This window comes from Eretmochelys imbricata, chromosome 6 (assembly GCF_965152235.1).
Source record: "Eretmochelys imbricata isolate rEreImb1 chromosome 6, rEreImb1.hap1, whole genome shotgun sequence".
Classification (NCBI taxonomy): Eukaryota; Metazoa; Chordata; order Testudines; family Cheloniidae; genus Eretmochelys; species Eretmochelys imbricata.
Genome location: NC_135577.1, coordinates 34,076,686 through 34,213,967, shown reverse-complemented (window position 1 = coordinate 34,213,967; position 137,282 = coordinate 34,076,686). Strand labels below are relative to the sequence as shown.

The 137,282-nt window shown below is 40.6% G+C and overlaps 1 protein-coding gene across 2 annotated transcripts; it reads left to right on the top strand.

The window, feature by feature from the left end:
• The first annotated feature begins 22,763 nt into the window (after nt 1–22,763).
• On the top strand, nt 22,764–80,516 carry TRIM66 (tripartite motif containing 66). 2 transcript variants are annotated; one of them, XM_077820082.1, is made up of 20 exons: nt 22,764–22,850; nt 23,139–23,242; nt 28,211–28,358; nt 37,408–37,540; nt 39,017–39,133; nt 40,979–41,093; nt 41,516–41,662; nt 42,134–42,251; nt 44,462–45,354; nt 47,304–47,465; nt 59,432–59,704; nt 59,920–60,145; nt 67,687–67,747; nt 69,170–69,344; nt 70,260–70,564; nt 72,208–72,340; nt 73,952–74,026; nt 76,184–76,336; nt 76,996–77,214; nt 77,533–80,516. In XM_077820082.1, exons 2-20 carry the CDS (start codon nt 23,234–23,236, stop codon nt 77,590–77,592), a joined length of 3,522 nt encoding a protein of 1,173 aa, XP_077676208.1. In that variant the 5' UTR covers nt 22,764–22,850; nt 23,139–23,233; the 3' UTR covers nt 77,593–80,516. The 2 variants fall into 2 exon arrangements, with proteins under 2 accessions (XP_077676208.1, XP_077676209.1); XM_077820083.1 differs by lacking the exon at nt 22,764–22,850 and having other exon boundaries at nt 23,135–23,242.
• Nucleotides 80,517–137,282: the final 56,766 nt, after the last annotated feature.

Here is a 137,282-nt window from a genome sequence, read left to right as displayed (position 1 = left end):
TGTGTTCTAATTCATAATGAAGCAATATGTTAAAGGATTTATGAGGAGCAGAGACTTGTAGACTAAAGCCAGAAGGAGCCATCATAGAATCGTGGGATGGGAAGGGAGCTTGAGAGGTGTTCTAGTCCAGTCCCCAGCATGATCATGATCACCTAGTCTGGCCTCCTGCTTGTTGCAGGCTACAGAACCTCACCCACCTATTCTTGTAGTAGGTCTGTAACCTCTTGCTGAGTTACTGAAGTCCTCAGGTCTTGATTTAGAGACTGCAAGTTGCAGTGAATCCATTGTTTATGCTAGTTCAAACCAGCAAGTGACCTGTGCGTCGTGCTGCAGAGGAATGCAAAAATCCCCCAGGGTCTCTGTCATTCTGATCTGGGGGAAAATTCTTTGCAGTCCCTAAATATGACGATTAGTTAGACCCTGAGCATGTAGGCAAGCCGCACCAGCCAGACACTTGGGAAAGAATATATTAACTCATCGCTGTCTCCCTATAGTGTCCCATGTCTGGCCATTGGAGATTTCTATTACATTTCTATTACTCCTGTTTTCAAGGTCATCTAAATATTCTTGTATGATATTCTGGTCCTTATCTGTATTGGCAATACCTCCCAACTTTGTGTCATCCACAAATGGTATTCGTGAACAGCCACTTTTTGAGCCAATATCATTAATGAAAATGTGAAATAAGATTGGTCACAAGATGGATCCCGGAGGAGTTCTGCTAGTAACCTTCCTCCAGCCTGACAGTTCACCTTTCAGCATGATTCATCGTAGTTTCCCCTATCACCAGTTTTTTTTATCCATCTCTTGATTCTCATATTAATCCCCATCTTCTCCAATTTAACTAATAATTTTCCATGTGGAATGGTACCAAATGTCATACTGAAATCCAGGTATATTACATCTACTGCAATTCCTTTGTCTAGAAAATTGGTTATCTTCTCAAGGAAGATCACGTTGGTCTGGCATGATCTACCTTTTGTAATACCATGTTGTATTTTATCTTTAATGTCCTTAACTACTTTCTCTTTCAAAATTTGTTCTAAGACCTTGCATTCTATTGAGGTCAAACTAACGGGCCTGTAGTTTCCCAGATCACCTTTTTTCCCCTTTCTAAAGTATAAGTACATACTGTTGGAGACTGAAGAAGACCACTTTGAACATTTACCTCTGGAGGATGGATCATGAAGATGTATCAAATAAAGTGAGTTCATATATAGATAATCATTATTATCATGTTATCTAATTATACTATTGGTACATTTAATGGAACTTATTTTTAAATGGGCCTGAAAAAGGCTTCTAATGTTGAACCTGCAGTCAGCTATGGATGCAAATGATAGATTATTGCTGGCTGTGTGATATGCTAGTGCAATCAAGTAGCCAGATAGCCACATATTTTCATTTGCACCTGCAACTGGTTGTGGTTGCAAAATAAGTGGCAGGTTTTAAAATTTAGTCCAATATGTTTTAAAATTTTAAATAGTAATATTAAAATGTGTTACTCTTAAACTCTTTTTTTTTTTTTTTAAATGGACAGATCGTAATTTTTGAGTCATTCAGATTTTGTTATTCCATGATACAAAAAGAGCATGCTTTCCAGCCTTTGCTTTTAGAGAATCCATTTGTTTTGCTTTAAATGTGTGCACATTGTTTATAGTTTGTCTAAATGTTTCTTTATTCATATGCTTGTTTGTCTGGCTCAGACCCTCAGTAAAGTCAAGAGAGATTGCTCAGCATTACTCAGGACCTGAGAAGCTTCTCTAGCTATATCCCACATATTTGAGAGTTGTGCTTGTCCTCAAGTTTACGCACATGCTGGTAATATTATGTAATTTATTGTAAAGGGGGAAAATTTGTTGTTTTCTGAACCCCTCAGATGTAATAAATATCTTTTGGTAAGGGGGCATTAATCTTGTAAAGGGCAGACTAGTAACACTGTATAATTTAAATGAGAAACATATAATGTCTCTCTGTCTCGTTTAAGTGATATGAAAATGTTATATGTGTTCAATGGGTAGGTGTCTTGTGCCTGCAATAAAGCTTTCTCGAGTACTTTCCCCAGATGACCTCTAAAGAACAAAAGCTTGCAGGAAACATCAAAACTGATCATTTCACAATTGCACAATTCCTGTCTTGCTAATGGAAGCTAGAATGGAATTGCAGTCTATGGGAACAGTATGTCATCCTGTTTATTCTGTTGTATAAAGCCACTGCACCAACATTATGGTCTCTCCAGCTGGGTTTGTTAAATAAAAAGGATATGCATTCAGTTCAGCAAATTTCTTGTATTCTGCATTCATTGCTTTTTCCTCTTTTTGAAGTTTATTTTGATGTAATAGGTTATGATTTTATATTTCTAGGAGGCGGAAGTGAGCTACTTTGTGGTGTGGAATGGGAGCCCTTCTGTGAACATGAAAGCTCTGGCTGATATTGAGTGGCCCAATTCTCTATTCAGCTCTGGTAATCCTGTTGAAGGGGACATGGGTAGGCTGAGAGGACTTCTTTGGCTCAAGTAATAGCCATCCTCTGTTTTCCACTTTGTCCTTTTCCTCTGACTTAAAAAAATACTTCTGAATGGACACCATTTTTTTGCCCTTGGAATGCAGCAGATTATTCCCAATGGCATGGTTATTTTTAAAGAAACAAAAAAAGTCACTGGAGGAGTCCTAGACCAAATATTGCATGTGAATACTTGGTAAATCCCTGTGGAAGAGCTTGACACAAATAAAATAGAACATCAGGATTTCTATCCATTGGAAAAGCTGGATGAAAGTAGAAAAGGCACACTTTTGAGATGTATCTTGACAACTATTAGATATGTCATCTGGCGCTTTGTGTGGGTGGGGTGAAGTTCTTAGTCAACTTGTCTGAAACAAATGCATCTCTGCATTCTGAACTGTTACGATATTCATAGAATCATAGAATATCAGGGTTGGAAGGGACCTCAGGAGGTCATCTAGTCCAACCCCCTGCTCAAAGCAGGACCCATCCCCAATTTAAATCAATATTATTTAAATATTTAAATATTAAAGATTTAAATATTATTGTGGGAGACAGCTGGATTTGTCTTGGCTCACACAGCATGAAGAGAGTGATTACCTAAGTGACGCGTGCTCCCCTGTGCTCAGGGGGCACTTGCACCGGCAGAAGTGGGGTATTCTGCTTCTGCAGCATGCTTCTCTCTCTCTCCTACCCCACAGAAGCCCCTCTGCAATGGCTCTATAAAGGGTATGGGTGAAGGGTTCCTGTGGATTCTCCCCTGCCCATACACATGGGAGAAGGCAACATCAATTAATACAGTCCAAACATGTTTGAGCTGTTTCCCTCCTGTGATGTGGAGCTCCTTTATAGGAGAGCTCCAGAGACAGTCCCTGTAGAAAGCATGCTTCCAGGGCCAAGCAGCAAAGTGGAAGCAATGAACAGCAGTGTAGATGTGTCCCTTGCCCTTTGAGGATCTTTCAGGATCTGTGGCCCAATGGGGTGAAATATTCAGTTTATTTCAGGGAGTAGGGGAGGGCAGAACTACATTCACCTTTTTCCCCTCTCTATAAAATAACAAGAAGGAAACTCCATGAGCTGTAACTTCCAAAGTTTCCTGCTGCATGTTTGGATTATTGCCATGTTGGAACTGAGACTTCAATTCCAATTTCAGAATCTCGGTTGAGGCATAAGCCAGCAAGTACACAGTTTTACTTGGAAATCGCAGGCTAAAGTTAGGGAAAACATTGCTTTACTTGTAAAGGGAGCAGATTTGATTTGTAGCCTTTGAGAGGCAGTAAGCATGGAACCCCAAGATGCCATTTGTACAGAGTGTAAGGGGCACGTTATTAAATCTTTAGAAGCAAAAACGTTCATAATTACAAGTATCTTTGCATTTCTGTATGCAGCTTTCTAACATGCATTGTTCAAATGGGAATGGGGTTTTAACTGTTTATTCCCTTATTCCCGTTTATTTCTCTTGCTGATTGTAAAACATTGGGAAAAAAGTGTAGAAAAAGTTGGAACATTTTCCACCCGCTTTGAGAACTGCAAGCAGAAAGAGTACAGCGTGTGAGAATTTAGACAGTTAGCATTACTATAAATAGATCCACAGTACAGTATGCCTCAGATTTTATCAAAAGTAGCAAGCACTACGTACTGAGAATGGAATTTTGGTTTGTTTGCCTAAAACCACTCTTTCCAACACGCTAATCTGCAAAGAAAACGTTATTTTCAGTAATGTGGGTGTGCAATTTTCACCTGCAAGGAACTTCCCCTTTCTTCAAAGGGGCTGAATAAATGTTTTTGAGAACGTGCCTCCTGCAGTTGGCTTGTATTTTTCACTTGGGTGGCCGAGCGCTTCATTAAGTAGAAAGTGGTTGTAATGAGTCATTTTGTGACTTTTAGTGTCCTTGATGTCAAATTTTGGACTAGGAAAATGGAGAGCCTAGATCTGTTGAGGAATTGTTTGGTGTGCAAATGGGAACTAAAGAGAAGAGATCCCAGACTGCTGCCTTGTCTTCACTCCTTTTGCAAGGACTGTCTTCCAGATTTGATTCAAGGATACAATTACACTCCCACTGAACGTGAAGTTATGTATGAAGGTAACATTTCATGTACTATTTTGTACTTCTTAGGCACTTTATAATGCAATATTGGAATAGGCCGATTGAGAAGCACTTTTTTACACAATTATTCTTTAAAATATGTTGTAAAGGAATTACTAGGAGACTTAAAATTAGAAATGAGAAAGAGATGGGTGGGGTACCTTCTCCCCTAAATGAACTTTTATTGGGAAAAACAAATCTATTAGAGACAAATTAAATAATCTGGAAAAATGTTTAAACTCACATAATCAGTTTGTTTTTAATTAATTGTTTTAAACAAGTGTCAACATCCTGGATGTTTGTTTTACAAAAAGGTATTGTAAGGTAGCTGCTAGGCTATAACTTCTTTACACAATTCTTTGAATACAATGGAACTTTCTAAGGTAAACAATTTTTCCATAGAAAAATTTAGAATAGATTTTGATATCTCGATCTGGTCCTTCACTTCTATCGAAGGTCATTATAACTAGAATTGCAGTGTATATATTCTGATGCACTTCCATTTTACTGCATCTCAAGTTCATCATAAGTAGATTCCACTATATACTGTAATTATCATACTGACTCAATCAGTTTTTAACTAAACTAAGCTTAGTGCACTTCAGTTGCAAAGCCAAGGATTTTGTGAATCTGGCTCTGTTGAGCATGAAGTTGTGGTTAGAGTTTTTAGTAGTTAATTTAAAAATAAATGCACAGGTGTTTCTGAATTGTAGAACGAGACACGCAATCAAACAGATATGGTAATATGCTAAACTAGAACCTAGCTTGTTGAATTCAGTCACTTTTTTACTGAGAAAACATTAACACTGATTGTAAGAAAAAAAAATCCTATTAATTTGTAACAGTTCCAGAGCAGTTCTGTTAGAAATTTTTAGGAAGACATAGTCCCTGATGCGAAGAGCTGAGAATCTGAATTGGATAGATAACACAAACCAAAATGGTTCAGATGTGAGAGTGGCTGGAAACAGCACTAGGAAGCAGATCATTGTTGAAAGGCTAAGTGGAAGAAATCTTGGAAGAGGAAAGGGAAGTCACTTAGCACAGAGGAAGAAGGAGGCTATTCATGTGCAGGGAACTGAGTAAAAAATGTAAAAGACTAGAGTAAGAGAATGAACAGTCACTTCAAATAAATTACAAAAGGGTACCATTAACTGTCCTCTGGTATTTCTACATACCACAGTGGTATCTAAGCTCTCTGGTGGCTTTTTACTATCAATTCCAGGAGAACTAGGTTCTCTTTTCAACTCAGCCTCTGATATACCAGAGCCTAACTGGATGTATCCTAGTTTGAAAATGTTGGCCTCAACCTCTCTGTGTATCAGTTTCCCCAAATACAGAATGGAGATGATGATGATTCTCGTCATCGTAGAGCCCTTTGTCATCCTTGGTTACATTGGATTTAGCTATGATGAGGATTAATTATATTTTTAAAATATATTTTTTTTCATGTATAATGATCATAATTCCTTATCCACTGCCTGTGGAGTGGATCAGGAATTATTAACCCGCAGCACTAGTGGACCTGAACATGCTAATCTAGCACCCCTAAAACAGAGTTTTGCTGAAAGCTGCAATGCGTTGCTTCCCAACTTAGCTTATTATAGATCAGGAGCAATTATGGGTAAGAGCCAGATAGGAGAAATAGCAGAGAAAAGAACCAATCAACAGTGATAACCCAATAAACTTAAGGAAGACACCAGGTGCAAACCTCTAATTAATATCTGAGCAACATGAGCAGCAAAGAAGACACATCTGTGTCTCACTTAAATCCATGGCTGAAAATGCTGGTAAAGGCTTGTCTATACTACAAAATGTTATTGTGTTTTACCAAATGTTACTGTGCTTGAACACATTTGTAGAGAATTAAGTTAGCTATGTGATGCTGACCATGACTGTATTATCAGCATAGACCCAGATAAATCATTGAATCAGTTAGGTGACATGATGCTGAACATGATTTGTTCTAGTATGTCCTGAGCACAAAATTGTCTTCAGCACCAAGTCAGCTAACTCAATTCTTCACAAGTGTTTTCAGACTCGGCAACGATTTATCAACAAGCCCTAAATGCAATCAAATGCAAAGTGAGGGGGAAAATCTATTACATTTCCAAATGAAGGCAATCTAAGATAAATAAAGCCCTTAGTTATAGAGATGTATTTTAATCCCTGTCTTTCAGTACAGTAGTACAAATTATGAGATAGCAGGATTAAGCCATCTCTTCCCATTTTCAGTTGTCTTTGCGATGCCTCTAGGATTGCTGCAAAGGTGGATTTAAAGTGCACTGGGTAAGTTACTTAATGGCTGTTGAGGTTGCGAAGAAAGTACATGTTAAGCTGCAGCTCAGTGTTCTTGCTCAGGAAGAGGTGTTAGCAAGACATCGGCGGTAACCTGGACACTCTGGGGAAACTGGGAGTACCTTAGACTTGATTTGTGAGAGCTGGTGGTTTAAAAACATGGGAACTTAAGTCAGTGAATTTCATTTGAGGACAGCTCCGACAAGAGGACATAAAAGTCAATGATCTTTGCAGGTTTGGTGACTGAACATTTTATTGGTAATGGGAGGCCTTGGAAATCAGTGGGAGTTAGTGGTTTTACTCATTTACTTTTTCTGTAATTCAGTATATGTTTTCCAATCTTTCTACATGTTAAATAGTAATGGCCACATTCATCCCTTGTGTAGCTCCACAGGATGAATGTGTTTAGTGTTCGGAAAAGTGTTTCATTCAAAGTACAGATTTGGATGGGGGGAAACAGGTGGTATTCCCACAATAAAAAAGCAGGCTCTGACTACAAAGTAAGCTCTACGTACATGAGAAACCACCCTGTCGTAAATATAAAGGGAAGGGTAACCACCTTTCGGTCCACAGTGCTATAAAATCCCTCCTGGCCAGAGGCAAAACCCTTTCACCTCTAAATAGTTAAGAAGCTAAAATAACCTCGCTGGCACCTGACCAAAATGACCAATGAGGAGACAAGGTACTTTCAGAGCTGGAGGGGGGGAACAAAGGGTCTGTCTGTGTGTTATGCTTTTGCTGGGAACAGATCAGGAATGCAGCTCAGAACTCCTGTAAAAAGTTAGTAAGTAATCTAGCTAGAAATGTATTAGATTTCTTTTGTTTAATGGCTGGTAAAATAGCTGTGCTGAATAGAATGTATATTCCTGCTTTTGTATCTTTTTGTAACTTAAGGTTTTGCCTAGAGGGATTCTCTATGTTTTGAATCTGATTACCCTATAAGGTATTTACCATCCTGATTTTTACAGAGGTGATTCTTTCACTTTTTCTTTAATTAAAATTCTTCTTTTAGGAACTTGATCACTTTTTCCATTGTTCTTCAGATCCAAGGGTTTGGGTCTGTGTTCACCTATACAAATTGGTGAAGATTTTTATCAAGCCTTCCCCAGGAGAGAAGATGTCTCCAAGTGGGCTCTTTCCCTGTTCTTTGTTTAACACGCTTGGTGGTGGCAGCATAGGGTTCAAGGACAAGGCAAAGTTTGTACCTTGAGGAAGTTGTTAACCTAAGCTGGTAAGAATAAGCTTAGGGGGTCTTTCATGCAGGTCCCCACATCTGTACCCTAGAGTTCAGAGTGGGGAAGGAACCTTGACACCCCCACAGTAGATTGTGCAGATGTTTAAAATTTGCTCAGGTATGCTGTCTGGTCTCCTTGGGCTTGGCTGCCCCTCACTGCGATCCGAATGCATCCATGGTCTCTGCTGGGGGATTCCTTGTGTTTAGTTTTCCTTCCTTGAAAAAGCTCTCTTGTGGCGCCTGTATATTGTTCAGTTCTTCATCATATAATCCTCCCTCTCCTGTCTTACAGGCTTTGCTGAGAAATGAAATAGTTAATTTTAATTTTTTTTTATCATCAGGTATCTGAGTTGGCACCCTTTGAGATGTTATGATGTCAGGTTCTACAACATAGGTAGATGTCTGTGTGTCAGTTATACTCAGGTCATGTTTTCAAGATTAAATTAGCAACCATAACAGCTAGAGACTGTTTTTTTTTTAATGAAAGCTTAGATTCTGAACCATAAGAAGGCAGCATGAAAAAGGTGCTGACACACCATGCTAGCATGTACTGATTGAGTTAAGCCCTGGTTACGTTTCTGTTTTGTGACTTTAGGCAAGCTGTTTGTTTCCATTTGTAAAATGAGAATGATACTTACCCACCTCTGTAAAGTGCTTTGAAATGAATAGATGAAAAGCCTTCTAGAAGTTGAAAATTTCAATAATAATTTTATTACTATTAAATCTTTGTTTGAATTCATCCTGTGGAATGACTTTTATTTTCTGTGAAACCATGTAAATAAATTGTGCATGATATCATTGGGTTTCCATGACTTGTATAATAATATTTATGGCAAAATTATTACAGAGCTAGCCTACAAATTGTACTCCTGTGGGCATTCTGTGCCAAAAAATAAACAATTCTGTGCACAATGTTTTAAAATTCTGCAAATTTTATTTGTCAAAATGACACTACATAATCATGTCACTTTCAGTTATTTTGGTAATTTATTTCAAAATACCAGTCAGCGAGTATGTCTGTAACAATACAGACACACAATTTCCCCCCCAGGAGTAGAGAGTTAAAGAAACCCCTATGACAACCCATTTCCTGTTTCTCTGTCCCATTCTCTCCTTTCCCGAGCCCAGCCGAGGGGCCAGACACCCACAACCTCCACCCTTCCCCCCCCTGAGGCCAACTGTAGGGCGCCCCCCAGCTAATACACCCGAGCCCAGCTGCGGGTTCCCCCTAGCCCAGATGCCTGCACCCTCTCACCCCAGAGCCCAGCTGCAGGGCCTCCCCTTGCCCACATACCCACACTCTTCCCCCCCAGAGCCCAGATGTGGCTCCCCCCAGCTCAGACACTCTCCCCCCCCAGAGCCCAGGGATCCAGAGGGAGAAACAACCTAATGCTCAGTCCCAGGCTTGCGTGGAGTTTCCTGCATGCCACCCTGTCCTTCCCTCAGGGTGCGCTGAGAACTGCAGCTGTCAGGAACCCTCTAGCTCCCTCCTCCTCCTCCTCCTCCTCCTCCTTCCCCCAGCAATGTCTTCTATGTGCGAGCTTGGCTCTGCTGGGTCCAGCGGCCCCTTGTGGCAGCCAGCAGCACTGCAGCCCATTTGTGTGTGGGAAAGGAAATTCTGCACCACAATGTTAATTTCAGAAAAATTCTGCTTTGCGCAGTGGCACAGGATTCCTCCAGGAGTAAAATTGAAATGAATAAGTTGGAACTACCCACTGATGGACACTCTTTTGTAAGAGAGAACCCAATACCCAGATTCAAAAATGACAGGAAAATACATACTAAAGGTCAAGTAGTGAAGAACTGCAAACTGAACTCAACTAAAGCAGACCTTTAGATGGAGTCAACATGGCTGCTGTTGAAAATATACAGTTGTCTTAAACTGGAAGAGCAGATATTATGTAGCAGCCTTACCACCTAATGCCTACTTGTGAAATCTTATAGGTAATTGGTGAAAGGCATCAAAAATTTGCCTAACTGATGATCACATTAGCATTCATGTATTCTGAGCTGTCTTTAATGAGAGAAGTGTATTGTTCTTTATGAAACAAGTTAATCACTCTGTCTCCTTTTACTCTGCAGTCACTTTCAATATGAAGGTGTGGTTTGTGGAGACTACAGGTCCCAGCATGCAATATTCCATGTTGATTTAAGCATTCTTCTGGATTGTATTAAAATGTGGGTGTCAGTACAGCTTTTTAAGAAGCTATTAACTTCAATTTGGCCTGTGTTAGAGCAGCCAGATTATGAGGGCAACAAATAATCTTGTTTTGATGCAATATCACATAGTGCAAGTGATGCAATATATTACACCTGTTAATTCTGAAAGAGAATACTCATTTGTTTTAATTAGATATCCACAAAGAGGTTTAGAGCAAGCACAAAATATGAATTGTTTCAAAAGGGGGAGGGAAGAAAACCTCATCAAGAAGCATGGAAAAGCATCTCTGCTGTCCGCAGGCTTCTAATTTGGTCCATTTAAATGAATTTTGGGGAATTTGGCTCATCTCACTCTGTGGTTCAGCTGCCAGACCCAAAAGGCAAGCAAAGCAGTTGGGTTTTGTTAGATAAATATGAACCTGTAAAATAGGGGGAGTTTTCTTTAAAACTGTTTCCTATAGCCTATAATTGGATCTCTAAGGAAACCATGAACCATGCCAGCAGCTCTGAGCATTAGCTAATGATCTCTGAGAATAATTATCCTGGTATTTGCACTTCTTGCCTTACCCTCTTTCCCCTCAACAATGTCTGGACAGCAGGTAGAAATGTGATGGGTATGATATGCCTGCTGCCTGTTTCTTTATGATCAGCAATTTTTAGAACAATCAGAGATTAATTGTCAGTTCCGATTTATTAAGCAGACACTTGAGCTGAGCTTTTCTTGTGTTAAAGCCTGACCTAGGGCTGGAGTTGGAGGGCCTTGAAACAAAACTGTAAGTTGAGTCCTGTGATACTCAGTTTAGAAGTGGTGAATCTACAGTTTAAAATCAGCCAGGGTCTCTGTGCTTGGTGAGGAGATGTAGACGTGGCCAGTTATTCATGGATTACTGCAATTTACTGTATTTGTAGCAAAATTTGAAGGGCACTCTGACACATCAGCTCTTTATTCATGGGTATTTCTCTCAGGGAGCATATGGCACTTGTAGTCAAAAGACTACACTGGCCTCCAGTTAATCTCTGGGTCCAATTCAGGGTGTCAATTTTGATTCATAAATTTCATTATGGTGTAGGTCCTGTGTACCTTGGAGACTACTCTCTCCTTATATCTTATACTGGCTGTTGAGATCCACTGGGTAACTTGATTTGTATATCTGAAGTTTCGTTATTCTCTGGAATTCCCTCTCCATGTCATGTGTCAGAGTCCATGTTTGTTGAGCTCCAGGCATACTTCAAGGCCTGTGTGTTACCTGTGGCAAGGGGGGTGTTCGGTATTGTTTGTCTGAATGCTGATTTTAAAACTCCATATGTGGGATTTAGATATCCAGTTTAGGTGTTTGTGTTTGAATATTGGGCCCACTGACTGCTTTCTTGTGTTCATTAGTATGAATGTTCTGTGCACCTTCGATTTAGTTACTATTGCTGAGGTGAGTGACATAGCTGACTTGAATTTGCAGGATCTGCGATCCATGAAAAAGGAGCAAACACAGTGTGGCAAAGTGAGAACATCTCTCAGAGAAGAGAGGTGTTTTTATAACTCCAGTGGGTGCATGCATTGTGCCTTCTTCATGGTAGCTTCCATGGTGCTTTTCTTCATGCTCCGTAGTACACCATGAAGGAATGATGGAACAGTTTCAGGGCTGCAGCAGTGTTATTTCTTCATGTACATCATCTGAAGAAGACTTTTCTGAGAATGACTTCAAAACAGAGTGGCCCTCGCTGGTCTTGTAATGCCTGCTAGTAGGTCAGATATATTGAGAAATAGCTATGAGTGCATGTATCTGGAATTTCAGTATTGGCTTATTAGGTAGCCTGTCCCACAACTCATAAAGAAATTGGGTTCAAGTCCAATCTTAGGATCCTTGTTGGCATCCCTGAAGTTATTAGCCTCTGTGACATCATAATCCGCTGCACATCAATGAATTGTGATGTCATAAGTAGAAGATTAGTTATTTCAACTGATTAGTAAACAGGAGAAGCTAATGAACTCCTAGGAAAAAGATCAGATTTTTATGCAAATGTTCCTATCTCCTTGCCAGAGTAAATTACATATAAACAACATGGGGTTCTCAGCAACCCTTTACTCATGAAAGAGATTCAGCTTCTGTTTCTAGAAGTTTTGGGAGAAATAATGGGCCTGATTCAGATATAGTGGTTGCATGATTTCTTGAAATGCAGATTCTGTTGTTTGAATCCTATAATTCTGTGTTGGATTACTATTTAGATACAGCTATTGCATCATTCTTCATACGTATAAACAGTGAGTCTCTAGGGCAATGCTTTCCTTCACCAACGATGCCGTAATAATGATACATTTAAATGAGCTGTCTGTAAAGTACAGGTTCCTGAAACAAATGAACCTTGTTTGTTTATAGGTAATGGTGAGAGATGAAGTCTAGAAAGATTTGTAGGGAATAGTCTGCAGAGGGTACACTGAGAGTGAATGGCTTTGTGATATTCATTTAGCTGAAGCAGAGAGACTCCTATTTCTTTCCTTCTGAGCACCTATTAAAAGTTACTCTGAGGTTTGAAAGACAATCCAACAAGAAAGAGAGTGGATGCTGTTGTTGTCTTACTGTGTGATCTGTATTTCAACACTTCTGGAAAAATACAGCCAAGAAAACTTTAAAAAGGCCTAAAAGCATCTCAGGTGAGAGCAAGACATAAACCGGGAGGAAAATAAGGTGGATCTTGGGTGTGTGCCTTCTAATAACCCACCTCTTATCCTGACCTTGCTACTTTGTGAATGTTTCTTGAGTGAAGAAGGGAAAGCAGTTCCAGATGCTAAGCAGAAAGGTCTAATCACTTTCTTTCATCATCAAATGATACTGTACAGAAAAGGCTGTTGCTAGGGGGTACTATGTATGGACTTCTGCTTAATAACAACCCATTTCCTGTGCTTAGTGACTTTGATTTGTGCACCTTTTCAGGTGACTGTTTATCCAGAGGACAGGTAAGCAAACATGAGTTGCTTTGTTTTTTTTTTTTATTTAAGAAAACAGTGGTTTAGCAGCAATCTACATTTTAAGTATAAGCTTTGCAGCGAGATTTAGCATAAGCACTTTATACTCTTGAAGCAGCTGTTACTTGTCTCACTGTTTACAAAAGTACATACAGGCTATTTGTCCAGCTTGCTTAATTTCATTATAATTAGTTTGGATAACCATTCTATAGTGTATTTTTAATGTCAAGAATAGTTAAGCTTTTGTAGAATGCATATGAGGAGAGTGTTGAGCATTTCTACAGTGTACTCTTTAATATATATAAAAAGTATCACAAGTGAAGTCCCATTATCTGAACTGAACTCATTCAGCAAGATGCAAATATGTCTATCATGAAGGACAAGAAATCTTAATCATGAATTTCAAGAATAGCCCATGATCTGTTAGGGAGATATTTAGCCCATTAGCAATGCATATTGGCAGCTGCATAAGTCGAAGAATGTCCCCCGTACAGTATTGCCATGTATCTAGAATTTTCTGAGTAATTTCTTTTAGTTGTTCCTTCTACTCCTGACTTTTCTTGGTATTCTTCACACTGAGAACTTGAGAGTTAGAAGCATCTCAGAAGTGTATCTAAGAGGAGCTTCAAGTTTATAGGTCATGGTTACTTAACTCTCATTTAGCCAGATGTTTCAGATATACTTCAAGACATTTAGATGGTCAGAGTTCACCCACATTTGAATGCATGTCAGTAATAAAGATCCTAATATCATGTTTGGTATCTGGGGCCATATTCTATGTGACTCACATTCCATGCAACTGCACTGACTTCAGTGTCATGGATGGGGTATAAAATCTGGGCAATTTAGTGCCTAGTGGTTCAATTTTAGATATCCAGTGATTTTAAATTAGAAGAAACTTTCTCTGCATCAAAAAATCTGATTGTTCCAAATTTGCTAATGTGACTACATTTCTCAAAATAAATGAGGCTCCTGGACAGTCACGAGGACCATGTTATTTTTAAGCGTGAAAGATGCTGAAATATTTCTTTAAAACATTAATTCTGACTCCAATAAAAGAGTAAATACTATTTATATTTTGCATTTCCCTGGTCTCTGGCAGATAAGCACAAATTAAATTCATGTTAGCCTGCTTGAGGCCAGAAGCACCCCATTAAGTGTAGGTGAATAGATATAATTTCTGTTATAAAATATTTGTGCTAACTGCATAATACTGGAATGTAGCAAAAATACATTATTGCAGTATTAACCCATTTTACAGTATGACAGATCTGCATGAAATGGCCCTTGACATGGAAATACCTTAAGCACTGCTTTTGCTAGCCAGCCAGTAAAAATTCCCAGTGTGTCATGTATAGTCCAGGATATGCACCACCATAACATCCAAGTGGAATAATGACTTTGGGGGCAGCTCTCATTAAACTCCATGCATTTTCCCATTTCTAGAAACTGCTCTGCTGATTGACTTTCTTCTGAGTCATTGTGAGAAGCATTCTGTAGCCCTAAGCCACTGTCTTGCTAACTGTTTGAGGCATGAATACAGTCTAGTGGTTCTTAACCTATTTACCATTGTGGGCCACATATGCAGCTCTCCACACACTATATATACTACCTGTATGGCCCTGAGGTTGCTTTGGCTGTGGGTTGAGAACCATTGGTCTGGAATTTACAGTTTTTACACTGATTGGGCTGCAGTATTGTGTGTAAGGAACTGGTTCAAAGTCTCCAAGGGCCAGATCCAATTCATGGAAAGATTCCCATTGACTAGAATAGTATTAGAGCAGGAACCCATGTGTCTTTTAAAAAAATTACCTGCAAAGTACATTTTTTGTTCCAGACTTATTAATCAATGTTTATTTGCTTCTTCACTCATGTTGCTGTTGCTAAAACAAAAACTTGTGGCAGATGCCATCTGAAGACCTCACATGACCATTTGAAAGCGAGCTCTGAGCCTAGCAACCACCCATACTGCAATTCACAGGTGTTCCCCGCCTGCGCCAATGGTAATGGCTTGGGAGAGCTGTGGTAATGGCATTGTACCCATAGCATAGATTGCCTTAGGTGTGCCTATGCACCTGTTATATTTGCACATATCTCTAGAGAGCAGAGTTGTTAATGGTTTACGTAAAAGGTGCACATAGAAATTTTATTTCTGATAAGCAGGGAAAGATTCCACCATCACGGATAGGACAATATCATTTTGATATACTGCCCTGGTACTAAGGCAATTAGCTACAATTGTCAGAGATAAATAGATAAAACATGAAATAAAATAATGTAACTAATAGCCAAAAAAGCAAAACAAGGACAGTGCTATGGAACTAGGATGTTGTGAAATGTTATGTTTTAAAAATGTGTGGAATTTTGTCTTTTTTAAAGTGGCTATTTAATTTTCAGACAAAATCTGACCTCAGGCCACCTGAAGAGGATAACTGTGCTTGTAATAGTTCTGTGGAAAGAATGATTAATAACTGACTTTTGGGTCCATTCTTCTCATGATATAAATGGGAGATTTTCACACAGATGTTCCCACAAACATCAAAAGATGGTACTCTTTATTTCTGACAGCTGTTGGTCCTCCTTTAACTTTCTATATGGAGAATGCCAGTCATTAGGCAGTCTGGTAAGTTTTGCAGCTAGAAGAGTCCTCTGTGTAAAAATATTGATCTGTGATGAAATGTCATATGTAAACAGGAATAGTAAATGAATAGTGGGTGTAGATGTTTACAGAGTAATGTGAAGCACTCATGTTTGCTACAGCATTTGTTGTGGCAAATAAAAGTTCACATAGAATACATAAAAAGAAAAAGAGTACTTGTGGCACCTTAGAGACTAACAAATTTATTTGAACATAAGCTTTCGTGAGCTACAGCTCACTTCATCGGATGCATTCAGTGGAAAATACAATGGGGAGATTTATATACAAAGAGAACATGAAATAATGGGTGTTACCATACACACTGTAACCAGAGTGATCACTTAAGGTGAGCTGTTACCAGCAGGAGAGCTTGGGTGGGGGGGAGAGGGAGGAGGGAGACGTGACCTTTTTTAGTGATAATCAAGTTGGGCCATTTCCAGCAGTTGACAAGAATGTCTGAGGAATGGGGGCGGGGGGAAATAAACATGGGGAAGTAGTTTTACTTTGTGTAATGACCCATTCACTCCCAGTCTCTATTCAAGCCTAAGTTAATTGTATCCAGTTTGCAAATTAATTCCAATTCAGCAGTCTCTCCTTGGAGTCTGTTTTTGAAGTTTTTTTTGTTGAAGTATTGCCACTTTTAGGTCTGTAATCGAGTGACCAAAGAGATGTGCAGGTGAACATGAAAATAATGGGTGTTACCATACACACTGTAACCAGAGTGATCACTTAAGGTGAGCTGTTACCAGCAGGAGAGCTTGGGTGGGGGGGAGAGGGAGGAGGGAGACGTGACCTTTTTTAGTGATAATCAAGTTGGGCCATTTCCAGCAGTTGACAAGAATGTCTGAGGAATGGGGGCGGGGGGAAATAAACATGGGGAACAGAGTAACAGCCGTGTTAGTCTGTATTCGCAAAAAGAAAAGGAGTACTTGTGGCACCTTAGAGACTAACCAATTTATTTGAGCATGAGCTTTCGTGAAGCATCCGATGAAGTGAGCTGTAGCTCACGAAAGCTCATGCTCAAATAAATTGGTTAGTCTCTAAGGTGCCACAAGTACTCCTTTTCTTTTTGGAAACATGGGGAAGTAGTTTTACTTTGTGTAATGACCCATTCACTCCCAGTCTCTATTCAAGCCTAAGTTAATTGTATCCAGTTTGCAAATTAATTCCAATTCAGCAGTCTCTCCTTGGAGTCTGTTTTTGAAGTTTTTTTTGTTGAAGTATTGCCACTTTTAGGTCTGTAATCGAGTGACCAAAGAGATGTGCAGGTGAACGAGCCTCTGATAGTGTGGCTGATGTGATTAGGCCCTATGATGGTGTCTGCTGAATAGATATGTGGACACAGTTGGCAACGGGCTTTGTTGCAAGGATAGGTTCCTGGGTTAGTGGTTCTGTTGTGTGGTTGCTGGTGAGTATTTGCTTCAGGTTGGGGGCTGTCTGTAAGCAAGGACTGGCCTATCTCCCAAGATCTGTGAGAGTGATGGGTCGTCCTTCAGGATAGGTTGTAGATCCTTGATGATGCGTTGGAGAGGCTTTAGTTGGGGCTGAAGGTGATGGCTATTGGCGTTCTGTTATTTTCTTTGTTGGGCCTGTCCTGTACAAAGTAAAACTATTTCCCATTCCCCCCTCCTCCCCTTCCTGCTCTACTGCTGGCAATAGCTCACCTTAAGTGATCACTCTGGTTACAGTGTGTATGGTAACACCCATTGTTTCATGTTCTCTATGTATATAAATCTCCCCACTGTATTTTCCACTGAACACATCCGATGAAGTGAGCTGTAGCTCACGAAAGCTTATGCTCAAATAAATTTGTTAGTCTCTAAGGTGCCACAAGTACTCCTTTTCTTTTTGCGAATACAAACTAACCCGGCTGCTACTCTGAAACCTGTCATTATAGAATACATACTCTCACAAACATTCTGTATATAATGTTGCCACCACAGAATTCCCCCCAGGCATGAAGTCCTCCAATGCCCATTTCTTCTGTGTTTATAGCTGCTTCTGGCTGTTTATAGCTGCTGTCTTCCATCAGGCTTTGCGCCCCCGGTTACACCCAAAAGCAGTCACAGTGGTGCCAGCTGTATGCAAACCCTTCTCTACTGGGATGGCTTGTAACCAGCACAACCTGGTACTGTACTGTGGGATACAGGCCTGGTGTACACAGGCCTGTATCCCACACCTCTCCACCTATAACTGGAATAGGCCTTATGCAGTCAGACATGTAGTGGGAAGGTCTTCCTTCTCCATGCAAACACCCAGGACAAAGGCACAGTCTTTCCCTCAATGGGAGCTAAGAAAATATGAAACTATACACTTTTTTAAAATGTTTTACTTTTATTTCAAGAGCAGAGCCTGTAAAGGAATCATATAATTTTTATATAGTGAGGACAATTCTTGGCAAGTTCTGTTCTGACAAGAATGCATGAAATTAAGTTTTTAAAAAGTTTTGTAAATGAAAATGAACTTAATCGCAGATCTCACTGAATGATTCACCAATGCACATTTACACATATTGATATTGGAATTTGATTTATGTGACCAATCTCTGCCAAATTACTTAAACTGCAAAATGCTGTTATGAAAAGAACACAAACCCAATCCTGGGAATTGCGTACGCTCAACACCTTGTAATATCAGGCCTGTGATCAGGCGTGTTCATCTGGCAAAATGTTGCAGGATTGGGATCCCAAGGACAATTAACAATAAGAAACTGGAAAACATTCAAACCCCAGAAAATCGCTGACACAAATCTAGTTAATTTCAAAGGTAATGGACAACTTAATATTACATTATTCTATTTAGTCCCTGCCGTTTGTACACAACTTCTTAGAGGGATAAGTGGTGTTCAGCCATCCGAGATTGAGCAATTATTCTACAAGGCATTTTCTTTCTAGAATAATATTTTTAGTTAAGGAAGACAGCATGTATAATAACGTCATTCTGGTTTGAAGTCATAACTGAGTACCAGTCTAAAAATATTACTAAAAACATAAACTTAAATAAGTTTACCTCATTTAGCCCTGGAAAACATTGCCCTCTGTTGTCATAAACTGCTTGAAAAGAGATAGGAGGTCATGATGTCTAATGTCAAAATTCTGTGCTCACTTGAAAGTTAAGGACTAAGATTAAAAAGGATTTGTTGCATTAATGCACCACCCTCATCTCTGAGGAATTAGGTTCAAGTCCATTATAATTCACACGTGTATTATTTTGGTGGTTTCATCTTAGTCAAAAGTGGATGTGTGCCCTGAGGGAAAAAACACCATACAGTATGTCAAGAATGTGAGTTTCCTATTCCAAGAGGCCCATGAGTGAACTGGGTAGGGTTATTATAGATATGGTGTGTTTTCAGAGCTTGGAACAGCTACTTGAATGGCAATGTTGGTTCCCAACATTTGTAATGACTAAAATTCCCATTGGTATACTAGTCAGGAGAGGAACTGAATGATCATTTCTTAGACACTGAGACATATTAAGAGATCACTGGTAGCAGAGCAGAGCAATTTCTTTCTCTCTTCCTGTATTTGTTGTGTTAAGTGCTCTGTCATAGTGAAAAGATCTTTCAGAAACTTGCAACCTGCTTTTGTTTCTGTGGGCAGCTTATTTCCTCCTTTGGCTTGACCTTGATTAGTGGTTGCTATGTAAAACTATTGCAAGGCAGTGTATATTATACCTATTTGAATATTATGTGCACACAGTCATTCTGAAACTACTTTTATTATTTTCCGTAGTGCAGAAGCTGCATATGGTGCTGTATGCTAGGTAAGATGTGTTGAACAGATAACAGAGTCCCTGGCCTGAAGAGCTCACAGTCAAAAGGGACAAGTGGATAAAATAGATTGTGTTTTGTAGTGACATCATGCTTAGGAGGATGGAGGCATGAACAGTGAAGGTGGGCCTTACATGAGCTGCCTAGTCCTCTTTCATCACTATACTTTCCTCTCTCTCAGCAAAGCTCCCATTGACATCAGTAATGTAGAATTGGGTCTTTACTATGTTGTTAACCACTCTAAATTGCAGTGTAAGAGAAAGCAGCCTGATGTCACCAATGCATTTTATACCTGTATAATATGTTTTACTTTGGAGCACCAAGGCCTAGATTTTCAAAAGTCACTAGTCATTTTGCATACCTAACTTTTTGGGTGATCAACCTGAGATACCTTGACAAGGCCTAATTTTCAAATGAGAAGTGTACTCTCTGTTCAGAGTGCTACCTATATGCTATCTAAAATGTTAGTGTGTCAGGAGAAGGAAGGTGATGGATAAAGTGACCAAATTAGGAATATTTATCAAACTGTTTGTAAATTAGCTAATATTAGCGGCATCATCCAAAATCCAGTGAAGTCAGTGGAAAGACTCCCATTGATTTCCCTGAGCTTTGGATCAAGCCCATATTCATTACCGGAAACCAGTTTTCCTCCTGAGATTTGAAGACTCTTTTTGAGCATCTCAATAGTAAATAAATACCAAACGGAAGTGAAGTGAGATCTTAATGTACTATCTAATCTGTGCTTTTATAGTGTGACATTACACCCATATTCTTTATGGAGATATGCTTACGATATGGATATGACATAACTGTGAGATACTTTATGAAAGATGGCTCATGTAAAATACCATTGGAAAAGTTATGATTTGCTTAATGTGATTATCCAATTTTATGTATGTATCATTTCTGTATCTAAAGTTAGGAATATGGACTATGTAACCATTACAACTGGGTGTATATTGGGGTATGGGGGGGAGGGATAGCTCAGTGGTTTGAGCATTGGCCTGCTAAACCCAGGGTTGTGAGTTCAATCCTTGAGGGGGCCATTTAGGGATCTGGGGCAACTATGGGGGATTGGTCCTGCTTTGAGCAGGGGGTTGGACTAGATGACCTCCTGAGGTCCCTTCCAACCCTGATATTCTATGATTCTAAGACACCCACCAGCTGACAGGCCATCAGATTTGATGAGCTATCAGAAGGAAACAACAAGATTGTGAAGATACTAATCTCTCCCCCTTCTGGGAGGCATCCTGGGATGTAACTGTGTCGCTGCTAGGTCAGGTGGTCTTGTCACCTGATACTAAACATTATCTTGGACTTCTTGTAACTTTCCACTAAAAGGGGAGGAGGGCCAAGTTTGGGAAACAAAGGATTCCCGCCTTATGTAAACGTTATTTAAGGATGGGGAGGCAGGCAAACAGGACTCCTCCTCTCCATGGCTGGTCTGCCCAGGAAGAAAGACTGCTAAAGACACTTGAAGGGAAGGCAAGTGGGGAATCCAGACTGAGATGGGGGTCCAGTCTGAAAAGAAATATAACTGGAACTCTAAGCTACAGAAACATTGCAACCTGCCTAAAATAACATTTAGGGTAAGAGATTACATTTTGTAACCTGTTTCTTGAGTATATTGAGCTTAGCTTGCATATTTCGTTTGATTTGCTCAGTAATCAGCTTTGTTCTGTCTGTTATCTCTTATATTCACTTAAAATTCACCTTTTGTAGTTAATAAACTTATTTCTTGTTTATAATATAACCCAGTTTGTGCAATTCATAATTGGGAGGAGAGGGGGCAAGAGGCTGTGTATACCTGTGTATGTCACATATAGCTCCACATTGAGGGAGGAGGCGGATTTCATAATATACCTTTGGGTCTACACTCCAAGGGAGGTGGACACCTGAGTGCTGGGGCAAGTCCCTTAAAGCTGAGTCTTCCCAGAGCTGATCTCAGTGTCTGTCTTTCCGTAGTTGGGTGTGGCCCTGCCTGTATGTGTGCTAGAGGAGGCTTAAAAGCCTGGCTCAGCAAGACAGGTAAAAAGGGTGCCCAGGCTGGCAGAACAGGCGGGCTCAGTGATATCTCAGCACATCAGGTGGCATCTTGAAGGGGGGCAACCTGTCACATATAGCTCTTAAACAAATATAACAAGAGATTCTGCAGGCTAACTTCCAAGAGTTCTGGTTTTAATGTTGGCTAAAGAAATTTTGATGGAATTTTCAAAGGTGTCTAAGAGAAGAAGAAGCACAAGTCCCATTGACTTTCAATGGAATTTATGTTCCTGTTTTTCTTAAGTGCTTTTGAAAATCTCATCCTTCGTCCTTTTCAAACTAATATGTGGAATTAAAAAAAAATCACATTAACATTCCTGGTCTATTTAAGCAAATAGTTCAGAAAAATATAGTACTGGTGATTTTAGTTCTCATTAATGTGTCAATAGTATGAGAATTCATAACACAGAATTCTGATATTGTTTTGTATAGAAAACACCAGTGTTCATTCTCCCCTGGAAACGACAAGAGAGTAGCCATCTGAATTTCATGTCAAGAAAGGACCCTGTCCTACAGCCCCTTACTCACATGAGTTGTTCTGCCTGGTGATTTCACAGCAACTACTCTCTTGAATATTAAGACCCCAAAAGTCTTTTTTGTAGAATCATAGAACTGTTGGGCTGTAAGGAACCTTGAGAGGTCAAGTCCAGCTCCCTGCGTTGAGGCAGGACCAAGTGTATCTAGACCATCCCTTGCAGGTGTTTATCCAATGTGTACTTAAAAACATCCAATGATAGAGATTTCACCACCTTCCTCAAAGCTTATTGCAGAATTTAACCTTATAATTAGAAAGTTTTTCCCAGTATTTAACCTAAATCTCCCTTGTTGCAGGTGAAGTCCTTTTTCTTCTTGTCCTATCTTCGGTGGCCATGGAGAACAATTGATCACCATCCTCTTTATAACAGCCTTTAAGATATTTGAAGGCTGTTGTCAGGTCCCCCATCAGTCTTTTTTTCTTATACCTAAACATGACCAGTTTTTAACCTTTCCTCATAAATCAGATTTTCTAAAACTTCTGTCATTTTTGTTGCTCTCCTTTGGACTCCCTCTAATTTATCCACCTTTCCTAAAATGTGGTACCCAGAATTGGACACACTACTCCAGCTGAGGCCTCACCAGTGGGGAGGAGAATGAAAGGTTGTCGCAAAAGAACAATAGCTAATGTAAGAAAATACTGGTGGATTAACAGTTTTTATCAGAACTTCAAGAGCTTGTGTGGATTTGAAGGTACTCAGATACCAAAAGTGATAAGTGCAGCATAGAACATAGAATCACAGAGTCACAGTAGGGTTTTGTACTGTGCCAAAACTAGGCAAATGTAATTCGTTAGTTGATGAAGAGTTGAGTTTCCTGGAACTAAGCCTTTTGGTGTGATATCAAAGAACTGTCAGTACTTCAGTGTGGTTTATTTCATTTCCTGATTCATACAGCTGTTCTGTTTCTTCGCTCAGGTATCCTCTCATGTCCTGTGTGCAAACAGACGTGCTTCGCAGGCGATGTAGTTGAAAATTTCTTTCTCAAGGACTTTCCCACAGCAAATCCAGCTATGGCAAGGGTAAGTGGAGGCTGCTAAATAGGTTGCAGCATGAGTCTTTTGAAAACCGATAACCAGACTCAAAATTTGTTGTTTGAGTAGCTTTATACAGCATTGTAATTTCACTGCACCTCTTCAGTCATCCCCAGGGACTGAACATACTGCCTCTAAAGCACTTTTCTCACCCTGTGTGAAGAGCAAGGCATTAAAGTCAGTGGGAGCTTTGACAATGACTTCAGTGGTGCAGGACTGGGCTTTTGGCATGAGTATGTGGCAATACAAATCCCTGCTGCTAAGCCCCTAGGTTGGCCCTTGGAGGGAACTATTTCCCTTAACAGTTGTTTTGCATGAAAACTCTTTGTCAGTCACCACAGCACTAGCCACAGTGGAGCACAGACAATTTTGACTTGTTGCAACATCAAACTGAGTAGCACAGAACACAAGTTTCTAGTGGGTAGAATTGTCTTTCAAATAAACCCAACTTACCACCAAAGTTAGGTTTCTCAGTGACGAGCTAGGATTTCACTCTTGAATTATGTTTCATTCATTATAAAAGTGATGTACAGGTAATAAATGCATCTGATGCATCCAGCAAGATGCTGGATAGCCCTTTCACTCTGTGTTTCTCAGTATCCTCTGTTCCTTTGTCAGGGCCAGGTAAGCAGTGACAAAGGCTACTGGTTGTATGGTTGTCTCAAATTGATTGCTTCTGTTAAATGATAGAGATGTCAGTCTAATAATAATAACAACAACAAATAAAGTTCTTCATCAATCCTGAGGGAAGTCTCCCAGAACTTTTGTCTTTCGTCAGGATAGAATGGATGTAACTGAGAAGTTGGAGACATTTTGCTGTTTGCTGTGGCCTTATGTAAACAATATGCCTGGAGACAAATATGCTTCTCATGTGCCATTTAAAAAAGTTGATTTGCAATTTAATATTTTAGTTATGTATAGTCTTCTCCTATACTAGTTTAATTGTACTGTTTCCACTGTATTTAAGTGTTTGTCCAGCTCCAGGGGAATTGTTCTTGTTTATTTCTGCTCTCTCTATCTCACTATAATACCCTTCCTGAATGAGGAAGCAAGACATTGGAAAATGATTATATTGCACTGGAATGAGGAGCTAAAATAGCACTAAATGAATCAAAACTACTTTACAAACTATTGACTGATTTATTTTATCCTTTTTTCTACTGGAGTCAAAAGTGTTGCCCAATGGTTAGAGCTAGTGACTGAGAGCTAGAATTCTTGGGTTCAAATCTCTGGGCCAGATCATGGACCCATTCCATCTGTTCTGTGCCTCTCTGTCAGTTCCAGGGAGGTATAAAACCAGCTTAAATATCCAGTTAAAGATTCCTCTGGCATTAGAGATTCCTTTAGCAGGTTTTACCAACTTAGGGGACATATCAAGGGTACAGCCAGAGCACTGCTGCACCCCAGCACTGCCAATGGAATGGTCCTTTGTGGGTCATCAGCCAGAACAACTTACAGAAGTCTTGAGGTTGCTCTAAGTTGTTCTGGAGACTGGCCCCAGGATCCAGTGGGAGAAGAGCATAAGGTCAAACACCATCTTTGTCTCCTGTGTTTTAGCTCTGTTCAGCCTTCTGTTGATTACCAATGCCCCTGAATTGCTCTGAGTCACTTAACTTTCCCATTCCTCATTTTCCCCATCTCTAGAAATACATACCTAACTCCTAGAGGGTACTGTGTGAATTCAATGAATAATGTTTGTAAAGTGCCCTGAGATCTTCAGATGAAAGGTGCTATTTATATGCAATGTATCATTATGTGAACCAGGAAGGATCACTTCACACATACTCTTCAAAGATAAGTTTCAGAGTAGCAGCCGTGTTAGTCTGTATTCGCAAAAAGAAAAGGAGTACTTGTGGCTGTAGCTCACAAAAGCTCATGCTCAAATAAATTGGTTAGTCTCTAAGGTGCCACAAGTACTCCTTTTCTTTCTTCAAAGATAGTAAGAGCAAAATTTACACAATGCTGCTGCAGTGATAAAAGTTCTTATTACATTGAGTTTTCTTAATTATCGTAACTCAATTCATCTACTTTCTAGAGAGAGCCAGTGTATGAAGGAAATCAAATGAATAAATCTTTTAGCCTCTTCAAAGGCATTGGGATATTTCTCAGATCTCCAGTAAGAAGATTTTCTTTTCTTCAGTCCCTTAGGACTCCGAAGAGCAATTCAAAAAGAAAACAATTCCCACAGGAGTACAGGAATCCTACAGGGGAATGAAGAATGTTCCTTTTTTATAAATAGTCTCATAACAGTGAAGCCTTTATAAAAGGAAAAATAGGAGAAAACCAGGGCCCGATCCTGCTGTCACTGAAGTCAGTGGGAGTTTAGCCAGTGACATCAGCGGGAGCAGCATAAGGCCCTCAAATTATGAGGCTGCTAGAAAGACATGAAGGCCAGTATTTTCAGACTTTGGTGTCTAAAGTTGACATCTAGTTCCATAAAAATGGCCTAACTGGGAGCTGTGGATTCTCATCACCTCTGAAATTCAGTCCCCATAATTAGGTGCCTACATATGGATTTAGGTTCCTAACTTTAGGCAGCTAAATCTGAAAATTATGCGCAAATCTGTTAGCTGGCTTGATCAAATTGGACTTGGCAATGTTGCTAAAGGGAATGAGAATTTGGGGTGCAAAAGAAATGTAGGATCAAGTCCTACATCTTGCCATTCTGACTTTGGTTGAGGTTTATCGTTGCACTCAGGTGGTAGCCAACATGAATGTCACATTTTAGGGGAGCAATTAATGGTATAAAGATAACCAAAGTGGTACTCCAAGATCTTGACCATATCTTGGACACTGTAGTGATGGATTCATTATAAATGGGATAGACAGATAACCTCTGTTGTAAAGTTATCTTCCTGGGTAAGCTTGGGGAAGACACTTATTCTTTCTCTGTACCCCAACTATAAAATGGATATAGTGATCCTTACTGTCTCCTACCCTTTGTCTGTCTAGATTGTAAGTTCTTTGGGGCAGGGTCTGTCTTTTACTGTGTGTGTGTGTGTACACTCTGGGGCCCTGTTGTCAACTGGGGCCTCTAGGTGCTACTGCAATAAAAATAAATGATGATAATTGTGGAAGGACTTAAGTGTACAAGTGTATACTAGTTGATAAGCCACACCGTGCTGAGCTACCCTGATTGGTGAGTTGAAATTCCAGCCTCACTTTTTTCAGTTGGCCTTTTGGCAACTTATCAGGGTAATTGCTTTGCAATGTATGTATTGTGTGCTTGAGTTGCTCAGTTGTTTTTGCTTCTGAGCTCCTTGGGTGAATGGTCTTGAAATCCGCACTTAAAAGAGAAGGAGTACTTGTGGCACCTTAGAGACTAACCAATTTATTTGAGCATGAGCTTTCGTGAGCTACAGCTCATGAAGTGAGCTGTAGCTCACGAAAGCTCATGCTCAAATAAATTGGTTAGTCTCTAAGGTGCCACAAGTACTCCTTTTCTTTTTGCGAATACAGACTAACACGGCTGTTACTCTGAAACTTAAAAGAGAGGTGTAGTCTGAATACCTGAGCAGGAGCCAGGAACTCCTGAGTTAATCCTGGCTCTCTAAGCCTAACTTCCTGTGTGGCCTTGGGCAAGTCACCCTCTCTGCTTCAGCCTTTTTCTTTACATGTATGGTAAAAGAGGAAGCACATACTGCCCATCTTGTGAAATGGAGGTAAGTAAATATTATCATCTCTGAGAGGTATTGTGAGAATTAACTAATGTGTGTAAAAGTGCTCTGAAGATAAAAAAAAAAAAAAAAAAAAAAAACTATGCATGGTCTATGTAAATATCAAAGGACTGGAGATGTGTGAGGTAGGGGATAAGTGTTGGCTGCTGGAGGAGTCAGGGCTCTTGCCCAGAGTCTGACTAAGGTGGTCAGACAGAGAGAGCTTGAATGGGGTTTAGTACAGCTTGACTAGGCCTGGGCTAACCAGAACAGACCATTCTTTAACTTTCAGTTCTCTGTGCTAACCTAATGATTTCCTATGCTGTGTTTCTGTCGACTAATTAATAAACCCTACTGTTTTGACAACGCTGTGTGAGTATCGCTGCAAAGGCTTGGTGAGGTGTATTAGTCTCTGAAGAGCGTACAGTTCTCCATCAGGAATCTGTCTCAGTTGAACTCACCGTGTGAAGCAAGAGTGCTGAAGGCCCAGAGGTCCAGCCTAAGGAAGCGGTGAAGCCGTCCTGTCTTATCCTGGAGGAAGAGTGAGAACCTTAAGGGGTCTGGAACACTGAAGGGGTACCCCCACGAGACTGTTCCAAAGCGGGGGGCTGTAGTACCAATCCCTTGGATCTGTGATGCTTGGTTAGATTTGGTTAAACTTTTCTTCACAGACTGGACAATATTCTATCATGTTCATGAAGGGACTTACAATTCCTGTGCACTGATTTGTTTTCTTGTGTTTGTACATCATCTGTTATGGTACTAATATTAAGGGTATACAAATGACCTCTTATCCTCTGCAAGTTCCTTTTTTTTGAGAAGCAACTATCCCCACTCACTCCGTGCACTGAAATCAGACCATTCTTAGTTCATCAATTAATAGATTTTTAGGAACAGAAGGCCAGAGCTACTATGATCATGTAGTCTGACTTCCGGCATTGCACAGGCCATAGAACCTTGCCCAGTAATTCTGGTATCAAACCTGTAACTATTTCTTCAACAAGAGAATATTAGAAAGACATCCAGCTTTGATTTAAACATATCCATTGATGATCTTGTTCTCCTCTCTCTTGCACCAGTGTAAACCAGGAGTAATTCCATTGATGTCAATTGAATGACACTGGTGTAAGAGAGAAAAGAATCAGGGCCAGTGCTCACAGTTATTGGCGTAACCAAACCGCCAAGGTTTTGAATCAGTGTCTTAAATGAAGTAGTTTCTACAAGCTCGTTGGAGGAGTTCTGCATTTAATTATACTTGCATGGAATTGTACCTTTTTCTTTTTTTTTTTTTTTTTTCCAGAGCTGTTCCACGTGTAATGAGAAGAGACCTGCTCACAGTCTGTGTACTAACTGCAATAAGTGGCTGTGCAGCTCATGTACAGAGGAACACAGACATGGCAAAGAAACTGGAGACCATTTCCTGTCTGTCCCCCTGAAGGGCTCTTCAGGTAGAACCATAAACTTTGAAGCTTTGTGTTCTTTTTGGGGGGGTAATTCAGCTGGACCGCCACAGAGTCTGCACTTTGCAATGATTGTGAATAAATATTATGCATACAATAAGTGGGGTTTTGATAGACAACATTCTACAGCTCCGAAGAGCTGACCTTGCACCAACAAAGTCAATGCTACCCCACCCCATGGGGAGGATTGGAGCTTGTGTTTCAGGGAGGCACAATCCCTCCAAAAAGCCCTACCAGTGCGCAGCAATTTTTCAGGCTGTACAGTCCTTCAGGATCTTGCAGCCTGATCCCAGTGTGCCTGTGTGGACATGGCTCCTCCCTGTTCCCTGTGGGATATGTGCCTCCAGGGACACACCAAAGAAGCAATTGAAGCCAATTGCCCCCTTGCAACACACTGGTGGTTTGGTCTGCGTAACGTGAGGGAGGAAGGGGAAGGCTCTTTCCATCCCCCTGCACACCCATGCAAGGGCTAAGCATAAACTGATCCTGGCCTATTATTCCAGTGTCGGGGGATGTCCAACCACGTACCTGAGCTGAGGCCTAGGCTCCAATCCGAGTCAAGGATAAGAGGCTTATCACCCAAGCTGGAAACTGTCCTTTTTGCTCTATCCTGAGATAAAATGTGAATGTTCATGGAGTCAAACAGATACCATGTTGGGATGTATGTTGGGCTATGGAAGCAAGTGTGCCCTCATCTCAGAGCGTTTGTATCAGAGGAGGTGAACTTTGCTTGGTGGTTCTTCTAATAGATAACTCTCTCATAACCAAACATGTGCCCCTGTGCTATGCTTTCACCGGGAAAAGAAAGCAGTTCCACTGGAAATGGAACACTTTGGAACTCTTTAACACTTCCAGGTTACAAATGCAAATTCTTCCATTCATGTCCCACAGTCACAGCCACCCAGGAGAGCCTGATGGGGCTCCTTTCAGTGCTGCTCTTTAAGCCAGAAGGACTTTTGTTAAAGAATCTAGGGGCTTTTCTATGCACAAAGTTGCTGTGGTTTCACAATTTAGTTATTATTTGCATTGTGGTAGTACCTAGGAGCCCCAGTTTTATAGATCAAAAACCCAGTATACTAGGTTTTGAAAAACACAGAACCAAAAAGTCCCTGCCCCAAAGAACTTTAATGTGTGATGGAAAATTGATTAAGTTAAACTGGTGCAAAAGTCTCTGTGGACACTTACATCATTATAAGCCAGGCTTATTAGAAGTGGGGCTGGTAGCATGGCGTTATCATTAAGGTTACTTGTCACTTCCTATTATAAGACCTTGTATTCAGTTGATTATAACTGTGCCAAACTTTAGCCATTCTGGCTGAAATGTTCCATGCTGGGAGTCTGTCTCAAGCTGAATATTTTTGGAGAGTTTGAGTCAGTATGCTTCAGCCATTTGCAAGAATGAGGCTAGAAATACACTGTTTTGCTATTTAAAAAAATTCTGGCCACCTTTGAGAAGATCTAGCACCTCTGTGATTTGGAGCAGGGATTTCCTTTGAAAAATATCTGTTTGCATATGTTCAGTAGAGATTTCTTAACGTGTAGCAGCTACGATTGCTGAAGAGTCTGTGCTCAACAAGCATACTCATCTCCTCACAGCTCTTACATTCGACTGAGCAATGCTTTTTTATCCTCACAGAGCAACTGAGTGTTCTCCGGCCCAGGGCTATTGGGTCAAGGTCAGACTTCCCCTGTATTGGTAGGTCCAGGCCAAGTTAGGGAGCCTGGCTCTCCTGTGCTTTCTGTGACATTGCCGCTGGTGCCCAGGCAGCATGAAGGAGGAAGCTGCCTGACAAGAATGCAGAGGGGACAAGAACTGGACCAAAAGGGAGGGAAAGGAATAGATTGGGGCAAGGAGCCAGGTGAGGCAGGTATTGAAGATAGGGTAGGGGAAGAGAGAAACTGGAGGAGAGGAGGAGATTGGGACTTGATGGACAAGGAGACTGAGAACCAGTTGAGGGAAGACAGAAGGCAGATCTGATGAGGAGTTGGTGTATGGGAGAAGAAGTGGTACTGGCTGGGCAAAGAGATTGGGACTGGAATGAGAAGACTAAGGCATGGAGATTGGGACTGAGTATGCAAATAGACTGGGACTGATTTGAGGATTCAGGGATGAGGAAGAAACGACAGGGACAGAGTCAGTTTAGCGGGAATGGCACAGAAAGGGTCAAGCTTGGGGGTAGTAGACAGAAGAGGCTGTGATCACTGTAGCATGCTTCTCTCTAGCCTGGTATGAAACCCAAGATTCCAGAGTCTCATCATTCCTCTGCTTTCAGCAAATATCTGAAAATCACTGGCAGAGTCTATGTCTCGTCCCCCTGTAATGGTCGTCCACATGGAGGATGATCTACTATGGCTATCAGTTACTCCATTATCTCAAGTGGTAGAAGTCTTGCAGTGATCTGAAGGTTCCAACTGTGCTGATGAACCATCTGGGTGTCAATTTGAATTTCTGTTTTTTTCAGTTAGCTTTTTTTTTTTAAAGACTTAGGAAATTGCACACAAGCTATGTTAAAAGAACATTAAAGTTGCAAAGGCAAGTTATCAAAGGTTAGGAAGTTGTATTTCACTAAGAAGCTGTTATCTGTGTCTGTTATCATTTGTTGCAGAAATTGGAAGGTGTGTAGTGAATGAGGCAGGGGATGGCAGGAAGAGAAAAGATGGTCTCATGGTTTAGGCAGTTGAATGCTACCCTGGAGAAGTGGATGCTATACCTGCTTCTGCCACAAAGTTCCTGTGTGATGCTAGTCAAGTCACTTACATCAGACTTCTCACAAGTGGTCAGTAGTTGTGTGTTCATCATTTTCTAGGTGCATGATTTGAGACGTTGGGGTCTGATTTGTGGAAGTGCTGCTTGCTCACAGTTGCAACTGAAATCAGTGGGAGCTGTGCTTTGAATATATAAAGTCCTTAAAAAAAGCTAAGTACTCTGAAAAATCAGGTCCTAGGCAGCTCAACTTGACACCCAAAATTAGCAGACCCTTTGGACCTTAATTTTTCTGTGCCTCATTTCCCTCTGTGTAAAGCAGAGATAATACCTCCTCATCTCACCAGAGTGTTGTGAAGATAAATGAATTAATATTTGTGAAGTTCTCCAATACTATAGTAATGAGCACCATAGAAATGGCCATGAGGAAATAAATAATTCTGTCTTCAGAGAAGGGTTTGAATAGTGTGCAGTAAATAAGGCCTGGGGCCACACGTTGAACAATGAGGATAAACAAAATGTAGAAAAGGTGCTCATTAAGTGAGCACTCTCCCTTCTGTGCAATGAAGGAAGTAGTGGTCCTGTGGAAAAATTAGTAAGTGATCATATAATTAAAGCCTGTATCAATGCATACATACAAGGGGGCCTAAGTAAGGTTGCATATCAATGTTAATTATGGCATTTTCTAACTTTTGAATTTTTGACTTTGCAACTTAATATTTTTAATGCAGTTTTATGTGTGAAATATCTATGTAGCTTAAGTTGATTAGGAACAAATTAAGCTAAACTGAAATAAGCTATTCATAAACTGTAAAGTATTTTGCAGTAGGGTTTTACACCAGTTTAACTAAACTGATTTAAGGCTACACCGATGCAGCTGTGCCGCTGTAAGATCTCCTGTGTAGCCGCTCTGTGCTGACAGAGAGAGCTCTCTCACCCCAACAAGTGGCAGTAGCTATGTCGGTGGAAGAGCATCTCCTGCCAACATAGCATTGTCCATGCTCGCACTTCTGTCTGTGTAACTTATGTCGGTCAGGGGTATGGTTTTTTTGTTTTTGTTTTTTCTACACCCCCGAGCGACAGAAGTTTTACCAACTAAAGTGCTAGGGTACGTATGGCCTAAGTTCACACCTTAATTTAACCCAATGCATCTTTCTCGTGTATGGTTTTGTGGGTGTCAGACTGAGCAGAAGATGGGTGAAAGGCAGAAAGTAGAACATAAAGGAGTCCCAAAAGAGCACATCTAAGTGCATTTTAGAGAATGCTGCACAATCACTTTAGCTATAGGAGAGAGAAAGGACAGACACAAGGAAGAAGCATAGATGAAGACTGTTCTTTGAAATGTTTTTTTTTCTTGCAGGTGTTATATAGAACCCAGTCCTTTACTCCTTGTACAGGCAAAGCTCACCTAAAAGTCAATGGGCGTTTCTCTGTGTAAGATGTACAGGTTAGGGTACTTAATATTAGAGCTATTGATCAGTTACCAGATGGTAGAGGGAAGGAAAGGAAACTTTATAAGAACAGGTCAACAATAAAACAGCACATAAAATGTAGCTTTTAGAATTATATTTGACCCCAAGCAAGGAAATGTAGGCTCTTTTCTCAGCATAAAGCAAAGATAAAACAGCCTGTTGTAAGAACATAAGAATGGCCATACTGGGTCAGATCAGTAGCCCAGTATCCTGTCTTCTATCAGTGGCCAATGCCGGATGCTTCAGGGGGAATGAACAGAACAGGGCACTTTCATCCCCTGATTCATCCCATATCATCCAGTCCAATGTTCTGGCAGTCAGAGGTTTAGGGACACCAGAGCATGGGATTGAATCCATGACCATTTTATCTAATAGCCACTGATGGACCTATGCTCCATGAATTTATCTAAATTTTTTTTTAAACCCATTTATATTTTTGGTCTTCACAACAACCCCTGGCAATGAGTTCCACAGGTTGACTGTGCGTTGTGTGAAAAAATACTTCCTTTTATTTGTTTTAAACCTGCTGCCTAATAATTTTGTTGGATGACCCTTGGTGCTTGTGTTATGTGAAGGGATAATTAACACTTTCTTATTCACTTTCTCCACACCATTCATGATTTTATAGACATCCCTTTAGCTCTAGTCCCTTGAGTCTGAGGCAGCTGGCAAGGGTCAGCTGCAGGTTTTTAATTGCAGTGTAAACATACCTTCTGAGATCACACTGTCTTATATTTGTTTGAGATAAGGACAATTACTGTATGCAGGCCTTGGAAGAGGTGATCCAAAATGGTGAATGTGTTCATCTTTTTTTTAAAAAAAAAAGAGAGTTAAAATGCCAATTTTAATCTTCTTTGAATTAGATAGTTATTTTCTTAATCTGTTTCAAAACTCACATTCTGAAGGAAAGTGATGGTAGTGCCAGTACATAGGGCAAATGATTCCTTACTATTGTTGAGATGATGCTCAATAAACTGACTTGGATTATGATAGCTGTGATTCCCACATGGAGAGCATAATTCTGAACTGGGAATAAAAGTAAGTGTAGAATGCAAGCAATGTAATGAGAGTGCCAGTTGGCACCTGATATGTTTATTGAGTCCTGGGAGTTACTAGAGTGATGTGGCTTTGAATCTGTGTGATTACAGCTGACAAGGGTATTTCCCTAGTTTCCATTTGAAAAGTGGCTGTCTTTTAAATCTGACATCATACTGAAAAAACATTGATTTCTTTGGAATGATTTAAATCACCAGTAGGCTACCGATCTTTCAGAGGGAGAAAGCAAAGTGGAAGCTTTTGCTGTATGACTGTAAATCAGAGTGTTTCATGGTACTTGGACCAGTTTGACCTTAAAAAACTGTTCCTGCTATAAGCAAGAGCTATTTGCGTTGTCCTCAAAACCCAAACAGCAGGGGTAGCCTTGGTCCTGTACTTTCACAGTATAACCATCATGCCTCTCAAGAGCCTGCTGGGAGATGGGACACAGAACATCTCAAGATGTTTTTCAGATTGAGACCTGAGGTACAGATTATGTTGCTGTCTGCATTTGGTACACTGCTCTGATAAGATAGAGGAAAATCACCCTTGAACATCTAACTGCTTGATTTTTTGCAGAGATTTTTAATGCATAAGCAGGTGTTTGCACAGAAACTAGAAACCCATTGAAAACATGGGATTGTGAATTCATGAAGCATGAGTTCTTTCTTGGATACAGAGAAGGCTATTACGAGAGGGATGAATAAAATTCAGGCTCAACTTCAATTTTTTAATAATACTGTTTGTTAAAATTTTACATAGTGATAATACAAAACAATGTCAAGTAATTACACATCCATGAAAAATAAAACATGACACCATGGTTACTAATGTTTCAAAAAGGTAAAATATGCTATGCGGTTGCATAAAAATGTTGATCTAATACCTCGTACAAATTATCTTATTACACGTTAAATCCAGGATGGAAAGAAAGACAGCTTTGAATTTTGAGGCAGTAAATGAACTTAATCATCAATATAGAGAATAGGCTGGAAATCTAGCCAAGAACGCAATAAGATACTTGATTTTAACTGCTCAGATTCATGCTGTCCTGAGAGGCAGGGGATGGATTCCATCCATCCATACTTTTATTCTAAGCGTCAGAAACAAGAAGGGCCTCACTGTAAGCAAACCTCAGGAGTCTATTGTGCCTTTTATATCATGACTTTGAAACTAGCATTAAGTGACTGAATTAGAACAGGGACTAACGTGGTTGATGCATGTGTTTAAAAAAAATTGTCTACAAATATGTGTTAGCAATGGTCTTGAACTAAAACACACACTTCTCAATTCAGAAATAGTTTGGCTCTCTGGACCAAACTTTTTGGCTCACCTAAGGAAGAATAGATTTGTATTATATAGTACATCAGAGAGAGACTCAGTTGTGAGCAGAGTGATATATTTTTGCATAAGTAAGCACACAATGAACAAGGGATCTGCCTGAGATGGCAAGAGTTCACTCTCTGTGACTGGTCCTTCTTTTTTCTTCACTGGCAACATCCTGTGAAACAAAGACATCATCAGCTTCAAGACAAATGTGTCTTATTAGAATACATTGGTTCAAAGCTGCTAGTCCATCTCTGGATTCTTCTTGTGATTTAACTGCATGAAGGCTTATTCACCATATTAGTCACTGGCCTATTGTACTCCATTTCTTTGTTGTCAGATTAGTGTTGTTGGTATTATTATTTGTTTATATTACAGCAGGGCCCAGATGCCCCATAATAGCCTGATTTGGGGATTGTACTGACTCACAGTAAGAAGCAGTCGCTGCCCCAGATTGCTTAGTGTCTGATAGATATACCAGGCAAAGTGTGGAAGAAAGGAAGTATTATCATCCACATTTGTATAAACAGGGAACTGAAGACTATTAATCTAGAGTTGGTAACTTCAGAGACATTTTCGAGAGATGGTGACAACACAGGACACAGTCTCCACAAGGGTGTTCCTTTGGGATGTGATTATGTGCTCCCTCCCCCCAAAAATGCAATGCTTATAAAAGACCTAATAACATGGTCTAGAGTCAGCCATGTTATGGGCAGGGGCTGTGTGAACTCCTCGGCATAGTTCTGTGACAACACCTTAGTCCTGATCTGTTTGAGCCTTCAGCCTCTCTTCAACAAAGACTGCCTGTCATGCCAGACTCTGTGAAGTTTTGGTGATGTGCATGAAGTGGAACTAATATGGAGATATTACATTTATTTTCACTTGCAACCTAAGCTGGGTCTCCACAGATGAAAATAGAAAAGGAGTACTTGTGGCACCTTAGAGACTAACCAATTTATTTGAGCATAGCTTTCATGAGCTACAGCTCACTTCATCGGATGCATACTGTGGAAAGTGTAGAAGATCTTTTTATATACACACAAAGCATAAAAAAATACCTCCTCCCACCCCACTCTCCTGCTGGTAATAGCTTATCTAAAGTGATCGCTCTCCTTACAATGCGTATGATAATCAAGTTGGGCCATTTCCAGCACAAATCCACCTTTTCTCACACACACCCCCCACACACACACACTCACAAACCCACTGTGTGGGGGGGGGGTGTGAGAAAAGGTGGATTTGTGCTGGAAATGGCCCAACTTGATTATCATACGCATTGTAAGGAGAGCGATCACTTTAGATAAGCTATTACCAGCAGGAGAGTGGGGTGGGAGGAGGTATTTTTTCATGCTTTGTGTGTATATAAAAAGATCTTCTACACTTTCCACAGTATGCATCCGATGAAGTGAGCTGTAGCTCATGAAAGCTATGCTCAAATAAATTGGTTAGTCTCTAAGGTGCCACAAGTACTCCTCCTTTTTCTTTTTGCGAATACAGACTAACACGGCTGTTACTCTGAAACAGATGAAAATGTGCTCTGTAAACTGCTTTTGCCCTATTATGAGCTAGTGATGGGTGAACCTTAAAATGGTTAGGTGGGTGGACTAAGTTTGAGATCTCAAGTCTGAACACTTATCTGGAGCCTCTGGGATTCAAGAAAATAGTTTCTGAGTTTTCAACACAGATGCACTTGTGAGCATATAATTCTAGAAAGGGGGCTTTGTTACTCTTGTTTCACCATCCCTTTGAGTTCTCTCTCACCCTGCTCCCAAGCTCTCTTTCTCTTTCTAAGGCAATTCCTCCCCATGTGGGGGAAGGCAAGTATAGACTGCATACATGCAACCCTTTTCCACTTCGCAGTTCCACTGTGCACTGCTTATCACTTCTGTTTGGGGACTAATGCTAACCCTGTTTTAGTGCACAAGAGCAGGTATAGTAACCGCAAGTTGTTGAAGTTTATGTAATGCTGCATTTGAACACAGAAGCCAAACATGAGTGTGGAGAAAACCCCACAGAAACCTTTTTAGGAATAAAAATCTCCTTGCTTCTGTCCTGACTTTGGATTCACTTAGCATATTTATTTTACTGCATGTTACACCAGTTTCTTTGTTACAGTATCAGTATTGGCAACTTCAAGCATTCCAAAGTCATGAATCAACCCCCCTCTCCTATCATGAGATTTTAAAAATACTACAGTTTGGGTTCTTTTGCTTTGTGATCTGGTGTCTGAGCCTTTAGGCTGCACTCAGGTCATGTTTTCAAGTTTTGCTCTGCAACCATAAAGGCTAGAAACTTAACTTTTATGTTTTTTAAAAAATTAAGTTTCTCATGTAAGACTCACGTGACTCCAAGAGCTGAGGCTTTAAGAACAACGTCAAGATTTGCAATAAAATTATGAGAGTTGGCAACAATGGAATATGTAAAAGGCAAAACCAAGGCAGCTTTGCAGTGCCACAGTTGCAATTAGTGTTCAGTGTCTCCACTGTCTTATATTTTCCAGGAACTGAAGGGGGAGCAAATGAGTTTTCCTTGTTTTGCCCCATACACTGTCAAGAGAGCCTTAAACTGTTTTGTGAGACTTGTGATGTCCTTACTTGCCGCAACTGTCTTCTGACCGAACACAAGGAACACAGGTACCAAACATGAATTCCTTATTGACCCCACCTAAAAACAGTTAACTTGGCCTTGAGGTTGCAGTCACCAAAATTCAAGGAAATCACAGGTTAATACAACTTTAACAGGCATGCCAAACTCAATTCACATGACTTGCACCCGAACAGCTTAATAGCCAGACACGCTAACAGCCTCTGCAGCTCACGCCCTTCCAATTCCAGTGTCTATCCAACCACCATGTGCACATCCAGTTCCTCACAATCAGACTAACCTGAATTCTGGTCTTGGCATAGCTAAGAAATCTCACCAATAGATATACTTTTATTTAAAGAGTCTATAATGTATTATTTTTACAAAAAGAATTCTGAGGTCAACGTTGTGAGTTTGACTGTGATTGTGAGAAGGTGTGTGTGCGCCATGGGAAGTTTTTATGTCGAAATCGAAGGAGATTTTTGTGAGGTGAGGCTGTGACTGTGTGGTTAGTAATGCGTGGAACAGGACGGGTGGGATACAGAGGTGTTGGATGTCAGGGGATATAGAGAGTTGGTGATTAGAAGGGAAGGTGGGATCATGGCAAGGGGTTAGAAGGGAAGCAGAAGAATATGGGAAGCAAGTGAATGTGGGCAGTGAAAATGACGTATCTGTTTTACTGCAGCCTGTGTTTAGATGGTAGATGTATTTGCTCATGCACACCACGGGACGGGTGCTCTTTGAGTTTTAGGTGAACAATTTTGGATGCTCAGATTGAGGTCCCTTTGAAATTTTTCTATAAATATTAGTTTCTCATCAGTGCAGTCTAGCAGCTCAGGTTGTGAGATAGTAATATGGCCTGTAAGGTTTGTCTTGCATTATATATATTTTTTGAAATTAGCAAAGAATATTTTTTTGAAATAAATCCGTAAGAAATACAAACCTGGCTTCTCTGACTGTCTGTAGTGTGTCCTTAGTTGCTCCTCTCCTAAATAGATTGATCCCAACTATGTTTTTATCTAGGTCTTAGGCACATGCACTTATTTAAGGCAAGACCATGCATGAACCTTTGTGTAGAGAAGAGGAAGGGTGAAAGGACCCATGTAAAAGCCAGGCATAGCTGGAATCTTTGTGGGGGAGTGTAGGGATTGTTCCTTTCCAACTCCCTTGCTGGGGGTTTATAGCCATCCAGAGGCTGTGGAGGAAAGCCCCTTGCTCTGCACACCCTATGTGCTCACCAGCAGAGCTTGCACAGAGAGAAATAATAAACTGCACCCAATAAAAGATGGTAGCAACAGGTGGAAAATAACAATGGGCAAATTCGTTTGGGTTTGGTGCAGCTCCCAGTGTGTCCTGGCAGGCACAACTGAGCTCTTAATTCTATTCTGATTTATTATCAATCTGCTAAGTAACGACAATGCCTTATTGTAACCTAGCAAAGAAGGAAAAATATTTAGGGATGACCTGAAGAATGGCTAATTTGTGAACAGAACAGTAAACCATGTGAAACTTCCCTACTTTCCCAGGTTCATGCATCTTGAAGAGGCTTTGCAGAATCAGAGGGTTATCCTAGAAAATGTAACAGCCAAAGTGGAAGAGAGAAAAACTGGGATGCAGGTCTCAGCTAAACAGCTTGAAGACAGGTAACCGTTGCACATGACAGGAGGTATTCAGTAAAAATCCCGTTTCGGTTAAAATGTAGCTAGCCAGTGGTAGCTGAAGGTATGAGATTTTTTTTCTTTACACGTAGAAAATAATAGGTAGATTTAAATATCTCAAATATACCAATACAGTTAAACGGGCAAAGATGCCATTTCTCAGTACTACAGAACTGGGGCAGACTGAAAGAGTGTATGACAATTGACTGCAATTTCCAAAGATATTTTGATGTTATGTAGTAATACCGAAGTAGAACAAGAAAAGATCAGAACTATCTATTATATAAAAATCTAGTACTTGTTTTTTCAACAAACCTGGCAACCAAGCTGTATGAACTAAGGCCATGTCTATCCTAGCACTTATGTTGGCAAATCATATGTTGCTCAGGAGTGTGCAAAAAAACACCTCCCGGAATGACATAAGTTTCACTGGCATAAGGGGTAGTGTACACAGTGCTATGTTGGCAGGAGAGCTTCTCCTGCTGACATAGCTACCGCCGCTCACTCGTTGGGGGTGGTTTAATTATATCGATGGGAGAGATCTCTCCCATCGGCATAGAGCGGCTACAGGAGAGATCTTACGGTGGCACAGCTGCATTAGTACAGCTGTGCCGCTGTAAGATCTCTAGTGTAGACATAGCCTAAATGGTGTAACAGTAGAAGACAGTTCATTATATGAACTGATTTTCAGTTACTTATTCTGGATTTGTTTGCTGTCAGGCCAATTAATGGAAAAGTTGAGATCAGTTTTAAAACCCTCAAACCCATATAAAATCCATCTCTACTGTAGTGTGGTATGAAGTAATTAATTAGACATTAATTTTTCTGAAAATAAATTAAAGATATTTATTTGAGACTATTGTTTTTCTTCATTTTGCCTCTCTGTTGTCAGCTGTCCATCTGAACCATGTGAGGATTTCTGGTATGCAGAGGGTAGATGTAGTTTTCTCTGTTCCCTAGGGAGAAGAGTAAAGCAAGTAAAATATCCTAGAATCATAGAATATCAGGGTTTGGTAGGGACCTCAAGAGATCATCTAGTCCAACCCCATGCTCAAAGCAGGACCAATCCCCAATTTTTGCCCCAGATTTCTAAATGCCCCCCTCAAAGATTGGACTCATAACCCTGGGTTTATAAACCTGGGTTCATAAACCACTGAGCTATCCTTATCAGTAAATGTCAGTAAACGGTGATTTCACCGCACAAACCAAAACATTTCCATCCATGATCATTGAAATTTACAGATAGGCAAAATAAAGAAAGTGCTGCTTGAGAACTTATGAGAGTTTGATTTAATTATATTTACTTTGTACATTTTGACATGCGATGCTGGAAAATTTGTATTTAATGGTTATAAAGGTTTAATTTATTGAATCTCAATGTCTTCTGTTAAATAATTAGTGTCAGACTACCACATAATTTCCCACAACTGTGAAAATTTAAATAGATGATCATTTTTACAGATACTTAAAAACCATAATTTTGTGCAACTCTGAAAATTTAAATAGATACAAATAAAAATGCTTAAAACATCAATATTATCCATCAAAATTATAAAAAAATAAAATTAAATTCTGCCAACCTTAAATATTCTTGACTTGTGTTGTGTATATGAAGCAATTTTAGAAGACCAGTTGGGAAGTGTTTGAAAGCCTGATCTAGTTCCACTGAAATCAATGGGAATCTTTCCATTATCTTCAATGGAAGATGGATCAAGCCCTAAGTCTTTTATTAATTCTCAAATCTATTCTCATTGTAATTAATAACTATCAAATGCTGAATAAATGGAATGCTGATTGATTCATGAAGGTGTATTTATACTTTCCCCACAGGTTATTTGAAGTAAAACATTTGCACAGAAAAGTGGAAAATCAGATCAAAATGGCCAAGATGGTTTTGATGAATGAAATCAATAAACGAACAAATGACCTTCTAGAGCAACTTGAGGTAAGTGAGGATGATACCAGTGATACTGAGAAGTGGTTTAACAAGAGAGTTTTTCTGACATCGCCTTGGCAAGTTAAATCCTAACGCCAACCAGAAGAAAGAATATGTCTTGTGTAAGTTATAGTGTATCAGTTAAAAAAAATATTTTTTCTCTCAAACTTAAAATGGGATCAGAGCTCAGCACTTTTCAGGGTTGAGCTCCCATCTGTTCCTGTGGAACTTGGAAGTGTCTGTTGCATAAGAAGGGAACCTATCTGTTAGCTCTGCTGTCTCTTTCTACTTGATGGCTCAAAGAGGTTCCAAATTTTCAGCAAGTGCCCGTCCAGACAATGCCTTTGATGATGCACACTGACTGTATATAGTAAGTCTATCTGAACGCTGGCTAAAGTTGTGCAGAACATATTATTTCTCATTATCACCAGAGAATTACCAGCGAGAGGAAACAGAAGTTGGAGCAACAACTTCAAGGCATCATGGTTTTAAACCGGCAGTTTGAACATGTGCAGAACTTTATCAACTGGGCAGTGTGCAGTAAAAACAGCATTCCATTCCTCTTCAGTAAGGAACTGGTAAGAGTAATACCCACTGTCTGGATTAGAGGAAATTGTGCAGTGGTACAATGAATGAAGATCCAGAAGGGTAACTTAATTAGGAACATAGTGAATCAGAAAGAAATGGGTCGGAGAAGCCTTGTGAACCTGGCTTGAACTGTGCAGGAACCATAAGTCAGGGATCGGGGAGCCCTAAAAAGATAGGAGCCTACCAGGGCACTCCGCACACAAGGTCGGGGTGCAGGGGAAAGCCACATTCAGAATGGGGCTCTTGTTGCCTGCAAATAAAAACTAAGAGAAAACATATTGTGCAGCACAACATAAATCTGAATGTTGTCTGGGAGCCGAGGTTAGAGGAGCTTTGTATGATATTGGGCTAAATTCATTCCCACTCAATGACTCTTTTAAGGATTTAATGTTTCTTCAACATTAAATGATAATGATTTTAAATCCACTGGATGAAACAGTGATCCTTTGATTTTTCACCAGATTGTGTTTCAGATACAGCATTTGCTGGAGACAAATTGTAGCACAGAAGTAGGCCCTCCTTGGAAGATCAGATTCACTTGGGACCCTTCTTTCTGGACTAAACAATTGTCCAGTTTAGGTAAGAAAAATACAGCGTGATGACTATGATTTTCTGTATTAGATAAGTGCTGGTGCTCAAAGCTGTACTAGACACACCGATAAAGAAAGCCCCTGTCTCAAAGAGCTTTCCTTAGTTAAGAAATTGTACAGGGCATGATAGTGTAAAATATAGTGTCTCGTTAAACCTTATTTCACTGCCATGGGGCACTTCAAAGCAGCTGAACGGCACTAAATGTCAAGTATTATTACACTGTGATGTACAATAGATCAGCTGTCCAAGAAAAAGAGTGCTCGATGCTGTAGATGTAAAGAACTTACACAGAATACTGTGCGATGGTAAATGATTCATAATAAAATCCCTTGTAAAATAGGAGGCCCCCAGGTGGTAAGTGCTGACTTAGTTAGATAAGGTCATGACAAAATGTGACCCCTTTGGTTATATGGGAGTTGCACAATAATAAACTGTGCAACTGACATTACTTTGGTTTTGTGAAGAGTGGTGGTGGGGGTGTCTTTGTGTAAATGTCATCAATAATGGTCAGAAAACAGAACAGCTAATATACATTTAACTCAAAGGAGTAAAAGACACAGGAAGACATTACAGATTTTCAGGAACATACACTTATGGTATTTTATAATGATAATCTACAGAATACAATGACATAGCAAGCTGTTTGTGTGCTTTATTACGTAATAGACAAGGTGGGTGTGGTAATACCTTATACAATACCTTATATGGACTCTATAGGATACCCCATAAAAGGTTTAACTTCACCCACCTTATTTCTCATATCCTGGGACCAGTATGGCTAGAACAACTTATTATGTAATGATGTATTAATTTCAAGCTGTTTGCTATGTGATTGTGTCCTAATTATTTGAAAGTTTATTATGAGAAGGAAATAAGTGAAGGGTAAGAGCTGGACATGTTAATTCCAGTATTTATTAGAGTACATTAAAACAAAACCCAAACCACAAATTATAAGTTACTCTGTAGATGCCTTTGTTATTCATGAAGTATATTTGATTGAACATAAACAATTAACTGAAATGACATACATTGTAGTAACACTCAATGCCAAATTCAAATCAAGAGGTTTATTTTTGCCTGTTTTGTGCCAAATACCGTTCTGAGCAAACTGGCCCCCATCCCCTAGCAAGTGGCAGCTTTGTACTATTCCAGTGGCCCTAAAATCAGCCTGGTCAGTCAGTGGAGGATTCCCTGGGTGGAAAAGAGCCACTGTGGCAAGTCCTATACCATTCCTTCCTGTCTTCCACAGAATGGCCTTGGCTGGGGCATCCCTATGCTCCAGTCATCCCCTGCTGCTGGATGGCCTTGGGACCTGACCAGTGCCTGGCACAGTCAGGATTGGGGAGCACAAAGGTGGCTTAAAGACAACTTTGTTCCCCCCAGACACACTGCAGTGGATGCACAAGACATGGTGGACCTAAGGATGCGGCCTGTTGTATATCTATTTATATAATATATATGCATGCATTCAATCTTGTGCCTTCCACCCGCTATACATTGGCTGGCTGCAGTAGGTTTTTCCAGTAATCCAGTTCAGTCTTCTGATCAAAGATCTAAAAGGTCATTCCTCATCCCATTTTAAGACATTTAACACTAGACTGCATAAAGGACTAGAAAATATACTGTAGGGAATAATCCAGTACTTTCAGAGGGATTGACAAGATCACCTCATAGGCCGTGTTTGTCTTCTGTGATTTTATGATTCTCTTCTACATGACATCCATCCAATTTATCTGTCTTACTTTCATTCTGAAAACAAATATTCCGTGTGCCTATGTTTATGGATGAGAACTTAAGTGTATACGTTAGTAAAAAATGGTAGCTTTCGCCACATCCATCAGTTAAAATAATGGGAGTTGAGTGGCAATTTTTCAAAGCAGTGACTGGTGTTTTAATCATGAGTCCAATTGACATCAGGGAGTTTTGTGGGATTTAAAATCATGCAAAATTCTTAGAAAATGTATCCTCAATGGTTTTGTTTAGTGGAAAAGATAGAAGAAAATGAGAAGTTATCCTAAAGGGCTTTTTAAACAGGATTTGAGTCATTTCAAAATTGAACCTGAGACAAAGAAATTGCCTTTGTAGAATTTACCCATAAAGTAGTAAATTAAACAGTTTGTCAAGATCCCAGTTCCTTGGCTAGGAACAAGTGAAGGTAGAAGTTAATTGTATCGAAAGTAATTGTACTGCTTTCACAGGTGGCTTAACAATGGAAGGTGGACACACTCCTCATTCAGATGTCCCAACCTTTGGAAATGTACAAGGATTACAGACATCAATGTATCATGGACAACATTCGCCAGCACCACAGCTTGAGGCTATCCATAACCAGTCACATCAGTTTCCACCTCCTGTTCAGTCTCCTACACCAGCGTGTTGTTCCCATTGCCTCAACATCCCTCACATGAATAAGGGTCAGCGTCTTCAGCACAAGATGAGCCGCCATCATCAGAATTTTAGACATCCTCTTGAAATGCAGCAGCAGCCGCCACTGCATTTCCCACTGCAATACAACGTTCAGCAGCATGAAAAAGAGCAGAGGGGCACACCTCAGCCTTTGAAAATAATGCAGCCTTGTCTACAGCAACCATCCCATTCAGAGCAGGATAATGTGTCTGTGAGGATGGGAAAACAATTGCAAGCTCAACAGCCACAGCAGACTCCACATCCAGTTTACACGGTTCCCCCACAAGATGTTCATCAGGTTCACACTGGTCATGTGCAACAATTGCACACCCAGCCTGCTTTGCAGACTCCAGCTGTGCAAGTGCAGCTTGGTCATCTTCAGAAGCTGAAGCTTAACCACATGCAGCAGCAGCAACCACAGCCACTGCCTCCCACAGCCAGTCAGAATGAAAACGCTCATGAACAAGTCATACAACAGAGTTTGGACATAATGCACCACCAGTTTGAACTGGAAGAAATGAAAAAGGATTTGGAGCTTCTCCTTCAGGCTCAAGGGCAACCAAGCTTGCAGCTGAATCAAGCCAAACAGCCTCAGCCTGTTCAGCAAACCATTGTTGGACAGATAAACTACATAGTGAGGCAACCAGCCCCAGTTCAGCAGCAAATCCAAGATGAAGTGCAACAAGTAAGTTTTCCAGACCATCCCTTCCCCCCCAATGCATTTGGTCAGCACTGGCTCAGAGCTTGAGACTGAGAGGATAAAGGTAGACATTTCAGTGTTGTTAACCAACTTACTGTAAATGCAACAGATCTGATAGCAGCTTTAGTTGTGAAGCATAACTCAGGTAGTTTTGAGAGTTTATATTTGGAATACGCTAATTTAAATGTATGGAAATCACTTTGCCACCATTTTGGGTGGTTAAAACTTTATTATTTACAGTACAAGTTATTTTCTTCTTGTGAATATTTGTGTAACAGTACGGACTCAAGCCTCAGCTGAGATCCAGGCCCTGTTGTGCTAGGTGCTGTACATACACAACAAGAAGTAGTTCCTGTTCCAAAGATCTTACATTCTAAAGAGACAAGACAGACAAAAGGTGGAGAAAATAAGTGTCGTTATTCCCATTTTACGATGGGGAACTGAAGGACAGAGATATTAAATGACCTGCTGAAGGTCACACAGGAAGTTTGTTGCAGATCTGGGAACAGAGCCCAGATCTCCTGAGCCACAGTCCAGAGCCTTAATCACAAAACCACTCTGCCTTTCTTTTGGTAAATAACAGGAGTGGCCAAATTTACTGATCCTCTGAGCCGCATACAATAATCTTCAGAAGTCTGAGAGCTGCAAGGCATGCACAACCTGCCCTGTGGGCTGGCGCCTGCTGGGGCATGGGGCTAAAGCCCTGAGATCCCCGTCCCTGCAGGGCAGAAGCCCCTAGTCCCACCACCCCACCACAGGGCAGAAGCCACAATCTCCCCCCACCCAGTCTAGTAGATGAAGAATGGGGGTGTCTGGGGGAGCTCCATGAACTGCACTTTAACTGTAAAAAGAGCCACTTGCGGCTCAGGAGCTGCAGTTTGACCATGCCTGCTACATAACAGTAAATGACAGTGTCACATAGACAAGTGAAGGGAATAAAACAGAGTCAGAGCAGTATAGGTGATGGGTTACAGTAAGTGTACATTCCCTGTTCGCTGATTTTTCATCCAGCAGGAGACCACGCTAGATAATACACTAGAATTCTATAAAATGAGCCATATTCTCCCCTTCCTGCCCTCAGTCAGAACCATATAATTAAAGTCTAGAACTGAGCCTGGTGGCAGCCATGGTGGCCAACTCGGGCAATATGGCTAAAAGCTTCCCAGACCCCATTAGGCAAAGCCTGCACAAAGAGATGGCTCTTGCAATGCACTCAAAAGATGGTGGGAGCTCTGGAAGATCTCCCAAGAAATGAATTCCACAGTCATGATTCTTTCACTTGGTAAACTCTGCCCAGGCCTAAGTGCTGTAAACTTCGACCATCTTCCAAAGTGCTCACATTGGTTTTAGCTGTCATGGCAGATAGTGTGTGGGAATACCTGGATTTTAGACCATTCAAGGTAGATTCTGTACAGGATTTTCCCCATGATGTACTACAGCTATATCTACACTATGGACCTGACAGTAGCACACCTGTACTGCTGCAGCTGGGCTGCTGTGCGGTCTGCTGTGTAGCCGCTCTATGCCTGCAGGAGAGCGCTCTCCCGCTAGCGTCATTAAACCACTCCCAATGAGTGGCAGTAGCTATGTTGGCAGGAGACGGTCTTCTGCTGACATACCGCTGTTCACGCCAGCGCTTTTGTCAGTCAAACTTGTGTCAGTCAATGGTGGTTTTTTCCACACTCCTGATTGACAAAAGTTTTGCCAACAAAAGTACTAGTATAGACAAAAGCCTAAGAGGGAGATCAGTTTCTCTCTCTCTCTCCCCCTCCCCCTCCCCTTTTGGGTTATTTTGAGTGTCTTTAAAACAATAGTGTTGTTATAAGGAATTTTCATGGTTTTCATATTTCACATGCAGTGTGCTGATGTTATCTTCCTACCATTTACTGGATCTGAGTTCCTGGAAATATTGAAATCTTATCCTTTCATCATAGGTTTGTGAGGATTCTGCTGAACTAGAAAGTGAAAAGCCAGTGCTTCCTCTTGATAGAAATGTTATTCCAGCTCCGTCACAACCATTAGCTGAAGAAACCACTGTCAGCAGTCCCTCCTCAGAGAGCACCTTGCAACACCCCTCTTTGAATCCAGTGAGGAAGGTACACAAAGCTTTTCAAAATCCTTTTTAAGAGAACATGTACTTTTATAGTAGTGAATGTCATGTGATACTTCTACTGGAGTTCACATCCAAGCTGAAGGATTTAAATGTCTGGCTTATGTTCTGTCAGCACAATGGCTTGCAAATAACCAGGCAATTTTCAAAGCTGGTTACAGCTGCTTCTTCTCCCCTCCCTTTATTCTAACCCTCTTTATTTACTTTATGTATTATGATGAATCTGGTATTTTGGTATATATGTTGCATTTTGGAAAAAAAATAAAAATTATAAATGAAAAGATGGTTGCAACCTAATATAGTTTGCATCCACCTCTAACTTAGTTACAAGCCATCTTACAATCATGACCTGTTAACTGTCTATGGGGGCATCTATAGCCTGGATGCGTCTAACATCGCTGTTAAAAATGTAAATAAATACAGCAATGGACATGCTACAGCTATGGTGGTAGTCAAGCAGCGTTCTGATAGAATCATGCTTGGCAATCAATCTTGGAAATGGTTGGATGGTTGTTGCCAGTGTCATTTATAAACTGTGCTGTAGAGTGTCTTAGGCCTGGTGTATACTACAGGGTTAGGTCGACAGAAGCTGCCTTGCATCAACCTAGCTATGGAAGTGTCTTCACTTAAATTTGGCTCCGACCGACGTAAGTGCCTCTACGCCGATTTAGTAGCACCTCCTCAGCGTAGAGTCATGGACGATGGAATTAGGTAAACACAATGTCAGTGTAGACACTGCTTTGCTTAAGTCAACTGTGACTGGCTTCCAGGAGACATCCCACCATGCCCCACACTGACAATATAGATCAATACAAGCCCTCAGAGTGAGGACGCAAACCGGCAACACAAGGAGCCAAGTGTGCCCACACACAAACGATTTAATAACTGCGGTGGCTATGTGCCGATGTAACTTAGGTTGACAAAATTTTGTAGTGTAAATATGGCCTTAGTGACCTGAGGAAAGAAAAGGGGGAAGTAGGAAAAGGATAGATTAAAGGGACATAATTGTCTAATACATCTGCTTTAATTTTCTTGTGTATATTTAAGCAGAAAAATAGCGGTCTCTTACACTCCTAAACATTTTATGCACATGCTAGAACCATAATTTGGGATCCCTGATCACCAAATAAAGCATATAGGCAGAGACTCTCAGATATTTTTTAACATAAATGGTAACTCTACAACTGTCTTGCTTCTTGAGGCTTATTTAATGTATATTGAGAAGCTGTCGTCTTCTCTAGAGCTGAACAGAAAACCTGTCTCTGAGGAAATGAGGCTTCCTGAAGTGCCCAATTATCTGTGAAGAGGTACAGTAGTCATGGAAAGAAGTCAGAGATGCAGGAGGGGGAGTCAAGAGCTTGGGAAGGTGACAGAAAGAACTAGGTGTAGAGCAGAAGGAAGCTCAGATGGAAAGGCAAGAAGAGAGAGGAAATGAAAGGAGGATTCTGAATATGAGAATGGAAGAGAAGAGAAGAAGGGTACTTGTAGAAGGAGAGAAAAAGAGGAAAGAATGACAGGTGTCTAACAGACCTGACTGGTGTAAATCTTTCTGTAAAGAAAGCTAAGCTTTCTCAATGTCACTGGCGTACTGGTTAGCTGTGGCTGAGATTGCAGCACCCCTGTACCACAAAGCTTTGTTGTTGCTGTTATTAATATATGGTAACTGACCATTTTGGGAGTGATGTCATGACATACTCAAGACCCTGCTAATTGATAATTTAGAAGTGAATGTAAAGGGAAGAGTGTGGCAGGATACTGTTTTTGTGGAAGCTTTCTAATAAGGAAGACAGTTTTCCTGACGTGCTAAATCTTGCTTTGAATGGGAGATTGGTTCCTACGTAAGAAAAAAAGAGAGATGAACACCCTGCTGGTTTGGGTCTATTTTTGGCTGCATTTGAGTGTACGTTTCTATGTAGATCTCCATCCTGACAATAATTGTCTTGGTACAGGGAGTGTTGGACCCCTTCATCTTCCACATACAAATTCTATGAGGCCACTGTAAAATGCTAATATATATTTTATTTAACTGAGTAGAGCCCTAAAACATAACAGATAGAATGGCAGGAGGCAAATATGAACATTCTTCTAATAAAAGAAAAACTGTTCTCCCTTTTAAGTAATAATTGGTGTTAGCCATTTAAATGATGCTTCCCAATTCTGCTCAAGTTCATTATACTAGTACACACCCCTCTTCACACACTGCTTTCCCAGTGGAGCTAGGATGTAACAGTAACTCAGAATAAACTGATTAGTGATAAATTAGGCAGGGTCTGTTAACAGAGTTAAAAATTTCCACTGTAACGACTTGTAGCACAAAGTTGGTTTTTTGTTTTGTTTTGTTTTTTTTGCCAGGCTTGATTGCTCATGTGATTAGACACCTGTGTTTTAATTTCACAACATATTTAATTTCACAACATATTTATGGTGTGCATCTGAGGCTATTGACTAATAACTAGCCTGTGTGTCAATATAGGGGATCATATCTGTTTGGGCGTGAAGCTATACAAAACTGATGCTAATAATATTTTGGGATAACCACATTATTTGCAGGTGGCAAAACCTCAAGTAAGTCATGCAGGTCATTCCAAACAAGGGCTAGTAAAGCCATTATACCATGCCCCATCACCGGATATTTTTTACATAAAGCAGGTGTTGCTAGCCATGGTATGTCATGAATGTTGGCATTTAAGCCGTCACTTTCCCAAAGTTCAGGAGTGTACCTGTTTGGGCCCCTCTGTACTTCATGTACTTGCTGAATGTGGTCTAGTGCCTGTGTGCGTGTGTGAACAGTATCTTCAAATGTCTGCTTGCTCTCTCATCTTCCTTTGCCTTTTGTGTTTTTTTTAAAACACGTCTGGGAGTATTTACATTTCTGTCAGCTATGCTGTCTTTCCGTGTCTGCCTCTGACTAGCCTTTAGTTTTGCAGACTAGTTAGCTTGTGGATGTATTCATGTTCAGACAGTTGTGTGTTTTGTGTAAATCTTCATTATTCCATGTAATATAAATGTTGGGTTTGTGCAGCTCCCTTCAGGAATACAGCACTGAGCGTGGAAATCCTCTTTTTAGCCACAAATTGGACAGAAGGTTCCCCACTCTGCCCTGTCAATATACTCCACTTCTGATCTGGAGGGAGCCAGTTTTCTGGGTGAAAGGATAGTTTTGTCTCCAGACCTGTTCAATTCATGACCCCTCTGAGAGTGCCAACAAGGCAGTGAATTAAATGCAAGTTGATTTAGTGATTTTTGTGGTAATGACTTTTGTCTGTTGGGAACTGGACTGAGCCAGCAAACTTATTATACATTAGCCATTAACAGCTGTCTGATGGAGGTAACTTTCAGTCACTACCAACGTGGGCTACTTCTAACTAGGGATCTAGAGGTGAAGGTTACCAGCCACCTGAATCATTTGGTGGTCCTGTTGTTTTTGCAGGGTATACTGGTGAGTTACTTATTTGCAAACAGGACCGGGGAGGGCAATCTATTTGAGAACAGATGCAAATTCTGTAAGATTTTTTGATGTAACTATGATTTTGGGGATGATAAACTGCACATGACGTTTCCTTGGCTTGAACGTGTTTCATTTTCCTTCATGATTGTGATCAGTTAGAGGTTTAACTTTTAAAGCAGATAAAATGCAGAATTAGGAAGAAGTGCCATTGTTATTGTACAGATGCACCATGTGCATCTTTTAATAGGAAGCTCAGATACCATGGTGATAGTCATGGTCATATTTACAGTTCTTCCCTTTGTGAGTGTGTAACCAGTGGTGAGTATAATAACTAGACAGCCTTCGTCAAACCAAAGTGTTCTTTATTCTCACAGGAGGAACAAAGCATAATTTGGATTTTAAAACAAATAGTCTATGTGGATGTATATCCTACTTGAGGCTTACTGCCTCCTCATGGTGACCTGGACAGGCCTACCCTCTTCAGACCTTCCCAGCGCACGGTTGTGTCAGTCTGGCTTCTATATCCCAAACAACTCCTGGCCTCCCCTTGCCCCGAGAGTCTCTTCTTAAACTGTTATAGTCCTTTTGATCTTCTTGTGTTCCATAGTCTTTTCCTGTCACACGCTGTCTCTTACCAACCCATAAGTGTTTCCTGAGGATTGGCTTATCTTGAGCCATTGTTTCGCTTCCTGCTTATTTTTCCTTACAGCAGTACAGTACCCTTTTAAACAAAACCAACATATTTGCACAGTAAACACCTCTATAACCCACTCAACATACAGTATTCATTATTACAGAGCAGCTCCACATCTGTCACAGGCACCATAGAAATACCTAAATTAGATAGGTAGATCCCATCAAATGCTTCTCATCAGAGTGATGCTCCCAAATGCTTCACATTTTCTTTTATTCCCATATCAGGTAGTCTTTCATAGATTCTAAGGCCAGAAGGGACCATTGCGATCATCCATTCTGACTTCCTGTATATCATAGGCCGGAGAAGTTTTCCAAAATAATCCCTGATTGAACTAGAGTATATCTTTCAGAAAACATCCAGTCTTGATTTAAAAATTGCCAGTAATGGAGAATTCACCACCATCCTTGGTAAATTGTTCTAGTGGTTAACTACTTTCACTGTTAAAAATTTACTCCTTATTTCCAGCCTGACTTTGTCTAGCTTCAACTTCCAAACATAGTATCTTATACCTTTGTCTTGGAAGTTCTGATAGGACTGTACCTTGGTAGTTCAAGATGGAACTTCTTTACCTCTTCTGAGATGTAATGCACATGAATGCCTCTAATTCTGTCATGTTGATATTACGATCCAGTGAGATAAAACTGGATTTTATCTGCTACAGATGGAAGTGCTGTGCACTCTCCAGCACATCACATTTGTCCTTAGCTTTACTGGTGACCTCTGTTCTGTCTGCTGCTCATGTGCATGTTGTGCTGGGACCCCTGAAGTACAGCATGGGAACGTGGGACCAGTGTGCCCCCTTAACTCTCTAGCCTGGGTTCTCTCTCACAATGCTTTGTTCTTGACAAGCAGCAAACCCTTTCGGATGCTGTTATCACTCAATACAACTGCATGTGGAGCCCCACACCCAGCTGGATCGCATGGATGCTCCCAGAGCCACTCATGAATCACAGAGGAAGGCACCAGCCGAATCCCCCGAGCTCCCAGCACTGTACCTCGGGAAGAGCAGTGCAGATTTATTAATTGGTTCACCACTTTATCAGTGGAAAGTGGGTATACACCAGCCTTTGCAAACCTGAGCAGATTTACCACACGCTTCAGGCAAACTCACTGGTAAAGATAAACAATAAAAGAAGTTTATTGACTACAAAAGAAATATTTTAAGTGATTACAAGTGCTAGGCAAAAAGTCAGATTTAGTTACCAAAATAAAATAAAATATATAAGAACACAGTCTAAACCAGAGGTGGGCAAACTATGGCCTGCGGGCCACATCCAGCCCACAGGACTGCCCTGCCTGGCCCCTTAGCTCCTGGCCGGGGAGGCTAGCCCCTGGCCCCTCCCCTGCTGTTCCCCCTCCGGGTGGTGGGGCTGCAAGCTCCTGCTGCTCTGAGCAGCATGGTGTAAGGGGGTGGATAAGGGGCAGGGGATCCCGGGAGGAAGTCGGGGACAGGGAGCAGGGGGGGTTGGATAGGGGGTGGGGTCCCGGGGGGCGCTTGAGGCAAGGGCTGTGAGGGGGCAGGGGATTCCTAGGGGCTGTCAGGGGACAGGGAGCAGGGGGAGGTTGGATGGGGCGGAGGTTCTGTGGGGGAATAGGGGAAGTTGGATAGGCGTGGAAGTCACAGGGAGCCTGTCAGGGGGCGGGGGTGTGGATAGGGATCGGGGCAGTCAGGGAGCAGGGGGGGTTAGATGGGGGTGGGATCCCAGGGGGGGCAGTTAGGGGACAAGGAGCACGGGAAGTTGGATGGGTCGGGGGTTCTGAGGGGGGCAGTCAGGGAGTGGGAAGTGGGAGGGGGCAGATAGGGGGCAGGAGCCAGGCTGTTTGGGGAGGCACAGCCTTGCCTACCCGGACCTCCATACAGTTTCGCAACCCCGATGTGGCCCTCAGGCCAAAAAGTTTGCCCACCTCTGGTCTAAACTCTCAGTCCTATTAGACTGGGCCACATCTACCTCCTGAGGTCCCTTCCAACCCTAACCTTCTATGAATCTATGAATCTAGATTAAGCAGTTTTTCTCACCCCACTGGATTTTGCAATCCCTATAGTATACAAGTTTCACCCTTGAAACCTGGGCCAGTCCCCTCTTTTGGAGTCTTCAGTCTTCTGAGTGTCTTTGTTGCTTGCAGTGTAGGTGCGGGTAGGAGAAAGGCCAAGCATGGGGCCCCTGTGTTGTATTTTATTGCTTGGAGAACACAAGTCCAGGCATGTCTGGGGGCATTGCTAAGTCCCCAGGCAAGGTTGAACAATTCCCCTGGTGTGGCCTTTTGCAGGTGATGCACTGAATTGTAGCTCCCTTGCTGGACAGTGGCTGTTGATGGGTTGTTTGACACTTGCTTGGGCACTGGTTACTTTCCTTGGCATTGTCTCTGGAGGTGCTAGTATCTGGGTGCTTCCCCAACCCATAGCATATTTTAGTGACAACCGTACAGCACGTTCTCATAACTTCATATGCATTGATGATATATATATTTAGATGGAAAAATGGCTTTCAGCAGATCATAACCTTTCCCATGATACATCAGTTGGCATGCTTTATATGCAATATCACAGTTTCCTGAAAATGAGGAATAGGGAGGTTACAGGGGGCTCCCCCAAGGTATAGAATATCAAACATGTCTAATGATGCTTTTTCCTACCATGGTATTTGAGCGTTTATGAAGAATACATTTTGGAGGGTAAGGGCGTATCTTGCTTTATTTTAGTACAGCACTGAGAATGCTGTCCGTACTCAGGAATGAATAATTGTAATAGTTTCCTGCTAGTTTCCAAGATACTTCAGTGTGTTGGATGAAGAGTTGAGCTGTTCACAGTACAAACATGTTCATGCTTAATTCAATTAGCTATACTTCATAGAATGGTAATTTAACAAAACCCATTGCTTTGACCTGGAAAGTAGGTTAAATAAAAACATGACCACACCTGCTCTATGGAATCTTTCTTCCTCCACTTTAAACAAGGTCCAGCTTGTTAGGATAGAAGGTTAAGAAAGATTTGGATTTTTTCTTATAGGAGGTAAAGGAGATCCTTTGGATTATACCCTATAATTGTGAAATACGAATAGGAAGCATGTATATAGACTGTTTTATCAGTGCTACTGTGAGTGGCGAGTTAAACAACTGGATTGGAGCAGTGCATTTGTTTAACCTCACTAGCATAATGAGCTGCCATGGGGATTGCTCCACTTAATAGCAGTCGTTCATTACTCTGCAACCGTTTGCTCTGTTATTTCTCTTATAGCAAAGAGAATTGGCAGTTCATAGTTTTAGCCTTCTTTATAAATCACACTTAATGTCAACAGCCTTGAGACTTTGCCAAAACAATCCTAACAAATCCTAATCCCAGTCTTTCAAGGTAAGTATTTGCATCTCAGAATTCTTCTGTGTTAGTGCTGCATGTTTGCATAGGACCTTCTTGGAATGCTACTGTGATCAAAGACATATTTAAATAATGTATTACTTTTTATTCACGGTTACTTTGCATGTTATTTATTCTTACCTTAAACTACCATTGGTATGAAATTTTTGGCAGAAAGTATATTTGGATAATTGAAATTTGGATACAGCCATTATGTGACAAAGGTCATCAGACCAAATTTCATTATTAGATAACCCGAATTCCATTTGCAATGATACAGGTTTATTTGTGTGTGCCAAGCTGTGCATTAAAAGGTTAAACCCTAAAGATTTTCCTACACCTGAAACCACCATCTACCCAGGAGGATAGTTAATGCTTGGTGGTGTTCAAAGGGTGCAATGTAAAAGCAATAGTGCTTTCATAAAACAAAGGTCTGTTCTTTGATGCCATCACATTTTCAAACCCTAGCTGAACTGCCAAGGGAAATGAGAGATTTTTTGCTAATGGCAAAAGAAATGATTATTTTAGGGAGTGAATTAATAGGATATTAATGAGCCTTGTTCCCAGTGCATTGTTCGCTTCACACTTGACAGCAGCTCCATGGATCAGAATGGAATGTGTCTGTTCTTTACTGTGAGTTTTAATATTTTGTACTGAAAGATCATAATGTTGCCTCATCATTAAAATAACCACAAAAATTAACTTCTGCCACCAGGGAGAGACAGATGGCAGTTTGATGGCCTCATTATTCTTTTTCCTTTTTAGCAAGAGTAATGTTTTTATACTGGCTTATACAATGTAAAAAGTTTCCTCACGAAACCTACTGTAGCTGGCAGAGTATATAACTGTTGAATTTCAGCTCTCTAGAAATGTTCATTGTAAATACTTTAGACCTTCATCTTGTAAAGACCTATGCATATTTCTAACTATATGCGCTGTGAGTAGTCCAATTGTCTACAGCATGACAACTCACAGGATTCAGAGCAGCAGCCGTGTTGGTCTGTATCTGCAAAAAGAACAGGAGTACTTGTGGCACCTTAGAGACTACAAATTTATTAGAACATAAGCTTTCATAGGCTACAGCCCACTTCATTGGATGCATAGAATGGAACATATAGTAAGAGGATATATACATACAGAGAAGGTGGAAGTTGCCATACAAACTGTAAGAGACTAATTAATTAAGATGAGCTATTATTAGCAGGAGAAAAAAAAACTTTTGTAGTGATAGTCAAGATGGCCTATTTAAACAGCTCACAAGAAGGTGCGAGGATACTTAACAAAGATTCAATATGTGTAATGACCCAGCCACTCCCAGTCTCTGTTCAAACCCAAGTTAATGGTATCTAGTTTGCATATTAATTCAAGCTCAGCAGTTTCTCATTGGAGTCTGTTTTTGAAGCTTTTCTGTTGCAGAATTGCCACCCTTAAGTCTTTTACTGAGTGGCCAGAGGTTGAAGTGTTCTCCTACCGGTTTTTGAATGTTATGATTCCTGATGTCAGATTTGTGTCCATTTATTCTTTTGCGTAGAGACTGATCGGTTTGGCCAATGTACATGGCAGAGGGGTATTGCTGGCACATGATGGCATATATCACATTGGTAGATGTGCAGGTGAACGAGCCTCTGATGGCGTAGCTAATGTGATTAGGTCCTATGATGGTGTCACTTGAATAAATATGTGGACAGAGTTGGCATCGGGCCTTGTTGCAAGGATAGGTTCCTCGGTTAGTGTTTTTGTGGTGTGCTTGCTGGAGAGTATTTGCTTCAGGTTGGGGGGCTGTCTGTAAGCAAGGATTGGTCTGTCTCCCAGGTTCTGTGTGAGAGAGGGATCTTTTTCAAGCTAGGTTGTAGATCTTTGATGATGTGCTGGAGAGATTTTAGTTGGGAGCTGAAGGTGACAACTAGTGGTGTTCTGTTATTTTCTTTGTTGGGCCTGTCCTGTAGTAGGTGACTTCTGGGTACTCTTCTGGCTCTGTCAATCTGTTTTTTCACTTCAGCAGGTGGGTATTGTAGTTGTAAGAATGCTTGATACACATCTTGTAGGTGTTTGTCTCTGTCTGAGGGATTGGAGCAAATGCGGTAGTATGAAATCCTGGCACCATTGAAGTTAATGGCAAAACTCCCATTGACTTCAGTGGGGCAACCATTTCACGCACAGCATGCATGGGTCTTTGCAGAGTGAGGCCTTAGTGTGTAACAGATGGTGACAATGTTGTAATATTCACGAAAGATGTATATATTGGTTACAGCAGGAGACAAAAAGTGAGGACATCTGGGTTCTACTCCCAACTCCACTACTAGCTTGCTTGGGGGTGTATGCAAAAAAAATGGATTTCAGCCACCATTGCTTTCCCTCAGTCCTGGAGCAGCTTTGATCTGGTCCTCAAGTGCCAGTTAGAACAACCTGAGGGCTGGTTTAAGTGGAGGGTGTTCCCTGCATCTCAGATAACTGAGATGCAGGGAAAACTCAGCCACACTCCCTTTTCCCAAGCCACATTCTCTGCACTAGCCACAAGAAGGGATGGTGGCACAGAGTCTGATCTAGTGACACTATCTCACCTGAGGTTCCCCCCTACAGGGAAATCTTGCTGTGGCTGGTTAAGCTCTAGTGGACTTTTGTGCTGACAGAGTGACATAAACTTACCCTAATGGTGGGGAAGATAAGGTCCCTTCTGTCTTAAATGCAGTCGTCTTATCTTGTTTAATAGGAGCCTGATCCTGCAGTCCTATTCAGGCAAAACTCCCACGGTAGGATCAGGTCCAGGGTGGTTAAAAGAAAATTAAACTGCGTGCGCAGGTGAAAATAAGTCATAGGGCTGGATTCTGTTCTCAGCATGTACCTGGGCTGCATTGTAAGACTTTCAAATACCTCTTCCGACTTTATTGGAGTTAGCCAGATGTGACCCATCCCACTCCTGTCTTTTGCTTAGTATACACAGGCTTGGAGACCTTCAGTTGTTAAATATCCCAGTACATTTGTTTACATTTGCCTTACATTCCCACCACCTTACCTATCCATACACCATCTCTGCTAAAGGAGAGAGGGAAGGGATCTCTACCAGAGATCCTTTCTACCTCTGCTAGCCTGCGTCTTTCTCCCCTTCATGTCCTTCCTCTGCTGCCTTATACCTCCTGTGTTAGTGGACCAATTTGCTCATTAGTCCTTCCCCCAGCCCATTCTAAGCCACTAAGTAGGCCCCAGCAGGTCCACCTGAAGGAGACTTAATTGGTGTTTAAGTGACCAGAGTGCTTGCTCAGCTGTTGATTCCCAGTACTGTGCCATACTAGAATTTATACAAATATCGTACAGAGAGCGGAATCTGGACAACTGTCTTTTAATGCTACTTCATTATTGCCCTGTTGACTGGAACAAGTTATCAGAATTCAGAATGGACTAATAATAGTTAATAAATACAAAAAACAAATGGCTGTGTCTTTGTCATTCTGTATAACAAGTAAAACTTACGATATTGCAGTTAAATTAAAAGGATTTATTCAGTGTATTCTCCGGCATAATGAATATCACTGAACTGTGAGAAACTAAATGTGGAAGCATCTTCAAAGAATGCAGATCTGCTTACTTCTTAAGACTACTTACATTCGTTTGATAGGGACTATAGAAGAGTCAGGATTTCAATCATGTCACACATACAGTGCTGTAAAACAGCTTAAAGAAGTCACACAGATGAGTGGATTTGCTTTGGTTTGCATATCCTTATTTCTGTGTTTGACAGTGAAATGCCCCAAGAAAGCACGAAACGCTAGCAGATACATTTCATTAAAATTATTCTTGCAGAGACCTTGCTTGGATGGGTAGTTTTTCTCCCCTTTCTTTGATAACTAGACAGGTGCATCCTTTCTTCAACAGTCTCTGATATTTGTAACGTGTATTTTTTCCATTTACAGTTTGATGTTATAAAGAGCAGGTGCTTTAAGCTCAATTGGCCAAACTAATCCTTTGGTTTCAGAGTAACAGCCGTGTTAGTCTGTATTCGCAAAAAGAAAAGGAGTACTTGTGGCACCTTAGAGACTAACCAGTGCTCCGTATCACTGAAGTCATTAAAGTTGCACTCACTTATATTAGGTCCATTTCTTACATAGTCTTTAGTATAATTTCATTGAAATCACCAGAATTACATCAGAGATTTGGTCCAATATTCCATGTGCTTAGATTTCTCATTCATTATAAGGAGTAAGAAATCAGGACCCATTATAGTGATAAAAGAGAGAGAGTCTGGTAGCTTGCAGGGAAGAGTCTCAGGAATCTACTTTTCCAGATTTTGGCTTTAATCATGGAAATTATAAAGCCTTTTGGTAAATGACATAGATACTTTCAAAGCCCTTGTGACATGGCTGCTTCATTAGGCATTATGAGTTGCAGCATCTCATGCTCTCTAGAAATAACAGCAGCATTTTACCGTTTTAAAAGCTGATTAACATATTTGTTTTTCAGCGTTCGGCTTCACTGAACATTGTGGGCTTTTCAAACCCTTTAGAAATGGAACAGTCTTCTACAAGGTTATCTAGGTCAGTTGATCCACAGATGCAAGGTGTATCTACTATACTGCTCAACCAATCCCAGAACATGCTTCATGCCTCTGATGTGCAGCCAGAATCTGTGCCTAGCTACAGCTTGGCATTAGACAGAGCTACAAATGACCTGAACCCTTGGACTACTGATAACCTAGCAACAGGTGATGTGCTCCTGGGGAACACTAAGTGCAAGGTAAGAATTGCTAACACATCTGGCTACCTTATAGCTAAGGAATGCACTTTAATTCATCATGCTTGTTGTTGTCATAATCAATAGGTTGAAGGTTGTTTGAAAAAAGAAATCCTGCTTCTCTAATGATATTTGAAGACTTGTTAGAGTTATTTTCTTGGAGTAGAAATTTAAAAAAGTAAACAGTAAATTTTGAATTACTCTTTTTTCCTCTCAAGCTGGAAAATGAAGATTTTAGTACCATGAATGACCCTCTTGGAAATGACTCAGCCACTGCTGGACCGAACACCATTAATGAATTAGCTCTTCCTATGCAAAAAATGCTAGAAGAGCCTATTAATCTTTCAGTCAAGAAATCGCAACAGTGTGCCTCTCCTTCTGCACCCATCAGCAGTGCTGCCTGCCTGCAGTTGACCAGTGTAAAACAACTTAGAAATGAAGAAGGTACCAGGTTTTTCTTTGTCTGTTTTTTGTTTTTGTTTTTTAAACTGCTGTTGCCCGTTTTTATTCCGAGTCGCTAGTCAAAGTTTGGGGCTCAGTGGGTGTTCCAGTTGGGAGTAGAAATTGGTAGTAGACAGGTATTATTTAATGCAGTCTTGTTTATTTACGAGGAATATACAAAGTCCTGTTTCTCTGAATGCAGGAGTCAAGAACAGAATAGAGCAATTTCTTAGCTTACCAGCCCCCCAAACCCCTTTAGCCAATACTCGACCCAAAAAGCTCTCTCTCTCGCTTTTTCCAGGGTCACAGGATCCTGCTTGTTTTTTTTTCTTGCCTCTCTTTTCCTCTGCCTCAGTCTTGTCTGTGACCCCAACCTCTGTATATGTTCTCTCTTACTCCCACGTACCCCTGCCCAAAAACAAGACTCAGCCCCAAAGCTCCTGGACAGGTTCACACATACTTATGTCATAGGTGGGGCTTATGTTTCCAGTTATGTTAATTGAAGCATGAGTTCACACGTATCAACCTCAACAAGGATTTTAACCCAACTCATGACAAAATCTCATGCAGCTCAACACTGCCATACTTGCAGGCCTTGCAGTACAGTGTGGTAATTTCTGTACCTAACTAAATGTAATTCATCTTATTGTATTGCATACTACTCCAGCATTGTTTAAAACATTATCAAGTACCTAACACAGTGGAAAGGAATTTTTAGGCTCATTTGTAGAGGGAAAACATGGAAATATCATCTCTCAAATTGCTAGCTAGGACATCACTGAATCAGAAAGGGCTGAAAGCTTGCAAGTGGTGTGCTCAGAGGATTAGTTCTCTTAGAAGATCTCCTGTTAATGAGACTTGAAGGGATCACTAGTGAAGAACTGATTTGATTAGTCCAAATTCTCCGTTTTTAAAAAATTATTTCTGAAATGTAAGGTGACTACCACGAAGTGCTACACTTAGGTAGCACAGCAAATATTGGTTAAGTTAACATATATTGCACAGTGTGGGTTTTTTTTCTTGGCTTATTGTACTGCAGAACATTCCTTTCAGCCAAGGACTACGTCTCTATTCTTAATGGAGAATGAGATTTTGCCTAACTGCTTTCACAGGCAAAGTGCCAACATTGTAAGGGCTCAATGCTGCAAACTTTAAAGTCCATGAGGATTGCAGGATCAAGCTATTATTCTGTGACTTATACCAACATTTGGCTGCTTTTCTCTATAATGGCTAAATTAATATTAACTATCTGAGCAGTGTAGTTGTACTCAGAAGCTTATAATTGATACACAGAGGGCTCCACCACAGTGAAATGAGAGAACTCATTAGTCTTACATGTATTGAGCCAGGTGCTGGCAGTTATGTCACAACACTCTGTAAGGGTAGTGAGGATCTGCAGCACTCCAGAAGGAGCACTGGAGAGACTGTTTGTCAGGCAGCTACAATCTGAGGGTACATCTACCGTACAAAATTATTTCAAAATTATTCTATTCGAATTTTCGGAAGCGATTTTATACATTCGGTCTTGTGCGTTGCCACTAAAGCGCGTGAATTTGGCGGAGTGCGTCCACAGTACCGAGGCTAGCATCGAATGTCGGAGTAGTGCACTGGGGGTAGCTATCCCACAGTTCTCGCAGTCCCCGCTGCCCATTGGAATTCTGGGTTAAGCTCCCAGTGCATGATGGGGCAAAAACATTCTTGCGAGTGTTTCTGGGTGTGTGTCGTCAGTTGCTCCTCCCGCTGTGAAAACTATGGCAGATAATCGTTTTGAACCTTTTTGGCGTGCAGGCGCCATACTGCTTTCAGCAGACAGTGCAGTATGGTGCACCACTTCTCTCCTGGTACTATGAATCCATCTCGCATTTCCTCTCCTCTTTCTATGTAATCTCTTTCTCTTCCTCATCGACCGCTTCCACTGCCAACTCTTCTCGGCCATCGTGAACTGAACAGCACAGCTTCCGCCGCCAACTCTGCTCTCCCGCTCTTGCCACACATCCGAGTTTCTCCATGTTGTCTGTCCTGGGCTCCCGCCTCTATGAAAGCTACAAAAGACAACCATTTCCCGCCTTTTTTCGGCTATCGTGAACCGAACAGCACCTCTTCCGCTGCCACGCTGCTCTCCTACGTTTCACGCCCTTTTTCCAGGATTACCCATGCAGGCGTCATAGCACGGCAAGCATGGAGCCCGCTCAGATCTCTGCTGCAGTTTTGACCATTGTAAATACCTCGCGCGTTATCCAGCAGTATGTGCAGTACCTGCAAAACCGGGCAAGGAAGCAACGACAGCGTGATTAAGATAGTGATGACGACATGGACACAGACGTTCCTAGAAGCACAGCATGTGGCGATTGGGAGATCATGGTGGCGTTGGGCCAGGTTCATGCCATGGAACGCTGATTCTGGGCCCGGGAAACAAGCACAGACTGGTGGGACTGCATAGTGTTGCAGGTATGGGATGATTCGCAGTGGCTGCAAAACTTTTGTATGTGTAGGGCCACTTTCATGGAATTTTGTGACTTGCTGTCCCCTGCCCTGAAGCTCAAAGACACCAAAATGAGAGCAGCCCTCACAGTTGAGAAGCGAGTGGCCATAGCCCTGTGGAAGCTTGTAACGCCCAAAGTTACCGGACAGTCGGGAATCAGTTTGGAGTGGGCAAATCAACTGTGAGAGCTGCTGTGCTGCAACTAGCCAGCGCAATCATTGACCAGCTGCTATCAAGGGTAGTGACTTTGGGAAATGTGCAGACCTCTGTGGATGGCTTTAATGCACTGGGGTTCCCTAACTGTGGCGGGGTGATAGACGGAACGCATATCCCTATCTTGGCCTTGGCACACTGGGGCGGCCAGTACGTAAACCGCAAGGTGTACTTTTCCATGGTGCTGCAAGCACTGGTGGATCACAAGGGACATTTCACCAACATCCACGTGGGATGGCCGGGAAAGGTGCATGACGCTCGCATCTTCAGGAACTCTGGTCTGTTTCAAAAGCTGCAGGAAGGGACCTACTTCTGAGACCAGAAAATTACTGTTGGGGATGTTGAAATGCCGGGGACCCAGCCTACCCCTTAATTCCATGGTTCATGAAGCCATACACAGGCACCATGGACAGTAGTAAGGAGCAGTTCAACTATAGGCTGAGCAAGTGCAGAATGGTGGTAGAATGTGCTTTTGGATGTTTGAAAGCACGCTGGTGCAGTTTACTGACTCGGTTAGATCTCAGCACAACCAGTATTCCAATTGTAATTGTTGCTTGTTGTGTGCTCCACAATATCTGTGAGCGTAAGGGGGAGACATTTATGGTGGGGTAGGAGGTTGCCAGTTTCGCACAGCCAGACAACAGAAGAGCGCAGCAGGGTGCGCTGTGCATCAGAGAAGCTTTGAAAGCCAGTTTCATGACTGGCCAGGGTACAGTGTGACAGTTGTGTTTGTTTCTCTTGAAGTTACCCACCCCCTATATATATGAAAGGAAATAAAGTCACAGTTGTTTATAAACCTTTCTTTATTATTTGTTGCACAACACATTGAGAGAAATCAGAAGGTAGACCTGCGGGGGAGAGGTATTGGGGGAGGGGTGTGGAGGAGGAGGGAAGGACAAGTCCAGAAACCAAATCAAAATTTCGGATATGTCAGCTTTCTGTTGCTTGTGCAGTCCTCTGGGGTTGAGTGTGAGAGTCCCCATAGCCTCCACACACCCCCACCTCCATGTTCTTGGGCATCTGGGTGAGGAGGCTATGGAACTTGGGGAGGAGGGAGGGCAGTTATACAGGGGCTGCAGCGGCAGTATGTGGTCTTGCTGCCTTTCCCGCATTAGATCCACCATACAGCAGAGCATGTCAGTTTGCTCCCCCATGAGTTTGACCATAGCATCCTGCCTGCTCTCATCGTGTGCATCCCACCTCTCTGTGTTCATTTAATGCTTTACGGGTCTCCGCAATTGTTTGCCTCCATGCATTCAGCAGGTCCCTCTCAATGCGGGAGGACTGCATGAGCTCGGCGAACATGTCGTCCCGAGTTCCTTTTTTCCCCCTTCTAATCTGGACCAGCCTCTGGGACGGAGTAGATAGGGGCCGCGCTGAAACATTTGCATCTGTTGGAGGAGAAAAAGGGAGGGTAGTATTTTAAAAGATGCATTTTAGAGAACAAAGGGGACACTTTCTCAATGAAACAGGCAATTCATAGTACACAGCACATGTTCTTTCTGTACAAGGTTGCATTTTGCCTCTTATACTGAAGTGCCTGCCACTTTGGTGTGAATAAGCCATCACACGTGGCTTGGCAACAGAATTCAGCTTGCAGGCAGCCATGGTAAGCCCTAGGGGTACGCGGGGTTCTGCTTCTTCTGCATTCATTTCAGTGCTTTCAAACTGCCAGGCCCCCTTTCCCATAGCAAGCAATGCCTCGTGGGTTTGTCATATAAAAGGAGGGCCTGCAGACTCTCTGGGATGATCGCTTCACACAACAACCACCCCCCCCACCCCCACAGTGTGGCTCCAATGAGGCTCTGAGCAGGGATGAGCCCTTTAAACTAAACGCGAACAGCCCAGCGTGGCTGGGTTTCCCCCCCCCCCCACCGCGTGGCTCCGATCAGGCTCTCACTCACCAAAAGTGCCTTCTCCAGGGTCATGGTCCGGGAGCCCACGTTGGGAGTGGGGGGAGGCTATTGGGTCCAGCGTTAAGAATAGTTCCTGGCTAGGGGGGAAATGGATTCCCCACTTGCCCCCTGTGCACTGCCGTCCTCCTCCTCTTCATCCTCCAACAACTCATCCTCCTCACTCGGTGCAACTGCCCCCTTGCAGGTGGTGGGATAGTGGTGGCATCACCCCCCATAATTGCATGCAGCTCATGGTAGAAGCGGCATATATGGGGCTGTGACCCACAGCACCCATTCACCTCCCTGGCTTTTTGGTACGTTTGCCTGAGCTCCTTGATTTTTGTACGACACTGCTCTGTGTCCCTGGAGTAGCCTCTTTCTGTCATGGCTCTGGAGACTTTAGTGTATGTATTTGCGTTTCTTTTTTTGGAACGTAGTTCTCCATAACAGATTCGTCTCCCCAGCATGCGATGAGATCCACTACCTCCCGTTCGGACCATGCTGGAGCTCGTCTGCGAATCCAGGACTGCGTGGTCTCTTGTGATGGTGGACTCTGCACGGTCGCCTGTGATGGTGGACTGTGCTGATGGTGACCAAACATGAAATGAAATTCAAAAGTTCCCGGGTCTTTTACTGCCTACCTGGCGAGTGCATCAGAGTTGAGAGTGTTGTACAGAGCGGTCACAAGGGAGCATTCTGGGATAGCTCCCGGAGGCCAATAACGTCGAATTGCATCCAAAGTACCTGTAACCCGGAACTGTGATCTCAATTTTAGCGCTACTCCACTTGCCGAGGTGGAGTACAGAAATCGGATTAAAGAGCCCTTTAAATCGAAAAAAACGGTTTGGTCATGTGAACAGAATCAGTTTTATTTCAAATTAATTTGGCTAATTCCAAAATAACCGCGTACTGTAGACTTGGCCTAAGTGCCATTGCTGCCCTTGGAGCTCTGGCCCCAGTCTGCGGGCTGGTGTAAAGATCAGAGCCTTGAGCATGCCTCCTCCCTGCCCCCTTTTATTCTGTCCTGCTCATCAGGAACGAGCAGAAGTGAGCAGCCCCTGCACTTCCTGGAATGTAGCGATTGCTGTTGTGGAGGATCTTTTGCAGCTGCATGATATGGGAGGCTCCGTGCTTACTGTGACATACCCAGGATACAATCCAGATAATGAGCAGTTGTGTCACTCCTGCCCCCTAACCTGGGGTGCCCTTTATACTGCTTTGCTGCTGTAGCCTCCAGTCTGGATTATTCATAAAATGCCTCCAGCAGCATGCAAGTCACTCCCAGCTATGTCTGCGTGTGCACTGCAGACAGCCAAACCTTGGCTCTTGCCAGCCTCGGTTATACTGCAGGGTGGCCCCAATACACTCCCAATCTTAGATTTCCCCCCAAATTGTATGTCTTGTATTGCCTAGCTCTCTCCTAGACCATACAAATTCATATAAAGTCCATATTTCTTTAATATAAATAACATGCACACACCCGATTATCCCAAGTTGAGTTTCCAGGCACTTCAATTTAAACACACTTGATTAGGTGAAACAATAAAATAAGCTTAACAACTACAAAGAAATAGATTTTGAGTACAAGTAATGAGGTATGAAAGTCAGAAAGGATTACAAGAACAATAAAGATAAAATGCAACTGGCACATAACTTAACAAACTATGTTAAATTCAAAGCAAAGTTTTTCTCACCACATGCTCTCAACAGTCATACTGACCACACTTCATAGGCCAGGACCCCTTCCCCAGTTCAATGGTGCTTCCTTTGCTTCTGCTGGTGCAGTGAATCAAAGGACAGAGAGAGAGAGAGGGGAGGGTTGTCTTGGGGTCTGTCTCTTCTTTTTGTAGTCCTGTCCTCCCTTTGAGAAGCATTTCCTGCTGGGAGCAGTGCGACAGGCAGTCTGTGTGGAAGGGAACTCCATGCTGTTTCTTTGCTAAGATGTAGATTTTTGCCCTTGCCCCCTTTCCTGCCAAAGAATGGCCACTGAGCAGGTAATGGTCCATCAGCCTTGCTGAGGTGTCACCTTGCCCTTTGTCTCTGAGGAACTGGTTTGATCACGCCCCAGATTTCTCTGGAAAACATACTTTTAGTCATGATTTCAGCTTGGTCATCACTTCACATATCATGCTGCTAACATATATTTTTGCCATGGCATTATTGATCAGCAAATTGAGTTTTCAGATGATACCTCACAAAGCATAGTTTGGACAAAGATGATTACAACAGCATGTAGGGTATGGACACGGGTACGTTCAGTCACACTCACCCCTTCGTGGCCATACAAGGGCATCTCACAATCTGATCCATGTGCAGTGCTCCCGCAACATTTACCTTGCACTAAGTGTTGACTGCTTAAAACTGTGGCATTCCGATTATTTTCTCTTTAACATTGTCCTATTTAAGGAGGAAAATGATAGGGTTCATAATGGACCCAATCCTGTTCCTATTTCAGTAAATAACGGTAGAATAGAGCCCCCTGTCCCAAATTAATCCTGTGTAGTTACATTTTATAATGGGGATTACACATGCACAGTGCCACATGGGGAGGAGAAAAATGGTGCTTATCTGTGTGAGGAAGGATGGGCTGTGGGAGATTCATATTCAATTCCTGCTCCACCACAAATATCCTGTGCAATCTTGAGCAAGTCATTTAGGCCCAGATCCTCAAAGGTATTTAGGTGCCTAACTCAGTGCCTCAGTTCCCTATCTGTAAATGGGGATAATAGTGTTTCTCTACCACACAGAGGTGTTGCGAGGACAAAGACAGTAAGGTTTTGTGAGGGGTTCAGGTACTGTGAGTGATGGCGGGCATGTAATTACCTTAGATAGATATGAAATTATTCCAGATTGCAAATATATCACATCACATTACATGAATATTAAAGTGCCTCTCTACCCTAATCTGACTCTGATATTATAGATATTTTCTTAATTTTCTTTTTCTGTTCCAGAATCCATTAATTATGAAAAGGAACATATTGAGATGGATGTAAAAAGTAATCAGAACATCAGGTAAAAGAATCACTTTCTGCATAGAAGTACTGGCCATGAAATTTGATGCACATAGTAAAATAGTCAGAGTGTATCCAGCTTAGTGTTATTGGCAGGTTGTTTTAAAAGGAAAACAGGTTGCCTTGTAACTAATAATTCCAGAAGACACAAAGTAGCAACCATGACTAATGCCATATATTCCAGTTGCTTGAAGGCATCTGCAAGGGCTTTTTGAAATTGCATTGGTATCTTTAAGGGGTGTGAAATGGGCCCCAGCCATACTGGGACTTGGGGGAGCATAAAGGTGGCTCCAACTGCACACACCACCCTGTCCACCTCTGCAGCTATGTTGCACAGAGCTCTGGTATGGGTGAGAATCTGGGCCTGCATATCACTGATGAACAAAACAAGTACATCTACCAACACCTCTTGTGTTCCTAATTTCAGTGTAATGTATACTTAACACAGCAATACTAGCAGTGTGTGTAGTAGGGATCTAGCAGCTTATGGGGTCAGGGAGGGGTGGGTGATTAAATAAGATCACTTGCAAGTGAAGGCAGGTTATCACCTTGACAGAAAAACAAAGACACTTCCAGACCCTTCTCGAAGCTCATTTTTATTTTAGCTGTCTCATTTATAATCAAGTATCAGTTAATTCTCCTTAAATACGACATTATTCTGCTCCGGTTTCTTATAAAAAATATGCATACACATTTTACAGCTAAGGGTCCTTACCATTTTATAGCACTTTGTTCACCTGTATAAATTATTTGGAGGTATCAACCCAGCTCAGGGCAGACAGATTTCCATTTTAAAAAGCATTTTCATAAACTGGAAAACTACATTTTCAAAGCAATGTTGGATTTGTACATCTTCAGTGACACGCTTTATGAGCATACAGAACATGTCAATATTTATAGACTGTACCATTAACTACTGAAATGCCACATAATCCAAATTATATATGAAAAATACTGTATAGTCCAGAAAGATACAACAGAACAAGGAGTGCATGATTCTAAATTATCTTGCCATTTTTGCATAATTTTGCTTCCAAAAATTGTTTTCCGAATATTTTCATTTTGAAATGACGTGGCTAGTGCGATCTTTCTTGAAGCCAGTCGCACTCTGAAGAGTGTCAGCCCTAACTGGCTTTGGGCAGTTGAAGCACAAAGGCAGGAGGGCAGACATCATAGGTAGAGATTTAGGCCCCGATTCAGCAAAGTAGCTAAGCACATGATGAAATTCAAAAAGGTGAGGAGTCCTGTTCCTATTTAGCAAAGCATGTCAGCGTGTGCTTAAATTCCACTGACTTCACCTTTAGAGCATGTGCTTTAACGCTTTGCCTTAAAAAACAAACAAACAAAGAGTAACATGGAAAAGATGTTGAAATTAGGAGAAGAGGACTTTGTACAATACTAATGAATTTTATCATAATTTCAGAGCTTATACTAAAGAGCTGAAGATCCCCTATGTGCGATTGGAACGCCTGAAAATATGTGCATCAGAATCTGGGGAGCTTCCAGTGTTCAAACTGCAGCCCCAGAAGGATGACCAAGATGAGACTTTTCTTCTGATAATTGAATGTGGTACCCAGTCTTCAAGTATGGCTATAAAAGTGAGTTGGGTTTGCATTGTTGTTTGTTTGCTTGCTTTCTCTCTCTTCTCACACTGACTTTGCTAGGCTACTTGTGATACTCTGAACTGCTCTGCTGATGGATTTTACTGTTCTAAGGTACTCTTGATACTTTGGTGATGGGCAGCAGTATAAAACCCTAAGATTAATAACTATTGCAGCACTTGTTAGCTGTATTCTTAAAGTATCTCCTGCCACACCGTTACTTCCCTTTCAAGAATACTTCAGACAGGCTTTGACAACAAAGCAGTGGTTGTATATTGGTGTTGTAACTGGCCCCTTTGATCCATCCATCATACAGGGTGAACCACTTAAAAACAAATCGAAGACCTGTCAGACCTATGCTTTAGAACTGAAGTTCAATTTAATAGTATTTTAAAAGGAACCCTCTGCCTCCTCAACATAGCTTTGGGCCTGAACTAGTTCCCATTGAAATCAGTGGAGGTTTGGCGTTGACGTAGATGAGAGCAACAGAACTAGTCCCTTTTTGACACACACACAAGTGCATTTCCTTTAAAACTTGCATTCACCAGGGATGCTGCATGGAATTTAGTTGTCATGAAAAACAATATAGACTTGACATCTAAGCTGGAACTGGTTCCTGTGACAGTCTTTTAATAGTAATAATAATTAATAATATCCGGTTCTTACATAGTACGTTTCATCTTTAGTTTTCCAGGCACTTCATGATGGAGGTCAGTATCATTATCCCTGTTTTACAGATAGGGACATTGAGGCCAGGAAGGGAAGTGACTTGACCAGGGTCACCTAGCAGGCCAGTAGCAGAGACCAGAGTCCCAGTCCAGTGCTGTATCCAGCAGAGTCCATTTCAGATAGGAGTTAGGGCATCAGTTGTGAAAAAGATGATTCTGTTATTCTGGATTTCTTTCTCCCAAGGTCAATCAAGATAGTCTGCCTGAAGGACCGATTCCCACATATGAAGATAGGAAGTTCCCCATCAGCCGCCCAGCAGAACCGGCACCATCTGCTTTTGTAGATATCCCTCCTGTTGATCACAAGCTTAGCAATGGGAATGGCATTCCCAGCATGAAAAAATCTCTGCTCGCTCAGGAAGCCAATCCGATTGAGAATGAGGATTTCTGTGCCGTTTGTCTGAATGGAGGAGAACTGTTGTGTTGTGATCACTGCCCCAAAGTGTTCCATCTCTCATGCCATGTTCCAGCTCTGCTCAGCTTCCCAGTGTGAGTACATATAACACTCTCCTTTTTCTGCCTCTGAGTCTGCCTGAGGGGCGTATATGTCAGTGTTACAAGGGCTCTTTTACGTTCTCTCTCTGTGTTGCCTTTTTTGTTCATTTTACAAAAGGCAGAAAAATTTTCCCACTCTCTCATACCAGGAGTCAGATGAATTATTAACCATATCTATGATCTCCTCCAGCAGTCAGCCAGCACTATAATGGAGAGACAGACTTGAATTTTATAAACATGACTGCAGTGTGACAACTAAATCCTTAGATTTTGTATAAAATCTGTGGTAAAATTCAGATTATCCCCTCTTGGGGTAAAAAACAGTACAGAGACCAGGAAAATCAGTGAGTTTCATTTTGTAGAGTTTCCTCCTAGTTTCATTAGGGGGAGATCGTCACACGCAGGCAGGCAGGCAGTCAGCAAGGCCTTCTAAATACAGTATGTGGATGACCTCAACTTCAGACCTATGACTATTAAGATATTTGTGGAAGGCTGGGGCTTTTGTACAGAGAACCAGTGCTTCTGCACTAGCCCCTGGGTCCTTCTCATATCTCTCTACCTGCCAACAGCTATAAACCGCAGTTCCATGATTCTGAATTTCAGCTGTAAGTCATTTACAAAAGGAAGAGTCAAAGGACACCACATTTGTGTGGAGTTCAGATAAATTTGCCTCTAAAATGACGGAAATCCCTTGAAAGGTGGGGTATTAGTTTGAGGGGTATTGACAATCCTTTCTCCTCACAAGCCAGCAAGATTTCATTTTGTTGTTGTTGCTAGAAATAGCTAAATTGTTAAACCATTGTATAAAGTAAAACGTTTCAAAACATTATATAAAGCAAACTTTCCCTATAACATAAACGTGCTGGGCCAGCTTCAGATTCATCCCTGTTGAAGACATTTGGTCCCTAAATGTAGCTAGTTCATTTTCAGGGGCAGGAGGGAGGCAATGTTGTTTGCCTGCCATTGTAACTTTTCTTAATGGTAGATATTTAGGCCTGCATTCTGCAAAAGTTGCATCTGTCCGAGTTCCACTGAAAGCAGTGGGCTCCTGCTAAAGCAGGGGTGGCCAACCTGAGCCTGAGAAGGAGCCAGAATTTACCAATGTACATTGCCAAAGAGCCACAGTAATTCATCAGCAGCCCCCCATCGGTTCCCCCCCTGCTCCCAACACCTCTCACCCACCGGCAGCCCCACCAATCAGCTTCTCCCTCTCCCTCCCCCATCTCCCGATCAGCTGTTTTGTGGCATGCAGGAGGCTTGGGGGGAGGGGAGTGAGGGCATGGCAAACTCAGGGGAGGGGATGGGAAGGGATGGAGTGGGGGCAGGGTCTGTGGCAGAGCCAGGGGTGGAGCAGTGAGCACCCTCCTGGCACATTGGAAAGTTGACGCCTGTCGCTCCAGCCCCAGAGTCGGTGCCTATACAAGGAGCCGCATATTAACCTCTGAAGAGCCGCATGTGGCTCCAGAGCTCACTGCTGTAGCTCACGAAAGTTCATGCTCAAATAAATTGGTTAGTCTCTAAGGTGCCACAAGTCCTCCTTTTCTTTTTTCTAAATACCATGTTTCCCAAAGCTTTCCATTAGGGATCAGTTGTCCTTTCAATTCAGAGACATTAAGTTTTGCTGTCTTGTGCTGCAGGGGAGAATGGGTGTGTACACTCTGCCGTAACCTGTCAAAGCCCGAGGTGGAGTACGACTGCGAAAACACACGCTACCGCCGTTGTAACAAAGGGGAGAGAGCACTGCATGGCCTTGATGACCTTGACCAGAAGGTGGGTACAAATATATACCAATGAATATAGACACAGAATTCCCCATTGCCAGTCTCCTCAGCTCTTAAATCCCCCTTGAAATATAACTCTATTCTGAAAGCCTGCGCAGTAAACTCCAGTCTACTCAGCACCTTGCAGCATGAACCAAGAGTCACAAATACAAGACGGAGCTTGTGCATCTCAGTGATATCTGGGCTTAGATCTTTTGGAGTTGAACAGTGAAGTTTCTGTAGGGAAAAGGAATGGACTACAAAGATTTCCCTTGGTTGGTTACCGAACAAAGCTGAAATGTAATGGCTCACTGACCGTTCTGGAGCAAAATTCCTGGCATCAACTGAGAAAACAAAAGAATGATGATAGAAATGTTTCTCGAGTTACCATGAACTGTATGCTTTTTTCATATTGTACTACTAACCATCTTTCACCAGTTATGTATGCATTTATATCAATATGGAACATTTGGCCAACTACTGCCAGAGATTTGTGCTGATTGCCTCCTGTTAATTGGTCCTTGGTGGCGAGCTTTCTAAAGAAAAGATTTCTTTTAATTGTGGCTGTGTTTGGATGCATTGCGAAGATTTATAAAAGGGATTAGACAGAATAGGAAGCAGCAAAGAGTTTATCTTTTGCAAAATTCTAAGTATCAAATTATTTGATGTTTGTTAGAATCAGTATGCTTAAAGAAATAGGGTCAATAAATTAATGTCAACTAACAGACACCCAGAGCCAAATTTTCAAAGGGCCTTTGAAAATATACGTGTGAGATGAGTAAGTGTACCCATTTGTGCACACAAAACAATTGTGTGTGTAAGCACTAGTCTTCATTCACAGATGTAGCCCTTTGTGCACTTGCAAAAAGAAAAGTTAAAAAGGAGGCCACATTTTCATGTTCTGTACATCTACCTTCATGTAGATCACAGCAGGTGCCTCTGACAGTGAAATGTTCTCAGCTAAATCGTTTTTACTGTTGTTTTAATCAGTGACTTAAAGAAGTGTGAGTGTGGAAGGAGTGAGTGCAGAAGGGGGGATGGGGGGTGATTTCCCAAGAGTCTGTCTAATAATGCAATAAAACATTTATTTAGAAAGAAACATCCAAAATAATATGGATCTTAAAAGAAACAGAAGAAAACTAGTGTTATCATCATCATGGTGTGTGGTATTAAAGTACTTGGTTATGAAATGAGGCTGATTATACACAGGGTTAGGAAGCATACCCTTCAGTATTCAGAAGTGCATGCATAGGTGCTGACTCCGTGGGTGCTCTGCCCCCCCCCCCCGCCCCAGCTCACCTACACCTCTTCCCCTGAGTGCGCCTTCCACACTTCTGCTCCCAGCACTTGCCACCACGAAACAACTGTTTCACGGCATAACAAGCTGTGGGAGGGAGGGGGGAGGAGCAGGAACGTGGTGTGCTCAGGGGAAGAGGTGGGCGGGGATTTGGGTCAGCAGTCCAATATCAGCAGAGTTGGGGCAGGGGTGGGGGCAGGGGTGGGGGCAGGGCCAGGGGGCGCGAGCACCCACCGGCACCAGGAGAAGTTGGCGCCTATGAGTGCATGGCTCAGCAGCAACTCCCAGTAGTCTCAGCATTGATTCTAACTTTGGATTTTACAGAAATGTGAAAAGTTGGTGCTTGCCCTGTTCTGCAGTAGCCTGAGCCTTCCGTTCCATGAGCCTGTCAGTCCACTGGTAAGTGCTACCTACTCAGGGAACTAGGAGAAAATCCAAAGAATAATCAACCTCTTCTTGTCTTCTCAAAGGATCATCACTGACATTCCAACCAAACAGTGGCGTCACCTACTGTTAGGTGTTCCCTCTTGTGCAGTGCCACTAAGGTACCAGATCAGAAACCAGAACACTGATGACCTATACAACATGCCAGCAAATTTTCTAATAGCACTTTTGGGTTTCAGTGTAAGATGCTTACAAAATGCCAGGTTGGTGGGAGGTGTCACATTAAGTTAGGACTATTGATTTACTGGCAGTGGCAGATTAGCTACTGGGCCAATGGGGCCTGTACCCAGGGGCCCCGGAAAAATGGGTGCCATGGTGCTCCGTTTTGCTCCACCCGCCTACCGGGAACTCTTGCCTGTGAGGGAGGATGGTGCGCGGGGGCTTGCCCTGCTCCGCCTGGCAGAAAGCGGGGGGCCCCACCTGCTCTGGCTCAGGGCCCCCACAAGCTCTAATCCACTTACTGGATATGTAGAAAATGCAAGATAGCCCAGTGGTGCAGTGGAAGTATATCATCCTGCCATACGAGTAGGTTTGGAAGGATTAAATTTTTACCAGTAAATGTTGGTAAACATCAATTTCACCTCACAAACACAAACCAACAATAAATATTTCCATCTATAATAACAACAATTTACAGGTAGGCAAAGTAAGAAAAATGCAGCTTGAGAATATATTAGAGTTTGAATTAAGGGTATTTGCTTTGTATATTTTGACGTGATGTTGACAGTTTGTGTTTTAACAATTATAAAGCTTTAACTTTTTGAATCTCTGTCTATTGTCATTAAATTATTGTCTCTGACCCCCCCAACCCTTAATTTCCCAAAACTGTGAAAATTTGAATAGATTGAAATAGAAAAAATGCTTAAAACCCATAATTTTACACAACTGTAAAAATTTAAATTGATAAAAATAAATGCTTAAAAATAAACACTGATAATCTGTCAAAATTATAAAAATAGAATTCTGTCAACATACCTAAGAGTGACCTGGAGTAAGAGTAACTGGATGCATGATAGAGTTGATGCCATTCTCTGGTGTCTGTCTCTTAAGACAGTCATTGCTCGTTGATCCATGCACCATACTGTCTCTCCAGTATTTACTGGGTATGTTTGAGGAGAACACAGCAGTAAATATCATGATACTGGACCCCAGCATGAAGCAGTTTGGAGGAGAAAATTAGAGAAAAGCAGGATGAATGACCCGTATAGTAATAAAATAGAAGGGAAAAATTGCAACTCAAAGCAAATCACCAAGCACTTGTGGAACTCATTACCAGCAAGGAAGGTGCTTCTTGGGAAGATTAAATGAGAGGGGAAGAGAGATATCTGGCACCCACCAAAGAAGCTGAGGTTGGCATCAGAAAAATTCTGTGGTGACACACTTTATAGCCACTACAGGCTGAGCCCTGACAATGGTGCTTTGGCTTAGAGGCAGTATAAGAATGCCAGTCCATTATGGTTTAACCCGCAGTTTGTGCCCCCTAAAAGGCCCTGATTAGTTTTAGATACATTTGTTAAGAACATAAGAATGGCCATGCTGTGTCAGACCACCTATCCCAGTATCCTGTATTCAGCAGTAGCCAGTGCCAGACGCTTTTCTAAACTGCAAGGTGACGTCGTCTCAGAACATTATTGTTAAGGCTGATTTGGGGGAGATGCTGGTTTTTTGTCAGTATTATACATGTTACTGTATCCATAAGGGTTAAATGACAACAGGAGTATCATGCTATAATGGGGTGGAACTCCAGAGTCTGGAAATAACAGAAGAACAGTTACCACAGTGCAGTGGTTTGAAGATCAGGCTTGCTAGCAGATATGTGTTTAATCCAGCCTCATATTTGTTAACTAAGGAATGAGGAAGATTATCTTTACGTGTAGGAGTCAGATTTTTCCTCAGATTTCCTGTGTAACCATGGGTGAATCACTCCTGTTATTCTGTAACTCACTTTCCTTATTTGTGGAATGGAAATAATAATACTTATTTGTCTCACAGGGATGTTTGAGATCTTCAGATGGAAGGCAATATAGCCAGAGTAGTATTATTAATTAACTGGGTTCCCACTTTGAGAAAGGTTATGCCCAGCAATCTCCCTGCATTTTCTTTTTATCACAGGCTCGTCATTATTACCAGATCATCAAAAAGCCCATGGACCTGTCAATCATGCGGAAAAAACTCCAAAAGAAGGACAAATCACACTATTCTGCACCAGAGGAGCTGGTAGCCGATGTGCGTCTCATGTTCTGGAACTGTGCAAAGTTCAATTATGTAAGTATCTACTATGCAGAAACCAGCACACACCACCATCAATCTGTGAAACAGAAATCTTGGGTCTTATCCACCACTTTATTACACTGGTGTAATTATTGATTCCATTGGAGTTACACTGGCATAAAACTGGTCTAATCGAGTGGATGATGAGACTCCTTAACGCTGAGAAGCTCTATAGATTTGTTCATGCCAGAAATATGTGTTTGGAGACTGTTCTTTTAGTTTTATATCCAATGTGTCAGCCAGCTAATGGACTGCCTGAGATGTGAGCTGCTGGAGTGCTACTGGATTTACTATAAGGATCCAAACGTCCAGCAAAGTAACTGGGAGAATTAAGGTGTGCGGGAGGAGAGCTAACAGATTCCAAAGCACTGGAGGATGCTGCTCTCAGTTACTGTAGCCCATAGCAGATCCGTTTTCTAATAGGTGCAGAAAATGCTTCTCTTAATAGCAGTACCTGGATTAAATGTATGGCGTAAGTGCAGAGGGATTTGGCAGACTATGGGAGGAGCAGAGGAGGCTAGCGAAGATGTAGGAGACAAGTTCCAAATACAGGACGCTCCTGTTTCAGGCAGGAGGCTAGGCAGACCTGCTATTTTAGCCTTGGCGAGTTATGGGCATACAATGATACTGGATTATTATTTCTTCCCTTGCAGCCAGATTCAGAGGTTGCAGAGGCTGGACGATGCCTGGAAGTGTTCTTTGAGGGCAAGCTGAAGGACATTTATTCAGACAAGCATTTTCCTTTGATGCAACAAGAAGACTCTGATTCTGAAGAAGTGGAAAGGGAGAATAGCCAAATGGCCCCCAAAGGGTTCCCATGGCCATCATATGGACAGGAGTGCATTCAGCCTAAAAGGAGGCGACGCCATGCTGTAAGAATGCAAAAGCAAAGGCATTTGGTTGTTAAGGGGCCACACTGCTAATTCTGTTTACAAGTGTTGATGTGAAGTTTTGAAAATGCTTTGTGGGAATCAACTGTCAAGCTTCTATCCCATAAATGCAATCAGTTCTACAAATGTGTATAGCAAGATGCTCTCAGTGGAATAAAGTGTCAGTGGTATAAATGTGTGTGACTGAATGAATGAAATCTCTCAATCTACCTGGTTATCTTCCTAGTAGAAAATGGTGTAAAGACTTTTTTAGAAGACTAAGCCCTCTAGCTATTCACTATTTGTTTCCTTTGTATGCAGGAAAGTGAAAAAACTAAAAGAACGATGTTTCAGCCAGCTAACAGCCTGCCTCAGGTGTGACCTGCCAGCATTCTACTGGATTTGCTATGAGGAACCAAACACCTAGCAAAATAACTGACAGAGTTAAGGTGTGTGGGAGGAAAACAAAGAAAACATTCGGATTGTTAACTTAAAACATTTATCATCTGCTGACCACCAGCCTTACTCAAAGACTTGGGGAATGATTAAGAGATTTGGGCATTTTTAATCTACCCAGTACTCTGCCTATCTAATTGCTTGTATGTTTGCAGCATTTACCCTGAAGTACTAATGTTATGGTGACATATAATGATGATTAATAATAAAAGTAGGATGTTAATAATCTATAATACTTCTGTACAATCTCATAATCTATTTAATACAATCCTTCATTTTATAGAGCACAGCTAACCATGTACTCTTGCATCTGCAATGCAAATGTTCACCATGATGTATGTTAAATATGGAGGCTAGTCACCAAAGACCAAATCCTGCAGTCTTATTCAGCAATTTCTCTGGGAACTCTGACTGAGTTAGGCCTGCAGGATGTAATTATCTGGTTAGTTGTTTCTTTTGAAGCAGCACATTCTCATGAAATCAGAAAACAGCATGTGCTAATATCCAGGGCTGTGTGAGAACTATTTCTGAGTGCACAATGGATGCTCAATTTGCAAAGAGTCACTGCACTTGTATCTAAGTCAATGCTTTGTATTGCATCGGGGATCCCTTGAGTATCAAAGGCAGTAAAACCAAATCCTGTTGTGTCCTTTGAAATGTGCAGTGGAGTTTGCCATATTAATGACAAAGCAATTATATGGTTATAGAAGTGCCTATAAAATAAAGTGGTATCTCGTTGATTTTCTGTTTGGTTACTTCTGGTTAACAACAATGCCTTAAAATGGTATTAGCCATTGTACACACAGAGCTCACAGGAGAAATGAAATTATCACTAATTCTTCATTTTCTCAGATTGCCCAAACCGTTGGCAGAACAATTCCTAGGGACAGATTGTAGCCTTGCAATTTCCCTGAGCAAGGTGCAGCATGTAATTGTGCTGGGCCAGTTCTGAATGGTGACCCGGAGTCCAAAGGTCACAGGTTGCCTCCCTAGAGGAGAACTAAGCTGAACCAGACCTTATGCTGGCCAGCACATTGGGTGTGGGGGTGTGTCTTCCTCCTCCTTGCACTCCAGCCCAGCTGTGGAAGTTAGGGCCATTATCTGGCCCCAGGAGAGGAGAGCTGTTTCAAATCCCATACCCAGTTGATTTCATTGAGCTATAATCTGTTACCTAAAAATAAAGAAGAAATTTTCAGCACAGTTTATACTGGCTGTTGTCTGGTCACCATGTATGTGATTTTAGAGAACACTCTAAACGAAGACTTTGTGTATGGAATAACAAGACTCCAAGGCTATATTTTGTTGTCTGTGTTACTTATTGTTTGCCATTAACTCAGTAGTGAGATGGTGTCTTCTCTGCTTTGACATAATAAAATATGCACTGTAAAAGACTGCATGTTACAAGCTGAATGAAAGGGAGAGAGATGAATCAAGGGACTGGACTGATCTACAGCATCATATGTCTGTAAGCATGTCCTATTTGTACTAGCTGAAACAGCTGAAGGAAGATTCATGTGCCTGTCCTTTTCATCAAATTCATCCTCTTAGAGCTAGCTAGAACTTCCATGGCACAGGGCACTGGCTTGCAGGTTTATGAGTGACTGCGTTGACCAGACTTACCTGTGCTGTCTCCAGTATCTTCCCAGCTGGTAATTAAACCTCCCACCAAAAGGCCTATCCCTCCATCATTACTGTTTCAGTGGGTGATACTATTGTATAATGTTCATAGAGGGTCATAGAAATGGAAGAGACTGACATATAGGCTTATCAAGTCCATTGTCTTGCCAGGGCAGAGTAGCTTAGAATTGACTTAAGTTTCTTAGTTCCTGTAAACATATAGTTGTGTGATTTAATATTTGTTTAGTTTTCTAAAATTTGACTTTTAATCAGTTAAAGTGCAGGTACATTGTTACTTTTTTAAATTAGGCCCAGGTCTGTTGTGGATGTTACTGTAAATCCCAGGAGTGGAACGCTGGCAGGATATAGCTCTGAGATCCAAGCACTTTTCTAATGAGTTTTAGTTCACTGGGTGTAAGGTCAAGTGCTTTGGTCCTAGTGCTTTCACTTGGATAACAGACACAACAACTGTTTAAACAATGGGTATTGGACATAATGTCATGGAGGCTGGCAGCCCAAAAGCTGAACATAACAGCATGACAATGTACATTTTAGATCTCATGTGACTTGGAAACATCTTTAAGCCTTGATCCAGGGGTCACCACCACCATAGTGCATAATGTGTGGTGAGACCAGCATCTTCTATCACAGCAGCTTCCTTCAAATTGTTGCCTCTACAGTCTACCCTTTTGAGCCTGGGTAAAGAGGGGCACCACGTCTCTAAAGGCTATGTCTACTCTAGAAATTCTTCAGGCAAAGTAAAAAAAAAAAAAAAAAAAAAAAAAAAAAAAACAGTGGCACCAAGAATGGAGGATATGAAAGCAAGAAGCTTTTTTTTGCCATCAGAACAGCCATATCTATTTAACTCAAACACAAATGTTGGGTGATGTTGTTCAAAGGGTCCTTTTTCTTCTGACTATCTCACAGCCAATCCCACAGTCTAGAAGATCTGAAGGGGAAAAACCCCTCCAAGTATTAACTGCATGCTATTGAAAATAAGTATGACCCAAATTGTGTCCTGGAAACATCCAAGAAATCCCAGTGGGCTCATACTAATGTAACTGGGGTCAGAATTTCTCCTTTTGCCTTCAGCACTAGGTTACATATGGAGTGGAAAAATCCTCCTCATGCTTAAGCAATTTAAAAACAGGTTAATTACATTTAAGTAATAGGTCTGCTGAAGAAGAGATATCATCTACCCTTTGAACTTCCCTTAACTTATAGTTTCAAAGAGACCCTCTTAATATGATTAGAACAGCATGAATGACAATAAAGTTAATAAAAGCAGGTATTTAAGATTGATTGCATGTTTATGAAGGTAATGTGCTTTGCTAAACAATAAAACTTGTGAAGTGTATTTGTGTGCATGTCTTAATCTGAGATTGTTGCTCCAGATCTCTTCAATTACAGAGTGATTGTCTAACACCATTTTAAAAAGCATCAACCAACTTGTTGAAAACTCAACTGTTGTGGCACAGAGCAGAATGGATAAGAAAACATATGGTATGTTAACATGTAAAGTAAGTTTCCTAAGTGTGCTGGAATCTAGAACAATTCATAAGTTTGCCTTTTGTTTTCAAAATTAGTTCAGAATAATGCAGGTCTATATACTGTACAGACCCAAGTACACTGAGGTTCAGCAAATAATACTGGCAGAAGTTTACATTTATGTGGACATTATAATAGTAAGGAACATTCCTTTACGCTTACTGTAATAACATAAAAATCATTCCTTTGGTCTCTTTGACCAGGGACAGAAGGATCTTAAAAGGTATTTTAAATTCTAGAACACTATAGAAATATAAGAAGGATGCTAGGCTAGATTTGGATTTAGAAAAAAAAATTGCAAGCAAAATATTTTGATTCTAAAAAAAAACTAAACAAGTGTTTTTTTTCTAACATGCCCAACTCTTCCCATTTTGTGTTACAGTGGGTTAAAAAAAATAATCAAACCTCTGAATGCTAGTTCCCTGGGTTTGAAGGCTCAAGGCTTAGTTCCTTCCAGGTTGTTCTTTGCTCAGTTTTCTAAAAAAAATTTCTGTCCTTTCAGCAGTCCACATTGCTGCCCTAGGTCTCTCTCTTCCGTCTCCTAAGCCTCCTTTCTGATCCTTTTCCTGCTGCTAATGGAGTTTGGTAGGTTCCTCATTTCAACACTCACCTATCTAACGTTGAAAGTCGGGTGCTGCTTACGAGGACAGAGTTACTTTCCTGCCATGTTGGATACCTAAGTTCACCTTAGCAGAGCTGCACATTTTAATGGAGCTGTGTTTGCTTTAGAAAACCTAACTTCTTTCTGTACAGAATTTGTGCAGGAACTTACTAGAACAATTTCTCTCTTTACCTGCTTTTAGGGCCTGATCTTACTACCACTGAAGTCAATGGGAGCAGGAGTAGGCCCTTAATCTCCTCTGAATTCAGTACCACACCTTATTTCCACCATAACATATGGTGTGATATCAGCATTTGGGCCATTTCATTTTCTGTAATAGACTTACCAGTCTTTCTTGATATAGCCCAGAATGTGGAATAGCCAAGGAGGTCCTAGGGTTATTATTGATTCTGTATGGGAATTCTTTTAGGTCATTCTAAAAAATAGGAGCATAGTAATCATTGCAGCCATAGAACACTGCTTTTTGTGTAATGCTATTATCCAGGATTTTTCATTGTTTTATTTTCATGTAGAAGGTATTGTGAAGTCTGAGGCTACTCTGAAAGAACAGAACAGTTGGGTTGAAAGTTAAGATGTAGCAAATCCCATAGCAGTCAACTGATTGAAAAATTTCCTTTGGTTGTTTATAGAGTACACTGTACTTACAATGGTGGTAGTGATCCTTCTATAGCTAAATGTACCTTTGCTGCTAACTGCTGTTATTAGTGCTTCTGTTCAGCACCACCGAAATGGCCCTGAATTTATACCAGGGAAGCTCTTTAAATGTACTTAATAGCACAGAGGTAACTCTGTATTCTGACGGGCATCAGACATTTCTGACTGAGAGGCTCATAAGGCCAAGCTAAACAATTCTGTCCTGAACTTGAATGGCAAATGGAAAACCCTATCTAAGGAATATAATATAGGTATAATATACCTATGAGGCACTGTGGAAATGCTCTCTAAATCACAGAAATTAGAGATGGGAAAAGACCTATTAAGTCATCTACTTTAGTCCATTCTCCTGGAATATAAATAAAGCACCAATCTGTATCTTAAACAAAATAAAAATGTATTCAGAGTAACAATAGTCCTCACCTCCCATTCCGACTCAAAGCAGCCCTATGCTGCATAATGTAGCTATTTGTAAAAATCTCAAGCATTTTCAATGTACTCTATTCATAGACTGGTGTGTCTCAGGCTGTGAGAAGTCACATTTAAAAAAATATTGCCACAATACTCTGCAGTTCATATGTTGCTTTTTCCAAGGATCTCAAAGTGTTTTACTTTGAGATGAATAATAAACTTGAAGAAATGAAGCCCCTGCACGTATTTGTGAAATAGCTGAGTAGTAGTATCCCCATTTTACACATGGGAAAACGAAATCCTGGAGAAGTTATAGAGCAAATAAGTGGCAGGCTAGGAATAGAATCAAGAAGTACTGATTCCCAGCCCTCTGCTCTAGCCAACAGACTACACTTTAGCAGTATCACAATATGCTATGTGCAGCATTTCCATTTGGTACCAAAGCTAAGTCGTGCACTACAGAGTAGGCAGGTGTGCTCAACCTTGATGAAGGGAGGAAGAGTATTTCGCATTGCTCTGCAAAGAGCTCTTTGGCTGACTCCAGGACAGCAGTGATGGGTTCTCGGGTCGTCACTCACACTGAACACTGCTCAGCCATAAGGAAGGTTGGATTGGAGGGCACTGGGCAACGCTCACGGCTGGTCAAAGATTACAAGCGCCTTTTTCTGCTTTACAGCCAGCATGCAGCTACATTGGCCTGGACAGTAAGGACTTTAGATAATGATGTAATGGCAAACTCAGGTGGTGATAATTACATACCAGATCCCCCAGAGGCGCAAGCCTCAGAAAGTCTTCCTGACAGTAATATTCCACACTGTTCAAGTATAATTAAAGTAATCTGCTATCTGTATATGGCTTTATAAATACCACAGACACCTCCAAAGTGCTGAGGCTACTCTTTGGCACTAGCCTTTCAGGTGTAAAGAATGTGTCGGTAATTTTTTTGATCTGTTTATTGATCTTTTTGGCTTTAGCTCTTGCATCATGCACGCTGTATAGTATTCTCCTACCGCTCACATTGTTATATTGCATCATGTCAACTTGAGACCCCCTGTAATAGAAGCCCTATTACAGTGCCATAGACCAGGAACCAGAGTGGGCTCACACAGCGTGGCTGCCAGCCTGTTGCTGCATCATGCTGGAGACGCAGAGATCTGCTTGGTGCCATTCAGCCCCTGAGTGGGTAAAATTGCTTGACAGCTAACAAAGCAGAGGCACAGTGTCTTGAAGGAAAATTAGCTTCTTTCTTTTCACTGTCCTTTAAGTAGGAAAGACTCTGACCACCTGAGTATTCAAAAAGTGGGTTAAAGAATTGTATCCGATAATGCTGATAGCCTGCTTAATCTCCACAGAGTCAATCCCATCTTCTTTCGCTGGCCAAGGAGGAGAGAAAGTTATTGGATATATGCCAGGGATAGATTTGGCCCAAGACCCTGAACCTGCAATGGGTTCCATCTGAGCACATTTTTAAGCCTTCATGGAGTCCTAATTAGGTTTATGGAACTCTGCACAGACTTAAGGATTCCTCTGTGTGACTGACTCTCTTTGCAGCAGGCCTGGTGGCCTAAATCCACACAGTCACACCCCTAGAGCCCGACCAGGAGTATTCTATCTGCTACCCAAGATGGATAAACCTGGAAATCCTGGACGCCCCATCATCTCAGGCATTGGCACCCTGACAGCAGGACTGTCTGGCTATGTAGACTCCCTCCTCAGGCTCTACGCTACCAGCACTCCTAGCTATCTTCAAGACACCACTGACTTCCTGAGGAAACTACAATCCATCTGTGATCTTCCTGAAAACACCATTCTAGCCACTATGGAGGTAGAAGCCCTCTACACCAACATTCCAACCAAAGATGCCGTCAGGAACGGTATCCCTGATAATGTCACAGCAAACCTGGTGGCTGAACTTTGTGACTTTGTCCTCACCCATAACTATTTCACATTTGGGGACAATGTATACCTTCAAATCAGCAGCACTGCTATGGGTACCCGCATGGCCCCATAGTATGCCAACATTTTTATACCAACAGCGCTTCCTCAGCTCTCGTCCCCTGATGCCCCTACTCTACTTGCGCTACATTGATGACAACTTCATCATCTGGACCCATGGAAAAGAAGCCCTTGAGGAATTCCACCATGATTTCAACAATTTCCATCCCACCATCAACCTCAGTCTGGACCAGTCCACACAAGAGATGCACTTCCTAGACACTACGGTGCTAATAAGCGATGGTCACATAAACACCACCCTATACCGGAAACCTACTGACCGCTATACTTACCTACATGCCTCCAGCTTTCATCCAGACCACACCACACCACACGATCCATTGTCTACAGCCAAGCTCTATGATACAACCACATTTGCTCCAACCCCTCAGACAGAGGCAAACACCTACAAGATCTCTATCAAGCGTTCTTACAACTACAATACCCACCTGCTGAAGTGAAGAAACAGATTGACAGAGCCAGAAGAGTACCCAGAAGTTACCTACTACAGGACAGGCCCAACAAAGAACATAACAGAATGCCACTAGCCATCACCTTCAGCCCCCAGCTAAAACCTCTCCAGCGCATCATCAAGGATCTACAATCTATCCTGAAGGACGACCCATCACTCTCACAATCTTGGGAGACAGGCCAGTCCTTGCTTACAGACAGCCCCCCAACCTGAAGCAAATACTCACCAGCAACCACACACCACACAACAGAACCACTAACCCAGGAACCTATCCTTGCAACAAAGCCCGTTGCCAACTGTGTCCACATATCTATTCAGGGGACACCATCATGGGGCCTAATCACATCAGCCACACTATCAGAGGCTCATTCACCTGCACATCTACCAATGTGATATATGCCATCATGTGCCAGCAATGCCCCTCTGCCATGTACAGTGGCCAAACCGGACAGTCTCTACGTAAAAGAATAAATGGACACAAATCAGACATCAAGAATTATAACATTAAAAAACCAGTCGGAGAACACTTCAATCTCTCTAGTCACTCGATTACAGACCTAAAAGTGGCAATTCTTCAACAAAAAAACAGACTCCAACGAGAGACTGCTGAATAGGAATTAATGTGCAAAGTGGACACCATTACATTCAGCTTGAATAAAGACTGGGAGTGGATGTGTCATTACACAAAGTAAAACTATTTCCCCATGTTTATTTTTCCCCCCTACTGTTCCTCACACATTCTTGTCAACTGCTAGAAATGGCCCACCCTGATTATCACTACAAAAGATTTTTTTCCCTCTCCAGCTGGTAATAGCTCTTACCTGATCACTCTCATTACAGTGTGTATGGTAACACCCATTGTTTCATGTTCTCTGTGTATATAAAATCTCTCCACTGTATTTTCCATGGCATGCATCCAATGAAGTGAGCTGTAGCTCACGAAAGCTTATGCTCAAATAAATTTGTTAGTCTCTAAGGTGCCACAAGTACTTCTTTTCTTTTTGTGGATACAGACTAACACGGCTGCTACTCTGAAACAAGAGAAGTTGGGAGTCTCCTCTGGGGCATTAAGGTACAATTCTATCTCCGGGAGGCTTCGAATGATCAGATCTCTGAACTGGTAGTTTTCCATGAGCCAGTGAAGATCCAGTGAAGGGAAATGAAGCTGACTAGAGGAATGACTGTCTTTACATATGATGGCAAATTGTAAAAACTAGGATTAGTTAACCTGGAAAGGAAAAGAGTTAGAGGGGACTTGATTGAGGTCTTCAAAGTGTGGTTATATGCTTGAAAATGACTCTAAAAATAGCATAATGATGTTCCCTGATTATTGTGTCTCACTGTTTCCAGATAAAATGTGCTTCCTTTGCAAGACAAATATGTCTCTCCGCCCGCCCCCTGCCAGGCCTACAAACCCACATTGCACTCTGACAGTCAAAGTTGGATCTGTCCTCTTCATACATCACCAATAATAGATGATGATCTCCAGGTTAAATTATTCCCTCAACATCACGTGTCCAAACCCACATATGGCTTATGGTTTTTTAACAGGTGTCACTGAGGGCATGATTTATCCTGCAGACCCTCCATTAATGGTGGTGATGCACAAGAAGGAAAAATCCCAGTGTGACTGTCAGAACTCAGGATGAGTTTGTAGGATTGAAAAAACTAAACATATTTTTACTTGCAAAATGACACAATGAATCTGGATTCAGTGAGATTCAATAAACCTGGAATGTCAAGATGCCATTATTTTACAGTCAAATTTCCAGGGCAAAACTACACTTGACTATTATGAAGGGCATAGTGAAAACAGATTGGTCCCTCCTTTACACTGTTGCACAGTATGAGGATAAGGGGGAAATGTATGTACAATAGTGGGTACATGTGGAACATAGGAAAGGGAATTCTGCTTTATGTGAGACACAACCAGCCTGTGAAAAGCTCTGAAGTTGCAATTCATGGGATTGGCTACTTTACCAGGAATTTTACGAGCAGCAGATAATTTTGATACCATTTGCAGCTCTTCCTATTCATTTAAGATAAATGCAATCAAATCTGTTACTTCAGGGTGTAAGATGATCGCTCCAGAGGTCAATTTTTTGCTCTAGTTAATTATATATCTGACCAGGTGTTTTTCAATTTTCTCTGAAGATCAGGTATTGGTCACTGGCATGGCAATGGCATGGATTGGACAGACCAATGGTCTGATGTGATTTTGCAGATCCTGTATTCAGCCAGTATCATCCTGGGAGTGGATCGATACCAGAGAGGCTTTTTATTCAGATTGTCTCCTTATTGCTCTTTCATCCAGGATATCTGGAAAACACTACTACTTATACTTATCCATGTGCTCGACAGACAGCAGGTCTATAGAGGAAGTGCTGTACACATTTGGCTTCCAGCCTGCTGCTGCTGGGGACAATGATGGTAGCAAGGATTGCTGGTAATTCTAAAGTAAAGCAGTTGGTCTCTGCTGGTCTGCAGCATGATTTTTGTTGTACGCAGAACGGAAAGAGCCCTTCTAGATTGTGTTCAGAAGGTTCCTATGCCTCACAGGCTGGATTCTCCCTCTGCAGGATGATATGGGAATTGTTTCTTCAGGTTTTAATAAGATTTCTTTCATATGAAGTAGTTCTAATTTTATCTTTTTCATTAGTTTAAAAGCTGTGATAACCTTCACTGAGAATAATAGGTATATAATAGCTGATAAAACTGTAATAAGGAACCTTGGCCAAACATAAGACTATTAGGAGAGACCTCCATAAAGCCAGAGCTGAAAACTAAAACAAACTAAGAACCTCATGTATACAATGGGGAATCAAATTATAATTGCAATGAATTGCAGGCCAAATGTACATGCTTCACTTTAGGACATGCCAAAAATTTCAGTGCAGTTAGGTGAAGTCTTACATGATATCACTGGGTGCTAAGATTTTTTTTTAATGTCCTAAAATTATGCAAGTTTCAATTTTGTTTCCTTTGAAATAGTTTGTAGAAAATAGAGATGATGTACATGCTGCACAATGTGTTTCTCCATACTGGTACTGGCCAGATATTATGCAAAATGAATTTAAATGTAAACATTTCCCCTCTGTCACCTTTTCTTGAGGAAAATAAGATAGCGTTTGACTCCAATCTGATTCTCCTGTACCAAGTCTAAATATAGCCGAGTTCCTCAAAAATCTGTCTCACCCATATACACTTATCTTTGTATTCCCTAAGATTCAAATTTTTGGATAAACTTCTGGCCTTATAGCAACAACCTATCCTGTAGATCAAATATACCTACTGTAGCGTTAAAGCCTTTTTTACTGGACATCAAATATAAAAACAGCTTTGCAAATAAAACGTAGAAGAGGATGTTTGTTTACTGTGATTGTTAAATAATGAGTCTTGGCATTATAATCTGTTGACATGCCATTATTGGACCAGAGTGTTAACTGGAGTAAATCAGCCTAGCTCCATAGACTTCAATGGAGAATCTCGCTCCATACTGTTTGAAGGAACAGATGGGGAGCCCCTGTCTGTGATATAGCCAGCATTCTTATCCAAAAGCATGATTAGTTTGTAGACACATGAGAAATGACTTTGGACTAGATGACAAAAAGAAAAATGAGGTGACTGCCTTCTGGATGATTTTGGGATTTTATCATTCTAAAACAGATGTTACATAAGAATGCTCAGCCAAAAACTGGACTATCCTGTATCTTTGTTGTATATAGCAATTACAGAGGTGCAATCTGAAGATTCTCCACTGCTAATCAATTCTATTTTGGTGTGTTATTTTTCATCTATTTGTGGTTTTATATATATCTTCTCCAACTGTGATAGAGTTAGAATACTTCAAATATCTCTTTAAGGGGATATGTAATATAAATATCCTTGAAAGCGACAGAGTCCTGTGGCACCTTATAGACTAACAGATGTATTGGAGCATAAGCTTTCGTGAGTGAATACCCACTTCTTCAGATGCATGTAGTGGAAATTTCCAGAGGCAGGTATACATATGTAAGCAAGAATCAGGCTAGGGATAACGAGGTTAGTTCAATCAGAGGGGATGAGGCCCACTTCTAGCAGTTGAGGCGTGAACACCAAGGGAGGAGAAACTGCTTTTGTAGTTGGCTAGCCAGTCACAGTCTTTGTTTAATCCTGAGCTGATGGTGTCAAATTTTCAAATGAACTGAAGCTCAGCAGTTTCTCTTTGAAGTCTGGTCCTGCAGCTTTCTTGCAGCAGGATGGCTACCTTTAAATCTGCTATTGTGCGTCCAGGGAAGTTGAAGTGTTCTCCTACAGGTTTTTGTATATTGCCATTCCTAATATCTGATTTGTGTCCATTTATCCTTTTACGTAGGGACTGTCCAGTTTGGCCGATGTACATAGCAGAGGGCATTGCTGGCATGTGATGGTGTATATCACATTGGTGGACGTGCAGGTGAATGAACCGGTGATGGTGTGGCTGATCTGGTTAGGTCCTGTGATGGTGTCGCTGGTGTAGACATGTGGGCAGAGTTGGCATTGAGGTTTGTTGCATGGATTTGTTGCATGGTTTGTGAGTTAAAGTTACTATGGTGCAGTGTGTTGTTGCTGGTGAGAATATGCTTCAGGTTGGCGGGTTGTCTGTGGGCGGGTTGTCCAACCCCTCAGACAGAGACCAACACCTACAAGATCTTCACCAAGCATTCTCAAAACTACGATACCCACACGAGGAAATAAGGAAACAGATCAACAGAGCCAGACGTGTACCCACCTCCTGCTGTGAGACAAGCCCAAGAAAGAAACCAACAGAACTCCACTGGTCATCACATACAGTCCTCAGCTAAAACCTCTCCAGCGCATCATCAGTGATCTACAACCCATCCTGGACAACGATCCCTCACTTTCACAGGCCTTGGGAGGCATGCCTGTCCTTGCCCACAGACAACCTGCCAACCTGAAGCATATTCTCACCAGCAACAACAATGCTTCAGGTTGGCAGGTTGTCTGTGGGCAAGGACAGGCATGCCTCCCAAGGCCTGTGAAAGTGAGGGATCGTTGTCCAGGATGGGTTGTAGATCACTGATGATGCGCTGGAGAGGTTTTAGCTGAGGACTGTATGTGATGACCAGTGGAGTTCTGTTGGTTTCTTTCTTGGGCTTGTCTCACAGCAGGAGGTGGGTACACGTCTGGCTCTGTTGATCTGTTTCCTTATTTCCTCGTGTGGGTATCGTAGTTTTGAGAATGCTTGGTGAAGATCTTGTAGGTGTTGGTCTCTGTCTGAGGGGTTGGACAACCCTCCCACAGACAACCCGCCCACAGACAACCCGCCAACCTGAAGCATATTCTCACCAGCAACGACACACCGCACCATAGTAACTCTAACTCAGGAACCAATCCATGCAACAAACCTCAATGCCAACTCTGCCCACATGTCTACACCAGCGACACCGTCACAGGACCTAACCAGATCAGCCACACCATCACTGGTTCATTCACCTGCACATCCACCAATGTGATATATACCATCATGTGCCAGCAATGCCCCTCTGCTATGTACATCGGCCAAACTGGACAGTCCCTACGTAAAAGGATAAATGGACACAAATCAGATATTAGGAATGGCAATATACAAAAACCTGTAGGAGAACACTTCAACTTCCCTGGACACACAATATCAGATTTAAAGGTAGCCATCCTGCTGCAAAAAAAACTGCAGGACCAGACTTCAAAGAGAAACTGCTGAGCTTCAGTTCATTTGCAAATTTGAAACCACCAGCTCAGGATTAAACAAAGACTGTGACTGGCTAGCCAACTACAAAAGCAGTTTCTCCTCCCTTGGTGTTCACACCTCAACTGCTAGAAGAGGGCCTCATCCTCTCTGATTGAACTAACCTCGTTATCCCTAGCCTGATTCTTGCTTACATATGTATACCTGCCTCTGGAAATTTCCACTACATGCATCTGAAGAAGTGGGTTTCACCCACGAAAACTTATGCTCCAATATGTCTGTTAGTCTACAAGGTGCCACAGGACTCTTTGCCGCTTTCAGAGATCCAGACTAACACGGCTACCCATCTGATACATAAATATGCTTACAACTCTGATACAGAAGGGCATATTTGCAGGAGCACGTGTCACACTGGGATTTGACAGTTCCTAATACTTAGTAAGATTGATTTTAACTAAAGAACTACCTAAGCACTTGTACATAGCCTATGAGGTACCTTATGTAAAAGAAATGTCATTCCTTACTAAAAATGAATTGTCAGGCAATATACATTTTCCCATTCCGAAGCACTATAGTATCTTATGCTCTTGCTTTACTTCTGTCCATACTGTTCTTGGAAAGGATGCTTTCCAGTTGTTGGACATACTGTGCCTCTTTGGTCAGGCTGATGCTTTGTACCTGAACTAGTAGGATAGAACTGGTTTCAGCACAAAAGGTTCAGTGATTCCACTCTAGCCAGGCTTCATTTTGCTCTGAATTGTTCGTTTTGCTCCCACAGCTATGCTAGCACTCTTCTCACTACACTCCTGCTAGGTAATTATCCCACAATTCATTGCACAGCTCCTAGAAGTAGTGGATTCCAGGAGACTGAAAAGCCAGCAGGGCACTGTGAGAAAGGAGTGGGAGTGCTATTTGAACTGCTTCAGCCAGAACTGTTTAGTTGATGGACCACTTGGATACCAACCAACTGGGGCAGACTGACACAAATCAAGCCAACCTGGCTTGCTGAAAGTAAGTGTAATCCAAATGGTATTTGACACATGTGCCGTATTGCCTACCTCTTCAATTTTCTTGAAAGTCATAAAATATTTGGTGTTTTTTAGAAAACTCCAGCCCCTGGAGTCCTGTGATTACAATAGAATCTTGGTTTTCATTTTTTTAAAAAGTGAGTTTACAAGCTTCATGCTTGTGGAGAAAAGATGGAAAATATTAATCTGAAAGGTTTATAATCCAGAAGGCAAATAAAAAGAACCCAAATATTGGGGGGGAAGGGGGGGCTGACTCAGTTTTGAATGTTTGGGGTTGACAATTCGGCCCATGTAATCCATTTGGAGTACTTCTGAGAGTGGATGCACTGTGTTTCCGCATGGTGCTTAGCACAGTAAATTACTGTGTTGCAGACAAGGCCTTAGTAGTTTCAAATTCCTTAGAATTCAACAATCCATTAGAACTCAATAACCCACCCTAACCACAAACTAAAATGTTTCCTTGCTAACTTTCTCCCCCCTTTCTACTGCACACTCACATCTGCTTCTAGTTCCTGTCTGCAGGCTGCAAGACTTTTTTCTTAAGGAGGAAAAAAAAACAGGAAAAGAGCATTTATTTCAATCCTTTTCCCTCCCGCACCCTGAATTCCAAGGAATTTGCCAATGAGTAAAGGACAAAAAAAAAAAGTTAGATAAAATTTGGACCTCAGCTCCTGGCTCTTTTAAATAACTTGTTTTCGGACACTTTGCATAATATGGTCAATTTCCAGAAGTATCAGTCTTAGCCCCTTGTCCCTTCCTCTGTTCCTACTAGTGTTTGAGGGATAACCCTATGTCTAATAGAGTTTTGATAATTTTTCCTTGTTTTCCTGCATTAGCCTTCTCTGTAATGCCCCCTTCCTGTCTGCAGGCTGCTGTGTGTCATCCATCAGCCCTCTCTGTGGAAACCTAGCAATGGCATTTTCATGCTGCTTCAGTGTTTTTGATCTACATGTCCATCCAGCAATATAGCTCAAAATTGCTTAATTGTACAGATGTTTGTTAGATGATTGCTAGCCCTGATTACAGGGGTCTGTTTTTCCTCTTGCCATGAGCTTGTAATTCACATGAAATCAATGGGAATTCATGCATTTTTCTTGAGAGAAAAACAGAACTCTTAAGTTTTAAGGCTGATTTCTTAATTGCTAGGCGGCTTGAAGTCATTATGGATCCTCAGTGATATTTTGAGCCACATTTGAAATAGGTAATGAAGATTCTCGTTAGCCAAGTGAAAAATATTGCCAATCCACAACCCTCTCTCTCCCATACTAGTTCAAATCTTTCTCACTGCACAGATTGATTACATTGGCTGGTCTCCCAGAATATACCGTATGGAAAGTCCAGCTCTAGCAAGGTTGACCACCATCACAAAGTGGTATGATCACATACTATGGGATCTTCAGATATTGCAATAGCTTTCCCAAAGGGTTTACATTGATTTTTTTTTTCAAATTCTACCTTCAAATTGCACAACTTTACATGGTTATTCTTCTGTTTTATTTAATTGAATGTTGTCTTTTTACATTCAATTTAGCACTCTACTCCTACATCCTAGCACTGTATACAGTTACTGCAATTTGTAAATGATACCAGTAGATGGAGATGAAGGATCCTGATAATTAAAGAGGTGGTAAATTTAATACTGGAGATTTTGCCCCTTTTATTTGCTGCTGAACACTTGCCTTTCTATGCTATAGATTGTATGATTTTTTTTTTTGAGTTAACCTGATTATAAGATGGAATGTGTAGGTGGGTAATCTTACAAGATTTGAATATTCAGATTGGTGGTCTCAAAAAGTTTAAATCCGCATTTAAGTTTTTGACGTCTTAGCTAAAGGAAACCTTTTGAGAGACACCTAGGCTCTAGCATTTTATTTGCTCATTACAATGTTCTGAATGAGAATTAGAAAAATGCTTAATGTATTTGTATATAGTTTCCCTCTTTATCCTTATGTGATAAAGCACATTCACCCCTATTTCTTATAATTATTTCCTAAAATGTAGGTAGTGATATGTGGGCAAAAATGCTGCAGGATCTGTGCATACCGGGGTACCATACCTATAACAGACAAAAATAGCTGTCTGCAAGCTTCAAGGAGGAAGGACACTGTAAACTAACAGATCACAACCAAAGTGATTACACAATCAAAGTGATTATATAACTGGGAAGTTTCTTAACACTGCATCTTTTGAGACTTTATTGTAAAGATTTGCTGGAGATTTTCCTTAAAAATGGATGTACAATAGATTATGTTAAAAGTGGAGCTAAGTAGTACAGTGGGGTTAAAGCATTCTGAAAATTCGTCTCAGAATATATGGGTTCAAATGTTGCATGTCAAATGTGACCCAAGCTCAGTGGCTTCAGCCTTGTCCCTACTAGGCCTTGCAAAACCACTATCTTTTGAAATGATAGAAGACTGTAATACAGTATTGGGGCAGTCTGAGGGTCAAGTATGTGGTGCACTGACAGAGAAGTGAGTGGAAGTTTACATTACTGGCTAGCCAGTTAGATCAACCTGTCACCTGTATTTAACCTTTAGAACTAAAAAGATAAAATGCAATAAGAGACGGTGTCATTTTCCATGCAGTACTCTGGTATACTTTCTCTACTAGGCTACCTAATAATGTCACACCATTAACTGTTGGTAATAAGTCACTTTACTCTAGGAATAGATATGAATGTTCACATCTCCTTGAATAATTAACATTTAGATATTTTAAATTCCTATTTTCTTGTTAACAGATACCATCTATTTAACTATAAATATTTAATCTTCTCCGGGACCTGAAACATTCCAGAGAATGAATATATAAGAATTCAATACTGTTCCTGAGTATGGTCCACAAACTGGGCATATACGTGAATAAGAATCACACAATAGTGTTATTGTGCATGGAACTGATAATGGTAAGTGCAGGTGTCAAGGTTCCCTCCCCACTCTGAACTCTAGGGTACAGATGTGGGGACCCGCATGAAAGACCCTTTAAGCTTATTTCTGTCAGCTTAGGTTAAAAACTTCCCCAAGGTACAAATCCTTCCTTGTCCTTGGATGTGTACTGCTGCCACCACCAAGTGTGTTTGACAAAGATTCAGGAAAAGGACCACTTGGAGTTCCTGTTTCCCTAAAATATCCCCCCAAACCCCTTCACCCCCTTTCCTGGGGAGGCTTGAGAATAATCTACCAACCAAACAGGTAAACCAGGTGAGCACAGATCAGACCCTTGATTTTCTCTGACACTAAAAACCAGTCAGATTCTTAAAAAACAGAACTTTATTATAAAGGGAGAAAAAAGTAGAAGAAACACCTCTGTAAAATCAGGATGGAAGGTAATTTTACAGGGTAGTAAGATTCAAAACACAGAGGATTCCCCTCTAGGCAAAACTTTAAATTTACAAAAAACAGCGATAAACCTCCCTCCTAGCACAGGGAAAATTCACAAGCTAAAACAAAAGATACTCTAACACATTTCCTTGCTATTACTTACTATTTCTGTAAGTTAGATGTATCATTCAGTAGGAGCTAGATTACTTGCTTGGTCTCTCTTTGTCTCAGAGAGAACACAAAGAAACACAAAACAAAAACCTTCCCCCACAGATTTGAAAGTATTTTCTCCCCTTATTGGTCCTTTTGGTCAGGTGCCAACCAGGTTATCTGAGCTTCTTAACCTTTTTACAGGTGAAGGAGGGATTTTATGCTACCCTTAGCTGTATGTTTATGACAGCATGAATTACCTGATGCCTGAGATTGGGGTCTGGATGAGGCCTAGCTGGGTCAGCCCAATCCAGATAAGAGGGAGATAATGTAAATAGGCAGGGGGATGCAGGAAGAGTTGTCAAAGATTTTATTGGAACCTTCCAATTCTGAATAGAGGGATTGTTTCTATTTGAAAATCAAGGACCCAGACCTTGGCTACCACCAGGAGAAACACATTGCAATTCAGGAGGCAAGGGAATAGAAGGTTGCTGTAATTTACAATGGCTGCCAATGGCCCCAAAAGGGTGTTTTAGTAGCTATGTATTGCTGGGGCATAGGAAGTCCCAGCCATGCCTCCTTCCCCCTTTGCTGGCTGCAAGAAAGGAAGCTGGTGTGGGACTCAGAGCATTATGTTGGGTAACTCTTCTGTGTTTGGCTATGCTGGCTTTAAAGCAGCTACAAAGAAACTGAGGATTGAAGAAGAAATCTGCAACTTGGGTATTTTGTTAAATCCCAGGATTGCCTCTGGGTGACTGGATAGTGGCAATGGCCAAACCCCCAATGTTCCATCTGTGCGTGGCAAGGCATGTTTGACTTTTCCTACCATAAATGGCTATCTATGCTTTATCACCTCAAAATTAGATTAATGTGATGCACTCTTTTGGGGATTACACACTGTAACCAAACTGAGGCTAGTCCAGAATACATTGCCTGTCGTAGCTTTAAACTATCAGTGCTTTTCTGATCTCTAGAGCTGTCTGGGGCCAATTCATTTCACCCTGATGTAATTTAGAGTATCTTACAGTTACTTCCAACTGCAATTATTCCTCCAAGTGGCCTTTCTGTGGCATGGACTGCCTAAACATACTACACTTTGGCCATGATGCTTTCCACTGACAACACATCCCTAACATACCTCATGCCCTGGGAGCGGAGGCCATTGCTGGTCATGCCAGCTGTGTGACAGCCAGAGATTTCCCCATGACATGGGAATCCCCAGTTGTCCTCTTAGGGCAACTTTAAAGTTCCTTTGTGCCATTTTAATCTGGCGAATGAACAGGAGGGGCCCAATGATTAGCAATATTGATTAAGAACCCTTCAAAGCCCAAGACAGGGAGAGTATGGGCCTGTGGCTGATGCATGGATCTAGGAATAATAACTTGTAATATTTTTATGAATACTGTATGTGACCTGGTCAATGAAATAGTCATTGTGGGTATGTCTACACTGCAAGTGGTGTAACTGTAGCACAGGTAGGCGTACGCGCACTAGCTTTAATCTGTTACCCATGTGAAATAGTAGTGTAGATGTGGCAGCATGGGCTAACAGCCAGAGTATAAGCCTGCTGGGGACCCCGGGTATGTGCTGCCATATCTACACTGAAGTTTTGTTGGGAAAACTAGCAGGAAAGCAACACAATAGCTCTAGATAAGCAGCCTCCCAAAAACATGGGGGAGAAGGGGCAATTATAAGATAATGGCAGGGTTATTAGTGGTGAAGATGCTACTTTCAGGTTCCAGACAAAATTATGTTGCTGTTTGCCAAGTCTGGGAGCCTAGAGATCAAAGGGACACAAAATGGTTAAAAAAAATTGGGTATGTGGTCACTATCAGTGAGTGGTTCCTGGAGAGAACAATCTGATAGGGATGCAGAAGTCGGTCCTGTCAGAATGTCTAAAGTAGGTGGGCCCATCCCAAACTTCCAGGGGATGGTAAGCTAGACATGCATCTAGTCTGTTCACTGTTTGAGACTTTGCTCTCTGAAATGGTTTGGTTTTAAATAAACGATACTTTGCTTTAAGAAGACAGGCTGGTCACTAGGTACCACTTTCACAGCTCCCAGAGGGAAGAGAGCTGCAGGTACTAAACTGAGTTATCCACAGTGAGTACCAGAGAACTACAGGCCAAGGCCCAGTCCTTCCTGGGCTGACATAACAATGTACCCAGGGAACACAGGTTGCTGGATTCAAGAGTATTGCTTTTTTTAGAAAACAAATTGGCCTTCTTAAGGTACAGTGAATATTAATTTATATGAGGGAATTAATTGAACTATTATCCTCCTCAGGCTAACTAATAATTAAAACCTCAGATACTGAATGGTGCATATCTGAAGTCTAATTTAAATTGCTAGCCATATGTACTGAATGTATCAACACTTTTAGTCTCCATTTATAGTTGTTTTTTTTGTAGTTCTTCCTTTTATATAAAATTTCAATATGTTAAATACTCTATATAGAGAGCAAGTTCAGGATTTGATGAATCATTTCTCTCTCTAAGGGCTTGATCCAACTCTCACTGAAGTCAATGGGAGTCTTTCCACTTACAGTGGGAGATGTCAGGCCCTTTAAAATATCCCCCAAAGTCAAGGAACCATAGGAAAGACTCCCTGGACTTCAATAGGCATTAGATTGGACCCTAAGTGTGGTAGTTTCCTTCTCCTGCTCTAGTTGCCCCTTCATTAATTTAGTATTATATTTACCTTTGCCTCTTTATATCTTCTGTGATCATGGTTCAGGTAAAATACTTATGATTTAACAAAATGTTTGCAATAAATGATGAGAGAAACTCATTGAAACAATTGTGTCATATACTGTATAGAAATGCAGGAATTCTACTGGTCAGTTTTTCTGACAGCATCCATTTACTATAATGTGTATATTTATATTCCAGGACAAAAGGTGGGCAAAGAAGTTTATACCATCTATTTAGGGTCAAAAAAATTATATTAATACCTTACAAGGGGAGCAACATTAGAAGTCAGTCATTTCCAACCAGTATGTCCAGGGAATCCACCATTGCATTAGGTAGTATAAAGTGCAATAGCCTTAGGTGTATATTTCATAATGCCCTCAGGGCAAAAAGCAATCAAGATAGGAGCTGGTGAAAAACGTTCATCTAAAATAGATTTCCCTTCAATTAAAACCTGTCAAATATGATTTTCTTTTGAAAGTTTTAATGGAAAAAAATTCAGGTAAGTGAAACAGATAAATATTTTCAGCATGGGGAATATTTACTGAGAAATCCACAAATGAGAGTGTATAGTTATTATTTGCATTTAGTTGTTAGTGCCTTAGGCCCCAAAGGTGCTTTCTCCTCTGCTGAGAGCTACTGCAAGAGTAAGTGTTGCTATGAGATTAGTACCTGGTGGTTTTACCATCTCGCAAAGTGGTGAACATCTTTGGGAAAACAAATGTCATTAGTTCAGTATATGCTTTTTTAATCACAAAAGCTCTTACCAATCACCAGATAAATGAAGATGCAGTATTTCTATAGGTTCCAGTCTCAACCTGTAGGTTATCAGATTAATATTAAATTTAGTCTTGTGTCCCATAGAGTTGAAACTTTTAACATTGGTTAAAATAACTGAGTAAAAGAGTGTAGAAATATAATTACATGTACAGTGCCAGTATCATAAAAGCAGTAAAAATCTAATGTAGTTGATCATGTTTGCTATTGCCATTTTCTTAATACAATGAATAAAGGATCTCAAATTATTAATAAAATACAATTATATTTGACATTCTTAATGAATATTATGAAACTTGAGAATACTTACTGTTTATAAGATAAATTACCCTGGGTCTGAATAAACGCTCTGGCCAAAGGCTAAAGTGTTTATTATAAGCAGACCTGGAGGTAGCTACTCCTAGTGTCAAGGTTGCCTAAGGTTATAAGTGGACCAGTGTTTACTAGCCCAGGATTTTAGGCTATGCACTACAACTGGATCCACCTGGGTGCAGCAGTGCAGTGGATCCAGCTGCAGGATCTAGCCCGTGGTTAATACTGAGCTAAGAGGAAGCATCCTTTGTTGTATGTTGATGCTGTTATAATACTGGACTGGAATTTAAAATATTTAAATTTTATATAAAAGAAGGAAGAAGTACAAAAAACAAAAATGGGCTCTCTAACTGCTTTGTAGTTATTCTTATTTTACTTTAATGTGACTTTTGGAATTGATGTTTCCTCTAAAGGAAGAAAAAAGTTGAGATATTGTTGCTGGCAGAAAGCTTAAAGAATTCTGATTAGAAGAGATGATCAGAGGAGAGGGATTATAGTAGCTAATCAGAGGAGAGAAATTTACATATTTTCAGTGCTGTTATTAAAAATAAAAAATTATTGTGTATCTAAATCTCTGCTTTCTGATTGGCTAATAATACCGGTCAGACAGGATATACAGGACATACTGTATGGTTATTGAGAGAGAGCTGTGCAATGATTATGCAAATTGGACACCCAGAATTGATTGATGCAAAGTTGGGGTGGAGATGGGGAATACACAGTTATGGTTCAATAACTACACAGCATTCCTACACTCTAAGACAACAGAAAACCTCCAGATGAGAATTATTAATAGAATCTACTGTATCTCAGCGCAGTGTAATGGAGACAGAAGTAGCAACTCCATAGTTAAGGTTGTGTTGAGATTTGCACATAAAAAGCTGGACTAAATCCTTTTGTTTCATACTTTAATGATTAAATTTAGTCTCCAAATTTGAAACAATTGGGAGGACAAATGAATTTTCTGTGCAATGTTTTACTAAAATGTTCCCCTCCTAAAAAACTGCAATGTTCTCTTCACATTTCATTTGGTTCCTCTCTAGGCTAAACAATAACGTTCCCCCAACTCCAAATTTACTACATTTGCCTTCCATTAATATCTGACAGAGACCACTTCTGAAAATTTAAAAATAAAGTTATTTTCCTTATTCAGATTAACCTAATTGAAGAACTTTTCACCTCTGGGTTCAAATCTTTTATAGATCCCAAGTGAAAAAATGCTTGGAGATCTCAGGCCTAAATACATGTTTTTGCTCTAGTTACAAAACCACTGCACCAGTTAACATTATTGACATTGTCTGTTTTTAAATAGGTCAAGGACTGGAGTATAAGGTATGTTGTGCATCAGGATTGGGTTGCATTGACAGAACGATGTAGAGAAATTTGTATAGTTTCTATTGTGGTACATGTAACACTGCAATCATCTCCATGGTACCTGGATTATGTTTAGCTGTATAAAATGTTATTAGTCTTTCCCTTTCACTAAATGTAAACCACAGTGAGAAAAGAGTTAGGAGGAGGAAAGTGCCAATAGTCCAGCATATGCACAATTTATAATCATCATTGTTAAAGAAGACTAATTACCACATGCAGTGTATCCACTTTCCAAAGTTAAATGTTTTTAAATGTTTTAAAAATTAAAAGTGAATAGACAATAAGAATAAAGAGTTCTTAATTTAATTTTTTGTTAAATCAACCCATTTTTTTAGTTTACCATAACTGTAGCATACAAAAGAAACTGACAAATGCAATGGTTGCTAGTGTTACAGTATACTGACAACGGTATTTAGTTTTGATCTGTCATCTGTAACAGCTAAGCAATTAAACATTATAGTGTAATCACTGCCGTTACCATAGTAGATTTTACTAAACAGTACACAATATGTTATCTGACTGTAGATTAATTATTACTCAGATCAAGAACAGTATATTTACCAAATGTAAATGTATTTTACCTACTAAAGTGGTGACAAGGATTTGGATCTTCTGAAAGGTCACAGTACCACAATCTATTATTTCAGTGATATCTTCTGCTTATAATAATTTAGAGTAATACTCCATTGTACACATGTATATATAATATGATTGCATTAATTCATATGGAGGCAGTACAGCATATGCCAAATATATACAATTTTGTTCTATAAGAAAGTGCTTTTGCACATAGTAAACTTGTCTTGGATTCTATTTTTTCTTACAGTACAGTACTTTAACAAAATGTCTATTTCAGGACTCTTGAAATATGCTTATAATTCAGTCTAATATACACCTCTTTTACTTTTAAAAGCTAGATTGTAGGTTTGATGATGTACTAAAATAATACAAATTACACTGTAAGGCTGATCCTACAATTTCTGTTTGTGTCTAGTCCCCTTACCTTTGATGGGATTATTTGTCGGGGTACCTGTTGCCTCATCAGGCCTTTAATTTGCACAAGTTCTCAAACACAGTATCCTCAACTATTGCATTTGCTAAGCAAAGGCAAGTAGTGCAAGGGGTTCAGCCCTGACCTGAGGGCAAAATCTGACCTTAAGACAGGTAGGGGCCTGGCACCCTTGAGAGTTTTGCCATTAACTTGAATTTGGCAGATTCAAGCTCAAAATGTCAATGTTGTATGCATTTTAGGAATTAACTTCATACAGCTGTGAGGGGGGGCAGTAGGTGTGCAGGTGGGACAGGGGCCAGTACCTGTGAGGAGGGAGGCTCCTTCCCCCTGAGTGTGGAGCTGGGGGGCAGTAGCTGTGGGGGGGACTCTCTCCTGCACCCACACAGTCGTGGGGTGTGTGTATGTCTGTGGCTCTGCGTGAGGGAGTCTTTCTTTCCTTCCTCCCCACTCCGCCGCCAAGCCCCTCCGGGAGAAGTGGGGGGCGGGGCGGGGTAGGAGCGGCTCCGCGCTCTGATGCGGCTGTCCCCGCGCGGCCCCTGTACAGTTCCCAGGCAGGTGGCCGGGGCGAAAAATTTCTGAAGTGTCCGGCGCGGAGCCGGGCGGCCGCGGCCCGAGAGCAGGCGAGCGGCGCCGGCGGGTAAGTGTCCAGCCCAGGCCGACGGCCAGGGCCGAGTTCCCCGCGACTGGAGCCGCCGGTGCCGGAGCTCGCAAGTTGTCTGGTTGCTGTGGCAACGCGGCGGAGGCGGGCCCAGCCCCCGCCAGAGAGGGGGCAGCTGCACCGCCGCGCGCCGTGCCCTCAGCCCCGACGGTGCAGGGGCGGCATCGGGCGGCCCCGGGCCCCAGCCGTGCGCGGAGAGGTAAGCGCAGCCCGGGCTCGCTCAGGCTCGCGCCTTTCGCTGCCCGCCACCCCCCCGCAGCTGGCTGAGGGGTTGCCACCCCCTGCCCCGCGCAGTGCGGACTAGAAAGCGGGGTGCCGCCGGGGTACGGGCCCGCTCTGGGCTCGCCCGTGGGGCTCAGCTCCCTCCGGTCGCCTCGTCTGGGCACGTCCACAAGGCGTGTGGCCGAGCCCCGCTCCCGGGGGTTGCGTGGGCCAGGCGGGGACGGGTGCTGCGCTGCCTCCTCTCGGGAGTCCCGCAGCGTCCCTGGCAATGCGCGGCCCGGGGCGCGGTCTGTCTCCATCGGCGGGGGGAGCCGGGAGAGAGGCTTTTGCCCTGTTTGGCCGCGCTTTGCCGTTGCAGAGCCGCCAGGGTGCTGAGCGGGCTGTTTGTTCCCTTTACCTTTGGGGGCTGGCTGTTTTCAGTTAAACGGCGCTAGTTGTGGGAAGTGGGACTGCGATTTCATGGCTTGGTCATTAGCTGTAAACCTAGAAAGTGAGGTTGGTTTTGGCACGTCCTTTTCTTCAGTGCTTTTTTTTTTTTTTAAAGGGGCATGTATCTGTAGTCTTAGTTAAAAGTTAGTCTGCATTAAAAATGCAGCTCGGGAACACCATTGCTTCATTCTGGTTTCTTAGGAGTGACAGTGTTGTTGCCAGTGCAGTCCTGCATCTGTACAGGTATTGTGAAGGGCAGATCATCAGCTTCTGGTTTTATGGGGCACTGGAGAACTCTTAACTCGTTTACCTGCAGCCCTTTCTACCAGTAAAATTGGTAAATTCCATGGCACTATTAAAACAATTTTTAAGTGAACTGGGAAGCAGACTTCAAAACAGATTTAAGTGCTGAGGATGACACTGCTGTCACTTGGAAGTATTGGGAAATCAGTTGAATTGTATAAAGACTGTTACTCAGTATCTGTTTTGAAATAAGGTCAACATTAAAAAAATTCATTAAAACAATGTACTTAGCTGAGAGATGTGCAATATTTTAATTAAGCTAGAGGTTGTCTTCAAAACAGTTGTGCAGAATGCATAATAAGTCTTCAGAGAAATGAGGCAAGTATATGATGTTAAAGGGAAACTTAAAGTTTTGTGCAGAATGGCCCTTCCTTAAAAGAACTTAATGGAGAAAGCCATCTATTTTCTAAATATCTAATTTAAAATCTACCATTCTATTGTCATTGAACTAAAAACAAAGACAACCCCCCTCAAATCTAATTGACTGCAAAGCCATAAAGTTTTGTGCTTTTCTGCAATCTCACTTAACTGTCCGATACAGCAGAGCTATGTTGAGCTCCCAGATGTTGTGAAAACTCCTTCACTAACAATACACAGTGCAGAGAGTTATATTGTTAAAGGAGGATTGCGGTAAGAGACATTAATCTAACCTTGCAACTATTTGCTGATGTGAAACCTTATAGGAACTTTTAAAAATACAGGTTTCAGAGTAGCAGCCGTGTTAGTCTGTATTCGCAAAAAGAAAAGGAGTACTTGTGGCACATTAGAGACTAACCAATTTATTTGAGCATAAGCTTTCGTGCTCACGAAAAATGCTCAAATAAATTGGTTAGTCTCTAATGTGCCACAAGTACTCCTTTTCTTTTTAAAAATACACTTTACAAAAATACACTCCTGCTCTCCCTCCACATCAAAGAAACACTATTTCTGTTGTCACCATAGTAGCAGCAGAGAGGCTAAGGATTAAGTTAGCATGGAGACTTTTTCGGCATGGTCTCTAGGTCAAGGTTAGGGTACATTGATAAATTGATCTGGTAAACTATCGCTGCCACTGCTTTATCTGTTTTGTGAGGGATGTCATTTTCCAGAACTCAATCTAGTATATTTGGCAAACTCTAAATTCAGGTAAATATACTAAAAACATTTATTGCTGATTTAAAACAGACATTGGAAATATTTACTAAAGCCGTAAAAATTCAGCTAATGCTACAATGGAAATGAAGGATTGCATGTATGTGTTTTATGCCACCAAGACTGTAGCAGGATCCTCAAAATTGATCCTCAAAATCCTCATAATTTTTCTAAAATTCATCATTCAAAAAAAAAAAAAACAGAGGTTAGTGAATTTTATGTGGTAGTTATGTAAACAAAGATAGCTATTAATTTCTGATCCTTATAAAATAAGAATTAGTTGGAAAAGGGCAAATTCAATAGAGGTTAGAAAATGTCCTGGTTGACAATGTGCAGTTCAAAAGCAATTAAATGAAGTTTGTATAGGCAGTAGGTGTTTGTAAAATTAAAGTTACATTTGAAAATGACTGCCTTCCAACAGGGCTCACTAGTCTGCAGTTTTTTGACTTTGTCCCACCAAACCCAAGATCACCTCTTCTCCATCCCTTTTCTGTTTAATTTGAAATGCGTGTTTACTTGTGCCTTGGTCAGCATGCCATTTGGATATTGTAGACAACCTAGAAGTTATACTCACCTGTTACACTAGATGAGTACACCTTTCCTCCAGCAATTTATTAAACTGTGTAACTCTGATTATTAAATCCTTTCTAAAATATTACATTAAAATAATTTAATGACTGCAGAGTTTTAGAACATAAGGGACAATAAACTAATATAATTAATTATTGTATCATTGCTGTAGAATGAACAAATTTTTTTCCTAATTTCCAATTACTTGTCATTTTAAATCTCCCAGGTAATGCAGCATTGTATAAAAAGGCAACAAGAAAGAGCCAACTAGAAACAAACAGTATATTTAGTGTATCTTCAGTGTATGTGCAAAATATGTTCTAGTATTATGAAGGCATTGGTTGTGACTTTTTAGTTAAATTTATTTGAGTTTTTCCACTTAAACTGGGGATCCAAATTCTTTGTTTTGTATGAAGAATACATTGTATTTCCCCAAATTTACACAACATATTATGTGCTTAAAGATGGACTTTTCTGAAAATTTTCAGGTAAATTTATTAATTGGTTTGGGTTAAACTCTAAGAAGGTCCTTTTTTTAAAACTCATCTAGGGGGAAAAAACAGTCCTACAGTCACTAAAATTCACTTAACCATCATTCTGATAATCTGTCCCACCAAAGCCACTTTTCATATTTTCAGAATATTTTTAATCAATCATTTCCAATTATATTTTAAAATGGAAAGTTTGTGCGCCAGCAGAGACTGGCAAATAGATTTGCTCTTTTTCAGAAACTCCACCATCTCTCATTGTTCTTGATAGGACATAGACCAGAGTCTCCCCTCAATTAAGATAGATGCCCTCTCCCTATAGCCTTTGCAGATGGACTTTTAGACTACCCATAGTCAAGATGGCCAATATCTGCCATTGTTCCCAATAGGAGTGAATCCAGGCTGTCCTTATGCTTTTAGGAGGCAGGGAGGGACCCCATGAGGAGCTGGTGAATATGAGGAAGGAACAGTGTGGTAAGCAGGTTAATAGAGAGGCAGGTAAGGAGATTATGGGAACAGGGATGATCAAATAAGGAGGCTGTGGAGATGTAGGTGAATGTGGGGGGACATGAGGAAGAACTAGGTGTGCCATGGAATAGGAGAGAGAAAATGATGAGAAGGGAAAAGCCAATACTTTGGGGTTGTTGGGAGGCAGGAGACGATGAGGGAGCATGCAAGGAGCATAGGTAGAACAAGGAGAGGAACAGGAAGGGTCAGATGATGGCAGCAGGATAGCGGTAGGGGAGATAGTTGATTAGTTACTCTTCTACCCCAGGTTTTAATAGAGGGGAAGTGGAGTACCCTTTCAAGCGGCCAGTTGAAAGGCTTATACGCTTGTGCGTTCAAAGTTGAATTTTGAACAAGAAATGACTGCATACAAATTGAAGCTGGGCAGCTTCTCCGTAATGCCTCAAACATCAGAAGTCAGATGGAAAATAATGTAGACTTACTTATTCCTCTTAAGTGACATGATTTTAAAATAAGTCTCAATTTTTTGAGCTCTGAGTCATGATTTTCGAACCTTTGTGGTTGGCAATACTCCTTCCTCTATTCCCCAATGCAATCTCATTTTTCCTGACCTGGTTTCTCCCATCCTCAGAAGGCAATCAATGGCAGTCTTGGACCAGCAAACTTCTCATGGTTTGTTGCAGAGGATCTTTTGCTGTGATGAACCATGGGAACCCTGGGGCTGTCCCCGTAACGTTGCTCAGAGCTCATCTTGTCAGGAGCTCTCTCACTGTTGTCTTCCTCCCCATGTCTCAGTCCCTAAAAGCTATAAGTCAGAGAACTAACTGGGAGGAAAACTAACTAACTCCCCTGCCAAACAGAGCTCTGAGCTGTCTTCCAGTGCTTAACCAGCTCTTGTGTCTGACCATGATTCAACACACAAGGAAAGCCACTGCGATGAACCAGTGGAAATTAGTCGGCCCAAGATTGCCTCCAGCTACTGTTCTGAGCTGAGGGGAACCTGAGGGGAAGAGAGAAGCAGATTTGCATGTGTGTGACATCAAATGCTTAAAACATTAAACAAAAAATACATATAAAAACGTGCAGTTGTCAATATTGCTCCACACAGAATATGTTGAGAGCACGTCCTATTAGATAGCTTAACTAGTCATAGATTTGGTTTTGTGCCAGCTATGTTGTAATACAGCAATTTTAACTGGTTCACAAGAAAGCTTTTTGTGTATGAATTGATATTTCGATTTATTGTACATTACTTGACCTGATCATCTGGTGTCAAATGTCCCTTCTGGAATTTAAGAATAGCCTAAAAGATTTGACTAACTTTTTGATCCCAATGTTTTGTTGAACATAGTTAAAAGTTATGAAGAGCTATCTTAATGAAATGCTTGTCTGAAATGACACTGATAGCCTGCTGTGAGAAAATCAATTTGCAATAAAAAAAACTCAATGTTCTTGATGCTCAATTTAGTTCACCCTAAGTATTTCACATTCTCTCTCTCTATAGTAAGCCAAAAGGGTCTTAAGAATTAATTAAAGTGTTAGCATCTGCTCATTGCAGCTTTGCTCATATACTCAGTGGAATAGTACAGTTAAAGCCTGCCTGAGATGGAGTGTGATATTTCTACTGCCACTGTTCGTTATGCAGATAGTTTTCAAATGGCAAACTTTTTTCTTTCACTCCTGCATCTATCTTGTTGGTGTTCATGGCAATTTGTGTTTTCCTCTTTATAGGAGAATATGCAACTGTGATATAAAAATTGAAAGAACAATAGCTTCCAAATTATTTCTACTGAGCTTCTTTTCCGAGATGCATATTTAAGTGTCAATTTTTTTACTCTACAGTGGAAGCTCACAGTTACCTAAACCTTGATTAATCAAAAATCTTCATTTAAAAACATTGAAGCCTTGCGGGTTGCTAGAGAAATGAGTCATTCCTTGAGATTATAATTAAATTTGCATTAGGCTTCCTAATGTTGAATCCTCTGTTAATATCAATACAACCTCCCTCTCCCCAATCCTTCAACTGTTTCTTTCTTAAACTATTTTTTAAACTTAATATGTATATTGCAGTAGAACCTCAAAATTACAAACACCTTGGGAATAGAGGTTGTTCGTAACACTGAAATGTTAATAACTCTGAACAAAATGTTATGTTTGTTCTTTCAAAAGTCTACAACTGGACATTGACTTAATACAGCTTTTAAAAACTTTACTACGCAGAAGAAAAAGGCTGCTTTAACCATCCTACTTTAAATGAAACAAGCACAGAAACAGTTTCCTTATCTTGTCAAATCTTTTTAAACTTCCGCTTTATTTTTAGTAGTTTATGTTTAACGCAATACTGTACTGCATTTGGTTTGTTTGGTATTTTGTCTCTGCTGCTGCCTAATTGCATACTTCCAGCTCCAAAGGAGGTGTGTGGTTGACTGGTCAATTTGTTACTCTGGTGTTCATAATTCTGAGATTCTACTGTATGTTAGTCCCATTGTGCGAGGCTGGAGTAGGGTTTTGTATTGACATTTGTATTGTTTTGATCTAATGCAGTAATTGAGGAAAGTAAATCCTCATTCACTTCAATGGGAGTAGGATGAGATTATGTATTAGGTTTCTGGTCTGGTACTTTCTCTCTGTCCAGGGACCCAAAGATAGCAAGTGTCTTTCCTGGACTGTCTAAAAAAATTAGTTTGCCACAATCACTAGAGAAACTAACCAAAGTCTTAGAGCATGTCTGTGTTGCATTTGAAGGTGTGATTGTAGCATGGCTAGGTGTACACATACTAGTTTTACTCTAGCTAAAGTGGGTAACAATAGCAATAAAGACATAGTGGCATGGGCTTCCGCTGGGGTTAGTTGCCCCTGTAAGTATCTGTTGGGGACCCTGGGTGTGTACCTGGGTTGCTAGCCCATGCTGAAGTCTGTGCCACTGTGTCTTCTCTACTATTGTTACTCATGCTAGCTAGATTAAAGTTAGCATAGGATACGCTTACCTGTGCTACAATCATACTTTCATTTGCAGTGTACACATATACTGGAGTTTTGATCTCGTCTGATGTTCTGGAGATGAGCATATATCCATTGTGAGAAAAGGTGGGGGAGGTAATATCTTTTAATGGACCAACTTCTGGACCAACCACCTTGTCTTTCTAATATCCTGGGACCAACATGACTCCAGCAATACTACAGACAGAATATGTCCAGGGCACATGATCATATGGGCACTTTTCAAATTATTGTAGTGTTGAAGACAGTTGGTTCAGCCCTTATCTGTATTACAAAGTTTCCCCCCACTCTGAAGAATTCATGGAGCCATATTCAGTCCAAGTAGAAATGGATTCAATTCCATTGAAGGAATTAAGTTAGTCATTCTGAAATAGATTTTTGACTCTGTTGAATTTGCCTTTTATTGAATCCTTGTGGAAAACCCTGCAGCTGGAGAGTTGAAAGTAGTATTAACAGTTTTAGTTTATATAATAAATTATTATAATTCTGACTTGGGGAAAACTGATTTCAGTAAGATAAGAATGAAATTTAAGAACTTGTATGAAATAAATGCAAATGACTCGAATTTCTAAAATATTTTCATTACCTATAAGACACATTTAGAGTTAAATTCTACACTAATACAGGTCTTAAGTCAATATGGGAAAATGACCGTGAATATGTGGTAATTACTTCTGCATATCTGAAGGTGGATTGTGGCCTTTGGCTCTCAGAAAATTTCCCCCTGGCCTTTATTAGTTAATAGATTTCTTGTGCATTTCAAATGAACTGGGTTATATTTCATTGGATTCATATGTATAAGGAAAACAGGGACAGGTTTTATACCTTTTCTCCAAAGACCATTCTTTTTTCCTTCATGAAGGCATATGAGTATTCTTTATGGTATCATTTGTTAATTTTCACTTTTTTCTAGATATACAAAATTATCTTTAGTTTAAGATTCAGTCCATGATTTCTAGTAGGCAAATGTATCTGGCTTTTTCTTGCAATATAGATTAGTTATTATCTGCTACAAACACTGTTTAACTCTTTAAATCATGCAGAAAATTGAAGAAATGCCAGACACTATTCAGATGCAATTTGAAAATTGTCCAGTGTACATTTCATAGATTGGTATGTTTGTGATACCATCATATCATATTAGGATGTTTAGTGCCCTGCATTCTTTGCTTCTCTCCTCAACTGAAATTTTAGCTGAGCAAGGAGTGAAGGAGTGGGCCTTAGCTTTCTAATGGCCAGAACTATAGAAAAGCCTTTCTGTATCCTGTGGACATGCTTTACATAACATGGTATTAAATTTAATCACAAATATACATTGTGACAAAGCTCTGTCCTTGCCTCCATGGGTCCCACATTTCCTGGAGGATTTCACTAGAACTCCACATAACCCTTCTTTCACTAGAGACAAGGGTCACAGTCTACTGAGCCATTTTCATCATAAGCCAGCAACAGAGGGGAGGAGAAGTTATCCTTCCTTGCACAATCTCTGTTGTCTCCCAGTCTCAGTGATTATCAGGGAGCAAAGGTGGGGGGCAGGGAGTGGAAGCCCACCCTCTACTCCAGGCTCCAGCCCAGGGACCCTAATAGTATCAGCTATGGTAGCTGACCTTTTGGAAACATGACATGTACAATTCCCTGGGCTACTTCCCCACAGCAGCCCTTACTTCCTCAAGCTCCACTTCACCCTTACCTTAGGGCCTCCTTCCTTGTGCCTGATATGGTGTGTACTACTCAGCCTCTCCAACAGCACAACTTCCTTCCACAGCTCCTGGCATGCACACCCACCTGACTGAGTGGGAGGCTTTTAACTAGTTTCAGCCAGCCCCTGATTGGCTTCAGGTGTCCCAATCAACTTAGCATTCTCCCTGCCTTCTGGAAAGTTCTTAATTGGCCCCAGGTGTCTTAATTGACCTGGAGCAGCTTCCATTTCACTTAACCTGGAGTAATATATCTATCTCCCACTACTTTTCTATAGCCATCTGTCCTTGCTCCGTCACAACATATAATACAGTATTGGAAAGAATGTGTGGTTTTGATGTTTTTCCATTCTGCAAAGTACAAACATGTTCTTTAAACAATACCTACTCTGGAAAATACTTTGAAGGACTCTTGAGTATGTGTAGAGAATTTTCATTAGTTAGCTAGCGAAGTAGAGAAATATGAATTGTGGACTTCTGAAAGGATTCTCTCTCTCTCTCTCTCTTTTTAAAAGAAAATAAAGTATATCTAATTAGGAAATAGTATTAAATTATATAATTTGTAATTGTGGACAAAATAATACCTTTAATTATACCTCTTGGCATCCCCAGACCTCTCAAGTGTTTCACAGTGTAAGAAGTGTTCCATGTCATTAACCAAAATATCTAACTGTTCCATAAAGGAAATGAACTTATCCTTCATAAATCAGTATGTCTGATTTTGTTTATTTACTGTATTAAAATAGATTAACATTTTGAAATATTTCCAATAGCATCCTTGTTTTCTTTGTAAAACTAGCTGTCCTGGCCTGCTGCAGTATATTTAGCGTAACTGTTTGACTCAAAGAAATCAGCAGGTTAAAAGAGGCCATCATCCTTTTTACACAGTTCTGTGTTATTCTCTTTCTCTCATCATTTATAATTTTATTCTTGTTAGGAAAACAAGCAAGAAGTTGGGAAAATGCAATCCTTCACTTATTAGTCTTCTTTATAAAAATAAAATGATCATTGACAAAGGTGATGTGGAATGTTCTTTGTACTTTTTAGGAACCTCTAGGCTTCCTTTGACGGGGAATGGTGGTAGGAGCAACATCTTAAAGTTTTTCAAAAAGTCATTGCTTCTCTTTTGAAGGTCCCTTGCATAGATACAGGCAAGACATCTATAATATATGGTATAACAAAGTTAAACAGAGGAGAAAAATGACAATAACAGCATACTTGCCCATACTAGAATATATATATATATCAAGATATGTGCTCTTCTCTCTTGGCATATTAAAAGTATTGCCTTGCAAGTAGGTAGAATGCACTTCTAAATACTGTATGTAACATTTCAAAATCTACTTTTTATGTGAGACTTGGTATAGGAAATATGCAAAATCCTACATCTGTAGTTGTCATTAAGTAACAGATCGTTTCCCAAAGGAACAGAGATTTGCATGCAGTATATGCTCTAGGACTCAGATTTTAAGTAGAGATGTGATGAAAATCTGTTTAATAAACTTATTTATTTATTTATTTATTTATTCTTGATGGTCTCACAATCAGCACATTTGTCAGGAAAAGGCACATTTCTCAGTGCAACTTACTACGTGATCTCCTAGAATTGAAATACTTTAAAAATATTATAAAAATGAATTACCAGAGATAGATTTTCTGGTCTACAGGTGCTTACTATGAGGAAATCATAGCTGTAATACCTGGTCTGTAATTTTGTAAAATAACTCTGACATTAGCAATCTGGGTAAGTAATCTCTGTCACCGTTGGTGCCTTCTTTTGACCTCAAAAGATCTCATTAATCAATATTTTTTACAGTGAGTCTGTTTTTCAGAGAGAAACCACAACTTCTGTTGACTTTAGTTGGCATTGTGGGTGCTCAAAATTTGTGAAAATCGAACCCCTAGTGTGTTCAAATTTATACATATACTCTCTACCATTTAAACCGGTGCATTTTCTGCGTGGAATTCTAAAGAAGTCCAGTAAATAATGCATGTGCTTGTGATTTCTGATATGGCTGGGGAACTTAATCATGCTTTTGTTAATAATGTAACAATATAGATTTTCTTATTCCAAATATAATTTTCACTGTATTTATCATAATAAAAGCATGTGTCTTCAAAGGAACTGTTTTCAGAGTTTGCTCCAGCTGACACTTCAGGAACTGCAATGTTTGACGTGCAAGGAGAATCTGCTGTTTGTGCCACTTTACGCATCTGGATAATGCGTTACGTGGCAACCTCAGGATACTTTTGTGATATGAAGAAGAAACCTAACTTCAGTACAAGGTAAAGCTGCTAGTTACCCAAAACTACTCATTCTTGTGCTGAACTGGAGACTATACAAACAAACTGTTACGCTGCAAATGCTTTGCCTCTAGCCTGGAATGTATTCCTGGTAGATGAGAAGTTTTGAAATATGCTCACCACTGTTTGGTGAGAAATAATTCACATTTGCCTTAATATATTCAACTCGAGAAAATCGATGGTGCGAGGAAGGAGAAAGCTACGTGATGTAAAATGAAGGTATGCTTCCAGCTAAAATGACCTAGAAAGTAACTGAAGACATGAGGTTTGTGAAAGGACTTCCTTCAAACCCTAGAGCTAATGTTTTTGATATCCTGTGTCAAGAATTGCTCTGGTTTGCTCATTTGACACTCCTGTTTATTTATTCATAAGTCCTTTTTGCATTGCTGCTGGTGCAGTTCCTTTTTTCATGCAGTGTCCTTTTGTCAAGCTGTGAACTGAAGATCATGTTCTGGGTTAGCTTTCATTATGTACTGTATAACTAATGTTGGTGGATAAAGGTTTGGTATATTTTACACTAGAGAAGCAGATTGCTTGACCTTTGTGCTTAATACAAAGGAGTGTAAATGATATGTGAATCATAGTAATCCAAAAAATATGTATCTTCCAGATAGTAAACAGGCCATTTTAAAAAGATTTTAGAACTCAGACAAAGTTTCCAGAAATTCAGAAAATTCCTTGCTGTATTCTATGGCAGGGGTTCTCAAACTTTTTTTTTTCCACGGACCACTTGAAAATTGCTGAGGGTCTCGACGGACCACGTAATGATCTTTCCAAATGTTGTTTGTACTGTTTGCTAACTATTGTAAAGCACTTTGGATAAAAGCACCATATTAAAAAAAACCTTAATAATAAATAACTTTTTGTTCTACAAATAAAAGCGCACAGCTCATATTTTCATATCAGTAGTTTTACCTTTCTAATGTGATAGATGTGCCCTCTCTCCTCTGCTGCGGCAGCCCCCAGCCTGGGGCTGGGAAGGAGGGGGGTCTCTTCCCCCGCTGTGGCAGCCCCCAACCTGGAGCTGGGAAGGAGGGCCGTCTCTCCCTGGCAGCCACAGCCCTGGAGCTGGGGAAAGTCGCCTCTTTCTCTAGCCGTTGCAGACCTGCATGTCCCAAATTCCCCCACCCCCTCTTCTTACCCCACTGCCCCCTCCCACCTACCCCATATTCTCCCCAAGGCCACCACCTCACTGTACATGTGCATCTTCTCCAGGGTCCAGGCAACTAATTAGTGGAGCCACGCCTGCGCGGCTCCACTAATTAGGTGGGTGGCCCTTCATTCTCTTGTGTGCAGCCGCCCAGGCACACACCTTAGAGGGAACTATCCGTGGACAACCTGAATGGAACTCATGGACCACAGTTTGAGAACCTCTGTTCTACGGAGTCAATGCAGAAAAGCCAGGTTGTAGGAGAGTGAAGTTTTATTATAGGAGGAGTGAAAATCCACTGAAATGTACTGAAGTAATTCAAGACCATCAAGTATCTGTATCAGAAACAAGGAAAAGGCATGCAGTCCAACATGCATGTCAAATGTGAATTTATGTTAAGCCCACCATCCTGGGTTTTTTCCACTATTTTCTACGCAGTCCTTTTCCAGAAACAAATCTGGGAATTTCTTAAACTCAATACCTGTTAATGTTTAATTTCTGACATAAGGCAAGTATTAGATTTCCTCCCTGGCATCTACATTTGGGGGCAACTAGTACATTTCTGTGAATAACTAAAAGTTCAGAATTCCAAATTCGACTATGACTTGACTTTTCTAAATGTTGAGAGGAAAATACCCACATAAAAGCAGTGTAAGAGTCTTCTTTACTATAAAAGTATCACAAATGGGTTTTACTCAGCTCGTTCTTGAAAAAGAGAACATATCCACATTAAGTCATTCAGTTTTAGAGTAGTATACTCTCAGTATAATATGAACACACCTAAAGAGTATGCACCTACCCAGATTTAACAATGCAAATCTGTAAATAGTGAATTAGGTAAGTGTTTTTATTGGTATGAGACTTGGCTACTTGCAGAAATTATTTTTCTTGTATTAATTAGTGCTCTATTTTTTCAAAATGTAACCTCAAGCCTGGCATTTCTTGGATTTAAAATCTAAATAAATTATTTTTAAGTAAATCTTACACAAACGTGTAGGTTTTTAATGATAGAATATCCAAAGAGCTTATTTCTTCAGCCACTTAGAAAGCACTTTGCCTTTTCACATTTAGTAGTTAAATAGAATTGGAGAAATTTTGAGGTTAAAGCCGTAACTTGCAAATTGGTTCATTTCTGAAATGTGGAATCAATAAGTGTGTGATTTTTAGATTAGAGATAATTGCTAATTGCTGAATATAAACTCTGATTTATGTCTTTGTAAAGTGACCTCCAGGAACAATTTTTGTTTGAGGAGAGACAGTATTTTTTATAAATAATAAGTCAATTCCTTCCATGCTATTATAGAAAGAAAATGTGGAACAAAGATGCCACCTTGTGGGAGATAATTTAGTTGGTATTGTTGGCTGCTTGTTAAGTTTTGTGTTGTTTTCATCGTAAGCACTTATAGTTGCATTTCAGTTTTATTTTACACACAGCTTTTTGGATGCTGTATCTATATATAATAACTGCAGTTGAGCCTTTCTGGGCTCATATGCTACATGAATGACCAAAATCATTAAATGTAATTTCTTCTGTGCCCCCTGCTCACCACATAATTTTGGCACCAAAATCCTTAAGCTTTTGCTTTTCTGTGTTAAATTGCAGTCATCTGACTTTTATAAAACAGATAATATGAATATGTTTAGAAAATATTGGCCAACACAGAGTTGTGCTCTAAGTTAAACACACCAGGGCTTTCAGATAAAGGCATGGATTCTACTTGCATGTCCTAAACCTGGAGTTCGGAAATATCCCTTAAGTCTCAGAGCCATTTATTTATTTATTTATTTAAAATAGAACAAAGTGGTCACAGCAAATTTGGAATAGCATGCGTTGGGAGAATATGGGGTTATCAGTTTCTTTCACTTGCTGAGAAACACAGCCAGGCAGTGGAGATCCATGCAAGGGGAATTTCATGGAAAAACCTGTCAAGCTGTCTGGAGTGACTCACAAATGTGGGTGCCAACCTCAGGGCAGACTGTCAAGAAGCAGGGTACAAACCCCAAATTGGTTGTATATTCTATAATTAGATTTCACTAACCAAGTAGCAAGAGTGAACTGCACAAGCGCTATAACAGCTTTACCATGGAGTCACAGACCATCTACTTGGGCACTCTGGTCTATCTTGCCACCCAGGCAAGCCTGCTTTTGGGTAGATGGTCCCTTACACCAAAAATCACAACATTATTCAGGTTATTCCAAGTCCCAAAGGACCAGTCACTTACTCCAGGTCAGTTGCACCCCAGATCTCTCACTGAAGACAATTCTTGCAGCCAGTCCTGTAATGAAAGATTTATTATCTCAAAAAAAGAGGTGAGAGTTATTTACAAGGTTAAAGCAGGTAACATACACACACAAACGAATTACAGTCTTAGATTCCAAAAGATAATAGAGTCTTCTATAATAAGCAAACTCCATATGTCCTTTAGGGCTCACCCAGGCAAAACAATTGGGGATCTGTGGCTTGTGTTTGGTGATTCTTGCCCCTGTAGAGTCTATGCAGCAAAAATAACCAAGTTTCTTCTTGTCAGGGATTTTTATCCTCTTCTTCCCGGAGTCCAAGCTGATGTGATGAGTTCATGTGCACATTTCCTTTTCCTGGAAGGGGTGAGGAATGCAATTAACAAAGTCTTTGTTCCTTGATGTCTCACAATGGCTTAGCTGGTTTCAAAGGCCTTCTGGTTGGGCAGGACAACCTAACATCTCTAATGCAAATGCAAACTTCCTACAGAAGGCTTCTGTCCTGTTTGATGAGTTACAGAGGTTTACAGTATAAAAATTCAATGTAACCTTATACCATGGGCTATAACAGCTTTACCATGGAGTCACAGACCATCTACTTGGGCACTTTGGTCTATCTTGCCACCAAGGCAATATCTGTATTATAAGTGAGATCAATACAAGCAGCATCCTAAAATCATTTCATCAGGTCTAAACACGTTCTTATCAACTTAACATATGTTTTAACAATGCTGACACACAGATGAACCAGACGGGTTTCCAGCTATGCATTTGTCAGGGCTCAGTAAGGCCTACAGGCCTTGGCATAAGCTGGCCACCTGGTCTGCCAGTATCACAGAACCCTCTCCCTCTTCCCTCACATGCTGTTTACCCAAGGGAATAGAACAGTAGCAGAGATGCTCCATGGGAATAACTGCAGCCTTAGCATCCAACTCCTAGATGGGATGGAGTCAAAGTGAAATGACACCAATATTGCTAACTCCAAAAATTGTGAGTCAGATCTTCAAAAATCTTTATATTGGCCCCCAAATCACGATACTGAGTTTTTATGGTCTGCCTTCTGACTTTTGAACTCCCCATGTCCCCTATCCCAATGTGAGTGTGACAGTTACAGTGTTGCTAACTCTCACAAATGTTTATTGAGTAATGTGACTTTGAGCTTACGAACTTTTAGGTTCACAGATTGAAGACATTGTTACTAGTTTCTAACCCTCTTCTTCAGGTTTGCATCTGCATCCAGAATTTCCAAAAACATTGGGAGCCACAAGATGTAATGTAGGGTGGGAGTGGAGAAATGCATGTTTTTCCCCTAAATAGGTACCTTGTTTGTAACGTGCAGCAACGCTATCTTATGGTGTGATCCCATCAAATCTCACAAGTTCGGTAGAGTTGGGCCAGATCAGTATTTGAATAATAATTGAACTGTACACCAACATTGGGTGGGCCAATACTAAATAGTGTTACAGTAGGTGACAGCCTCAGAATGTTAACCGTTGTCTTTTAGTTCAAAAGTTTGCTTTTCTCGCTGTTGCCCTCGCAAACTGAAGCACATCATCAGAGAGATCCAAAGACTGGCCAAAGGCATTTTCAAGCCATAAAATAGCAAGCAAGGTCTGTTTTTCATTGGCCATCGTCAATCAAAGATATGTTTTAATGAGCCTGTGCTTAAAAAAGTTGTGCTCGCCACTTGTGACCGTGACTGTGACTGGCAGTGTGAGTAGAATCCTCAAAGCTGTCCACATGTTAGGAAGACTGTCCTTCAGCTCTACATCATGAATGAATGAATTGGAGAACTTGGAATGGAGAGTGCTTCCCGTATTGACAGATGCTGTCCAATTCGACACAGAGGTCTTATCATTGACATTTGAACATTCCCCATGTGTTAGCACCCAGCAAAGGTCTATGCAATCATTCAAGAGTGTATCCCTGTCTGCCAGCAGTTTACTAAGGTCATACAAAAATACCAGGTCTTTTTGTGGTGCTTCATTTGTCCAAACCTTTCTTCGATGGACACTTGAGCAGTATCAATGAGCGAGCAAAAAAACTTCCCTCTTGAATTTTTCTTCCAAGCTTCTCATCACCTGAGCTCTTCTCTCATAACCAAACTCTTTTCTTCTGATGAATATGAGTTTCCTTGAAAAGAGGCTCAACTTCTAAGTTTTCTGCCATTTCTTTGGCAGCAGTGATGGCATGTTCAAATCTGTTGTCTCTGTAGGCCACCATGAAATCAAGGCAGCTTCTCATCAAAGTAGTATGGTAGTGATGTCCATTGACTGATGCCTTGTAATGTCCATTGACTGGTCCATTGTAATGCCTTGCTTATAACATTTACTTGGAAAGGGATACGTGCCAATCGACAACTGAGACCATAAATTTGAAATCAGTGATCTGGTTTGCCAGGCTTTGTGTCTTGTGTTGGTATCTGGCTTCAGCTTTACTCAACTGCAACAGTTCAGTCAGGATGTCGTAATCCTCAGTTGCTTGGTATCTAACTGACCTTACGCTGTCAGTGCAGCTCTTCCAGTGAGTGTCACCTAATGGCTTCACAGCCAGATTTGTAACATTGTCTGTGAGGATCTTCCACCCGGTAGCTGATGCTGAAAACAGGATGAATATCCTTTGCAGTACTCCGAACAGCACTCCGAGCCTGGCGTCCCCCAAGGCCGTCAGCCCACGTGGCTGCCTGAAGTCGGCTGCCCCTAAATCCGGCCCTGAGTCTCACAGCAAGTGTTCGCGAGAGTTGTGATTTACACCCAGATCTCTTGACTCCCAATCTTGAGTGGTAACCAAAAGATCATTCTTCCTTCCTTTATGAAGGAAAAAGCATGGTGCTGCAGGAAGTGATGTTGGCGATTCACAGTAAGGGGTTGTTCTTTTCTCTGAGTCACTATTAAACACAGTGCTGCTGTCTTTTGGATGAGGTATTAAACTGAGGTTGTCATGACTTGTTATAGATCACATGGGAATATGTATAAGAGCAGGGATGGGAACCGGGGTGTCTTGGCCAAATTCCAACTTGGTATGTAAAATGTAATTCACCAAAATTTCCCTGGCAGTTTCAGTTAGAAATTGGCTTTCAGTTCCTGTCCTAAACTATTGTGTGGTGTTTAGTGTTTAAACAGTTTCTTTTGCTTCAACTCTTTGTATAGTTTGTAAAGCACTTTGGGATGAAAGGCTTCATATAAAATGTAAGATACGCTTATTGTGTCCAACTTGCCTGAACACATCATGAATCCCTTGTCTCTTTGTTCTGCCATTGGTTCTTGGGAATTGATTCATTTGAGGTCTGTTGTTTAGGAAAATGGCATGCTGGTCCATAAATACAGGGCTTTCGAATTTATCTGACTCAACCTGTGATAAACTCTTTTTTAGTATATGCTTACTTTGTTTTTTAGCTTTTGTGCCAGGTTCTGACCTGCATTATTTTGAGTCTTTTTGTGCTTTCACTGAGGGGAGCGTCTTCTTACCTTTGTTGTAAACATGATTTTAAAAACAGTAATTGTATAGATAAACTGTCATAAATATAAAGGGAAGGGTAACCACCTTTCTGTATACAGTGCTGTAAAATCCCTCTTGGCCAGAGGCAACATCCTGTTACCTGTAAAGGGTTAAGAAGCTCAGCTAACCTGGCTGGCACCTGACCCAAAGGACCAATAAGGGAACAAGATACTTTCAAATGTTGGGGAGAGGGGAAGGCTTTTGTTTGTGCTCTTTGTTTAAGTGTTTGTTCTCTCTTGGGACTGAGAGAGGCCAGACAGAAATCCATCTTCTCCAACCCATCCTAATCCAAGTCTCCAATATTGCAACCAGTATAGGTAAGCCAGGCAAGGCGGATTAGTTTATCTTTTGTTTTATGTGAATTTTCCCTGTGTTATTCCTGTTTTCTGTAACTTTAAGGTTTTGCCCAGAGGGGGATCCTCTGTGTTTTGGATCTGAATACCCTATGAAGTATTTTCCATCCTGATTTTACAGAGGTGAGTCTTTTACCTTTTCTTTAATTAAAAGTAAATTCTTTTATGAACCTGATTGATTTTTCATTGTTCTTAAGATCCAAGGGTTTGGGTCTGTGTACACCTGTACAAATTGGTGAGGATTATTATCAAGCCTTCCCCAGGAAAGGGGGTGTAGGACTTAGGGGGATATTTTGTGGGAAGACGCCTCCAAGTGGTCTCTTTCACTGTTCTTTGTTTAAAACGCTTGGTGGTGGCAGCATAGTGTTCAAAGACAAGGCGAAGTTTTTAACCTAAGCTGGTAAGAATAAGCTTAGGGGGTCTTTCATGCGGGTCCCCACATCTGTATCCTGAAGTTCAGAGTGGGGAAGGAACCCTGACATAAACATTTCAACAATATACCTTCATTCATATTTGACTCTATGTAGCTTTTCAAAGGAATGATGAGAACTTTGATTAACTTGCCTTTGAGGGAGGAAGATAATCCTTGGGGAGGTAGAGAAGTCCCAGTTTTTGAGACTCCAAAGTTCACCGGCATGTGTAGATGGGAATTTGCTCTTTCCTGCAATTTAATATTCCATCTTCAAACAAATATTTGCTTCGCCATGTGACCTAGGTAAACAAACTGATATACCAGGCAAGCTGGACTTAGTGATAAATGGTCACTTACACCAAAAATCACGCAATATTCAGGGTGCTTCCAGTCCCACAAGTCCAGTCGCGTACCCCAGATCAATTAGTATCCTAGATCTCATACCAAAGACAACACCTGTAGCCAATTCTGTAATAAACTAACTAAAGGTTTATTAACTAGGAAAGAGATATAAGAGTAATTTACAGGTTAAAGCAAGCAAGCATATAACACAAATATATTGCAATTTAAATCCTAAGAGTGACAAAGTTGTAGTGATCTGTCCATTCAAAAAGTATTTCAGGGCAGACCCAGGGATAATCCTGGGGGAATCTCTTGCTTCAGTTTAGTGACTCCGGTCCTGTGACAGTTCAAACAGCAAAGAGATAAAGAGTTTTTCCCTACATCTATATGCATAGCTTCTTTTCATAAAACAAAGCTGATAGTCCCTTCAGGGAGGGGAGAGAGGAATGCACTTTGAGACTTTGGTCTCACAGGCAATGACCATTTGCTTTCCATTCTCAGGAATTAGCATTTTCCTGTTACAGTTCAGTATTTGCATTACACAAGGCTGCTTTTGGTGGGTTACTTAGTTTCAGGGGTATATACAATGCAAATGTTTGCTCTTACTTTATAACAGGGGGTATAGTTGAGTGAGAACAATACATGCAGCATCCTGCAAACAATTTGTAAAACACTATACGCATTGTTTTCGACGTTACAGCTAATATTTATTTTGGTAATGCTAACACACAGGTAAACAAGACTGGTTTCCAGCTATGCATTTGTAAGTGTTCAGTGAGGCCTGGGGTCTTGGCATGAGCTGGCACCTGGTCTACCACCATCACACTCTACCCTGAATTTTAAAAGAAAGAGACCAAGAATAACATCCCTTGATTTTTTTTCTGTAAATTCTATGCAATTTTTTATAATTCTTTTAACTTACTCAATGAAAATAATAAGTAGTATATGACACTGTAAATTTGCACAGTACCATATAATAGTAGGCAAGTGCCAAAAAGATATTAGGTTCTTGCCTTGGTGAGTTTATAGTCTAAATGCACAAAGAAAAATAGTTTGCACAAGAACACAACATTTGACAGAGCAGGGTATGGCCACTGCAGTTTGAATGCTTCATGGAATAGACTTCTATTTAATTTTCATGAAGGAGGTTGTATACTTTTTCTGCACTCGTCCTATTAACTCTAAAGGCTTTATTTATTATGACATAGACTCTTCTTCAAGTAATGGTGCCTTCCCAGTCAACCCCTAACCTTATACAGGTGCTCAAAATGGAGAAGCCAGTTTTCTAGTGGTTCTCCTTATGTTTGTCTTTCATCTCCTGCTTATGCTCTGGTGCCCCGTTGCTGTTCAGGTCTGAATAATATGTTAACTAGCCGGCCAGTCTTCTAATACTGACATGCATAGATAATTCACAACACAATTTTAAAATCTTCTGATAACCCAGTCAATGAGCAGTGCCATTTCATTCTAGAAAATTCTTGCCCCATTACTAGTGGTAATGAATTAACCAGAAAGAACCCAGTCTGACTTTAGGATCCCAGGTTGAGCTTGCAGGGCTGGCAGTTGGTATCGAAGAGTTTATTTTTTTTTAATCAAAGTGTATGAGTGAATATACAATTGTTTTTTTTCCTCCTAGGTTTAATTGGATTTGAAACCCAAAATCTGAAATTCTTTTCAGATGCTAGTCGTAGCATAGGTGGATTGCTTGTTTCTTTGACTGTAATGATGCCTGGGATTCTATATGCAATATTAAATATACTATATACATCTGTAACTGGACCATCAGCCATCCTGAAGGCAAGGGTTGTGGGCTCTTTAGGTCAGTTACCTAAAAAAATGGTGAGTTAAAATCAAATTACAGCCTCAGCCAAAGGAAAATGAAACAGTCGTGGGGCTGCATCCTTTAGCCACAGCTCCAAATAAAACAAAACTAGCACAGGGTAGCTTCTTTCCACCTAGATGTAGTGCCACAAATCACATAATGCCACAAACCACTAATCCAGTTCTTAATGTGATTAGTCTTTGGGTATCAGTAAAATCCTTAATTTAAGTGATGGAAATAATTTCCCCATTTTCTCCTTTCCCTGAGCTGAGTCTTCATTCAGGAGTCTTCTGGGTTAGGCAGAAAGCATCTTCTCTTATCCACCCTATCTGTTTTCTTTGTATGAGTTGCCTGACTTAGGAGGCAAGGAGACTTAGCTGTCTGTTCCACCTCTCAACAGCCTAACCAGCCACTGCTGCCAGCTGCTCTCTTCAGGTCTGGCAGCTCAGAAAGTCTTTTTAAAGACTAATTTCCACATTTCTGCACCATGAAGGGGTTTAACCTGTTTGCCTGATACAGAGTATAAACACCCTGTTCACAACATCTAATAATTACTGTCCTGAGTGATTGTTCACGACTTATATTGTTGCACTGATTATGTCCAAAGTGGCAGGGATAACATTGCTATAGGAACCTTGTGCCCAGTTCTACCCTTGCATGTAATCTCCTTTGACTATATCAGAAGTTGTGTGAACGTCTGGTATCTGAGAGCCACAATTTAAGAATGTGGCTTTCATTGTATTTGGATTTGCATAATCATTAAGCGTGCTGTCTTCACTTGTATAGTCCACTGTACATGTTGGTCTTTGGTTCTAAGGTCCTTGCACATATTTAAAACATTTAATAAATTATAGTTACACCTTATTTCTTGATTTAAAATGTTCAGTTGCGTATATCTGTTTTTGAAGGCATATGTGACTGTGTTTGGTATTTGGCTTTACTATTGAAGCTCGGTATTTTATGCTTACTACCTCTCTAGACCCTGCTCAGAAGTTAAAAGATATGGGAAATGTACTCTGAAAAGTCATTCAAAGCTTATTATGTCCAGGGAGAGACAGATTTAAGATTGCTGAGGTTTCTGCTTGATGTGCTTGAAACAGAGATCTGTTTGCATCAAAATCACTTTGGGGAAGAAAGGTAACAGAGGCTCCACAGGGATAGTGCTTGGGGTCTATTACAGACCTCCCAGGATCCGATTTGGATATTGATAGAGACCTCTCCAGTATTTTTAGTGAAATAAATACTACTGGGAATTGTATGATTAGGGGAGACTTTAAGTTCCCAGATATAGATTGGAGGACAAGTACTACTAATAATGATAGGGACCAGTTAGTCCTGGTTGTGATACCTGACAGATTTCTTCACCAAATAGTCACTGAACCAACAAGAGGTGATATCATTTTAGATTTAATACTAGTAAGCAGTGAGGACCTCACAGAAGAACTGGTTGTCAACAACAATTTTGGTTTGAGACTGAGTGATAGTGAATTAATTCAGTTTAAATTGAACGGAAGGATAAAGAAAAATAGGTCTGCAGCTACGGTCCTTGATTCCAAAAGAGCAAAAATCAAGGGAATTAGTTAGGGAAGTGGATTGGACTGAGGAATTCAAGGACCTGAATGTGAAGGAGGCTTGGAATTACAAAGTTGCGTAAACTATCTGAAGCTGTATCCCAAGCAAAGGCAAAGAAATCGTAGGGAAGGGTTGCAGACCAAATTGGATTAGCAAGCATGTCAAGCAGGTTATCCAGAGAAAGAAGAAAGCCTAAAAGGAATGGAAGAAGGGATGGGTCAGAGCGTGTAAGGAAAAAGTGAGAACTGCAAAAAGCCAAGCAGAGTTGTACCTTACAAAGGAAATTAAAATAGTAAAAGGTTCTTTAGCCATATGTATAAAAAGAAAACAAGGGAAGAAGAAGTGAGGATGAGGTGGAGATTAAGGACATTCTAGGCATGGTGCAACATGTTACTTTTCCCCAGTTTTTAATAAGAGTAATGAGGAGCTTGGGGACAGTGGCAGGTAGCTAATGAGAACAAGGATATGGAAATAGAAGGTACCACATTGAAAGTGGAATTCAAACTCAAACAGCTTAATGGACCAAACTGGGGGTCCTGGATTATCTCCATCCAAAAATGTTAAAGGAACTGGCACATGAAATTGCAGGCTGAATAGCAAGAATATTTTAATGAATCTGTGAACCTATGACTGAAGGATTGCAAATATAGTACCTATATTTAAGAAAGGGGAGGAAAGTGATCTGGGAAATTACAGGCCCTTTTGTTTGAACTCAGTTGTATGCAATCTTTTAGAAGAAATTTTGAAAGATGTAAATGGTAACTGGGGTAAAATACAAAATGGTTTGACAAAAGTTAGATTGTGCTAGGCCAACCTGATCTCTTTCTCTGAGAAGATAACCAATTTTCTAGACAAAGGAAATGCTGTAGTTCTAATCTACCTGGATTTCAGTAAGACATTTGATGCAGCTCCACATGGGAAATTAGTTAAATTGGAGATGATGGGGATTAATACAAAAATCAAAAGGTGGGTAAGGAACTGATACAGAGAGAAAGTACAATGGCTCATGCTGCACAGTGAACTGTCAGGCTGGAGGGAAGTTACTAGTGGAGTTCCTCAGGGATCAGTCTTGGGGCCAATCTTATTTAACAGTGTCATTAATGACTTTGGCACAAAAAAATGGGAATGTGCTAATCAAAATTGCAGAAGACACAAAGTTGGGAGGTAATTGCTAATATAGAGAAGGCCCAGAATATCATACAAGAAGATCTGAATGACCTTGAAAACTGGAATAATAGAAAAAGGATGAAATTTACTAGTCAAAATGAAAGGTCATGTACTTAGGGACAAACACAAATGTTACTATAAACTGTGGATATATCACTTGGAAGAGACAGAGGAGGAGAAAGACCTGAGTGTTTTGGCGATCACAGGATGACTGTGAGCTGCCAATGGGATGCAGCCATGGAAAAGAGTAATGCAATCCTAGGATGCATCAGGTAGGTATTTCCAGTAAAGATATGGAAGTGTTATCACTATGATAAAAAGGCACAGGTAATGGTAATACTCATCTGAAATATGTGTGATGTTCTGGTCTCTCATGTTTCAGAAAGATGACTTCAAACTGGAACGGGTGCAGAGAAGGGCTACTAGGATGATGAGAGGAATGGAGAACCTACCTTACGAGAGGAAACTTAAGGAGGAGACTTTGCTTGTTTAGCCTAAGCAAACAAAGGCTAAGAGGAGATATGATTGCTCTCTACAAATAAGGGAGGGAGAGGAGTTATTTAAGTGAAGGGCCAATGTTGGCACAAGAACAAATGGACATAAACTGGCCATCAGTTAGTTTAGGCTTAGTTAGAAACCTTTGTCTAATTTTATCAGAAGAATGAAGTTCTGGAACGGCCTTCCAAGGGGAGTACTGGGGGCAAAAAATTTAGTTTGTTTCATGACTGCGCTTGATAAATGTATGGATTGGATGGTATGATGAGATTGCCTACCATGGCATATGGCCCATCTGGGACTGATATTCGCAAATATCCCTAACAGTTGAAGATGGAACACTAGATGCGGAGCACAGAATATCCTTTTGACAGGCTTGTATGATTTTTGTTAAACACAAAATAAATTCCATGACTATTGTAATGTCAAACCTTAGGATGTGAGTTTGCAATAATGAGGCAGGAAGCCAGTGTTTAGTCTCAGCCTGAGGTTAAGGCATTCTGGTTAATCAGTGCACCCAGGATTTTTAAGCACTAGTCAGCTGCTTAACCAACAGGCAGTAAGTAATTAAATTTCACTTGTCCAGGCTGTTATCCTTGGCTGCCAAACAATAGGAGTCTTCCATGTTATAACCATTCTGTTTTCTTGCCCATTCCCTTGGGAGTATGTGCTTGTGTGTTTTTTAATATGCTTCACTGATTTTTTCTAATGTGTTGGTTGGTAGCCTAAAAGTTTGATGTTCTTGTCTGATACTGTTTTAATGTTGTCATAATAAATTTCTCTTCATAGATACAATTTTATGCTCTGATTTTTAAGCATTAGAGGGTTGCTTTAGAATTTTCTTTGGGATGAGTGCCTAGACCATGTGCACACCCAAACTGGAGGTGTGGCCAGATGGAGATGCATGAAAGTAGCCACAGACCTTAGACATCTCTGGGGAAAAAACAGCCCTTTCTGTCTGTGCCTTAATAGTAGGGCACTTTCTGTTTTGACTCACTGTTTTGCTAAATTTTGCTAACAATAACTTTAACTACCAAAGAAAGATGTAATAAAACACTTGCTATTCACTGTCTGTACGTCCCCAGTTAATGGGGCAATTTGCTATGGCAGTTGCTTATCTTATGAGGGCAATCAAAAGTGAGTAAATCAGGTAAGAATATTATTAAAAAACATGCCAAATATCAGTTTTAGCAAAATATTGTAATTTTGTTAAGTTTAGTAAAAAATGTTTCTTTCTGTTTGATGATATTAAATATTTAGCTGTTTGCAAAAAAAAATATTGCTGTACATTTTAGAACTGTTAATACCTTTCATGGGCTTTGAAGCCACATTTCAAGAAGACGGAAATAAAGAAAGCAAAAGAGCAGCAAGATAGAGTCCACAATCCCTTAAATCCTATATATAATAGCGCAATTTCCTTCACTGTTGAGTTGCGAAAATTCTTCTAACATAGGCCTCATGGGTGAGATAGTGAAATTTATGGAAATACTTTGGCTCTTTTCTGGAAAAAAACAGTAAAATTAGCATATCTTTCAAACTGTGAGAATGGGAAAGTGCATATTACATATCTTGAATTCATCTTGTGTGTATATAATTTGAATTTGGTGAACTACATATTTTAAATAACTTTTAATAAACATCTCTGTGAGCATCATCTTGCTTGCTTTGACAGTTGATTAACTCTTCATTATACAAGTTAGTAGGTGTTCGTTCTTCTGTTCTCTAGAACATTAAAATAACTGTAATAATTGGAATTTTCACGACTATGTATATGTTACGATATTGGCACCTGCTTTTGTGTTTTTGTGGTAAACATTTTGATTGTAAACTTTTTTTTTAGGTATTATAATTATAACTGAACTATAAAATATTATCATAGGCAAAATACATGTTTAAATTTGTTAGGCTTTCTTTTTTAAACACATTCAAAAATCAAAAGTATAGCTGTTTAAGTAACACTGATGAAAAAAATATACATTTCAGGTGCTTTTGGTAATAACTCATTTTTAAATATTCTTAACAGGTAGCCCATCAAGTGGACTAGGATAATCAGATCCCCCCGCACCCCCCCACCGCCATACAAACACTGTACTCATCACAATTCTGATACTACTGTACAGGGCAACATTAAGCCAATTCAGTAAATAATACGTCTATTAAAATAGCTTTAATACATAGTCCATAATAAAACATTATTGAAGAGGGGAATGGTCAGAGAGAACAGGGTTCAAAGAGCCAAAATAATGTGGGCTCAACACGGGAAATACTGACTTTTTCTCAGCAGTTCTCTCACATTTGAGAAAAGACAGAGGAAACTAATGCTGGACAAGTGTAATGAATGTATGTAAGATCGGGAAGTCAGGTTGAACAACTTGATATAAAGATTTGAAAACAAGGGGGAAATTTTGAATTTAATTCAGAGCTGGCTAGGAAGTTGTGAACACAGTTGTCAGTGGTTTTGTCTAATTGCCTGGAGCGAGAGTATTATCAGGCCACAGCATCCTAGACCTTTGAAATTTAGAGAGTTAGGATTTAGGAAGATAAGAGAAAAGGGAATTGCAATAGTCAAAATATGAAAATATTAGAATGTGAGTAAGGTTTTCCTCATAGGCAGAGTTAAGGAAAGGACAATTTCTAGCAACGCTTTAGTGAAGGTTTCATGTCAAGAGAGATAGAAGGAAAAGAAAGCTTGGTGTGAAGAATGACCTCCAAGGGTTCTGGGCTTGGGAGTAAGGTTATGTCTGAAGTAATTTTGTTGTATATGAATGTAAAAGTTTATTTAAAATATTGTGACAAAATAAGATCGGGTTCTCAGGCTTGGTACCAGAAACGGCCCTGGGACCTTCAGCTCTTCTCTTAGCCTAGAGCCTGGTCTCAAGATCACAACCTGTTTAGTTGGAGTGGGAAACAGTGAATGTTCTGTGTGTGCCACCAGCCACTTCACCTGGCTCAGTGGCGGTACAGGACTTGCTCCTCCTGGCTGAGCTCGAATTCATGAGAGAGACTGTCAAGATTCCTTCCCCACTCTGAACTCTAGCGTACAGATGTGGGGACCTGCATGAAAGACCCCCTAAGCTTATTCTTACCAGCTTAGGTTAAAAACTTTGACAAGGTACAAACTTTGCCTTGTCCTTGGATCCTATGCTGCCACCACCAAGCGTGTTAAACAAAGAACAGGGAAAGAGCCCACTTGGAGACGACTTCCCCCCAAAATATCCCCCCAAGCCCTACACTCCCTTTCCTGGGAAAGGCTTGATAAAATTTCTTACCAATTTGTACAGGTGAACACAGACGCAAACCCTTGGATCTTAAGAACGATGGAAAAAGTGATCAGGTTCCTAAAAGAAGAATTTTAATGAAAGAAAAAGTAAAAGAATCACCTCTGTAAAAATCAGGGTAATCAGATTCAAAACATAGAGAATCCCTCTAGGCAAAACCTTAAGTTACAAAAAGACACAAAAACAGGAATATACATTCCATTCAGCACAGCCTATTTTACCAGCCGTCGAACAAAAGGAAATCTAACACATTTCTAGCTAGATTACTTACTAACTTTTTACAGGAGTTCTGAAGAGCATTCCTGATCTGTTCCCGGCAAAAGCATCACACAGACAGACAGACCCTTCCCCCCCCCCCCCCCCCCCCCCCCGCTTTGAAAGTATCTTGTCTCCTCATTGGTCATTTTGGTCAGGTGCCAGTGAGGTTATCTTAGCTTCTTAACCCTTTACAGGTAAAAGGGTTTTGCCTCTGGCCAGGAGGGATTTTATAGTTCTGTATTCAGAAAGGTGGTTATCCTTCCCTTTATATTTATGACAGCGACAGAGATCTCTATCAAAATAGCCTTTAGCTTAGGGGAGCTAGGAGTCAGGGAACCATGACTTGAAATCACACCTCTTTCACTCATTATTGTTTACTCATTACATACTCTATGTCACCCATATTATGGATCAAGGCTTCATACCTAACCTTAGGAAGTAAGTTGGTTGAGAAGTTGCACATAGTCACTTCTGCGGAAATTGGGAATAAAATTCACATGTGTAGTTTGGCACACAGCATTTCAGAGCGATCTATGAGCTTGTCTATCCTATCTGTAACTACTACCCTAACTGCTTAATTGCACTTGCATTCCAGGAGTCAGGAACAAAAAGGAGGAATCCGTATCCCCAAGATTCTATTGCAGTTTAACAAAAATTGGTGTAAGCAACTGGCTAAGTGCGTGTCATGGCCCCTTCTAGTATTTGCTTCACACAGTAGATAAATTACTCCTGTAGTTCATGTGGTAGATTCATACCCTGCTGAATCCACGTATGTCCCAGTGGTCACACTTGATAGAATTTTTGTTTCCCTAGTTTTCCCTTTAAAACAACACAAACAAAACAAAACTAGTTTCTTTGATTTACATACTGAGACTATCCTGAATGACATACTTTTTTTAGTTAAATGCCATTATAATTTGTTAATTATGGTGCAACAAAAAATAAAATCCAGTTGTTCCCAGGGTGGATTTGATTTAAATCAAATTGATTTAAATCATGATTTAAATCACTAGTCAGGAAGACTCTATTTAATCATGGATTTCTAAATGCATTCTTGTGGGTTGTTATAACCTTAATACATATTCTTCACCACTCAGAGATAGATGTGTACCTTCTAAAAATGAAACCTACACTATACATTTGTAAAGTGATTTATTCTGAAAACTTTTCAGATTCGTGTTACAGGTATATCAGAAAATGAATGATTGTTTGGTTATTTCATTTACCAAAGGTAATTGAAGCAGATATTTATGAAGTCATTAGGAGGTGAACTATCTCCAATTCAACAGATTAATCATTAATATTTGGAGGATTTTGTTGCCATGCTGTATTAGGAGGAGAACATGACCAGAGAGACTTTTAAATTGTTTTATGTAACTAAAACAACAACGTTATGTATTCTGGATTTTTTTCTTCAACAGCAAACATATAATATTATAACAAAACAAGCATATGAATTTTTGAATTTAGTTAAACATTCAAGTTTTTTTAAATCATGTTTGTTTTTGTTAAAATTGTTTTTAACTAGTTAAATGAAATATTAAAAACAAAAATTAAATCGACTATTTCAGCCAGGTCAACGTGAGAAACTTAAAATATTGGCATCTGCAGCTAACTCAGAAGTCGTCTTCACCTTCATTTTCCTGTTTGTTCATAATCTGGAAAAGAAAAACAAGCGTTCCTGCTTCTTCAGGTCCCAAATGATTTGTCAATTTGGAATGAATTAGTTCAAAGGAAGAAAATATTCTTTCTACACTGGCAGAAGAAGCTACTGCTGTTAAAAGTGAGATTATCACTTCAACAGTCTCTGAATCCAAGAGCTTAAGTGACTTCCACCAGTTCACTGGTCTGACTTTCTTTAAAACATCATCAGCAAACATATGTTTCTTGAGTGGTTCACCCTTAGCTATGAACTTTATTGTAGTTGGCATTATGGAGGGATGGTTGCTGGATGTCCATGTCATAGCCATCTCCTCTTCTTCAGCAGTTAAGGTTTGACCCTGGTACCGAGTATGGAGAATATTTGCAAGAAAATGAGCTGGAGATAGTGCTTGTCCCATTTTTTTTTTTTAATGCTTGAAATTTAACTCTGTCATTGCATATTTCTCTTTTTAAGATCTCACTCAGTTCCTTCCAAATTTCAATAGCGTCAGCAATAAAACAGCTATTTCCCCGCATTTTGTTCAAGGCTACAGAAATAGGCTTCCGGGTACTCAGCATGTGTTCAGCATTTCTCTTAAGCCCAATGTTGAGAACTTTGGCTGTGACAGTGCCATCCATTTTTTCACGATTTTGTTCACAAACTATCATCAGATTAGGCCAGTTCTTGATATAGTGCTCAAAATAGTCCACTACTGAGTTCCATCCCAGTCTTGTGGGAGAGTTAGCTTGGTTCCTCCCACTTTTTTCAGAGCAGTTGCTGCAAAGCGGTTGTTACGGAAGTATTTTGCAATTTCAGGAACATTAGCCCTTATTTCTGGAACACTGAAGTCTTTGGCTAGGAGGTGCATCAAATGAGCACTGCAACGGTATGTTATTAGCTTGGGACTCTCTTCTAGATAATTTCTTCTCATCTTGGATACATTTGCAGCCTTGTCTGTGACCAAGCTGCGTACTAGACATTTGAATTTTTTCCCCACAGTTTGTTATAGCTTTTACTGCTACTTCTTGTAAGTATTCTGCTGTGTGTGTATTTCCTGATGTATCAATTGTTTCTGTAAGGAAGACATTCCCTTCTGTTGTCACACAAGCACATACAACAGGATCATTGTAGACATTGCTCCACCCATCAAGACTCAGGTTAACAATTTCACCCTCTAGACCTTTTGCACACTGCTCAATTTCTCTTTCATACACTTTATCCAGCAATTTGCCTGCAACATCTGTTCTGTTGGGTGGACTGTATCCTGGTCTTAATGAGTGAACCATGTTAATGAAGTGTGGGTTCTCAATTATGCGGAAAGGAGAGTTTGTTGCATAAACAAACAGGGCTATTTTTTCATCAGTTACCTCTTTTTGTAATCTGCTGGATTTTATCACAAACTTATCTATGGTTGTTTCTGGATGATGGAGATTTCTATTTTCTTTTTGCTACGGGTGATATACTGTGACTATGTGATGTACATGATGTGACTGAAACACTATCATTGGCAGATAACTCTGAAACTATATGGCAATGATGATCTTGAAGGTGGATAGTCTTCAGAACCCTGTACGTTGGGGATGGATTCTCCTAAACAAAATAAGTCAATGCAGTTATTTAATTATTACCATACTGCTCATTTAGTATTACTCATTGAATTCACTGATACTCAATACTACTTAAAAGGTGAGATTGTAAAAGGAAAATCTGCCTGTTTCAGCTGTTTATTTTTTATCTCAACTGCATCTCAGATGATAGTAACATCTATAGAGTAACAACTATATTTTTTGCTCAAACATGAGAATTCAAGAATAGTCCAGAAGGAAAACAGGCAGTCCTTAAGAAAGAAGTGTGAAATAAAAAAGTTTACCAACCTGAAGATCCTGCATGTTGATACACGTTCCTTTCATCATCTTCAGTGTAGCTTCCTCCTGAGAAGGAACACTTCTCATGATGTTATTTCATTTGGGCAACCAGGCCTTTCATTTCTTTGTTGCACTGTTTGCATTTTGCACTCATGCCTGTCTTACCCTCTGGTAGAGGAACTTCATTAAAATATTCCCAAACTGGGTGTCTTTTGTGGCCTGCTGCCATTATAGGTTTTTCCTTCTAGTGAGAGAATGGTATGGTAGATCTCAAATCAATGAAAGCTACACTCAGAAAGACCTCAAGACTTCTGGAATATGCTGCTCATGCATTTTTACTTTTGTTTCTACTGCCTGCCCCTCCCTTCTCATATTTATCTCCAGACTTCTCCTTGTCTAGATCTATTCTGCCCCCAACAATCTTCTATTCATTGAACTTTTTGAAACTTTGCACTTTTAGAGAGGTAAGGGATTGACTCTGTGTACACAAATTTGCGGAGGGACAACAGGGTTGAGGTCTGTTATTTCTCACCTCTATATATTTATTTTAAAACATTTTTGCTGTTAACAAGCATGTTATCTCTGGAGAGACAAATCCACAGTTTGAAAACTGCAGAATTAAGCACCTTCTAGACTGAGCACTGATTCCCATTGGGTAGACAGAAAGATTAACCTAAATAATCTACACAGAAGCCCCTGGAATCGCATGAGATTGGGTCCCTAATCCATGAACTATTGGAATTTATTTACGAAACTCTTCTTAAACATTACATGAATATATTGTCTCATACTATAGAATTAGAATTTATAATCCCTATTCCGTGGTGAGATATCTTTGAGCTATAATGTTTCTTTATCTTTAGATAGGTTTTTTCCTCAAAAAGCATTTTATCAAAAAAAAAAAATCCTATTTAAATACAAAAATCTGATTTTTAAATTTTTTTTTTAAATCATCTATTTGTATCCACCCTGGTTGTTCCAAATTTTGGTCAATTGTCGTGTATTGTTTGCTTGTGCTGAATATCAGCAGGTAAGAAGATTGAGGTATGCATAAGTTCTACTGAAGACAATGGGAAATAGGAGTTGACTTTATATGGTTTCAGAGTAGCAGCCGTGTTAGTCTATATCCGCAAAAAGAAAAGGAGGACTTGTGGCACCTTAAAGACTAACAAATTTATTTGAGCATAAGCTTTTGTGAGCTACAGATCACTTCATCAGATGCATTCAGTGGAAAATACAGTGCGGAGATTTATATACACAGAGAACATGAAACAATGGGTGTTACCATACATACTGTAATGAGAGTGATCAGGTAAGGTGAGCTATTACCAGCAGGAGAGTGGGGTGGGGAAAAATACCTTTTGTAGTGATAATCAAGGTGGGCCATTTCCAGCAGTTGACAAGAAAGTCTGAGGAACAGCGTGGGGAGGGAATAAACATGGGGAAATAGTTTTACTTTGTGTAATGACCCATCCACTCCCAGTCTTTATTCAAGCCTAAGTTAATTGTATACAGTTTGCAAATTAATTCCAATTCAGCAGTCTCTTGTTGGAGTCTGTTTTTGAAGTTTTTTTGTTGAAGAATTGCCACTTTTAGGTCTGTAATCAAGTGACCAGAGAGATTGAAGTGTTCTCCGACTGGTTTTTGAATGTTATAATTCTTGACATCTGATTTGTGTCCATTTATTCTTTTACATAGAGACTGTCCAGTTTGGCCAATGTACATGGCAGAGGGGCATTGTTGGCACATGATGGCATATATCACCTTGGTAGATGTGCAGGTGAACGGGTCTCTGATAGTGTGGCTGATGTGATTAGGCCCTATGATGGTGTCCCCTGAACAATATGTGGACACAGTTGGCAACGGGCTTTGTTGCAAGGATAGGTTCCTGGGTTAGTGGTTCTACTTTGAGGAGGGGAGGTTTTAATGGAATCGTGGCTATGTTTCCTGAGAGCAGCTAATGACTTTAGGTCTATCATAAGAATGGGAGACAGTACCATCTTTATTAAGGGCATACTACCCTTCTCCCTCAGTAAAATCTTTACTGAGCATATGAGTAGATTCAGTCTTACTAGGTCACGTCAGTGCCAATGTAAGTTATGGGAAATGGTGGCCTTTTTGAGTAAGGGAAAACAGTGAATATAATGGGAAAGAAACTATTATTAACAATTTTAACTGCATCCTAATTTCTACAAATGTGCATAAATCGCTCGTTAGCAATGAGTTTTAACTATATGGAAAGTATGAATAGTAATGAATCACTCATTAGTTAGGAAAAGGAATTCTACAAAAGGTGAGACAACTGAGAAAGTTATCTTAGAGGTCTCATTTTCAATTAACTTTAACTTATAAACTAAATTACATATTTCCTTGAAAATACAGTCTTTACACGCAGATTATGTGCTGTAAATATACTGTATTCCTCATGCAAAACAAAGAGGTTGAAACCCTATCTGAAGTGCAAAAACAAGACCTAATCTCAATATATAGCCACTGCTCTACTTCTGTAATAAGTCCATTACTCTTTACTCAGTCAAAACTTTACTAAAATCAGAGTGAGCACCATGGTATTTGGCTTATTATCACTGAGAAATTTAAATAAAATCATTGACACTGTTTCTATGGGATGCACTAAAACAATATTTTGTCTTCTGTCAGTTGCCTTAGCAGAACCTATTAACACTGTTACCAGACCTGTGATGGTATTATCAATGTTGCTGGTTTCTGTGGATATTTTTGCATGATAAGGTACTGTACTTTATTCTTAAACAAAAATACCTATTCAACTATATTTTAACCCCAGTTAAAAAGGAAAATACTTTTGGGGGGAAATACAGGGCGAAAATGTTATTGTCAAGCTTCTTAGAAACAAAGGACAAAACTTTTTTAACTTTGAAGAAATGACATGATGGTGTCCTTTTAATTGAGGAAAAAGATCCTTTGCCTGTGAAAAATGAAATCCTCCACACTTCTCAACTACCTTTTAAACCCTTCAACCTGTTGATGAAATTGTGTAATCGAGCAATAGCATGCCTGAGGCTTCTTGCCTTTTCCTGGGCAAGGGTATCAGCAAATGATGCGCTCTATGCTCTACTAATTTTAATCATATTAGGCCAGATCTTAATCTTGGTGAGGTTGATGTAAATCCAGAGTAATTCTATTATCTTCAGTGGAGTTACTCTAGGTTTATATTAATGTAAATGAAATCAGAATCTAGTTTCATTGTTTTTATGGTTCTATTGTAAGATTTTTAGGAAGCCACCAAACAGAAATTTATTGGTGAATTTTCACATCTTTTAATGAAAATCACTTATAGAAATAGCATTCCTCTGTGGGTAGTGGTTAAAATTGTCATGTATCTACCAACATTTTGGTATAGAGGACTCAAGGTCACTACTGTGCTAAATGCACACAGTAGTTGATTTTTCATTGCATCATAACCAATCTTAGTTGCTTGTAGTTTCTTGGACTTTGTTACTAGAATTCCTGATTATTCATTAGCTGTAGTGCTGAATTTAGAGTCAGTTTGAATCAGATACCAACATATTTTACATGTATTTGAATATGTAGACTAATTGGAAGTGTTCTAGAATATGTTTTTATAAGTGACGACACAAGAATAAATTGTATTGAAACTTGGGGTGCAGTAATTCATATTGCAGTCAATGAAAGTTTTGCATTTGTAGTTATTCTGGGGTGGGTTTTTACAATCCATAGATTCAGTAATTTTGTGTTAACTAATTCATAGCAGAGTTGATTAATAATATCACCCTAATTGTTACCTGTATCAGAGGACTGTACCATGTCTGTGTAATGTAGATTTTTTTTCTCCAGTATAGGAAATTTGTTTTTGAAAACAGTTAGGTACTCCAAAGTATTAACCAGCCAAAAACTTTCATCCTGTAAATTATTATTTTTTAATTGACTGAGATGAGAACTATTAAAATATGCTGTTAACTTGGTGCTGTCCCTGAAATGTCTTTCCCTCTCTTATTGTTGGTATTACAATGCTTGCCAATGTCAAATGCTTTCCCAAATCTGCAGAATGTGTGTAATCTGCAAAATATTCTTCAATTTTGTCCAGATATAGAATACAATTACCGAACTATAATGTTCACTAAACAAAAGTACTTTGCTAAATAAATAGATATGTTCTGAAATATAGTAGTTATTTGGTATTCCAGTTAAATATATCATACACTACTGTATCCTGATACATGCAAATGACAAATAAAAGAAAATCTTACTGCATTACATTTATGAATATTGCTGTAATTTATAATATAGGAACATCATAGCTTCACTGTACATAGCAGGACTGTAATTCTAGTGAAGAATTCTGGTGACAAACTGAAAAAAGAAGTGTGAGTGGTTTGATTTGGCAAACAGAATCCCGACATGGAAGAACAGCCTTAATTTATGAACATTTTGGGGTACATTTTTAAATATAACTCACAGATAAGGAAAAATAACCTGTTTACATAGTTTGTCTCTTGCCCACTTTTTCCATGTATCCGTTTTCTTTTTTTATTCTTCTTTCCCTGCCTTTTCAATCTATTTCTG

Coding starts and splice junctions, on each gene's coding strand:
- TRIM66 (XM_077820082.1), top strand. Junction 39,134..40,978: donor GCTAAACAGCTTGAAGACAG/GTAACCGTTGCA, acceptor CTTTCCCCACAG/GTTATTTGAAGTAAAACATT. Junction 74,027..76,183: donor ATGAGCCTGTCAGTCCACTG/GTAAGTGCTACC, acceptor TTTTTATCACAG/GCTCGTCATTATTACCAGAT.